Consider the following 141,247-nt stretch of genomic DNA (forward strand, 5'->3'; position numbering starts at 1 on the left):
TTCAGGCTTATCACTTCACCCAGTCTGGGGTTGTAAATAGGGGTGATACCACCTGGAGAGCATCCCTGCTGTCAAATCTGGAGCTTCCACTCCAAAGCATGGAGTTTCTTCTAGGCAAAACATCTGTAGCAACTTCTATAATGTGGATTAATTGCCTGTATTTCTCTATATTTATTCCCAAGAATAACTGCATTCTCTAAGCTGAAAAATTGCATTGGTACATATAAGCAAATATAAAATGACCAGATTTGTACCAACCAAAGGCTGAAAAACTTCCATGCAAAGAGATAATGTTTAGTAAAGTTATAATCCAATGAAAACCTTAATCTTACCATGTTTGGACATCTTAACTAGACATCACAGTCTGTATTACTTAGAACAGAGTAAGGTTCATTTCTACATCACTCTGTATCACAGAGAAATCTGAAAACAATGTTCATATTTCATTTATTCTTCACTCTACTGAAACTCCCTTTCAAATCAAATCAATGTTAGCTGAAAATAATGCTTTGCCACAAAAACAAAGTGCATTCAGATTTGTTCTGCTTCCACCATTTCGGTTATACTTTTCACAATTATTTTGAATGATGCCCTGCAAATCCTACCTTGTCCTACAAAACTGGATCAGCATCTCCCATCTCTCCAAACTCATCTGTTCTCCCTTTGCCATTATCCCATCAAACTCAGCAACATGGTCTTCTCTGCCTCTTCTATAATGCACACTGACCCAGAATAAAGAGAGGGAAAATATTAGCAAATGTGATTCTTCTAACCGGGATCTTACATGTGCTCTCTAAATGGTGTGTGATGCAGTGCATATGCAGATCTGACTTTGAAAGTGTCATTTAGGAGAAACCCCGGGAGGATTCTCATCCTCTGAGTTTGCCAGCACTGACAGAACCTCACTACAAACACATTTAAACAAACGGGAAGGCAGGATGACTTGTAAAACTTCCTCTCAGGACTTCTGCAAAAGCTGTGATTGCCCGCTTGACAGATATAAAAATGGGAGAGGACAGGGTGGAAAAGTAATAAGTGATCTGTCTGCCTTACTAAGCAGTTTTAATTGCCTGTGGAATGCGGACGTGCAGCCCCACACTGTAGGGGCTGGAATGGGCTTTTTGCTGCAGATGCAGCATTGTTGAGCCTGCAGACCTACCACGAAATCCCACCTTAATTCCTGTCCCCATTAACAGCAAAATATGTAGAACAAAGGTGCCGAAAGGATATAGTGGGCTTTTCTTGTTGATCTGACAGAGCAGTTGAGCACAATACAGTGTAAAATTGAAGTTCAGCTGTTACAAGGATGTGAGATCAGGTCCTCACATCAAGTCCATCTTGTCCCAGCTGCTGTGCTCTCAGTCCCATTTGAAGTCTTGCTCGCTTGCTGACACCCTGGTAGAGTGTGGAGACCTCTTGGCTGGTTTCAATACCATCCTTGTTACTCATCACACAGAGTTTGAGACTTAGGCAGTGTTTAACAGAACACATAAAGCCAAGGTAGGGACCTGCCTCAATCAAGGCAGGGACTGTGACACTTCACTGGCCACTTTAGTTCCACGAGGTCATGCTCAGCCCCATGCTCAGGCAGACACAAGAGAGCTGGGACACAACTCACAGTAGGACCCTCAGGAGGAAAGGTCCAAAAGTTTCATGGTCTAAATCCCCCTGTGTTTTTTGCCTCTAGGCACACTGGCTGTCAGTGAGGGGACTGAGGGGCAAGGAGCACACAAAACATTGCCACTGGTAGGAGGGAGCTGGACACAGGTAAACACAATCCACCAATGGTGGTTGCAAGGTGCCACAGAAAGACAGAATTCTGCTGTGGAGCCAGCACTGGAGAACATCTCCTGGACTTGAACACTGTTTTAAGCAAGCAAAACCCCTGTATGGCTGCTCAGGAGAGCGTGGCGCGTCCAAAGGCTGGCAGCAGCACCGGCCGTACGTCACAGCCCGTACCCAGAGCCGCTCCAGGCTCCCTGTGAGCGACAGCTCTGCAGTGAGGGCTGAGCTGCACAACCCATCCTCAACACAGATATAAAAACAGAAACAAAGCACTTCACATTTGTCATTGCCTTTTCTTCATCTCTGCGATGCGCCTTGCACTCTGCTTTAGCACAGCAATACCCTCCAGGGTCTCCTGATAAACCCGCCTGGGAAACTGTGCCTCCTGCACCACAGACATTCCCACCCCATGTCCCCAGGGCCACTGCAGGGACCCTGGCCCCAAATCCTCCTCTCCTTCTCTCCAGTGCCCATAAGAGTTGTCAGCCTTAAATCAATGCTGACTTAAATGTTTTAATCACCCTTAGGGAGTTCCTGCTCCTGGTTTTATTAATGCATTGACAATTTGGGATGCTTTGCATCAGCACTGCCTTACGCAGTGGCCATCCGAGGTTGAACTTGTCACAGATGCATCCCAGTGGCATAGCAGTAATCCTTTTCCAAGTTAATTGGCCCAGGCATGCTGCACACACCATTGCATAAAGCTCTGGTTTTACCTCTCTGGCAGCACCAGCCAGAAGCCAGCTTTGCTCGCAGGCTGATGTCCCTACACCACAGCCTGGAGCCCCCCGGGCCCGTGTCAGACACCCCATCACACTCTCACCAACCAAGCCAGCACAGCAGGCAGCCTGCAGGGCTGGGTATCAGGGCGAGTGCACACAACTAAAAATAGTTCAGAAACTGTGAAACCAGGGCATCCACCTGGATACCAAGGAAGCAGCTTTCTTCCTTCCAGGGATCCCATGCAACCAGTGTCTCTGCAGAGTGAGAGGGAAAAGGAGGATAATTCAGAGCAGCCACAACACTGCTGTGCTCTGGGGGAACATCTCTCTCTGTTACTTGTAGAGAGACTCAGACACAAGCCTTTATAATCAGGTGCTTAGCATCACACAGCATGAATATCCTGTATGTTTTTATTTCCTGTGTCTGCCACTTTGCTATCTAGTAAATAATTTTACTATATACCTCATGTTAAAGAAAAAGAGTTTTATACTAAAATAGAGTCAGAACACTTTTTTACACACCTCAGGCTATGTTGCATGATAAATTTGGCTGGCTGAGCCTTCTCCTCCAGCTACAGAGACCCCAGCCTTGCTGCTGGGTCTCCTGGGGTTTGACCAGAGGAACTGCATCCCAGCTGGGGTGGGCTGACAGGGTTGTCACTGCCCAGTGAGTCTCCCCTGGTATTACACATGCTGAATACTGTGCCTTGACATCACATCTCTATTTCCTCAGCATCCCCAAACCCCTATAGTGCCAGGCAAGCTGATTTAAGCTTTAAAGTGTCTGACCAAAATGTTTTCCTCCTCCCTCCCTGCAGCTTTGCTCCCCATATAAAGGCACAAAGAGGTTCATTTCAAACACACACTAATGCACATCTATAGGTGAACTGCATATTATCCTATAAATTGGGAATTAAAGATTCTTAAACTCTAACCCAATAGCAAAAAGACAGCAAATCCATGAAGAGATGCATCCTCTTTCCTGTTTCCGAATATATTATGCTTGCTTAAATCCCAGGCAGTGCCTGGTAATCACCCCAGCTTTGTTTCCAGTGGTATCAGCATGTACAGTGCTCATGCAAACACACGGAGCTGGGCTTCCCAAATCTCCAGGTGTCTACAGAAGGACTGACCAACTCCCCTGCCACTTGGCCAAGCAGCAACATGACCTGATGACTTTGCCAGGGCCATGAAGGGAAGGAAGGAGCTGCACTACAGCACTGGATAGGACTGCACTTCATCCCTTCCATTCCAAACCCATGAGACCTCGAGTGAATTCCCCGGTCCCCGTCAGTGCTGTGAGACCCAGCACAGAGAGCCAAGAGCTGTAAGGGCTGTTTCAGTCACTCCGTGCTTGTGATGCTCAGCCATGGGGATCCTGAATGGCACAGGTTAATGGGCTGCCCACATTTCCTAATCCTCATGAGCAAACACTGTCAAGAATGATTACTAGCCCCTGACAAAGGTCGTGCTCTATCAGGGCTCTACGCTCATTGCATCGGGATGTGTTTTCTTTACACTTGCATGTAGCTGCTGAAGCTCCATTATTTTCATGCATTTTATTTCTGACACAGCTTTTTTGTTGGTAATTCCCAGTGCTTGGAGCTGAGCATGGCTTTCAGCCACCTCCCTGCATCGAGGAGAGGAGAGGAGAGGAGAGGAGAGGAGAGGAGAGGAGAGGAGAGGAGCACTGGGAATGGGAATTAATTAATGTACTGAGTGGTTCCAGTTCACAACAGGCAAGGCTTAATACGATCAGGAGGAAAAACAATGCCTCAAAATGGAAAGCAAAGTTGAAGGAATGAGTGCTTTTAAGTTACAGCCTGTAAAGCCCAGTGCTGGGGTGCCAGAGTACCCCAGGGACCAGGACAGCTCCTCTCATACTCATGCAGCTCCACCTAACCTGCTGCTGACCTCACCTTCCCTATGAACATTTTTCTAGGAATGTCCATTCTCTCCCATATCACCTTCCTCTCAAGTTTCTTCCCTGTCCTTTGATGCTATTTTTCCCTCCCCTAGCTGCAGGATGTGATGTTTTCCCTCTCTGTGTGCTCTCCAGCAGTAGCAGAGCTGTTTGTGTGGAGTGCTGGTGACATATTGTGGCTGGGCTGGTTAATCACACATATTCCCAAGAGCTATCAAAGCTGGTTGGATCCGAGCTCTGAGCTAGCACAAAATACTCATGCTGCCCCCCAAAATCTACACAAGCCAGCGAGGGCTGTGGTTATCCACGTGCTCTGGGCTCAGCCCCTCTGCCTGTTGTGGTTTAGGGTTGCAGTCTGAAGGGTTTTACACCACTGATGTATAATTACGTACATGCATGGAGTATTGTTTAACACACAATCTTGTCTTCAAAAATACTGTGATTTAAGCTTGAACTTGATGGTATTTGCATATAAATATAGACCCTGGCTTTGTGTTTAAACTGTGTATCATTGAACAGAGTGGTGGGGCCAGGCTCGTAGGCACTGCAAGTAAGATAATTGTTTAACTGACATCATTACACTGATTTAAGGCAAGAGGAATTCCTGCATGCTAAAGCTTATGCTAAAATCACTATTTATTTATTTATTGTTATAAATTGTTCAAGCCTGTATTTATAAATTTTACAAACCCAGAGCCTAAATATACCTCATGTCAGCAGGTGGAGGGCAGGGGCAGCACCTGCAAGTGCTCCCAGCAGATCATACTCAGGCTACAGAATAGCTGCACAGTGGTACTCAGAAAATATTCAAGTCCTTCCTTGTGCCCTCATGCCAAATGATGTTTCAGAACTGCAACATCAAGTAATTTAAATACTGTCAGTTTATGCAGCATCTCAGTTATCCTTTAATAGTACAGTTACTCTTTTCTCAGAATAGAGTGGTGTCTAATCATGTCAGGATTTTCTTAAGTAATTCTGCCTCAGGGTAAAGAACATTTTTTTATACAACAGCAATGGATCTATATGGCTTTAAGAAGCAGATTCCTCTAACACTCAGGGCCTGGCTTAGAGGAGGCTCCTGAACTGATTCTGTCAAAAAGTGTTTGCATTTTCTTCAGGGCGAGTTAGAAAAGAGAAAAAACCTAAATGCATTTTGACATTTGTATTTGGAGTGTTATCTGTCAAATATGCCAGGACCAGATCACAGATTTCCTCAAGATTGTCATGGCTCTCCTGCCTATCAGTAGCAACCTGGAGCTCACACAGGATGCGGGCAGAAAGGCACCCTGATAGAGTGTAATGACAGATTTCACATTAGGATGGAGGAGGAACAGCCAATGGCATCTTAAAAATTGCACATGGGTCTTCTCAGTAAGTGAGGTCTGACAGGACAGTTTGCAAAAACCAGAGAGGAAACAGAAACCAGAAGGCTGCCCAGGGCCAGGGCTGTGCTACCTGCAGCTGATCAGTGGCTGATCACCACATGAGTCGTTCGTCCCTTTTCATCCCTTATGTTTTCTGATGCTCTGGGCAAATTACTCTGTAGGAAGTCTTGACCTTTCACTTCCTATTTATATGTTATTTTGGAGTGACTCTTCCAGTCCCCACTACTCTGAAAGCAGCTAGGGACATAGAGACTATGCAGAGAAAGCCAAGCAGCGCCACCAGGGCTAAGGGATGCTGAGGAGCAGAGATGCCCCAGGATGGGCATCCCCACATCCTGCAGAGCCCCAGCCCTGGGAAGGGCTGCAGCATTAACCTGGTACCTGCTCCAGCAGGATAAATAGCACTTATGCAGGACATCCAAGAACACCCTTGCCTGTTCAAAATCAGTGCCAGCAGAGGACAGAGGCTGCTTAGATTTTACATTGCTTCACCTATTTAGTCCCCCAGGCTGGCTATTGATTCTACAGGTGACATTACACAAAAGCCCCCATGGACTACATGACCATTTAGGACAATTTCTGGTACTCCAGCACAGCAAGGTAGACCCTTTCAAGGTGATCTTCCAGCTTTTCCCCTCTATCACACAGCATGTGGCTGTTTCCAAAGCACCCTATTCTAATATTCTGGTTTCATTACATACAAAGAGATCTGCGGGTCCCATTATCATATGAAATTAAAATTCACTGTGCTGGTTGCATTCCTAGGTTTAAAGTATTGGCACTGCTAGCAAAACTGAGGTACCACGTGTTGTATCAGCCACACTGATTCGTAGATGAGGAATGCACAAGCTGGTGGCACATTGTACTCTAACATCAGAGCGAAAATGCCAGTGAAATGTAATGCTGTGTATAGAAACATGAGCTGTTCCCAGGTGTATTAATAGTCAGGCTGAACTGGGGGGGAAGAGGTGTTGGTCTGCTTGCTGCTGGGTATTCTTGAAATCCCATGTGGTAAAAGTGGTGCTGGTCTGTTTGACCTCAGATGATGTTAACCTTAGCAAGGGCATGCTTGTCCCAAGGTTTTTCAAGGATCATCAATACCCTACAGTTGCTGTCAACTATTTAATTATAGGTGCTTAATCACTGGGGGTGGATTAGCCCCTGGTCTTCTCCAAACACCAGCATGTACCTGCAGCAGAATCTGATCTTCATTCCAGACAGTGAGCTCCCAGGTAGCTTTGATTTCCATAAGGTTGTCCCTGCACCAAGAATACCTTTCAGTCACATCCAGGCAGATGATCATAGGCTTCAGGAGATGTTTGCTTCTCACATAGTGAATCCTTCTTCAGAGACAGGGCAGAGCCCACAGGATGTGGCAGTGGCCTGCATTTTTCCAGGGTTTGAGACATTGCTTGCAATGCACCACTGCAGGAGGCGCCACGACTCCCCTGTGCCATGTGACATAGAGCCTTTTGCATCTTTCTTTCCTCAAGGTTTCTGGGGAAGATGTTCTACAAAGCACCAATTCTTTAAAGTATTTGATGCTTTCCTCCTATTTTCATTCCAGCCTGGTCCTGATTGCTCCTGCCCCCACAGCTTCTAACTGCACACAAACACTAAGTTTTTGTAATTCCTCCTCTCCATTGGGCCAATATATTACTCACTGACACCATGAACAGGAATCATTGGCCATCACAAGATTGATGGAGTCCCCAGAGGCCAGGTGGGACAGCGAGGTGGTACACAGAATGACTCTTAATATAGCTACCATCTATTTCACAGTACCTGTAGATTTGAATATGCTATGTACCTCAATAATTTACCAAATTTAAGGGAGTTTTAATACCCATGTTTTAGCTGTAATTCCACTTTCCTACCAAAACCTAATGTCTTCTGAATACTATATCACTGCTGACATAAACAGCTCCTGTTTCTCCATTCAAAAGAGGCAAAAATAACCCGTCAATAATAGGGAATATAAAGGCCAGATTTATTTTTTAGCATCATCAGGATTTCAGAGCCAGGATGCAGAAGTGGATGCAAGCGCTATGGCATGGCCCCATCACCCCTGCTGCTGGGGAAGCATCATTGCAGAGCAGAATAGAAACACTTCTTTATTTAATTTATTTTGGAATCAGAGGGGTTTGTAGGCATTGTAACCCCTGGGAATAAAATGTACATGGCAGTAAGGGCAGTTTGGAGGCTTAGCAGGAGCAGCTCTGGAGAGGGACACTCACTGGAGCAGTAAACCAGACTGCCCTGGGCAGGAGCAGCCCAAGCTCTGGAACTCAACCCTGGAACAAAACTCAGTGCTCCTACTCCACAAAGGCTCTTAGCTCATCCCAGCACAGCCAGAAGCCCCCAGCCAGCCCTGCACCTCCCAGGACTGCCCCAACATCAGCCCCACACTGGTCTCCCACCTCACCCAAACAGACCAGGGCTGTGTGCTGGCCTCCAGAGAGATGTGTCAGTGGTGGGCAGTGCACAACAGCCAAAAAGAAAAATCAGGGCCAGGGCTGCACATTTTAGGACTCCTCACGGTCACTGAACCCAAACACCATCTCCTCCCAGCTGCAGAAATGGCTCCATGCCCAAGATCCCAGGGTGCAAACCCCAAGGAGCATGACTGACCCTATAACTCCAGGAACTCCTTTCCATAGAGCATCAACCAGGCTGAAAACAATGCTAGCCACCATGAATGCTCCACATGTCCTTCTGTCTATCTGAAAATAAACACAATGAAAGTTCCCTTTAAATATTAAATAATGTGAATAAGACAACTCCAAAAATCCTCAGCAAGATCACCCCAGGACATGCCATAACTACCTCTAGTGCCTTATTAATGCAGAATAATAATAATAATAAAAATAATAATAATAATAATAATAGAATAATAATAAAAGAAAAATATTTAAATCATGTAATAGCTTTCTCACTAGCTACTTGCAAAGCATACAGATCAGTGGGAAACCTGGGCTCTGCAGCCCGTCAGGGAGATACCAAAAAGCACAGAGCTTTTTCCTGGTGGTGAAGAGGAGGAAGAGACACCAGAGGGGATGTCACCACTGAGCTGAGCTGGGGACTCACAGAGGTACTTTGGCATCTGCTTGAAAATACATTAAAGCGCTTCCTCTTGATGGACACATTTGCAGTATAAATAGTTGTGTCCTCTTTATTTCACTCTGAGGTTTAATTAATATATAAATCAAATGCTTATAAAACTCACAAATGCTTGGGAAGATGTAAAATTTAATTAGTTTGCCCACACAACTCCATATGTCAACTGTTAGCTCAATTACTCTTTGCCATGAAATACTGACTGCACTTTCCCATATTACTAATTTCCCTCTATCTCAAGTCATGCTTAATCAACACCCTGAACTCAACACACACACTTGTGCTAAATTAAATATTGAGCACAAGGAGCAAGAGCCTCTTTAATGAAACCACAGCTGGATTTTGCTCAGAAATGAGATCCTCACACAATATTGGGGCAGAGGGTAATCCCTGGGGTAATCCCTGGGGTGTGGGGCAGGTTATCACCGGCTCTGGGATGTGCTACCAGACCAGCTTGCAGGACATGCACTACCCTGCTCATGTTCTTCCATGATGTGCTGGAGTAAATCCCTGTCTGTGTTTTCTTGGGATGGAGCAGATGCAGGTTGGGCAGGGACTGGAGGAGGCGAGGGGAGGCTGGGAATGAAGCACACGGCAGGGACAGGCGAGGAGGGGCAGGCAATGGGTGCACTGTGATCGGCCCAGGCGTGTGGTGTCAAAGTGCAGGTGTGCAGCAGCTAAAGACAGGGACAAGCGACCACTGTACCCATTAAATATGCATTAAAAGCACGTTCAGGTCAGCCCCCAGTCTGGCAGTGACAGTCAGTACAAATGAGCACTGACGCTGCATTTATTCCTATTTCAAAATTCTCAAGAGACAACAAAATGTCAGAATTATCATCTGGAAAGGGTCCAACAAATTCTCCATCCTCCAAAGCCCCCCCTCCCCCGTCCCCATCCCCACTCCCAGCACGAGGGCTCTGATAGTCCCTTGGCCAGGCTCTGTGCCACGCCGTGCCGGCCGGTGCGCCCGCAGCTTTCTCCCAGCCAGCCATGCCACAGGGTGACATGGAAGTGACCTTTGCTGGCTCATCCTCAGTGCCCAGCACGCCCAGCTGCTCCCAGCACAGAGCCAGCCTGTGGCCTCTCATGGGCTCCCAGATGGCCCATCCCACAGAGGATGGATTCTGCCTGCCTGCAGGAAGCTGCGGGACATGGCCGCAGCGGTGTCACCATGGCCCACGGGACTGTTCAGTGGGGAGGAGGATGCTGGTGGCTGGAAATGCTGTGGCAGAGGGTGCAGCAGCCCAGTGGAAATTAAAAAAGCTGCGGGGGGAAGCACTAAACCATTTTGCCACTTTGAGGAGAACTCCCTTGGAATAAAGATGCTTATAATTCTACAAAAATACTGTGAATTAAGCTCTTATTTTTCCCATTTGTGCTACTTGCTGGTATATAATTTTCCTGTTTGTGCTGTGAATACAGACTATTCATTTTCCCTAAAACTATTTTCTTGCTGATTTTGCTTTCAGGAGTTGGTGTGGGAACAGAGCCTGGCCATGACCACTGTGCATGATCTGCCAGCACTGCCTGCCCCTGGGGCTTCTGCTCGGAGCCACTTGCACCAGGCTTTGACAAGCCTGGAAATGTTCCATTGTCCTTTCTGAGGCAAGGGTCCACCTGTCACTGACCCCTGGTTTGCTCCATGGGTTTGTGTTTTGTTCCCCTCCCTGTAAGGTGGGAGCTGCCAGCCTTGCTACCAGACCTGAGATGATGGTGGGAAGCTCTAAGTCTTGGATCAAGCTCTTCCATTTTACCATCCATAGTTCAAATCTCCCCTTGGCCCACGAGATCAAGTAAGAGCCCAGTTTGCCTGTGACCATCTCAAAAAAATTGTAATTTCAATGGTAAAAGCACTTTGAAGGTGCAGTTGAGGGGGTTTTTATGAGCTATCCTGTATAAGCAGAGCTGGAACCCATTATACTGGCACCCGTATTATACAAAATAATTTTAATCCTCAAGCTTCTTTCTTCAGGCAATTGGCTTGTTTCTTTAATTCAAATTAGATCTTCATATTCAAGTCTCATTCTAGTTAATCATATTTTTCAATTAAATTCAATTGTCTGTGATCTTCCTAACTTCCAATGCTTTCTTGCATCTCTAATACAGGCAAATTTTACATTTGTTCCTTTTACTTTCCCTTATTTTATTTTTTTTTCAGGCTGGTGACATTTTGCTTAACAAAACCAATTTCCAACCATGGGATAAGAGCAGAGCCATGGCTCGGCCTGATCATGTTTTTGTTGCCCATACATGAGTGATGGCTACTAAAACAATGCTGCTGGGAGGGAAAATATGTTTTTTACAGGCTACCTGCCTCTGCTTGATGTTGGGGCATTCGTGGCAGGGAGGAAACTCGGAGTCATGGGGCAGCAAGGCTGGGACAGGCTCCTGCATGGGCAGGTGAAGGTGGAAAACCTGGTGGTTAGAGGTCAAGGAGCATCCCTCTGCTTTTTTAAGTGTCCCTTCAAAACACAGCCTTTATGCATTTACCCCTTCTAGAGAGAGAAAAGGAAGTGTTCCATGGAAAGGGTGGTGTTAAACATGGATTTTAAGTACCTGGAAGAGCTCAGAGCAAGTCTGACTGCTGATTTCAAGTGTCTGATATTCAGTGCATTGCAGCTCAGCACTCCAGGCACAAGAGCACAGCTCACTGCCCGATACTGGATCCAAACCCATCCCTCCTGCAAGCTGTGCACCAACTCTGAAGTCCCACAAGGCCTCTGCAGTCAGACAGTACCTTCTGGTCAGGGTGGGGAGACCTGGGAAAAACCAGAGCCATTTAACAGACAGGGAAAGCAGCTGACAAAAGGAAGGAGAATTTTTAGGACAGTTTTGTGAACAGCTGTGAAGCACCCAGGGAGCAGAAGAACCACCTTGGTGGTGAAGCTGACACTCATCAAGAAAACTCTTGGCAGTGGGAAGACTTCAGGCAACACTTAGTAAGGAGGTCATAGAACGGAAAATCACAGAATGGTTTGGGTTCAATGGGACTTTAAAGATCATCCTGTTCCAACCCCTCTGCCATGGGCAGGGATACCTTCCACTAGACCAGTAGCTTCAGAGCCCCATCCAGCCTGGCCTTGAACACTTCCAGTGATGGAACATCTACAACTTCTCCAGGAAACCTGTTCCAGTGCCTCAACACCCTCAAAGTAAGGAATTTCTTCCTAATATATTCTCTAAACCTACCTTATTTCAGGATAAAGACAGAAAAGCCACTGCAGCCCCAGGATACGCCTCTGCACACAGAGGTGATGTATATTATCAGCTACATCTTTACCTGTCCAGTTGTCTGACACAAGAGTGTAAAAGGCAACTAGGAGCACCCTGCTCTCCCCAGTGACCACAAGACCTGGCATTTGCGGGAAAAGCGCTCCTATGAGATTTCCTCAAGTTATTGCATTAGGGATGTTTTGCTGCTTTCATGCTGCAGCAAAGTCTGGCTGTTTCACCATCAGTATCATCATGATGCTTTCAGTGCTTCTGGAAAGGTTACAGGAACCAGAGGACCAGAGATCAGGTGAGAAATTCAGTTTCCACCACCTTTTTTAAATACTAATAAATGCTGGCATGATAAAAAAGCCAGAAACAGCCCCCAAGTGTATTTTGAAGACGGAAAGACCAGCAGGCAAAGAAAGAAAGGGCCCCAGTTTTATTATTTTGTATAATCAGACTATAATTGGAGAGCAGACGCTGTCTGTAGCACACTGCCATTGGGGACTCTGGTTTTCTAATAAGAAATCCATGAGGGAATTAGATGCTGTTTCAGTGGTGTTCTGGCTGATTTAAGGGATGCACCTGGAGCCAGAATTCATGCCTTCAGTTGCCGTACTTCACCAAAAGCAAAAGATGTAGGCTCCATTTATAAATCTCTGCAAAAATTGGGTCTGCAGTGGGAACACTGAGAGCCCCTTAATTATAGCAGTGCTTTTGGGAGCTGTGATAATTAGGAGTTTCCGGTGTTCTGGAAATCAAAGTGGTTTCTATTCTCTTCTTTAATTAATTCAAGCTTTTATCTGTGAAAGTGGAGATGAATTAAGGTCCTGCTCTAGGCAAAGGGCAATGATGCTTGTGCAGTCCCTGGCAGGGTGAAGCCACTGGACCTCCAGGACCTGGGTGACATCCCTCATGCTGCAGCATCCCTGGCCTCCGGTTCTTGATATTTTGGGGGATGAAGGGGAAAGGCCAGAGTGTGACATGCCTCGAGCAGGACTCGCCACAGCATGCGCATATCAGGAGAGACCTGCTGCATGGGGGTGTGCAGCTGTGTATCCACGGCAGGGGACACACTGCCTGGCAGCAGGAATTCAGCAGATAACAGACACCCAGCATTTATCACCTCCCCACACGGGAAAGGATGAGTCAAGCTGCGCAAAAATCGCAAGATTGGTGAAAAATCTTTTTTCTTTTTTATTTTCTTGTTCAAAGGAAATTATTGTTATAGGCCGCTTTTATTCCACCCTGAGAAGGGTTGATTTTGGGAGGTTTTCTAGGGCTGGGAAATCACATTGAAAATCCATGTGGCTGTTAGAAGGTGACAACAGCAGTATGGGATTTGTGGTAAAATCATGCAGTATGACCAGAGGATCCCTCCATGATGTGAACTGCACATGCACGGATGGCAGAGAGAGGTTTCCAGCTGTAAGTAAAGACTCCAGCTGATGAGACGACCTCGGTGCTCAAAACAGGAGCATCTGTCACCCACAAGAGCAGAAGCTAGCATAATGCAATTAACCCCTACAGCTAATTAATCAAATCCAGCCCCCACAATGTTATCAAGGAGCTGCCTGGAAATGATTCTTTATGTCAAAGTCTATTTTTAGATCAAATAAATCCAGACCCATCCCGGACAAGATGTGCTCCATTTTTGGGGCATCTCCACACTTCATCATTTCCTGGCAGTGAATTCTGCTGCAAGTACCCAAACCACAGGCTCAGCACTAGAGCCGTGCCCCAGAGCAGCTTTGTGTTGGATTAAACAGTTTTCCCAGAGAGAAACTGAATTCCTACATCCACCTTCCTCGACTTTCTGTCTGTTTTCTCCTTTTCCTACTAGATGGCGCCTGCATGACAGGCGGAGACGAGCCCCGGCGGGGAGCATCTCTAACAGGTCTCCTCCGTGAAGGGCCGATAAATGACACTTTTCCCCGAAAAGCCAGGCAGTTGAGAAGGCGATAACCTGCCGGGAGCTGATTAGCAGCAGGAAGCCGTTTTCTGGTAGCGCCATGTTAACTGTACTCACCCAGGGATGCTGCCAGAGCCCCAGGAGGGAGGGGAGTAATGGGGCCCATCCAGAAGCTGTATCCAGCATAGCCCAGGTGTGCATAAACCCTCTATGGACACGTCCAGCCCAGACATCCTGCTGAGCACCCTGGCAAGCACAGTTGTGACAAGGCAGTGGCAAGGAGGATGCTGGGGCTGAAGTGTCTGGCACAGCTGTGCAGTCACCCAAACTCGGCCACATCTCACCTCAAAAGCCTGGTCCAAAAACCAGGCATTTCAGTGGCATTTCTGGATCATCAGTGGGAGACATGCAGCTGATGGCATGACTGGTGTGGCTACAGACCAGACTTTTAGCCCCCCCACAGCCTTCAGGTGGGAGAAGTACCCCCACAGCCCACCCTGGGATATTCTGAGAGGGACAGAGCAGTGCTTTGGCATGCCTGAAACCTGCCAAGAGGCTGCTTCCCTCTGCCTGCTCCCTCCTGTCAGCTCCATGAGGATTCAGCCAGAGCTGCCAGGTGTCTGCATCACTCCCAGTCCTTCCAGGTAACCCAGCAAGGTCAAATGACAGCATGAGCTACCACTTCTTCACCCAACAAAGACACTGTGTGCCCAGCTCTGACTTCACAGAGCCATCAATCTTCCCACATCCCACTTTTGCAGTCCCCAACTCATTCCCCTACACGAGCTCTCTGTTTCACAACTGTCCCAGACTAACTCCTGGCCTCTGCTCACTGGCAATAATTAACCACGTTATCTCCACCTCCATTGTGCATGTACACTGTACATGTTCCAGCCTCTCAGCTCCTTTCTGAGCTTGGCATTTTCAGCATCCCCGGGTCATGTGCCAGTCCAGAGCAGACAGAACCCTGTTGTGCTGATAACCCAATTTCCCAACCCAAACGGTACCACTGGGCTCCAAGAAAGCAGATTCCAGCCCAAAACACAGCTTTGGGACAGCCAGAGGAGGAGCTACATTTACTGACTGCCCTGCCAAATAGGTTTGGTTTCCCAGCGGTAAGTTTGCCACTTATTACCTCTGGATTTCAGGGGCAAGCTGAGCCATTCCCTTGCTGTGACATCGCGAGGGGCGGGGTGAGGCGGTGTCCCCAAACTCTGCTTTTGTCACAGCATCTGCTCAGGTGCAGCCACTGCTGCCCAGCACTTCTGCATCTCCAGTGGCCTCTGGGTGCACACCAGCCCTTGGGCTGGCACATGATGCACCCAACAGAGCCGGCAAGGGGGAAGGGGCATGGGAAGGCTCAGGGACCACTGCCTTTGTGTCTGGGTACAGCAAAGCCTGGGAATGCCCTGGGTCACCCCCCTTATTGATTGGGTGCAGGGCAGGAGCTGAGCCAGCCTGGTGCACCCCTCCATGCTGTCACCTCGGATGGCTCGAGCCCCCCCAAGACACAGTGTGGGACATGGGGACTCCCCATGGCTCCCTGCCCCGGCAGCCAGGAGCTGTCGAGGTTCATCTGCTCACCGGGGCCATTGTGCCAGCACACGGGCACTGGTGGGGCCTGGCAGCCCCAGCCCTGAGCAGATCTAAAGCAACTCCCTGTCCCCACGGAGGGGAAGGACAGGGAGGAGGGGGTGCAGGTGCCATTGCAGCAGAGAGGATGGCAGGACACAGCCAGCTGGGCACAGGGGCACAGATGGTGCTGCCAGAGAGCTGCAGCTCTGACCAGCAAGTGATGGGCCAGGAAAGAGGATTGCTGCGAGGAGAACAGTCCAGATGACACAATGAAAAGCCCCTGCTCAGGACCAGCAAAGAAAAAGGGGGAAAAACCCCAGATATACACATGGAAACACTGGCCAAGTCCAGCATGATCCTGGCACATTGGGTCTCTCAGGGTAGGAGAGAAATTAAGCCAATTTGCAAGCCTATGTCAGGTCCCTCATCAGGAAGAGAGCTCCCAAGGGAATCTTTTGAACAACCAATAAAGCCAGTCAAGGTTTGGGAGCTGAGAAGGCTTTATCTCTCCTGCTGAGAGGGCTGCAGGAAATATGGAGCTGCAGGACTCCAACTGTCCAGCAAACAGGTGGCCTGGACAGGGCCAGCCACAGGTTTGAGAATAGGGAGACAGGTATAAAACGAGTGCTCATTCTGAGGCACTTCTCTGTAACAGAAAGGTGTAAAAACAGAGGGTGTTTCAGTGGAAGGTTTGCTAATTTGCAGAAAAGGAAGTGCAATCTAAAAAAGGAGAAGTAGATTTCAGCACTTCCAGAGGGTTGGTCATTACCCACAGGAGTGATCATACTGCCACGGCAGCAGCCTTGCCCTGTGCAGGGACAGGGGGAGACCCACACAGTGCAGAGACCTGAGACAGCAAAGAGGAATCTATAAGATGAATTGCAATGACCAAGGCAAACAAGCCAACAACTACAGGTTCTGTAAATAAATTTAAAGGAAAAATTTGTCCTTTACATACTGTGGGAGAGTAGGTAACAATATACAGAAGTCACAGGAGAGTTCTTTCCTTCAGTCTCCACAAAGAGCTGAACGTGGCATATAAATTATCACCATGATAGGCATGAGGAGGCAGGGGCCACAACAAGCAAGAAAGGGCTAAGGAGTAATCTGGTTCTCTCAACTGCATTCAGTCACAGATGGCCTTTGCAGAGGTGTGATGAAGTCCAGCTATCCCAATGATCCTCCTTCTCCTAACCATTCCAACTGTCCAATACCCAGGGAACTCACAGCATCTCAAAGTTTGCAGCTTGAACATCCCAAACTTCTGGAGCTCTCTCTTATCCAGGGTCCAGTCACTGGGAGACACCAATGGGAACTTTCCTCAGTAATCCCACATCTTTGTTGCAGACAAATATCTGCAGATTTCTGTATCTCCCACCCCATGGATGTGAGAGGTGGAGAGTACCTGTGTGAGCTGGGACAGCCCTGGCGGGTATCTGGCCCCATTTGCAGGCAGCACAGAGACCAGAGAGAGGGAACATCTTCATAGGACAGTGGTGAGAATGGGCTGAGATAGTTAAAATCACAGCCTGCCCAGGAGAGAGAAAAAAAGTGGGGCTTGTTTCATCCCAGGAAGACATATGCCATGTGCAAGGAGGACACAGAGGGGATGGCAGTCGGCAAACATTAGGAAAACCCTTCTGACTGCAGGGGCAGTGAAGCACTTAAGGCTGTTCAGAGGGGCTGCACATCCCTCTGCCCGGGCTTCAAACGCACACTGCAACCACATCCCCCCAGCTATGCCACGGTTCGGGAACGGATGAGACAATCCCTTCAGGTCCTTTCCCTCCGTGCTCCTCTCCTCCACTGAGTGAGCAGACCAAAGCTCCAGAGAGATTTGTTTTCGAGTCCCTGTGGTTTTGCCCCAGTGCTTTTGTCTGGAGACACTCCCTTTGGTGCCCGCTCCCGGCGGCTTTGGGAGCGTGCTGCCGCCGCTCTATCGAAGCGGGGCCATGTGGCAGTGTTGGGGTGTTTGCAGCAGGACAACTCTTTCCCAGCGTGGGGGGAAGAACCATTATCTGCTCCACGGCTCTCGGCACAGCTTTTCAGAACAAGTGCATGGCCCCTGATAGCAGGGGCAGAGGCGCAACAAGCCGCACCCGCCCATTAAAATGAGACACCGGCTGGCTCTGAAATGCGTTTATAAATAGAGAATTAAGGTCTGCCTTCGACTCCTGTCTGTAATGGACACGGCGGCCCGGCTGCCCTGGCAGCGATGCCCTCCTGCTCGCGTGTGTTTAACCTGGGCATGGCAGTGACGCCCGGGCAGCACAGCGGGGACGGGGCCGGGGGTCTCAGCGCCCCCGCGCCCTCCCCCTGAGCCGGGCGGTGCCGGGCTGGGCGCTGAGCCGAGCTGTGCCGAGCCGTGCTGGGCCAGGCTGTGCCGTGCCGAGCCGAGCCGAGCGGTGCCTGCGGCCCCGGCGGGCACATGGGCAGGAGGGCGGAGCCCGCGGCCTGATATCACGGCTCCTCTCCGCGCTCCCGGACGGCGCCGCTCGCCCTCCCGCCGCCGGGCAGAGGTGAGCACCGCGGGGGGACGGGCACGGCGGGGGACGGGCACCGCCACCAGCGGCGAGGAACCACCGGGGCTCGGACCGCCCGTGCCGGGCGTGCAGTGCGGGCCGGGGCGGGGGAGGCTCGGCTCGGCTCGGCTCGGCTCGGCTCGGCTCGGCTCGGCTCGGCGTCGCCGGGGCTGCCCTGCCTGAGGGAACGTCCCGGGCCCGCGGGGACTCCCCCGCCGCCGAGCGCTGGGTCCCGGGCCCCGGTTCCGCCGCACCCCCGGCCCGGGACCCCCGCGGCGGGGCTGGGGAGCGGGGTTGCTCCTGCCCGCGGCCCGCTCTGCCCCTGGGCTCGGACAGGGGCTCCGGGCCCCCAGGGCGCTTTCCGGACGCAGCCGCCTCGGTGCGAGGGTTGGTGTTGGGGCTGGGGCCGGGTCCCGGGCGGAGATTTCCGCGGGGACCGGTGTGTCTCGGTGCCGGCGGTCACTGGGGAGAAGTCGGTGGGATGCTCGCCCCCGGCAGGTCCGCCGGGCTGTGGTGCGGAGTTCCCGCGGGAAGCGCTTTCCTTTCCGTGGCTGCTGGGCACATCCCTGCGGGTGCGGGAAACTCCCTGGCACCGGGCACAAACCCCCGGGAACGGGTCGAGTTCGCTGTTCCAAGGGATGCGGTCCTCGTGAGCGCAGCGGGGATGGATGGGTGGATGGATGCACGCTCAGGCTGCGCTCCTCAGGGAGCAGCACTTGGCGCTTAGGTTTCACTTTTCATTCTCAGCTCGCTAAATGCTTTGAGGAGATGAGCGACTTCTTCCAGCCAGGAAGAAATCAGCACTGAGATATAAAAAAAACTTGGGGAAAATCTTGGCCAGGGCCCAGGGTCCCTCAGGGGCGAGCAGGGAGCGGCTGTGTGGTTTCTGAACCGATGCAGGGACTTGTAAAAGCTACAAAAGTTGGATGCTTTTGTGGGGGGACTTCAGCATTTGATCCGTGTAAGAATAACAAGGGATGAAAGCTGTGAAGCAATTGTAGAGGTGACTTTGTAGTAGGAGCATCCCACAGGTGATGGCAGCTGGGGTGGGACTGTCCTGTGGCCCTGTCCTGTGGCCCTGGCCAGGGTGTGATATCTGCCCATGACGGCCCCTTTGCTGAACAGCGGGCAGCTTGGGGGAGTGTTTGTGCTCGTTATGCCTCAGCTGGGCAGAGGGGTACGGAGGACCCCAGATCATTTCCATCAGAGTAGTCTAAATAAAACTAACACATAGAAAATTGCCTCCTGTGACAAGAAACCAAAACTGAGAGACAGCACCAGAGGAAGGCTGTCGCCTACAGCATCAATACTCCTGTGGGCTGAGGAGATGCAGGACTAATAAGATTTAAATACTGCATCAAGCTTTCATTTTCTCTTCTTCTAAAATCACATTTGCTATGAAATAAATATACAGTAATATAAGATGCCGCATTCACTGCACATATTTGATTTCCTCTGTGATTGTAAAGAACAAAATGTTGATGACTCAACAAGTCTGTGTTTAACAAAACCACATCAAACCCCAGGAAAACATGCTCTTTGAAAGCATAATAATTTTTTTGTTGTTTATTTTGCTTTTTATTTTTGTTTTATTGTTAAGAACTATGCTTTGACTGTGACCTTGTAACATCCCACCCATAAATAGAAGCAGGTTTAGATTCAGGGGAAACACATTTTTTCCGATGATGGAAGAAGTAGGCCAGCCATGCCAGCTCTCTTGAGAGGTGGGAAAGGCAGTGGCAGCTGTGATAAGAAATGTCACACACCAGGAATTAAAACCCACCAATTTGTTATCTATAAGTTTACCATCACTGATTAGAGTTAGCTTTTTTGTCAACCTCATAATGGAAGAAAATGCTATTTTCAAATTTGAATTTACTGCTTCTTCTTAGAGTAGTTTTCCCTGCAGACCTACAGTGGATTAAGCAGCTTCCCATCTTCATCTAAGTTTAAGTGAACTGTCACTTAAATGAAAGTAAAAAGCTTCTAAAAGTATGTCAGTGACATGGGAGCTTCCAACACATTTCCAAAAGCCTTTTCATACTCTGGGGCCTAAACATTTTGAAAATTTTCCCAGGGTTTAAGGTACTGAGACAGAAATTCCTCCCATCCTTTTTCCAGGTTCTCAGATTGGTTTTGGTAAAGCCTTGGTTTTGGTAACACGTGCATTTCCATTTAGTATGAATACACCACTGTAGTCTTTGGCAGAAATGTCCTAAGAGCTCCCTAGAGGATGTAGGCTTCAAGAATCAGGGTCTGTAGACAACGTGTCCACCACTGAAGGAGGCTGATACCAACTGCTGATCATGTGCAAGCACTAAATAGATTGTAGAATTACAGAATGGTTTGGGTTGGAAGGGACCTTAAAGATCATCTTATTCCAACTCCCACCATGCTCAGGGACACCTTCCACTAGACCACGATGCTCTAAACCCTGTCCAACCTGGTCCTGAACACTTCCAGGTCATCTACAGCTTCTCTGGGCAATCTGTGCCAGTGCCTCACCACCCTCATAGTGAAGGATTTCTTCCTTACATCTACTGTAAGCCTAACCTCCTTCACTGTAAGGACATTCCCCATTGTCCTACCACTACAAGCCCTTGTAAAAAGTCCCTCTCCAGCTCTCTTTAGGTACTGGTAGTTGCTCTAAGGTCTTCCCGGTACCTTCTCTTCTCCAGGCTGAACAACCCCAACTCTCTCAGCCTGTCTTAATAGGAGAAGTGCTCCAGCCTTCTGAGCATCTCTGTGACCCTTCTTTGGACTTACTCCAACAGGTCTCCACATCCTTCTTAACATTCAGGTTAGATACCCATCTGGATCCTGAAAGATAACTAACTACCTGGTCAGCCAGTTGTGTTTGCCCCATCTCTGCCAGGAGCTTCCCAGGAGCTGCTGGGAAAGGCAGAAAAGGCACCACATGGCCCTACAGGAGCTTCACTGCCTTTCCTGGGCTGAGCTCCCTGTTCTCACTGCTGTGCTTATTCAAGGCTGGCTCAGAGCTACCTCTGTACTGTGTGTCATGCCTGTGCTCCGTGGAGGGGGAAAAAGGGATCGGCAGGAGCTGGGCTGGCCCTCTGCCATAGGCTGTGTCTTCCTTCTACCCCACTCTGCCTCCCACGCTGTCCTCTCTCCGTGTGGTCCTGTGCATCTTGTGAGTGACTGGGAGAAGCAAAATCAGAGAGGCGAGGGAGTGCTGATCTTGGAGACCCTTCTAACAGGCGCTGCGGCACGGAAATAGCCAACACAAATATTTCCATGCACAAGCAATGCAATCCCTCCATGTCTTTCCTGGAAAGAAACAAAGAGGTTTTAAAGTGCTGGAGCCTGCCAGCTCCCTGTGCTGACTGCTGAACTCAGGTCTTCCCATCTCTGAAGCCCCAGAGAAGGGTGGAAGCCCCAGCTAATTTTAGGCAGGAACACCTCCTCCCATCGTGCCTGGCTGCAGGGAACTACTAGATCTACCTGAGAAGTTTCCACCGTCCAGGCTTTGGGTTGCTTTCCTGCTCTCCTTGCACTTGGGGAGGGGAAGGCTCAGAAACGGGTGGGTCACTGAGTTGTTAACTTGGTAAGAGCAGTAACAGAATGAAGACCCCAAAAGAAAGCAAGAGAAGCCACATAAGACTTAGGTACAGCACCTGAAGTTGTTGTAAACCACCCCTTTATGTCACTTAAGAACTGTGAGATGCTAAGCCGAGAAAATAACCTTCTCATTCAGAGTCACATCAGCTAGATAATCTCTTGTGTGCTGTGTCAGCATCAGCACTGCTCTAGCAAACTCCATCTTGCTTCAGGTCTGGGCTTTCCACGGTCTTACAGTAAAACCTCAGGGTTTTCCAGGCTTTCAGATTCCCATTTTATGATGTTTTATTACAGGGCAGGTCTTTCTCAGGCTTCTCATTACTCTATCAACACAGTGGGCACAGGCAGCAAGATGTTTTTGCAGAAGGGCAGAGGAAGCTCTTCAGACAAGGACTTTGCTGCAGAGAAGTGGTACTGCAAATGGAGGCAAATTTGGGGGACAGAAGTTTGAGGGTATCTATGGCAGAGCCTACTGGTAACTGCTTAAAAGTACATCGTTTTGGTGGAAACAGGCCAAAGGTTTGTTTTCCAGTTGTTTATCGTAGATGGGTAATTTTTCTGCTCAGCATTAAAGTGGAGTGTTTATCCTTGGGGAGAGAAACTGTCCCTGCAAAGTGATCACAGGCTGGTGTAGCTCTACAGGAGAACTGTAGCCAAAATGTCTGAGCTTGTGTGGGAAAAAGAGGCTATTTCGCCCCTGTGGGAAATTCTGGTAGCCCTGTCTCCTCCACTTTCCCCTGTTTTGAAAGATGTTTTTGAATTTTAGTCCTGAGGAAGAACATCGTGTAGTCAGGAACATGGACATGCCGTAGGCTTCACTGCTGGCTTCCAAAAACAACATTCTCAATATTTTTCAGTGTGTAAACCAGAGGGAGTAGGGAGGGTCAGTGCCTGTCAGCCCGTGTTTTCATTAGTGTGTGATGGAATTGGGAGGCACAGACTGAATTTGTAGGTGACACTGAGCTAGGAGAGACTGGAAACATTTTAGAGAAGAGACTGAGAAATAGAGATTGTGACAAGCTGGAGAGCTGGCTTTAAAAAACAGGGCACGTGTTCTGTCCTGTGTGGTAGGACTGACTGACCGCCTGGACACCAGGTGAGCGACCAGCCAGCCAGTGGCCACGGGGAGCCAGAGGACAGGGACACTGTGCCCCGTGAGTCAAGAGGGTCACACAGTTGTGCAAAAGCAAACAGTCTTCCTGAGATGAAGAAAGAGAAGTGGTGCATTGGGGAAGCGTCGTCTCCGCTCCAGCTGGTGCCTTTTAGGGGCTCAATTGGAAAATGCAGTTCTGGGCATCCTCCAAGAAAAATGAGAGCAAGGAACAGAGTCTGAGTTGTTGGACATTCGGTAAATAACAGCTCTGATGAAAGAATTGGGTTTCACTTGTGCAGGAAAAACTGAAGGGAGATGTGAAACCTGTTCTCCAAATACAGAATGTGTCTGTCTGCAGAGGAGAAGGCAAATCATTTGCCGTGTCCTTTGGGGGTAAAAGAGGAAGGGATAAGGTTAACTGGATTGAGAGATAAAGAGGAGAGAAAGCAGGGCTCCGCAGGAGCTTATGGAAGTGGTTTTAGCAGATAAATACCTGATAAATGAGATAATGAGATAAAGAGCTGCCCTGGGGCAGGAGGAGGGATGAGGACCTGTGAATGCAAAGGCTTCAGGGTGGACGACAGTTGCAGGGGAACTTGTGGCAACTCCTGGAGCCCCGCAGCCAGTCTGGAGTCACAGCAACTCTGCAGGTCCTGTGGCAGGTGTGGGGTCACAGCAGTCCTTGGAGCCCACAGCAGGTCTGTCCCCACTGCATCGCAGTGGACGTACTCAGCACCCAGTGATGCCAGCTCGGGGCAGGACCACCTCCCCTGCCACAGGTCCCTGTCTCACCTCCCCACCCCAGCAGCAGGGGCAGGGGGTGAACAGCCCCCCCCCCATTCCCTGTCCCGTGTGCCTGTGGGCAAAGGGGCTGAAGGACAGCAGTGGGGACAGCCCAGCTCCCAGCATTTCCTCATTCTCGCTCCTGGCTGGCAGCCCAGGTAGGTTTGCAACATGGCTTTTCCGGAAGGCTGATTTACATCCTCTGCCAGTTCCTGGGTTGCACCATTGGGGAGATAACTGCTTTGGAAAGAGAAAGAAGGAAAGAGGTAGCAAGTTTGGTTTCCCTGACTCCTGCTCTTGCCTGCAGAGCCAGGGAAGTCATTTCCAGTCAGCCTGGGCAGGACTGAAAGGTCTCCAGAGATGTGCACCAGAGCTGAGATTAAAGCAGCTTTGGATAAGCTCTTTTATTACTTAAATCTGTTCCAGTTCCAACAGGTTCAGGTTCATGGCACTTGCTGTGCTCCTGGGAGGGATTCTCTGTGTGTGGGAAAGAGACTGAAATGTTTGATTTTCCCTGGAAATAAAATGGTGTTAGCCAAAAAAAATGAATATTTCTGCTTACAGCAAGACCTGAGTGGAACGGTTCAGGTGCTGAATGCTCCTCTCCAGCTGGGGCTTTTGGAGGGTTAACACAGCAAGAGATGCTCTGCAAACAGAGGCTGGAGGGCTTTGGCTTCATGGTTCAAAGGTCCATCTGTGCAGACTGGAAGTCCCCTGGGGGCAGAGATCACCCCTGTCCCTGGAGTGAGTGTGTGTGTCTGGGACCATGCTCTGGGTGCCAGCCATGGCTGGCAGGGCCCAAAGGGACCTTCCCAGTGCAGAAGTTCCTCTGCAATGACCGGACCAAAGGCTCTGCTGCATCATTTGATTCCTCATGGGCCTTGCTGGTCTTTCAACACATGTGCTCATTAAGGAATGTGAATAATAATCATGTGCTTTATCTCGAGTAACACCCAAGCAGAAGCTGAAGCATAGAGCAGGCTCTTTGATGACCTGCAGGGGTTGAATCCACAGCTTCTGGAGACTCAGATGTGGTCGCTCTAAACAAACACTGACTTCAGGGGAAGACACAAAAGCCCTTGTTTTAGCCAAGGTCGTGCAGACTGAGTATGTGAGCCTGAGCTCAAAGGTGAGTTTCTGTGCAAACAGGAACCAGTTTGGTTTCACTGGACAGGACATTCATTGGAGCTCCATATGAGATTGCTGCCATATTCTTCAGCACGGTTTGATATGTTTAAAACACTGCCTTTTTATTAGAGTTATTGAAAAACTAACGTGTCTTTTATCTGATAAATCTGAACACCAGGGCATTGAAATGAATCTTGATTTTTTTTGTCCAGAACTGCAGCAAAGCTCATGCCTTGCCACCACAGGTCCATCCTTCTTCAGGGTGTGCAACTCAAACACCTCTGGACTGCGAATTACAGGAACCAGCAAGGCTATCCTCTTGCACCAGAGGATGTGAAAGGGGCCCCAAAAGATGGTCTCATTGTTAAAGACATGGTCAAAGATATCTGGGTCGTCCCAGACAAACTTGCTGGAGTCTCATCATTGTTAGTATCTCGGTCCCCCACGTCTGTTGAAAGAGGATAACAAGTGTGCCCATTCCCCAGTAGCTGTGAGGGATGATCTGCTTGGCAGATTGACTCTGCTGTCAGCCCAGGGACACCTGAGTGGGCTCCTGCAGCCCAGCTTCATCCAGAACAGCTGTCCTGCTGCAAAACCTGAGTGAGGCCTCTCAGTGTGGGCAGACAGGCAAAAAAACCTTCTTTGCCTGGCACCTAGCCTAAGCTAACAGCCTCTGCCAAGCCTCAGGTGCCAAATATGTAGAATTATCCCGGCTTTTCTTCTGTGAGAACTCCTCCCTCCCCTCTGCCTGGGCAACAGAGATTCGACTGCTTCGTTTCATGCAGCTGCTGTCTGTCTGATCCCATTCCTTGGGGCAGAAGTTGCCTTCTGGCCAGTTTTTGTAGGGTGCCCAGCAGAGGGGAGCTCCCCATCTTGCTCACTGCCCATCCCTGCTATTGCCCTGCAATTAATAGCAGTAATGGCAATGCAGTCGCTGAACTCCACATGGGAACAAGTGTGCTCCAGCTGGACACAGCAGTGATGTAAGGGTGGCATTAGCAGCCTAGCTGAAGGGCAGCTGTACATTGCATTCAATATTTTAGTTAGGGAGCTGCTGCCTAGTTAGGATTGGAGCTTGTTTATTCCCACTGGGCTGCTGTGCTTTAAATCATCTTGTAGCTTCCTTGGTAAGAAACTGATCTCCTTGAATCGCACGTGCCATAACTCAGCAAGGGTGCGGTTTCTTTGATAAGGAAGATCAATAAATGAGGTTTATCTAAGTCTGGAGATACTAAAGATGTGTCCAAGCACTGTGGTATTCACTCATGAGATCCTCTGCATCTGAGTGGCTTTGCAGCATCCTGGCCATGGTGCTTTGCACTGACTGTGGGTGGGTTGACCTTGCTGTAGTGAATTAGCTTTGGGAGGGAGAGTTTTAGCAGGTAACATGTCCATAGGTGCACAAAAAGCAGCATGGACATGGTAAGTCAGGGGTGGTGGCAGGAGGCAGGGGGTCTGCGTGCTCCCCAGAGATACAGAAGTGAAAAAAAGCTATTGCCTAATCAGACAGTCCATTGCCAGGCATCTGTTAGGCAGAGACCACAGTGTTTGTCTCAGTGAAATGTGTTTAGGGTGAAAGAGGGATGTTCCCCTCCTTTCTCAGGAGTATTTCAGTGGCAGTGGCGTGGCAGTGACAGCAATGCAGCCCACAGGCAGCAGCCAGCAGCAGGGACCATCCCACCAAGGGCTTGCAGCGGGGATGGTTCCTGCTCCAAAGCCCCACCAGTCAGAGCATGACTGAAATAATCGCACCAAAATCCAAAGAAGAGATTTTGAGTCTTCTTACTTTGTAACTATCCTGCTGACTTCAAAGGCTGTTTAATTCTGTCATCCCTTTTAATCAAAATAACTGGAGACAGCAAAGATGTTTATCTCCAAACATTGCCAACATCTCTCTACATGTTCAGTGTCAGCTGCAGGACAGAGGAAACATACCACAAGAAAAATTGCTTGCAGCAAAATTTACATCCCAGTGGGACCACAGAGAGAACTCTTGAGGTGCCTTAAATCGATTATGAAATGAGTCTGTGGGTAACAATCACTTTGTCACCCTGAATGCTGATTTCTCCCCCTGTGGCTGAGAGCCAGAGATGCTTTTCTTTATTTCGAGGTAATATTTTGTGTGCACAGGAAAAGGGGAGGGGGGGTATGGGAGAGCAAGCTAATTATGCTGAACAATGGCATTGGCCCTAGAACAAATAGTTCTGGACATTAACAAATTTAGGTGAAGCAAGGTGGTTTCTGAAAAGTAAAGCACTGAATGTTTGATAAAGTGTCTGATAAGAAGGGACCAGGAAAAAACCCAGCATCTTTGCAGACAGAGCTCTGAAAGTCATCTCTCTCACTTTTTCCCTTTGGCACTTTTCTACGTTTTTTTCCCCCCCCCCCCCCCTTTTTTTTTTTTTTTTTCAGTAGTGGAATGAGCCAAACTGCAATGTGCTGTTTGATCTCTGTATTTATACGGTGGACATGTGCTTTTAAAGGGGAGAAGTGAGTGTGCCTTTCTTTGGCACTTGTTTCCCCCTGATAGCACTTCTTCCATGAGCACACATTTTGGTCTCTGGGACAAGGGGGTGCTTGGTGAGAGGCAAGGAGAGCAGACAGACCTCTGCCATAGAAACAGTGTTGTCACTGAAACCATGATGGGTTTGTACCCAGGACAGTGAATTATAGTTTCAAAGTCCATCTGCTGAAGGTGTTTTGCAGGCTTTCAGTGAGGAGCAGGATTGAGATCGTGGTTGCTGTGTGAGAGATCTTCTCCTCTAGTAACTCGGCTGTGCTCGATGTGTGTCTGCCAGGGACCACCAAGTTGGTATTTTCAGAGTAATGTGACCCTTTGATCATTTTTCTGAGGGGTTTTAACAAATTTACAGCTCATTAAAGTGTATATATGGTATGGGGAGTTTATGCCCGGGCACAGCTCTTGCCATGTGTCTCTAGTGTCTGTAGTGAACTTTGGTGCTCAGGCACCTCGAATGAGGAAATCCTTTTGCAGACTCTTCACAAGAAAGAGTGACTGTCCTAAATGATTTAGAGTAGATACTAGGAAGAAATTCTTTAGTATAAGAGCGGTGAGGCAAGGGAACAGGTTGCGAAGAGATCCTGTGGATGCCCCATCCCTGGAGGTGTTCAGGACCAGGTTGGATGGGGCTTTGACCAACCCAGTCTAGTGGAAGGTGTCCCTGCCCATGGCAAGGGGTTGGAAGTAGATGATCTTTAAGTCCCTTCCAACCAGAACCATTCTATGATTCTGTGATCACCACGCATGTGTTCCATCTTCTCAATATTCACTCCCTTTCCCAGATCACTTATGAGCATGTTGAACAGCATAAATCCTCAGGGAAATCCCTTGGCAACCTATTCCCATTACAAAAATAATTTATTTCTTCTCACCCTTTGTTTCCCATTGGTAGCTGTTCATGCAGAAGTGCCCTTCCCCTTTGCACCACTACTGGGCCAATCCCAGAAAAGCCTTGGGTGAAGGACGTTTCCAAAAGCCCATGAAAAACACACCTGCACCAGGGACCAGGTCACCCCATCCAAATGGTCACCTTCACTTCGAAAGAACTTGACCAGCTACAAGGCAAGACTGCACCAAAGTCAAGTTGTCTCCGTCCTCAGTATATCACGAGTCTGTTAATTATGGTCTTTATTATAATCTCTAGCAGTGTGCCAATACAAAAGCCAGAGGTCCTGGTGTATAAGTTCCCTGGGCTGCCTCCTGAGCCCTTTAAAAATCCAACCTTCAGGAATTTGCCAATCCTTTAGGGTAAATTTGCTATTCCTTAAGTTGTGAGGCAGATTTGAGCCTCCAGCACAGCCCATGAACAGTCTGGCAGTTCCCTGCCCGAGTTTTTTCTGGCCTCCAGGTTCAGCTGCTGTGCTGCCTGTGAATTTATTGATCTGCTTAAAACCTTTCCATGCCCTCAATATCTAATCTGTTACAGGGCAAAATTCATTAACGTTTGTAAAGCTCATCAAGATCTTTCATGAGCAAATCCCATCATGTTTTAATATATTTTTTAAATGTCACGAGTAAGTTCTCATTATTCATTAAAGATCTGAAGCAAACAGCACTTGCCAGACCTAAATATTGGAACAGGCAAGGGCTGCAACTCTCTTCGTTTACCGCTTTTAGGACACTTTCATTTCAACTTGAACTCCCTGCCTTGATTCTGCTCCAGCAAATCAGAAGCACCCCTCCAGCTTTTCCAAATGTAGTCTCAGGGATCTCCATGAACCCCTTTTTCTGGAGGTATTTGGTAGCCCCGTGGCAATCTGAGAGTTTCTGGTCCTGATTGCTGTTAGCGTTGGCCTGGCTTTGCAGTGGGAGATGCCAGCGTGAAGAGCAGCAGAGGATGGATGCGTGCATCCAGCAGATGTTGGATGACACAGCCCTGGGAAACCTCCCTAAAAGCCTTCACCTTCCAACCCAGCATGGTGTTTTATGCCCCTCCAGTGGTGCCTGTACATTACTGCACACTTCCTGGTGGGTTTGGCCCATGGATCCTGGGCTACTGGGACCAAAACCGTGTGTTTGAGTGGCCTAAGTGTCATTTTCCCCTGTGACCTCAGATGTGGTCTGGGTCTCTGTGAGACCTTCACAGTGAATTTCCATTTCTCCTTGTTTTTCCTGCCAGGATGTCCAGAGGAGACATGGCCAAACCCCTGCTGGGCCATCAGAGCATGGAGGGTGACTCCAGCCCCACGCCGCCGGCCGGACGCACCGTGGGGGTGCTGGGCAGCGGGGACTTTGCGCGGTCCTTGGCCATCCGCCTGGTGTGCTCTGGCTTCAAGGTGGTGGTCGGCAGCCGCAACCCGAAGCGCAAAGTCAGCCTCTTCCCTGCTGCAGCAGAGGTCACCTTCCAGGCCGAGGCGGTGAAGAAGGCAGATGTCATCTTCGTGGCCATTTTCAGGGAACATTACTCCACCCTCTGTGACCTGGCTGATGTGCTGGCAGGCAAGATCCTGGTGGATGTTAGCAACAACACCGAGATCAACCATCACAAAGAATCCAACGCGGAGTACTTGGCCTCACTGTTCCCAGCCTGCACCGTGGTAAAGGGGTTTAATGTGGTTTCTGCATGGACGCTGCAGTCGGGTGCCAGGGATGGAAATAAGCAGGTATTGTTTTCTTCCAGCAAGGGCTAAATCCCAACTGTTCCAGCAGCTGAGGGCTGGCAGCATCAGCAAATGGCCTTAGGCTCCAGGAGAAGGAGTCTTGAGTGCTGGCCATGGCATCCAGACACCACCCCTTAGCTTCTGCATTTCTTTATCCAGAAATGAAGTACCCTCACTCACTTCATGCTCTGTAGTCTTCGGAGCATCTGCCTAAGTGAAAAGTATTATTCAATTGTCTGTTTATCTAAACAGAGCCCGTAAAACAAACTGGCAGTGCACACATGAAAGGAAACCTGTCCAGGAGAGAGGTCTTTGGCAGCCGTGGTAAATCCCTGTCAAAAAGCCTGCCAGGAATCATGATGCTCAGTGGAATAATGTAGGCTCCCTGTGACGCAGAACCCCTCCCCATGCACTCAATCCCAGCAGCCTGATTTCTTTGCCCTATGTGTGTATTTCTGTTCAATGCAGGTTCTGATCTGCTCAAATAACCAAGAAGCCAAGCGCACCATAGCAGAAATTGCTCAAGTCATGGGATTCACCCCTGTGGACATGGGCTGCATGTCATCAGCCCGTGAGATCGAGAACATTCCCCTGCGCCTCTTGCCAGCCTGGAAAATCCCCATCTTTTTGGCTCTGGGGCTTTTTCTTTGCTTCTTCACCTACAACCTGATCCGGCAGGTCATCCACCCCTACATCAGGGAGCAGAAGAACAAGCTGTACAAGATCCCCATCGAGGTGGTCAACACCACGCTGCCGTGCGTGTCCTATGTCATGCTGTCTCTGGTCTACCTGCCCGGGGTGCTGGCAGCCTGCTCCCAGCTCTACTATGGCACCAAGTACAGGCGCTTCCCAGACTGGCTGGACCAGTGGCTCCTGCACCGAAAGCAGATTGGCCTCCTCAGCTTCTTCTGTGCCGCCCTGCACGCCGTGTACAGCCTCTGCCTGCCCATGCGCCGCTCCCACCGCTACCTGTTAATCGAGACGGCCGTCAAGCAGGTAACGGGGTGCTCCTCAGGGCAGCACCTGCAGGAATCTTCTAAACGCATACAGATGTTGGGTGGTGGGCTTAATATCTTGGCTTTTTCATTCATTTTCCAAAGCAGGTGTGGGACAGTGGGAATAAGCTGTTACCTCTAGGAGCTCTTCCCGCACAGGTCAGCTGCACACCACACACTGGGCACTCGCCCATCTGTGCTGAGGACCTACCATCTCCCTGGATACACAGCTCCCTCTGCATTTACAGCCAGGGCTAGGATCACCCTCCCTGTGCCATTGCTCCCCAGAAGTACAGATAAGCCTTTGAAACCAGCCTTGCCCAGCACTGGTGTGTCTGAGACTAGGTCAGAGGCAGGAAAAATGCTAGGAGAGGAGAAATCAAATGGTGGAGGGAGCAGATTCCCTTCAGCTCCCAAAATCTTGGGAGATCCCTGTTGGTTCACACTGATGTTCATAATTGTGCCTGCTGGAATAACCACATCATAATCCAGGGAGGGTTCTGTGTCCTCATCACCGTGTGCCTGCAGGAGTTTAACAAAATGGTGGTGAAGAACTGGTTATATAAGAACAAGGAAATGGAAAAGGACTTTATTGCTTCATGGAGACTCTCAGCAGTGTTTATCCAGTGTGAGATTGCTGCCTTCAGGCAGTTCAGCCAGCTCTGTAGCTCGGCAGTACCATGGGAGGATGGGATTTGCTCTTTGCTGCCCCTGACTTCTCACTGCACCACAGTGCTCCCTCCTGGGATGGCACAGGCTTCGTGCAGCTGAGTGGGGAACATGATCAAGGAATTACCCCACAACCACTCCGCTTGCTGTGCTGGGGTATTTGCCCAAGTGATTCCAAATGCTTGCCCCAAAAAGGAGGGAAGGAGCTGTGGGGGCACAGGGGAGCAGGATGGCTGGTTTTGGCAGCAGTGCCTGTTCAGAGCATCCATCAAACACCATTCCCAGCCTCTCAGCTCCAGCCTTGAGCAGGTTCTTCTTGATTGCCACAGTTGCACATTAATCTCAGGCAAGCGTTCTGTGTTCATTTCCCCTCTACCTCCTGTTTTCTAGCAACATCTTTGTTTAGTAAATTAAACCCATTTAATGGGCTACAGAGGACAGTTCTAAATGTTCCTCTTTGCCATGCAGTATAAAACCCATCTTCCCTTCCATTAGCATGAACAATTTCCCCCCTAAATGCACTTAAAACAAAGGTTATTAGGAGACTACTGCATATTCAAGCATCTGTATTTGTTTTCATGGCTTTAAACTGAGTTCTCATTGTAATTATCTTTCCAAATGTGACTTTAGGGCTTGCTGCTGTGGTTACAGGCATGGGAGCTGAGAGCATTCAGCAGTTCTTCCCAGCAGGCTTCAAACCAGGTCTAGCTTTGGCCAAATGGCTGTGGGATAAGAGAGCACTTCCACATCTCCCAAACAGGCAGATAGTGCTGGAGGTGTGAATAGGACCCAGCGCTCATCCAGGAAACCTGCTTCCAAAACCAAAACAGATAAAATTCAGTTCTTCTGTCCCTAAGCGCTCCGTTTTAACAAACCTTCATTGTCATGCCAGGCTGTGGAGAAGAAGATGACAATCTGGGTAGAGGAGGAAGTCTGGAGGATGGAGATTTATATCTCTGTTGGAATAATTGCCCTGGGCTTGCTGTCGCTACTTGCCATCACTTCACTTCCATCCATCGCAAACTCTCTCAACTGGAGGGAATTCAGTTTCATTCAGGTAAAGTCGACATTTGCTGATGCCAGAGAGTGATTCTGCAGTCAGAGTCAGGCCCTTACACAGAGCAGGGAGGGCAAGGGTTGACCTGCTTTCCCGGCACATCCTGCTCTGGCATGGCAGCTGCAAGCTGTGCCCTGGTGTCAGCAGCAAACCCTTCCTGTGCACCCCAGAGCCACAGACCCCTCGGCGAGGAGGTGAGACCCAGAGGCAGTGAGGGGCAGAGGGCTGTGGTGTGTCCTAGGGCTGTGCTGCTCTCACACAGGGCTTGTCCTAAGGAAGATGCTTTTCTTGGGAAAAGGGAAAATGCAAGGTGTCACGGGCATCCACATGAGGATCAGCAGCAGCAGAGCTGCTGTGGGGAACAGCAGACTGTGGAGGGCAGGCAGAGAACTCACTGTGGAGACAGCTGGCTACAGGACACAGATCTGTCCTTGATTCATCCTTGTCTCCTGTTCAGGGAGAGTGAGCTGCTGAAAAGAAAAGTGCCTGGGAGGACAGTGCAGGGGAAAGACAAGTTTGGCAGAGCTTGCATGCACCCGTGTTCAGTAAGTCCAAAAAGCTCAGAGTGGTCTGTGAAGTGCCAGAGCCCAAGCAGCACAGAGAACTGGGTATGGCTTCAATGAAAAGGCCATGTCTGATTCTAAAAACTGAATTAGGAATGTAATTTTCCTTCTCAGTGATTTAGGAGCCTTCCTCCCACTTGCAGTAATGGCCAAGCTCCTAAGGGCCAAATTCCCTTGGTGACCTGAATCTTCCCCATGGGATGTTCACAGACACCATATTGAGGGGCCGCAGCATTTTCAGGGATATATTTGGAGCCAGGCTTAGGGCTAATTAACAGGGATAGCAGAGAAGGAACCTTTCAAGTATCCCCTTGCACATTAGAGCTGATTTTGAGGCCAGATTCCACTCACTCTGTCACAGTCATATCCCACAGCACTAAAACCCCTTGTTACTTGTGTTTCCTACACCAGGGCTGCTTAGCATGCACCAGGGTTCGTGTCCCACTGCAGTGACCCCCGTGGCACCCAACATGCGTGAGCCCCCGCAGGACCCCATCCCCTTGCAGCTTCCCTGTGGAGCCTCCCTGGGCACCACACTGGCACACATCTAACCCTTCCAAAGGGGAGGGCAGGGTTCAGGGATGCAGAGGTGAATAGCTATCATCCAGCCTCTGTTAAGCTCTGCTGAAGCTCTTCAGTGGTATATAAATAATTCAATATTCATTAGAGTAGGAGTTTGAAGCCTGCTCCCCTGCTTCTCCCACGAGTGCCCCAATCACCAAATGAGCAATCCAGTTTGTCTTCTTCCCCCTCTTGCTGTGGGCTAGCCAGTAATTATTTACACTGAGTAGAAGAGCTGCACCAGGAGAGCTTGACCCCAAGAGATCATCCCTCAAGGAGAAGGGAGACCTGACTTTAAACCTCTCTTTCAGACTGGACAATGGGAGCATATTAATTCTCACCAGCATGTCTCAGGGGAGGGCTGCAGCTGCTGGGACATTGGAAAAATCAGTCCTGACTTAGGCATCTCATGCCAGGAATCCCAAACGAAGGGAAGTATCTCCTTGCAGCCTGGAAGGAGGCTTTGAAACCCGCCTTTGGCTCCCCAGGCAGCCTGGCAGCTGTCCTGGAGGGTGCTGGCGTTGTGTCATGTAACACATACATTGTCGTGGCAGGTAGTGCGTGTAACACAACTGTCGCACCTGCCCTGTGGGAGCCCTTCCCGAGCCTTTCCAAGGGTATGTCACAACTGGGACCACACAAATGCGTGATGCTGGGTTCCAAAATAGCTCTTGGCTGCTCCACATGGGAACTGCCTGGCTTAGTTCATGGAAAGATACTCACACCTATTTCTGTCTGCATGGAATAAAGCGTGACAGGTGACACAGTGTGACAGAGCTCCCAGCTGATCACATGCAGGAGAGGAATGGCTGTTATTGTGCCTTACTCTGGAAATACCATGTAAAAAGAGCAGGTTGCAGATCTCCTGGCATGTTAGCTTCCATATATATTTTTTTTAATGAGAGATCTTTTAAATTATTTACTCCTCAATGTTGGTGATGCCTTTCTTGAGGAAATTAAAAGAGCAGCTACAGCTACTGCTTCCAGGCTCCAGAGGTTACATTCACATAGCTCAGTGTGAGCCTTCCTGAATTAATGCACAGTGGCACAGTGTAAATACAAGGGGCGAAGCATGAGGCTTCTTTCTCAAATATTTGGAATTTTTAGCACTTCTACAGCATAAAAGAGGTGAAATGCAGGGTGCAGACAGCCCAGACAGATGCCTTCCAGAAAATGCAGTAATTTGTTCCCATCTCAGTTGAACTGGATGGTGTTTGAGAGATGCCGTACCAAAAGCCACATGTGAAACAAATTCAGGAGCCACTTTAGTCCCCTCCTTACCCAGAGCTTCCCAAATCTGACATTTTCCAGCAGCCAGTGTGTACACCTGTATTAGTGCCATGTACTGCCACAGTATTAAAATACACATCTGTTGCCTCATGGGTCGAAAATCCCATTTGTATTGTTGCCAAAGTTATAGGAAAAGAAAGTTAATTTTCACAGTAGCTCCTGCACATACACAAATTTCAATCAAATACAGTTAAATTGGATACACAGTTCCCCCGTGTGTCCAGTTTTAACAGAAAATGTACAGGATCAAAACACTGGCTAACAGGAATGATTTATATGTAATTCAACTTATAGGAGACATTTTTAATGTTCCCCAGTGATTTACAAATCAACTCTAATTGCCTGAGGTGTAAAAATGTGTATGATTGCCTTTACCTTCCCATCCTGAGAAGTCCTCCTGGAATTTGAAGGTTGAATTGACCTGGTTTCTTTCATAGTTCATGTAGCGTAAGATGTAAAGGATCTGTAATCAGACCTTTTCTAGCCCTCCTGTCGAGGCAGTGTGAGAGGTCAGAGCTGCTTCCATTGAGCTAATAATTTCATAGTACTGATGGCTGCACAAGTCAGAAACATATCTGGGTCAGGAATTTTTGGGGTCTTTGCTTTCAGTGCTGCCCAGGCATTTCTAAATGAGCCACCTGGGACTGGATTGCCTTTGCTGATGCATTACAGGGAGCCTGCAGGCACCAAGGAAGTGAGGAAGGTAGAAGAGTTAATGCAGAATAGAAAATATATGCAAAGCCTGCATCAGGAAGGTACCATCTTCATACAGCATCTTTCAGAGAGCTTTAACACCCTACAGGGGTGCTGGCCCCAAACTCCCTGTGTTGTGACAGCACAAAAAAACCACCTCTGCCACTGTTTAAAACAAAACCCAGATAGATTTCATAGCCAGAAACTGCACAGAGGATCAGTGAGAGCAAAAGAGCGGTATCAGGGCTAGGCATGTTGGCAAATCGGCCCCCTGAGGTGCTCAGCAGGCTCTGCATTGTACTATACTGGGTGTATATTGAGCTGTAAATACTGAGCCAAGCTGCAATCAGCAAAACTTTTGGGTTTTGTGCACTTACAGACCTGCCTGAATCCAGCTGTCTGGCGGGTGCAGCCGTGGGTCCTTCAGCCAGCATCAGCACTGGGACCCCCCAGGCACCCCCTGCTCTCCCCAGTCAGCTCCTTGTTTGTGTTACAAGCAGATCAGCCCATCACTGCCATCAGAGGAGCTGCCAGCCCTGTCTCCAGACGCCACAGCTTAGCCGAGTGTTTGTTGCCAATTAACCTTTTTGTTTCTTCCCCACCCCGCCATCCACGCAAAGGTGGGTCAGTCACGGAGTGCCTGTGTTGGTGTGTCACCTTTTGTCCTACTAACTTCCATTCCTGCTCTCCCACAGTACCAGCAGCAGTTTGAAGAGAAACTGTAGAGGAACAAAGTAATTCATCTCCAGCTCTGACATCTCTGCCATGCACGGAGCTCTGCTCGGGCTGACTGTGAATGCACCCTCTGCCCAGGGCAGAAAGCATCTGCTGCCCTTGGATTCACTCTGTCCCCTTTTTCCTTCCCTGCTTTGCCAGACAAGTCCTAAGCTGGTACTTCCAACCTTTTGCCACCCAGGGGGTTTTTTGCCTGTTGGAAAGAAGCTCAACCTATAAATGATGGATGATTTGCAGGTCAGGTCCTGCTGTTAGGTTCAACTGTGACCATGGCATATTTCAGTAAACTCCTACTTAATTTTCCAAGGGCAACTAGTCTTGACCCTGTTGGGTTTGCTGCTTTTTGCCACTTTGGTTTAGGACATGGACATGGCTTCTGGTAAGGACATCTGTCCCTGAAAGTGTGGGGTTGCACACAGGACTGAGGCTCCTGGCATGGCCGTGAGCAGTGCTCAGCTGTAACACAGAGAAGAGTTGTTCCCTGCTTGGCAGGACTCAGCAACACCCACATGAGTGCCTGATAGATACTGTAAAAGTGAAGTACCTAGATCTGGTAGCACATTTTAGAGCTCTCCTTCCCTCCCTTGCCCAGTCCCCTCAGCTGCTCTGAATTCAGTTTAGCTCTGAAGTTTAGAGGAGTCTTAGTCTGGTTTTTTTGGTAACAATGTAGTACATTTTTAAAAGTTGTCTGGGTTTTTTAATTGCTTCTCAGCAATCAAAAATAGAAGGGGAAGCTTTGAATTGAGTAGTTTTTTGGGTGAAACTATTTTTTCAAAAGATGATGAGTCCTTCCTCCCATCTTGCCCTGGTTCCTTATTTCCCTGCCATGTCCTCTTTCCTGGACATATCTTCAGGAAGACCGTGTTTCTTGCTGATCTCTGCACCAAGACAGGTATTTTGGCTTGTAAAGGCTTTCTTCCCTAAGTTAGGGATGTGAGCAGCAAAATTTTCCCTCTCTAGGCATCTTGAAATTTGGTTGTTATTGCAGGCTTAGACCAAGTGTTCAAAGGAGGGCAGCAGAGCAAGATGCTACACCTGCACTTTTCTCTGAAAATACAGCAGCAAAGACCTGTACAAAGGAAAATACAGCGAGTGCCTGGGGCTGCAGGGTGCCAGCAGGCAGTGGGAGCTGACAAGCTCAAGAGCCACCACCTCTGATGCTGGCAGGAAGCCACTGATGAGGGAAACAGTTTAAAACCTATCTTTGAGAGCAACCCTCAGAGGGAGCTGGAAATATTCAGGGGAAAATCCCTGTGGGTGCTTGGGAACATGTCAGCTGAAAATGGGGGAAGTTCTTGCCAGTAGAACAGGGGCTGGGTTCTTGCTGCCTCCATGAGTGGATAAAGGGCTCTTGACTCACCAGTCCAAGGGCTTAGTCTATCACACAGCCTGATGGTCTGGCTCTCAAACCAACTCAGATCTTTAAGACAGAGGAGGAAGCCCTTGAGGGCTGTTGCTCACCTCAGAACGGAGCACTTCTGCTTACACAATCTCATTTTCCTGTAGATGACGCCAGTCACCTGAAGATGTCTTTGCTCTGTGTGGAGCTGTGGCTTCACCCACTTCCAGCAGTGCCAGCTGTGGTCCAGAGCCACAACACTGATGCTTCATCCTGCTGGTCAGCAGCCTGAGCCAGCCAGGGACTGGCAGGAGCAGAGCTGGCAGCAGCAGCTCGGGAGGAGCCCTTGGGAGCTGCGTGTACCCACCTGCTCAGCAGGGGCTGGGGCTGCTGCTTCACACGGATGCAGGAGCCCCCCTCTCTGCTGAGTTGGCAGCACTTTCTGGGAAATCCATGCTGAGCTTCTAATGTCACACTTAACCTCTGATTAGACAAAGAAAAACGCAGTCTGGCACACTACCCAGGAAAGGTTTCCAGCCATGTTTTATTCTGTGCAGGCAACACAGGAATACCCTTAGCTTTCTCTGTGTCACGTACACTTAGAAAATAATGTTAAAAATACAGGAAAACAGCCAGGCACAAGGTACTCTGCTAACTGGTGTGTGTTTCTTTTCCTTTTAGTCCTCCCTTGGATTTATTGCCTTGGTGATCAGCACTCTGCACACACTCACATATGGCTGGTCGAGGGCCTTCGATGAGAATCAGTACAAATTCTACCTGCCCCCGACCTACACCCTCACACTGCTCGTCCCATGCACTGTGATCATAGCAAAAGTCATCTTCAGTTTGCCCTGCATCCAGCACAGACTTTTGCGAATCAGGAGGGGCTGGGAGAAGGGCAGATACGTCAAGTTTGTTCTGCCCAGCACAACGGGGGAATTTTCAAGCGGGGAGACCTCCAGCAACGTCTAATAGCCTCAGCTTTGAGGATTTTGAAGCACTATCAACATTTCTATAAAGGTGTTTCTTCTTCTTAAACATATGTATGTTTTGGTATAATGGTATTGTGGATAAAAAATAAAATTTGGTGACTTCAGAAAATAGATGACCATCAAACTAGGTTAGACAGTAGTAGTTAAATTATATTGCTGATTTGCTAAGACAATTATTGCCTTAAAAATGACTGGGAAAGCCGAGCTAGCAGCACTAATAGACATGGGAAACTGATGGACTCTGTTAGTCAGATCAGTCACTTGAGGTGCTGGGTGGCAGCTCCCCAAACCAGTACTCCTCAGTTGCTTTCCTAGCTGCTCTCATAAATTTCAATGCCTTTTTTTTTAAAAAAAAAAGCACAGATTTTCTGTGGTTTATGACAGCAAAGATACCCTGCCTCTTGAGTGTATGGATCAATCAAGGCAGTGAGGTTTAGAAAGATCAATTGCCTCTGGTTTTGTTCTCCTCAATGAACTCTATGGACAAGTCAGAGCAGCAGTATCCATGCTATTGTGACAGTAGATTTTACTAAAATCATCAAATCTGACAGCAAGCCCAGTATTCCTGTTCTCTCAAATACAGACAGCACTTCTGGTCCTGGAAGCTGTGCCTGGTGCATGTTCATAAGCTGAGGAAATAAAGCACCTTTTGCAGCAGTATAAGCATTTGAGAGAGAGAGACATCCCCAACACCAGACGTCTGGTCTGCACTGCTGGCTCTGAGGTGACAGCTACTGCTCCATGTTCTCTGTTATACTGAGCCAAAGTTTCAAGCAGTATTTGATTGAAACAGAGCGAGGATAATTATTGGAAAGGCCTGCTGCTTCACAAAATTACATGGAGAAAACCAAGGCCTTCCAGCTGGCCTTACATCAAATAATAGGGTGACGCTTTTAGAAATCGCTGTCACCTGAACATTCCCGTTTAAGTAAACAAAACAGCAGCTCTAAACCCACTGGTTTCACTAGCAATAATAAGATCTTTGAACAGTCTTGCAAAGGGATCAGCAAATCTTGACCACAACATGAAAACATAGCAGTTGTACATTTTGGGCATAGTCCTTCATTGCATTACACCTTAAAAAGTCACTTGCTAGATCACAAAACAGGTATGAAATGCTCTTCTGACCTCACACCACTGTAGACAAGGCACAGGGCAAAGAAGATTTCTGTCCTAATTTCATGTTTCACCTGTCACTTTCTATCAAGTTCTTACTCTTTATCAGAATAATTCTTTAAGTTTTGGACATCCAAATCACCAAATAGTGAATGGACAGCCATTCACTAAAGCTCATTTAAAAGCAAGCAGTCGGGATGACACAAGAATACTACCTCAGTAAGGTCAGGTACAAGGACATGCCTGGAATAGCCTCATTTTCCTGCAGTTAAGGAGAAGACACTCAGTGTTCAGTATTGCTTTGAGAAACAAGAGCTGTCAGCACCAAATGAGGTACAGCTTGTGGGACAAGGAAGTACGTGTTACTGGAGCAGTTAATATAAAGGGCAGGGGGAATTATCAACTTCAGGGCACATAAGCCCTGCTACAAGCCAGCGTTGCTCCAGTAACCTGGAAGAGTTCTACACAAACAGAGGATCGTAAGAATTCTCTGTTTAGCCTCAAGTAATTACAGTGAGTAACATTCTCCAAATATTGCTCATGTCGCCAGTGATGATATTGAGGAATTTTAGTTCTTGCCTAACACTTACAATAAAGTCTCCAAAAGCTGCTTCTTTTGGCTGAATAAAAAGAAACTGGCTTGAGGGAAACGCCTAGATTTCATAATCAGGTGATTTTTTTGTTGTTTTGATGGGGTTTGGGCAACATGGGGAAGGTACCGTTCTTTCCCACTGTCCCCCTCAGCAAGCTGTTTATTAGGTTTCCCCATCCACCTCCAGAACTTAGCCCAGATTGGCACCTGACCAAATCACTCTCCAAGCAGACTGATGACCCAACACTGTTTATTTCTGGTTAGGTGATAGGGTAAATTTCCACATGAATCTGAGACAGTTTCACCTGAATATAATTTCACCCACTCCAGTTTAACTCATCCTTGAGGGAAAACTGGCTACAGAAAGCCTGGTCTTTTATTTGTCTTTTCCATTTCATCAGCAGGCAAAGACAACATAAAAGCACCAGTTTACACACTTTATCGTGTATTTGAATGCCTTTTTCCCCCCCATAGGTTTCTTTTCACATCTTTAGGTCAGGCAAGACTACTGTCTGGCAGCCAAAAAAGATTAGGAGGCAGGGAAAGAACATTACACAGGCTTGCAGGCTTTGTCTTCAAGGGGAAAAGCATGGTTTTGTTGTGAGTCGCTGCAAGGTTAAAGCCTCACTGTTCTGCCCAGCAGAAGGTTTGCACCCTCACTTTGTTTACAGGACTTTCATGCCTACAAACCCTTTCCCATGGCAAAGGGACAGTTTCCATGAGCAGAAAGGGAGTCAGCAAGTCAGCATGGGGCTTTTCAGATGGACACAAGCCCAAAGGGACAGACAAGCCAGTTGAAAATCCCCACAGCTACTGCAGCTCTACAGCATTAAAAAAAAAAAAGCTGGTCAGGTGTGTCCAGGTAATGCCTGTGCCAACAGACTGGCCAGCCAGCCACCATCCCTTTTGAAGACCAAAACCAATTCCTCTAATGCAGAACAGCATTTCACATGATGCCCTCTGTATTCCTCTGGTCCTTAAAACATGTGACACAACAGTTTGAGTAATTTCTTCTGATCCTGGAATGCTGAAAATGAAACTAAGGAATTTTTCAATTATCTTTTCCCTAAGCATTTTTTGATGTGCATAGGACATTCAGTGAGACTGGCTTAAAATTTACCATTTAACTGGTTTTGTACTTGAAGTTTTTCTCTCTGTCTGTATATATGTACACACACACACACATATATATATATATCTTATTGCAGAATATATAGCTGGAATGTAAAAATCTTTGTATTTTTATTTTCTGTACTGCCTACTATGTGCCTCTGGGATATGTAAGAACCAAATGAAAAGCTGTAAGAGTAAGGCCAGTTTTAATCACTGGCCTCTGTAGTTATATAAAGATATTCTGAACAGGTCTACATAGTTAGAGCTTGTGTGAGTCTTTTTTCCCGCCCCCCCCTAAGCAAAACCATTACTTTAATGGCAGTAGTAGAGTAGTGTGATTATCTAGAATTTAACCACTAAGAAATAAAACCCACTACAGCCAGCAGCTTGTAGAATCTCATTATCAAGGTAATAAAATGATCATTGCTGTGACCCAGGGTGCCAGGGCTCAATTACAGAGTTCCTATGCATGTGAAAGGGCACAAGTGTGTACAGACATATATTTCATTACAGGGGGCTACTGATATTACACAGCACTTGTAGCACAGGATCAAACAAGCTTAATTCACTAAATAAAAAGTGCTGTTGATACAGAGTTCAAGGAAGAAGGCATTCCAGATGGGGGACTGCAAAGAAAGATGGAGTTTTAATACTATAAATTTGTTCTCTGCTTCGAGTCACTTTTTCATACAAGTGGCATGCCAGATCAACCAACTTCTGGATCTGCAGCATTGCATTTTAATGAGCTAATTTGTAAGTTGATTTTAATGAGTTCATTTAAATTCCTGAGCTGAAGATTAACCTCTGCAGGTACAGTTCTCTCACTCCTTCAGTTTTATAATACAAGGCTTTAAACAGTGCGATTTGTTTCTTGTTCTTCAGGGATTTCCTCACAAAGTGATATATCAAACTGTAGTTAAATCTTTAGAGGGATGCACTTGCTTCAGCACCTCTGTGCAATATATTTCCTCCAGTCTGTCCAAGATGGCCAGCACAGCTACAATCAGCAACAAAACCTGGTGTTATTCTTGAGCTCTAAATTTCACACCCTGAGCTAGCGGGATTTGCAGACTGTGCCTTGGGTTTGAGGAATGAGATTTGTTACACTAGGACAGTTTTGTTTTATCTGTTTATTGTGCCTTAATAAGGAGCATCAGTTTTGGAGAATTTCTGCACAAGTTTTTTGAGGGTTTTTTTGTGTGTGAGAACCACACACATGTTAAAGCTAAGCACAGAATACACAGATACCATCTATGATTAGGGACAGTTCTTGTTAGCAGAGCATGTACAGGATGTTCATAATCAAAGACTAAAAATAAGCATTGTCTGGGGCCAGTCAGGAGGATCACATATCACAAGCCATAGTATTAATAAAACCTTTCAAAGACTTAAAGTGGCACAAGTGCATCCTCCTAGAAAAATAATCTGCTTTAGATTTGGAAATCTCAACACTGGAGGATGCACTACAGCTGCTGTTCTGCTGGTTAGTTACTGTTGTTATCTGTTTCCCATATCTGATCTGCAATTAGCTACCTTCAGCTGCTGCATGCCAGCCTGCTGCCTTAAAGAGCTGTCTGCAGCCAGATGTCTGCTTTCAAGTAGCTGTCTCATTCAGCACTCTAGAAAACAAAGTTACTGTGCAAGATTCAAGCCTGTGTTCTGCAGAACCAGTTGTATGTGATTTGGGAGGGATGGGGCAGGGGAATAGGTGTGAAGAAATGGCCAGGATAGTAGCTGCTGGGATATAAAGCTGTTATAGCTAGATTGCTGCTTTGACACTAAAGGCAGCTGATGCCTCCAGTTGGATGGACACAATCATAGAAACAGAGAATTGTTTAGGTTGAAAAAGACCTTTAGGATCATCGAGTCCAACTGTTACCCCAGCACTGCCAGGCCCACCACTCAGACATGTCCCCAAGTGCCACACCTACAAGTCTTCTAAACCCCTCCAGGGTTGGTGACTCCAGCACTTCCCAGGGCAGCCTCTTCCAAAGCTTCACAACCCTTTTGGTGAATAAATCTTTCCAAATATCCAATCTAAACCTCCTCTGGCACAACTTGAAGACATTTCCTCTTGTCCTGTCACTGGAAACTTGAAGGAAGAAACCAACACTCAAATACAAGCATGGAGGCAAAGTTGTGACCTCAAAGTAGTGTTGAAATCAGACCAACACCATGCCTTCTGTTTTAAAAATCCCAGTTCACTGAAGAAAAGGGGCTTCCCAAACTGTTCTTAAATAACATGTTCCATGGGCTTTAGGTTAGAAAGCAGAATTAAACCTTCTCAGGTGTGGAATGAGAGCAGACAGCAGCAGTTCTTACAGTATTTGTTGACATTCCTAGTACACAACACTGTAAGTCACCTGCCAGGGAGCAGGAATGGACAGACAAAGGTAAATTCTTATATTAATCTGTCATACTGACCCCATTAATGTATTCATTACCAACACACTCCAACTCCTCTGGCTAGCTGTTTCTGTCCCACTACAAAGGAATCTATTGGTATCAGAGGGAGAGGATGATAACAAACAGAAGTTACAATCCATATGGGATCAAAAATACCACATCTACTGGGACATGAAAGCTCTGTGCCCCATCATCTCCTGCACTGCACCACCACCCCAAACACTCACCTCTCATCTATCTGCCATGCATGCCAAGCTTCCAGACAAGATCCTGGTCCCCAGCAAAGCAGAAGTGGGTGTTGTGCAGAAGGGACAGAAGCAAGAATAACAGCTCCTAATGGTGTGCACCCATGCACACCACAGTCTTCCCCTGCACACAGCCCAAGACTGAACAGCTGCAATTTCTCTTGTATCACCTTCAGAGTGTGAGCAGTGTTTGAGGGTTATAGTAATAGCTTGGAATCAATAAGCAGTTCCCACAGCAAGCTGTGGCAAACCCCTAGCATGACCCCAGTGTGATAATGCTACAAGAAAGGAACTAAATAAGCAGCCCAAAACAGGAGGAAGGAGTATTTACATCACCCGGGCTCTACCTGCCACTTTAACTTCCTTCTCTTCGATACCTCCCTGGCACCTGCAAGCTGCTGCAAGGAAAGTGATGGGAATCTGAGCAGAAAGCTCTGTCATACCTTGTCCCTGTGCAAAAATTCAAATTTAGCCTTTTAACCCGGCAGCATCTATGCATGCTCAAATCACTGACAGCATAAAGCTGTGCACAGTGCTTGGATTTGGGCTCCAAAACTCATATCCCACCTCAGCTCATCCCAGCTCAGGAAGCACGACCCAGAGAATGCAGTACCAGGTTCTCCTCAACCCTTGCACTACAAGGAAGAAATAGTGGGAGCTTAGGGTCAGAAGCATGGAGGATACATTTGTTGTGTGTTTAAGCTGTGTTGCTGAAGATGTTTTGCTCTGCTTTGCATGTGTGTCTCTTCCAGATGGTTTTCCTAGTGTTTAAAAGAAATAGGCATACTTAAAATCTACTTTACAAAACCTCAGCAAATTAACACTGATCTTTTCCAGACAATTCTTCAGATGAATGTTTCTGCATTCTGAAAATGCTTCCTCACAGCATGCAAAGATTTAGATACGCTGGGAACTGGCTCCGCAAAGGATGCTCTCTAACAAGAGGAATTTAAGCCCTGAAACCAGTTCGATTTGCCACTTTTTGATTTTAATATAAAAATAAATACTTTCTGCAAGGAAAGATTCAGCTTTCATCACCAGAACCCTAGCACAGACTTCTCAGGCTAAACCAGTTGCAGATAAGCACTTTTCATAAACCTGACACACCTCTTGGCTGACAGAGGTTCTGGAGAAGCAAAGAACAGGCTGTGCTGACATCTGGTGGCTTTCTCTGCAGGCAAAGAGTTCGTGGCAATAGGTCTTGGCTTTTCACTGCCTTTTTTTTTTTTTTTAATGCATTCCTGATGTAGCTTCTTCATTTCCTTACAAGATACAAAGCATGATAAAAACATTTTTGTTTCCACTGACTGGTAGACAGTGCTGTCCTATGCAAGTCTTTCTGCAAAGCAAGAAAGGAGCCTTTGTTGTGCACCATTAGTGACAGTGTAGAAAAGGTCTCAATTTCAAAGCATATTTTTTCATGAACAAATTTTTTAAAATGTACATTCACTGCCACAGGAAATGCTGCCATTGCATACCAGTTGAGGTGCAAACCTAACCATTAAAGCATTGCAAATCAGCAGAAGAAGCAAAAGGAAGTGGCTGGGGAAATGTTTGAAGCTGTGTCTGTTTCTCTGACTCAATAGGAAATGGGGAGCAAAGAAAAGTCAATATCCTGATAAAATGAAAAGCAGAAAAAGTTGTCTCCTGGGTGTTTCTTGACTCATTAATCACTTGCAAATCTGTGCCAAGTAGAACTATGGAAAGGAAGCAATGAAAGGAGGATCAGGTGCCCACCAGGAAGCCTGAGCTCAGTCCAAACTGTTCAACTGTGCACTTGCCTTAGGCATTTGTAATGCCTCCAGTCATCTGCCCTGCTCTGTATCCAGGATCCTGTCAGTCACAGGAGACCAAGAATGAGTATCCCATGTTCTGGTTTTAGCTTCTTGATCTCTGGACACTCAGGATTTCCGTAGCTTCCAAGGACAGGGCCCACAGATGTCCCGCCACAGCCATGGGAAGGAACCCTTGGACTGCTGCTTGCAACCTCATTTTTAAATAAATCATGTGTCAGGGGATGTTAAATACTCCCAGGGAGTGAAAGAGAAACACCACAGTTTACAGCATATTTCTGGATCACCTTTAAGTCAGAATGTTTACATCAAATAAAGCAGTTAACTGTAACACTGGTGCTTATCAGATCTTTGAGGACTCCTTTATGTCACTGGTCAACATTTAACCCAGCTGTCCATGTCAGCAGATTTTTCTTAACTCTTGCTTCTTCAAAAGGCAACATAACTACCTCTGAGCAGAAAAATAATTAAAACTGTTGAATGAAGAAAGTATAATGTGACAAACTCAGAAAAAACAAGATGCCTAATTGAGCAGTTCATGAATTCAATTCCAAAAATTATGAAAAAGCACGATTTTTATACCTTTAGTTCCATAGAAAGCAGCACTGCTCTGGTATCTCTGCACCAAGAGTGTTGCACATGCAGATTTTGCTGTTTATTCAGTTACACTGTTACCTTTTCTTCCTACTTATTCCTTTCCAAATTTCATCTTTTCTTCTTCAGTAGCTTTCACACCTCCTAATCAAAACTCCAGTCTCTCTGAAGTGATTTTTTTCTCCAAGAAACAGCCAAGCCTGACATACCACTCCGGGGTTCCAGTTTGACTGCCTTTCCCTGCTAGAATGTTATAACCCAGGATAAATTTTATCTTATTTCAGTGTCCTCTCTGGATGTTGTTCTTTTGTTTAGCAAAAAAAATGGTGAATGGTTCCAAGAACATCCCACTGTAACACGAATCCTTATTTAACCCTAAGAACAATGCCTAAGAACACTGGCAAAGCTGTATGACTTGCCCCACTCCACCTTTGATTAAAAGCAACTGTAAACCAATGCAGTTTATGATTTCTGCCAGGATAACAAACCCCAGTACTAATTCTGTGATTTCCTTCAGCAGAAAGAGGATTTCATGACAACATGGGCAAAGGCATCTCAGCCTTTACTAATTTATTAGCCAGTGTTCAGAGTTTTCATTCAGTACTCAACAATCCTGGAATCAAAGCCACTTTGATACAAGGCTGTACCATATCCCACCAAAACAATGTTGGAACAGCATATTTTCTAACAAGTTTTCAGTTTTTATCTGTGGTTTTGTGGGGTTTACTTGAAAGAAACATTACTAAAAGTCCCATTTAAAAAAAAACAAAACCCAACACAGTAGAAAAACACTTCAGGAAGAAACCAGTTTACAAGTATGGCCATTGAGAGCATTACAAAAGGCTCCACTGTACTGCTGGAGAAAGAAGCCAATGAAGTGCCATTGCCAGAGCTAACTGAGCTCACAAAGCAGCAGTTTAACTCTTTCCTTGGAAAGAGAAGTTAATCTGGAGTACCAGGCACATCATTCTGGAATATTTGCAATGGAACATTTACAGATTTCCTCAGTGATGCTGTAGAATTGCTCTTCCACTGTACCACACTTGATGTGACACTGCAAGCTGGGAACTGTACAAGCCCAGGAAGGACAATTGTTAAGATGTGGTGACTCTTTCAAACACAAATGCTTTAGAGAAAAGGGATCACAAAACTAATCCAAATCTGTCTGAAAGGGCTGGAGACCAAATTCAAATCCCCAGAACAGGAGGAAAAGAATGGCAGTGCTTGCTCAGTCTGAGAGCTTGCATGGGCTGACAGACACCATTTAGATGCCTTGGCAGGCCAGCCTGAGACACTGATCTCTCTGGTACACCATCTATTCTTACAGTGTTAGCTTCATTATTGTAAATTTGGCTGAACAAGGATGGGATAGTCTGGAGTGCAATGCATCAGCTTGAACTGTCTGAGAAGATGAGCACAAACTTGTATTAACCACATAAATCTGCAAAAGTGACAGACTGTGTAAGGTAGCTGAGGCATGGGACCATGTTTGGGGAGCAGGTACCAGCAACAGAGAGGCTGCCAGGGCTGAAAGAGAAGGCAAGAGGTAAATTCTCCTCATAAATTCATCAGGGCGTGCACAACGACATCTGCATCCCAGGAGAACATAGTTGACACAGGACTCCTCCTTACAAGATTAAGATAAAATCATTTAAATCACAAGTTGATAAAGTGGTATCATTCTTTCACAAGAAAATAAAACTCTGAAGCAAAGCTGTCAGTGGGTAAAACAGCCTAGACCAAAGAGGTGTCAGAAAGGATGAGGAAAATTAGGTGGGAACAATACACAGAGGGTTCTTTGGCCCAACATCTAAAATAAAGGGAAATTTTATTTAGATAAACACATGTCAATAAAAACAATAATCAAAGCTCTAGGAAATGGCAGGGTTACTCCTCCAGAAAGTCTCATGGAAACAGCGTTGTCAGCTCTCACACAGAGCTCAGGGTCGATGTGTAGGTTTAAAGCAATTGCACGTGAGGTCTCATTCATTTGAGCAGAGCCTATGCCCAAAAAGGCTGCTAAGGCAGAGAGCCATCATTCCTATTTCAATGAAGAGAGGCTTAAAGGCACAGTGTCCCATGTTGGTACCCCCTAAAAAGCATTTCATAAATGGTATCTACCTAAAGGTACTTTCTTGGATGCATGATTATTTTCTGTCATTCTTAATTTGGTTCATGTAGTAGGAAAGCCTGGAATTTCCAAGAACAAACACACAGAGTATTTGGCTCATGGAAAGCATAAAGGAATCAATTCCAGTCTTGAAGACATGTGGCTCACAGACTGGGCCTCTCCTTGCAAAAAAATACAATCATTCAGGTTTTATTCTTAAAACTGAAACCATGAGCTTTCACTCCATTTGGAAAAATGCCCCGTTCCTACTTAGGCACACTGATGTCCTGGCAGAACTCGAGCTGCTACCCCTATGTGGAGGTGTCTCCATCAAGTAAAGCTAGCAACAGGCGAGCTGGTCCTTGGACACAAAAGCCTCCCAACAGACATTTGTCCCTTTCAGCATGCTAAAGAGGGCTGGAAGGGAGGATAATGGAAAGCATTCATCACTGCAAAGCATGAAACACTGGCCAGTCTGCACTATTTAAACAAAAGAGACCAAACATAACATGAGAGAAGTAAAGCTGTGACTTGAAACCGAGAGATTCTCAAGTTCTTTAAAATACCCAGTGATTTGGCCATAAAACATTTCATTTCACTTGAAGGAGGTTTCACTGCATTTTCATTAGAAGTTAGTACTGGGCTGGGATCTTCCTGTGCCTTGTATAATTTCCATATGCAGTTACTGTCTGCTGTGGGATCACACCACGAAAGTGTGTCACAGGCCAGGGATGGCACTGCCTGAGGCTCAAGAGCCAAGCCCAGCAAAAAGAAAAGGGAGGAAGAAAAAAGTCATTTATGTCCACCAGTTCTCCTTCTCTCAGCCTTAGCATATTGACAGAAATTAATTTCTATAGGAAGGGAATTGCACTGTTTGCAAAGAAATCCTCTAGGATTTATTGATCTTTAAGAAAAATCTTATTAAGCAGAATAAGAAAATTTACAACAGGTATGGGAAAACAAAACAATCTCTTGGGATCTTCACCAGGCCGAAACAGGATTAGCTCTGTAGTTTCTGTAATCTTCCTCACAGAAGAATGCTAATTCTGTCTCATTTGCTAGAACGAATAAAAAATTAAATATTTAGCACACCAGTAAATGAACCACCAACAGCCAGCTATTTAGAATCTTAGAAGACAATTAGCAACTTTATGGTCAATTATAAATCACCACACGCTTGTCTTTTTCTTCCTCATATTTTTGCAAAAAAGGTTCCAGTATTAAAGATGTCATTTAACCTCGTTAAAAAGCACCCCAAACAAACAAAACCACAAAGAACATGAATATAAGGAAGTAAATATGTACACAAGACCCCTCAAGATTTGTTTAACACAGTCTTCAGAATTGTTTGTATAAGCATTCAGCAAATTAAGTGACTGCATTTCTAACACCTTCAAATGCTAGGAAAGTAATGAAGCATTATATACTCTTTTTTTGTGCATTTTTCTGTTAGGAGAGGGAGAAAGAAACTTCTTTTTCCCATTAAATTAGCCTGTAGGTATAATAATTTAATACTTAGAGGATCAGTAGAATATTTTACAGATCACTTTACATTTTCCCTCATGACCCATCAAAATATGTGTCTGAAGAAGTTAATTTTTTGCCCTGCTGATGATTAATTCATGAGGCTTCAACAATATGCAAAGTGAAAGACACAAATTGGCTTCTCCAGCAATACCTTCAAATACCTCTAATTATTCACAGGGGATATGGCAGAGCTAAAGGACCCACAAAGGTTCAGAACAGTCACAATTCTTTCAACCCAGTAGGTCAAGGACTTCCTCTTCTAAAACAATAAGTCAGCAACATTACTAATTCAGAACAGAGACAAATCTGATGGAAAGCCTTCACAATTATTAAACATGGAATTCTTTAAGGTGCTGAGCCAATAAGTTCCACATTCGCTTTTTAAATTAAACCTTAAGTTAATGAAGTCTGCCTGTCTTCAAAAAAAAAAAGAAAAAAAAAACAGTAGAAGGGATTTTAGAATCTCAACTAGAAAACAGACAAGACTTTGTAATGAATACTGAACACTTTATTAACATACACCCTGCTTAAAAAAAAAATGTAAGCATTAACTTTGCTGACTGGATAATAACTGTAATAATAATCACTACTACAGAGGCTTTCCTGAGGATACTTATTTAATGTCCTCATAATTTATAACTCTCTAGCCCACCCCTGTATAGAGCCAAGGGCAATCAACTGCAGCTCAGGAAAAATGTTCTGCATGTATCAGAATTTCCCAGATCTTCTAATGGTGATTCTGGCTGCTTTATTCCAGTAAGTCTTGTCCAGACTAGATGTTGGAAAAAATTCATATGTCAATAGGAGATTTCAAATTTTCTTACTGATTTTAAAGCAAATGTACAAAATTGTGATTTTATACAAAATGAGGACCTGTGGTACATGCTATCATATTTCACTTCTTGGCTTACTTTATTCCAGTTCTTGGTGAAGAAGAAAAGTAAAATCTTCAAGATTTTACTACAAAGACCCCACTCCTAACTTAGTTCATTTTCACATCAAGATACACTGGAACATATCCAAATTCAAAATGGCATAATGGCACATTGCATTATCCAAAGAAAGGGTTTTCCCCTTCTATCACAAATATCTTCTATATAGTAATGACTAATAACTGCTGTTATTCAGAAAAAAAGAAAAAAAACCAGCTTTAATTCATTTTCTGCCCTAAATGAACCACCCTTCCCTTTGTACAGAGACACAGAACAGGCTGCTGTATTCCTATTTCCTTTCACTGTAACACTTAGTCTGATGTTTTGACACGTTTTTTGAGATCATGTCCAACTGTTTCACTGCTGTAGCTACAAACCCAGTTTCAAAGATGGATAATATATACAAATATTTATCCATACCTTTTTGAAACAAGACAGCTTTGCTGTTTCTAATCCAACATTTGGCACTGTCATCAGTCCCTCTCCTGAACTGCACTGCCTCTTATGCCTTACATAGATAAAGATCATGATTAAATGAATCTTCTGCTAATTAAATTACAAATCTGTAAGGCTTGGGTGCCAGTAATCGTCATCTTCCCCCCCCCGACAAAATGACCTGGTGTAGTAAAAACTACTATTCATATTATAGGAACATTTAAAGACCTTTAGGAAAGGTATACTGAGATCAGTTGCAGTTCACACCAGAGCAGAACATTGAAGAGACATCCCAAGTCACTTAAAACCAGAAAATAAATTGCAGGAAACAGGAGAGCCAAGTAACCTATGAGAAAGAAATCCCATTCCATAGCTGGGGAGCAATCAGTGAGCACCAGGAGCAGGAGGGTGCCTCCTCTGTGAAGCCCCTGCACTTAGAGCACAGGCAGTTAATGCTTTCCAGCCAGGCAAATCACATTCAAATGAGCAAATGTCCATATCAAGGTGGAATGCAAACACATCCCTTAAGTGCCCTGCTGCCACAAAGTCATTCAGCCACATTTATGAGAAGCCCAAAGGACATCCAGGGACCATCAATTTTATCATGACAGACATTTCTTTACATTATTACCAAAAGACATGCCCTATATGTAGTCTCCTGTCAAAATGTGAGAAATCAGGTCAAGTTTCAACTCTTTGCTATGTTCAGCACATTCTCTAAATGATTCTGCTCTAACTTTCCTGAGCAATGTGGCTATCAGGCACTGTATGCTGCACATTAAACAAATCTAATCTTATTTCATTATTCCGTGCTGGTTCCACTACTTACATTTCTAACCAAAACATCAGTTTAAATGTTACTGATAAGACTAAGCAGACACGGTACTAATAACCTATCTGTCAATCATTTAAAATTACTCTCAGCAGAATTATAAGCATACCCTCTAAAAATCACAATTTGCATTCTGAACATTCGGAGTGCAGATACCTGCTGCCCTCAGACCAATGATTTGAATAATGCTTCCCTGAATAATTATCAAGTCGTGTAAAGAGCATCAGGAATAGCATTTACTTTTCGGCAGCCTGTCCAAACATAATCAGCCAGTTATCAGTTTAATGCTAGCACAAGGAACAGCATCTTCAGTCAATACAAATGTACTCCCACCTACTCCAGCTGCTTTCAGCGTACTGTCTTCCTTCAAAATCAGTTTGTCATCATCTTCCAAACTCACTACAAGCTCACCAGTCTACAAATCAGAGAACCAGAATAGGAAGATAAGAAGAAGAATTTACTGATTGCCTCTGCCCCGTCTTGTTTGACAGTGCAGAGATCTGCCTGCATCAAAGCATGCAAAAGGGGAGGAACACACCTAATAATCTTACCTTCGATTTGTGTGCTTGGTGAATAATCTTCATTGTATCTGAAAGAAAATAGTGTTTTCCTAAAATAAGGCTTAATAAGCAGACAACACTGAAAGGTGTACTTGGGAAAGACAAACAAACAAAGCAGGAAGCTTCAAGATCTTTTGTTATTAACAATTTTGTGTATTGAACCTGAAAGAAGAGAAAACATCTTAATCTCGAAGTCCTGGGCCACAGTCTTAAAGCAGTCAATGCAACATTAAGGTACCACATCCTACTGGGCTTCTGTCTGCTGGCTGAATTACAATAACCTACTAATGACCGTCTCAATTGCCAGTCAAAACACATCAATTTAAATGCCACTTAGGGTGTTTTAACTTAATAGGTTTTACACATGCAATTGGGGCAGGACCAACAGCATTTATGCACTGTCAACTACCACAGCTAAGTTGGTCGGCAGCAAGTGATTAAGACACAGCAACCTGACCACTTCAGATCATCCCTTGAAATTTTCCTTCTCATGCATACAACACCCACCATCCATGGTAGAAATTTCGTTAAGCAAATTCATTTTCCGCGAACGCGTACAGCCTCTTCTCTTTTTAATGCTACACTCTCTTCAATAATTTTTATCTCATGTTTGTGCAGTGTAGTGCTTTTAGAAATTTTTTTTAAAAGTACTACTTTCTTCTGGCAATATGGGCAGGGTTTTGCTAACAGAAGGGGAAAACAGGGGAAAATAACACTAAAGCAACTGGATGTGTGTGAAGATCCAGAGGGAATGGCTTAAAGCCATGCAACGCTAAAAAAAAAGAAAAGATTGAACTCTAAATTAGAGTCTGTGTCTGAACAAACTTGGAATAACACATCAATGCCTTCCCAGCAAAGAAAAACCGGTTCTACTTGTCTGCTCATTTTCTGTTCTAGTTTAGTTTTGTGCATTGAGTGAACACTTCACGTTGAAATAGTCTGGTAAGAGAAGGATACAGCAAAGTTAAACATTGGCTAAACCAACTTTCAAACTACCAGGAGCAAGTAGTCAGATGTTCAGAATAACCGAGATCACATTCCCACTCAGAAGTTTGCTTCCATACCATTCTGGCCCATTTTGAACACTATTTAAAACACTACATAAGGTAAAAATTACTCTGTATTATCACTGCAGAGGTCACTGAGAAGGCAGCCTTGGCATGTTGTAATAACTGTGCTATTAGAAGCAAGACAGACATTAAATTGCAATTACCAGGATCCATCTTGCATAGAAACATTACAAAAACACCAAGCAATCACAGAAAAAATGTATTGCAATTATGAAACCTCTCTACTACAGCAAATAAACCCAGCCTGCACCTGTTAGTTTTAAGCTCCTCCGTCTACTTTGACACGTTCCCTTTTCTCTTTGTCCCGTCATGCCCTGAAGTGTTGTCTCAGTTTTATTTGCTCAGAACTCCACCCCTTGCACCCAGCAGTTTACCATGTCTTCATCTGAGCTATTAAATGGCTTCTCTAACTCTGTTACAGAGATGAAACTACAGTCTCTTCTCATAAGCTAAGTCCTCTCACTAGCCTTTGCTGTTTCATCCCCACTTAGTCCCACTCAATCACACTGCCAACTCTTTATGTTGCCTTTTCTGATAATAGGTCTATCATGGCAATTGATAAGATACCACTAAGTGATTTTATGAACTACCTGACATACTGCTCCATATTCGTGGATAAAGGAAATAAAACTGAGAAGCAGCTTATGGAGTGAGTTGGCACCCAGGCTGCCAACATCAGTGAAAAGATGGCAATGATAAGGTACTAAGATAAGACTGACTCAGAAGAGTTCTAGACCAAGAACAAGAATGATCCATACAAAGAAAAGAAGAGAAAATGAAAGTCAGAAGCTTTGAAATGTGAATTGGAGCACTAATCCAAGAGGAAAAATGCGATGGCATTATATAGGATGTTAAGAGAACAAAGTGGTGCCAAATTCTGCAGGGAAGGAAGATGAAACAGGCAAGGTGAGAGACAACCAGATCCAACCGAGATTTCTGGCACTGCCAAACAAAACGGGGGGAAAAATCTGTGTGTTACTGGCACTATTCATGCAGAAGTCTCACTGCCCTTTCCTCACAAAAACATGACAGTAGAGCACTGTAGAGACAGCAGAGATGCCAAAAACATGAACCTGGATGATTCACAGCCTGAGGGGAAGGTGAGGAACCTGGCTTTGATTTTCCTGTGTGAAAATTTTCCTGCAGTTAGCACCATCACAGTAAGAGTAGGCCCCCAGTAACTGGTGCAACAGGTTTTAAAGTTATGCTCAGTCCTACACAGCACAATCAGGCCCTCGGCCATCACATACGCCGTGGGAGAAACTAAACTGATCTCTGAGTGATGAAAGAACTAGCAGCTGGGATAGGCAACACCAGGGATACAACTGAGAGCAGCAGTTCTAGACAGGACCCCTCATCCAAAGGCACAGATGGGGTGAAGGGCACCTCCAAATCCAAACTTACATTTACAGATGTTAAGACCTTAAGTAACATTAAAAATAATAGTAACATTCAAATCCTTGCCACTGATGTATCATCAGTCTTAATCCCTAACTCTTTTTCTGGCTTCAATGTGCACTCTCTGTTTTACCATTAGCAAGAGCACAAAATGAAATCCTTGCCTTTTTTTCAAATAGGCAAATAGAGTTTATTACCATTCACATGTATTAAGTAGGTTTCTCATTCAGTTCTTTACATCACCATAGAGGAAGGAGTTTGTCAACTCCAAGAACATGGGAGACAGAGGATCACTTGCAGGGAAACTCCAAGGGAACATTGAGAATTGCCAAGTTTAGAAAAAGATATGTGACTGACATCCGAGTTTACGAACTCCAAGAAAGGAAGTAATTTAGCAATATTTAAAAAGTTTTTTCTGTCCCAAACAGATGAATTGCACATGTTCATGCCAATTTGCACAAAAAGGAAATACACATATAGCTTTACATTAGAGGATAAAGTCAGTTTAAATTTCCCATCATGCTATTTCATACCACCAGCTTGTATTTAAGAGCTTTCATATCTACTTGGAGCAAAATTCCCCTGTTTCTCTTATCTTGTGTAAACTATTTAAGTATGTAAGTCTTAAGCATTTTCTACTTCTTGCCTTCAGCTTCTGCTTCACCATCAGTAAATAGATACTGAAGTACATAAGCACCCAGAGAACTACAAAGTGTTTTGAGATCACAAGCTGCTCATTAGGGTAAAGACACAGTTAAAAAGGCACTTATAAAAGTAATAAAAAAATTAATAGCAAAACCCATCAGTACCCAGTAGCAAATAATGTAAACCATGCAGCCTAATTTAAAGATTAGAACAGATCTTTAAAATAATGGTCAAGTTCTGCAGACAAGATCCCAGTGGCATAGCCCCAGCTACAACAGCTGGATAGAGTTACAAATGTAGGCAGGTACTGGCACCAACATTAGGATTGTACAGCAGTTATCTTTTAAATTGTATAAATGCTGGTGTAAAATACTATGTGGGCATTTGATTACAACAAGCAATATAAGAAACACCTACCATACTTGTAATTTTTAAAAGGAGGAGGAAGTCCTGTTCTTGAAGACACATCTATTAAAATAAAAGCACAAAGTTAAAACAAAGCTTTTTAAATTATTTCCAATACTTCATTTTCCATTATTGTGCAATGCATGCATCCCCCGGGCAGCCTTTACATCAAAATAAATCTGCAACATAGGAGACTTGTTTGAGCATCAAATGCTAAAACACAGCCTTTGGCTCAGATTCTATAGTGACTCCATATGTGAATAACTCCATTTGAGCACGAAGTCCCTCTGAACAAAACACCCCATGAGGACAGTGCAATTAGGGTATGATCACGGGAGTCTGATCCTTCAGAAATCTGCCAGGAACATCCTTTTAATGGTTTTCCCAGCATCTCTCTTTACCTTATACAAACAGCTGACAACTGTCATTCATAACTGAATTGTTCAGTAAACACAGCCATGAGAACCAGCCACGAAAAGGAAGCCAAACTGTAGAAAATTAACTCTTTAGCTGTTTGCAGGACACAGCCCATAAGTAACTGCAAGAATGCTGACACCTTCCCTGGTGTCAGTGCTCCCAGTGACTTAAACAGGACCTCAGAAGGCCCAGTCAGCTGTGGGGTGCCCAGCAGCAAGGTAGCTGAAGCCATGATTTCTTCAGTAGTTTAACAATTTATCTTAAACTGCCCCTTCAAAACAGATTACAGTAAAGGAAGGAACAGGGCTTTTAGACCCCTCTGGAATGAGGTTCTAAAAAGTCTTGTTCAAGACATTGGCTTTGTCTCAAATAACAGAGAGTTGCAATACTGCACACATCAAAAGCAAGTTTCTTAGCATTGTTTTTTATTTTTTTGTTCATAACAGCAGCTGTGCCATATGTTCTGAAAGTGCTTGCAGTTTTCTAAAAGCATCCTAAGATCTTGCCATGCCTATCACTGTCCAGAAATATGGAAATTGCCAAACACAATACACCCGTGAGTCCCAAGGCAATGTCCTAGGAGTCGCTCAAATGTTATCATCTATAACAGCTCAAGACTTGTTTAAGCTGACTTCATGCAAAAAAACCTAATTATATTATTCTGTACCCTTTGAATGTCTCCATTTAGGTGTGTGGAAATACAGCTGCAAGATTAAGAGTAACACCCTAATTACCAAGTCACTGTGTGGGCTGGTCTGCAGTACTTAACTTTTGTTACTTTTAACCAGGCTTCTAAAACAGAAAGCCCACAGATGAGTAAATCTGCACCACAAAACTCAAAATGGAGACAGGAACTCAGAAACAAACATGCACAGTGAGACCACACAGTGTCAAAAACAAATTTTCAAGATTCTCTCTTCTCACAAATAGCAAACAGACTTGCGTTCCTGCATTCCACATATTTGTGTAGTTAGGATCAAAGACTTTCTAAATTCTATTAATTTATTCTTATTTATTTATGAATATTTGCCTGACGGCACCACTCAAGGAGCCTGAGGCACTGAGCCAAATGCAGCAATGTCCTTGTCTCTTTGACTTGTCCATGTCTCTTGACTAAACATGAGGATCTGGGCAGGGGGAGCAGTCCATCCAAATTTAGGCATGGCACACCAACTACGGAAGCCCTTATTAACTCCAGACCTTTCATCTAAGGAAGAAAAGCACACAATGGATGCAAACACAAATTTGGCATCTCTACCAAAGCCACAGAATTCCCATTCATTTTCTCCCCTCCACTTTCTTGTGCAGGGACAGCAACACTTGGGCCTGAAGCAAACGAATGAGACAAAGACCTCCTACCCTTCCTCACAAAAGCGATGAACTCCTTCACTGTCTGATCCAAGGGAACTCCATGGTACACCACAGGTCTGAAGTTCCGGTGCTCAAAAGAACGCACAAGACGAACTGTGATGGTTGAGCTTTCCGCTGACATGAGAATTAATTCTGAATAACCTGGGAAACATTAAAGGGAGGAATTATTGCCTTTCCTCTGTGTATGAGCACAGCTGGAAAACAAGGCGCAGGTGGGCCTCATGCAAAGGGTAAAACACGGTGAGAAACTCAATGGCATTGTGCCTTTCAGGATTTCACTTCCATGATTCCTACTGGAGCAGTAATGGGGTCTCAAAACAAGCAGGGCATTACCGACACTGCACACCACGTACTCCAGTGTCTGTGCTGTGTAATGCCACACCAGACTCCCTACTGAACACGCAGAAGGGCTATGGATAAATGCAAGTGTGGTGTTTGGGTTTTAAGTGACTGAAGACTTGACCTGCTGGGCAAGTAACACCGCGCTCTAGAAGAATGTCCCAATACAAACAAACCCAAAGCCTTTTTAATATACTTATGCTGCAGAGAGTGTAACACCCTGAAAAATGCCTAAGCTGTTATACAATGCTCATTTTCACCTCCCCAGGAAAAGTGAAAAACTGCCCCCACATACACAGGCAGATAATTCTCCTGGTACACTACTGCATCATTAAGGGATTTAATTTATAACAGCTGGTCTCTAGAACAGCTCTGTGGGCTTATACTACGTCAACAGAGAGCAGAGCCTACAACAGAGTGGCCTTGTCAACCCAAGTCCCTCTTCAAACAAGCTCACATACTGCTCTGCTGGGTTTTTCCTCTCCACAGGAAAATAAGCTCTTTTCTACTTTGGCAAACTTCCCTATTTTTGGTGCTGGGCATCCCTCAGCTTCCTGCCCACATGCTAAACTGACGTGGCTGCTGCAGCAATGAGCAAGGATTGCAGCCCACATGCTGCAACATCAGCACAACCTTTGCACCTCCCATCCCTGAGCAGGCATCTCAGTCACCACCTCCAGTCCTGAAAGGGAATCTTTTACCTATTCATCCCCTTATGTTCTTTCTTATGTTCTTTTTTGTGTGTCTTTCTTTTTTTTCCCTTTTTTTGCTGTGAGGTTATTTAAGTGCCCCACCATCATGCAGGTGCACCCCAACCCTGGCTGTATTTGTGCCAGCCATACCCTGGCAAAGCGAACTACCAATATTTTCATCGAGTACTATCTGCAGAACGGGGACAAAGACCTTCCACCACACAAGGCAGCTTGCTTTCACACCCCCTTGGTTAATAATTCCCCGAGTTCCAATTCTATTTTAAATGAGCTGTGTGTATCACCCAACACACAAATAACACATGCCAATCAAAAAAACATATACTTTGCACCTGAAAATAACTCGATTTATACTAAACGGCAAAGATGGATGTTTTCTTGGTGCTATTCCACGTGGGCTGGCGACTTGGAGGATACAGTAAAGGCCACAGCATTCAATTCACTTGCTCCTCAGCAGCATGGAAAAACACTGTGGGAACACAGAATCGGGAGCACAGTCAGAAATCGCCGATTTCCATATTTACTAAAACCGATCGCATGTAGGGCTGGGACCATGTACGACCCCGCACCTCCACGGAGACAAGAAGGCAGGTGGGAGGCGCCGGTGGCCCATTCCTCTTGGAGAGAGGAACCTTCCCGGACCGGCAGCAGCACCGGGACCGCCGCCCGGCCCAGCACAGCCCCCCGGCCTCGCTCCGCCGCCCGCCCGCCCGGGCCCGTTACCGCTCTCCGCCGCCACTTCCGGGCCCCGCCCCCCCACCCCGTTCCTCCAATCGCATCCTTCCGGTTCCACCCGCGGGACGCGCGATTGGCTACGAGGCGTCCTGTCCCCGCCCCCCGCCCCGCCCCGCCCCGGTGCCCTGTGAATGGGAGGCGCCCGCGCCGCCTCCGCATTGGACCCTTGCCCGCCCTGCGCCCGCCCCCGGCCCGCGCTGATTGGCTGTCGCGGGGCCCGCGGCGCTGCGATTGGCCGGCGGCCGATCTGGCGAGGGGTGAGGCGGGCGCGCGGCGGGGGCGGCCCGGCAGAAGCAGCGGGGTAGGGACCGTGCGGGGCTCGTCGCGATGACCGAGGTGCGGGGGGCGCCGGGACTGCGGGGAGCCGGGGTGGCTCGGGGGCTCCGGGTACCTTCCCCTCGCTCACCCGCTGCTGCTTTCCCCCCAGGCCGCGTTCCAGAAAGCTGCCGAGGAGGTGAAGCAGCTGAAGTCGCAGCCCGCGGACCAGGAGATGCTGGACATCTACAGCCACTACAAACAGGCCACGGTGGGCGATGTGAACACGGGTACGTACCGCCCGGGCTGCCCGCGCTGGAGACGCTTCGGGAGGCAATACCTCTCCCCCATTGCGCTTCCCGCAATCCCGCGGCTCAGCGAAAGTGACTCAGTGCCGACTTGGCACCGATTGCTGTGCGGGAGGGCACAGGCTGACCCGATAAGGCTTTGTGCAATTCGTGGTTTTTAGATTAACCCAGCTGCCGCTGTATGAACCTCGTCGTGCAGCGAGGGCCTGAGGAGGCTTTGTGTTAGCTTTGTGCAAATATTGGGATTGGGATTTTTGGAGACCTCTGTCAGTAAGTAGCTGCTCAGGCCAAGGGGTGCTGCTTTAATGCAAACACTTCTCGGTTATACAGACTTAAACAGCAAAGCAAACGATACAAGTGTGGAATTGCAGTACTGGAGGGGATGACACAGTTTATTTAGAGTGGCTTGGCTGCTAAAAATAGTATTGGAAAGCAGAACCAGAAGAACGGGAGAAAACTTTTATAGGAGCTGCAATTAAATATTATACTTTAGAAAGACTGTACCAATGATGTGTCTGCAAGGACACAGTGCAGAATGTTTCTGGCTACTTCTCTCACTACATTGCTGTCGATGGCAGCTCAGCCTTTGGAATAACATTTAGAGTGAAGCGTGTCTCTATCGACCTTGGTAGTAGCTATCGACACTGGAGTAGCTAGAAATAGAAAGGGAAAAGGTCATTTCTTTGGAGTGCTGGCCTCCTAACCCAGTAGCTGGCAAAGTTTATTGAGTGTCCATTGATTTAAAAGCTGGCAGTGAAGTGTACAGGAAATGGTAAGTAATTTAGTCTTTTTCCAAAGTGGGCAGCATGAGGGGGAAAAGAAGTCACTTTGGGTTTAAGATATGATCCTTTTGATGTGGTTGGACCTCAGCATTATTAGTGCTTGACAGGGTGAAACTGCTCCAGAGCTGTGAATGTGCCACCATTCCTGCAAGTGGCTGCACTCCTGTGAAGCAGCAGCCAACTTGAGTTGGCAGAGAAGCAGCCTGTGGGAGGGTGACTGGTGGGCTTTGTGCTGGAGAGGAGTGAAGCTGCCAACTGGAGCCACAGGTCACTGTGCCATGGGAGCTGCACAAGGGTGTTCTGTGGATACTGCCCAGTTCCCTTTGTGAGTTCTAAGAATTGTCTTTAAGGAGAGAGAAAGGAAGTAAAATCACAAAGATTTTACGTGAGGAATACCATACGTGAAGCATAACCATATACACGTCATTCTACTCAGCCACACCACAGCCTGCAGTGAAGTGAGTTAGATTTCCAAGGTTTCCAAATGCAGATGCAGAACTATAGGTTAGAAACACACCACTAACTTGATGGTAATGAGTTCTAAGCTGTATGTTACTACAAACAGCTGTTTTCATGTCTCTACCTGTAATGGACCTCAGGGTATTTCTGCTTTACTTTAGAGCTGGTGTTCTTTATTGGATAGCTCTTATGGGACATCAGGCTCTTCAGAAAGTAAAATTAAACCACGTCATGATAGTTCGTGCTCTTCTGCTCAAATGCTGCTGTCTCAAGGGAATTTGAAAAAGTCTATTTCTGTTGTCACCAACAATGTTGTAATGTATTCCCGAGGTGATCTGCTGGCTACAGCTTAGCATGCAACAGCTGCAGAGATGAGCCATTGTATTTTGTCATGGTTAAGAGCTAACTAAGCCTTCAAGTGGGTATTACCTACAGCCAGATCACACAAACTAATCCTGCTGCTTATCCTCTCTCAAGAGCGCCCTGGTATGCTGGACTTCAAAGGCAAAGCAAAGTGGGATGCCTGGAGTGCATTGAAAGGTAAGTGTCTGATTAAAGAAATGAATAAAATTACCAATGGCAAACTAGTCAGAAAGGCACATATAGTTCAGCAAGAAACAGAGGAGTGGTACCTTACAATACAAGAGTTCTAGAAGTTCAGAATGCCATAATAAACTTTTACTTTTGATTACCTCTGCAAGGCAGAAATAATCCTGAAAAATATGGCCCGTGTGAAAGGGAATTAGGGTACAAAATGCCCAGCTGGCCTAAGATGTTAAATAAAGAAGAACAATAACAGCAGCAGAAACCTAAATTTGTTTTCCTGGTCCCAGCCTAGGAACCCCCAAAGACTGAGCTCTCCCTCCAGCTGTTATGCATCTTCTAGTTAGGAAAGCTTTAGAAGAAACAACTGAGCTCTTAGCTCTAAATGAGGAGCCAAACAAGTAGTCTAATCTATGGCAGTGGGGCTTTTTTTCTGGTATTTTAAGGAATAGCTTTCCTGTAATAATTGTCAGTGACATTAATAGAACTAATACACTGCTTGGTTGCTGTCTGTGTAAAAACAACTTTGCTGTGAAACACTGTTTTTTCATCGCTGCTGGAACACATTTGTTTAAAACTTCATCAGTGGATTCACAGCCAAGTGACACTCCTGGCTGCTTTGCTCTCAGGTGGCACGGGCTACAGGAAGGAATTGTGACTTGTAAAAGGCATCTTAATCTGTAAAAGGTATCTGACTGCTTCCTGTGTTCTGTCCTTCAGGAATGTCCAAAGAAGATGCAATGAAAGCTTACATAGCAAAAGTGGAAGAACTAAAGGGCAAATATGGCATCTGAGGACTGGATAAATCAGCTACATGCACGCCTGAAACCTGCCTTATTTCTAATAATGTGGAAAACTGGTTTCTAAGAGTAACCTTAGATACCTAGTATATCATAGTGGATTCTCCTCATGCCTGTAGTTCAGGAGAAATTATGTTCTTGCCTAATACACTGACACGGTATAAATTCCTTCTGGGAACAAAATCTGGATCTCATTAAAGTGCATTTGGTACTTTAGCTGTTGTGCTGGTCGTCCCTTAGGACCTCTGTGAGCTCATCCCGTAGTTGCCGTGTTGCTGCTGCCGAGCAGAGCCGTCCTCCCTGTCCTTGTGCCACTAGAGGGAGATCGGGCACTGCTGACTCGTGTCCACACCAGTCGGCCTTGCCTTCTTTCCCAGGTAGGTGAGTGGCAACCCACAGCAGCTGGAGCACCACAGAGCTTATCTGGAAAAGGTTATCTCTAATGCTGTGTGTGCTAAGAACAAGGTTGCTCGATACTTATTGCCCGGAACTTTCAGAGACTTAGTCAACAACTGCGAAATCATCTTTCATAAAACGCTTCTGGAACATGTTATTTCCCAACAACAGTGTTGGGCTTCTGGAGAAAAGGCAAATACTGAACACAAAACCTTCCCTGGGAAAGGAAAGGTTCCACAGGCAGTGGAGTTGATTGTCTTGATGCTGTAAAAGCAAAAGAATCAACTTGGTGTTGCTATGTACTAGGCTGCAGTGAGGGGTGAATCCTGTATAGACTGGCTGAACATTGGCAAGGCTGCTCAAAGAGAAAGACTTGCAGTGATCATCAGCAAAAGTTTGATTACAAAACACACACTTGTGACCATCTCTAGTAGGCTTTTAATTGTTTTGGTCTGCCTGGTATAGTCTCTTAGAGCTGCTGATGATGGAAAGGGAATTTTGCTTTTAAAATTGGACATTCAACTATTCCAGCATAGAGCATTTGAGAATGAAATCCCAACCTTTTACAGGAATAAGGCATTATAATTCCTGCTGTACTGGTTAGCATCTGAATAGGTGAGGGCTTCAAGCACTCTTCAGATAAGATTTTTTATTGATTTATAGAACTACATAGGGATGAAAACTACCATTACTTGTCTGTCTAGGTAAATACAGTTTTGTAGCTAATTATACATGGTGAGTAGTAGATTTAGAGATTACTTCACATGCTTTCAAAAATTAAAACTTCCACCTTTGCTACTTTTAGTGGGGAATGCTATTAGAGTTGCTTTTTGTCCTTTAAAATGTGTTAGGATAAAGAACAACAAAAAAAGGCTATTTATTCTTGTTCCTCCTTGTTCTGGGTAAGCAAAATAAGCATTTGGCTTTTTCTGCCTGCCCTTGTATGTTCTGTTACTCGAGAATGTCTTAATTAAATTCACTTTGCAAGAGAGGGGTAAGAGCAGATGTTCAACATAAATGCTTTTTCCTCCTCTCTAGCCCTAAATTCCACATCTTTGTGATACAGCTCCATCTTGGCAGCTGTATTTTTGGTTATCCTTGAAGGATTCTGCCAACCTTTATCAAAACATACCAGCAAATGTTCCCACATTGCTCTTGTTTGCTGGAACCACTGTGAGCACACTGTGCTTTGCCAGCATGTTTTCTGTCAAAACAGGTGTAGTCAGAATTTTTGACTGCCGTGGAGTTGGGTCTAAAGGATGGCTGGGAATAGTAAGTTCTATATCCCAGTCCTCACTTGGCTTTGTTTCCCCTGTGACAATTAATTGTTACAGTGCTGCTCTCCTTTCTCATATATCTGGCATTAGGAAGACATCACTCTGTACAAAGTGCTTATCCCGGAGACAGTTTGCTCTTGGCCAGGCTTACAAATAATGCCATTTGCCAAGTAATACAAGTGATTGAGAACTCTACCTTGTATGTCTTTATTGGGATACTTTATTTTTACTGTAGTAACACCTTTCTGCTTGCAGCTTCACCATCCTTAAGAAAGTAACATCACTGGTCTTACTATTTAGCTTGCCCTTTGGCAATCAACTGTGTCTCAGGAGCAAGCTGAGAAATTAAAGATGTGGAAATAAAAGCTCTGCAGTAATTGACTACAAAAGGCAGAAGCAAAGGTAATGGTGGTCACTGCGTACAGTGTTTGTGACAAGAAGCAGCAACACAAAATTTGGCTGGACAGGTAGTAACTGTGAGTGTTACCACTGCAGGGAAGAGTTGAAACAGATGGAGCTGAGTTGAGGGGCTGCTGTGGTTGTCCAGCAGCAGGATGAATGTCTGTAAATGTATAGGATGCTGGGCTGCCTGAAAATACTGCTGACCTAGTGACTGCCTAGTGCTCACAGGTGTGTGAGGCACCTGGGCTGCATAAATAACACTTGGGCAGTGGTGGTTTAAGAGCATCTACAAACAGATTTGTAGGTAGAGGGAATTGCTTTTATTAAACTAATAAGGTGGTAAAAAGAGACAACCGTTATCATATACAGCCTTGAGATCGGAAACAGAAGCAGCAAGCCTCAAACCAAAATATAATTGTAGAGCCATTGCTCTGCCTGCAGTAAGGTGGAGGATCAGATGTTTTTGATGCCTGGGCACTGCTGCAAAACAGGGGATTGTTCTGACACCCACTCAGGGAGTTGCTGTTATTTCCTCTTTGTTAGATCAAAGAAAGGCCAGCAACATCCTGATCCTCGCAGTGCTTGGGAAGGAGGAGAGACGTGCACTGAAGCCAGCCCAACACGCAGGAGGTCAGAGGCCAGCTGGCACACACGCACTCAGCTCTGCTCTGCTGAGCTTGCAGTGTGCAGGACGGAACCTGGACTTTGGATATGGCAATAACAAATGCTAACTCCTGTGTGTGATAAGACGGTGTTCCTTCTATCGTGCTTCCATGATTAGCTCTTGCACAGAGCAGCACAGAGCTGGTTGGCACCCGCTGCAGGTAGAGATAAGAAAGGGGATGATGTTTTCCTTGGAAATCTCTTTCTGACAGGTTTTGTTTGCTATTAACAAACATGTGGAGGTGCAACACTCCTAGCACAGATTTAACAATTCAGTATTGGTGTGTTGCTTAAGATCCATAACAGATTTTTCAACCCCGTGAAGTAAATTTTTCAGTTTGATTAAAAAGCGCTCTAAGGCTGACTGCAGTGTGCAACTGACCCAAAATTCTTCAGTATTCATCTAGAGTGTATTTGTTTCATGATGCAAGCATTTTAACGTTTGAACTTATTTGACCCTGATGATACTGCTAAAAATAAATGACAATTGCATTTGCTGTTCAAAATATTTGCTCTTCTGACTGAGTGTTCAGGGCAAACAGTATTGGGCAACACCACTTGGGGGTGACTGGCCATCTAAGCCATCTTGTAAGATTGATCATAAATTGGGGAGACAAAAAAGAAAGTGTATTTTGGTTGGGACAGTTTTCTAAATACCAAGAGCAGTCACCCCAGAAATGGGTTACACAGTCTTCCAAATTGTCAAAGCTGTGTAGAAATAAGACAAGTTGGTACTACACTGATGCAAGACATTTGAGTGCATTCACAGTAATAAACTCAGAAGGGTAAAAGTTAATAGAACAAAAATAGAATCTATGTTTTTTTCTCCTACCCACAAGTCTATGAAGTACCTTCTGATCTGTGAATTAACCAATCTTCAGCTGCTCACTTAAAGTACAAATAACATCAATCCATTTTAGATGTGTCTTCATCATTTATAGAATGACCTTGTATTTCTTCTAGAACCAGGGTATCTGTGAAAGTTAAACACAGCTTAGTTGTGTTATCTTTAGGGAATTCACATGGTGCTTGTCTGCAGTGATCTTTTAACTTTCTTTCCCAGTTATTCCCTGTACACATACAGTTATAAGCTACATCAAAAGAAGCATCACCACACGCTTTCTTTCCCCACCCTGGGCAGAAAAACAATTAAATTACTTGGCCAACACAGCCAGGTAGACACCTTATTTGTCTCCATCAAAATGTGCAAGGCACCAACTTGTATTGTGTTCCCCAGAAGGCTGAGGTAATGGTATGTCATCTCCTAACAAATACTGCTCCTCTGAGTAAGTTCTGAATTTGAGAGATGGACTCCCCAGCTTAACATACTTGGTATTTTTAAATCCATTGATCTGAGTTTTTACTGAGAGAAGAAATCTGTATGTGACAGCTGAGAAACTGAATGATTTCCCCCAACTTACATAGTATTAAAATATGGAGCTAAGTTTTTCTAGTAGTGCTAAAAGGCCTGAAGTTTGGGGGGGTTTTTGTATTGAGTGTGTATTTCAAAGCAGATTTGTCAGAATGGTCAGATGCAAATATTTTGAGGCATATCTTAAGCCAGTGATCTCTGAAAAAGGCTGAATCTGAAGCATAATGAGTGAGCACCCAGTGCTGGATCTCTGCAATGTGATGCTGAGGTAGGTCCAAAAACTGATGAGAAGTGAAAGCAATTTTTGCTGGGATACAATACGTATTCCTTTAAGCCTATCCTGCTTAATATCTCTCTTCTTCTTAGACTTAACTGAGGTGGGGGCTAAAATCACTGTAATGGATCCCATAATATCAGCATGTTTCTAACCCAGCTCGGAGTCCCTTAGCAAGTAATGTTTGATGTGGGTGGACAATAGGACCTAGACCCCGGTGGTGGGTATTACTGGGTATTATCACCATGTGCAGCAGCCCAGGCCTCCCATGCACATCCAGCAGTGAGTGGGAGAGCCTGGGGCTGCAGGGACACGTGGTAGCCCCTGTCTGGTGGCCAGTCTGCCTTCCTGTGGCACAGAAGAGGTGTCCAGGCAGGCGGCAAAGTGAAACCATCTGGCCCAGAAGCTTTCTCCTCTTTACGTGCTTTTACATGCCAGGATGAGTTTGTCCACTTGGCTGCAATAACTTGCAGTGATGGGAGGAAAATCGTGAGGTAAAGTAGTTGTGATAAGGGGCTGGTCTGAGCTGTGTGGGCCTTGGCACAACACAAACCCCTTTTTGGTACATATGCTGCTGCCTGGGGCACGATTCACCTAGGATGACTGCCTGTGTTCCCAGAAGCTGCTGGGCTTCAGCAGCTTGCCAGCAGCTTGCTGACTTTTTGCCCCATTCCAGAAGCTCTGTTTTGGCCCCACTAGGCTGAACCCAGCCTGAGCTGAATGCAGCTTCTTCAACCTGAATTTTCAGTCTACTACCAGGAAAAAGAGAAGGCAAAAGAACAGTGACAGGAGACACCTAGCCTCTTCCTTCTTCCTCATAACATTTTCTACATGCTCACTGCTTTGAGAAGATACAAAAAAATAGCAACATTTTTTTTCCCCCATACAGATCTTGGACACCTGCCAAAGTCTCAGTCTGCAAGATACTCAAGATCTATTTGTCTCAAAGATCAGGTCAACTTCTGCCTGGAGAGGTATCTTGAACTAGGGATCTAACAAAACTGAGGGTTTAAATGCCTTGCCAGGTGAGTTGTTATGCCAAGAATTAAAGATGTGATCAGAAAGAATTTTATTAAACAGAAAAATGGATGTACAGAAGTAACTGGCTTCAAGATTAGATGAACGTGGACTGGTGGTGCCTCAGTCACTCGTGTTCTGCTTCACCTCTAAGTGATTTCACTTCATTGGGCAACTGTTCCCTAAGCCCCTGGTGACTCTCAGATTTCGGTCCTGAACCTTCTCCAAGCTTCTGCAGGAGAAAAGCTGGAACAGATTCTTCAGTGTCAAACTTCTCATGGTTTTAAATGAACCAGATGAACCTATTTCTGTGTTGTACAACAGTCTCTGGTAATTTCCATTATTTATGAACACATTTCCCCGAAAACTTTCTCTCCAGGGATAGGATGTGAAATGCCTACTTAAACAATAGAGAAAAGGGACTTTCTAAACAAAATAATGAAACTGGCAATATACCAAGAACTCTACATTAACACAACTGAACCAAAAATACTTCTAAAGTGCTTTAAAGGTAATTTACTGTGTTGTTATTACATAGGTAATGTATTTTTCAGACAAATTTTTTTTTCTTTTAAGGCACTGGGCTCTTTTTATTGTAAAATACTGTTTTCACATATGATTTTCAAAAACAGTATAGAGGCATTTTCCCACTTTTTTTTTCTTTTAAAGTCAGATAATATGTTTGGCTTGTTTTGTAATGAGACAATGAAGATAAACTCATTACATTTGAAAAAGGTGCAGAGTTCTCACAGGCTTTCTAAAGCCAGACAGCTTTACCAGAAGGTATCTCCAGCCAAACAAGTGCAGAAATGAAGCACTCACTTGTTACAATCATCCTCTCTGGGGTGACTTCACAAAAGTGACTCTGAAAGTGCCTATTCAATGCTGATTATAATTCCAGGTCAAGTTTCATTCTCATTTATATCTGGGGACACTAAATACAAAACATTAAAACTATTTCTCATTTGCAGAAAAAGTACCATCCCCAACCACCCTTTTTCCTCAAAGAACAGGCTTGGCTCATAACTATATATTTACTAAAGAATACAGGTATGACAGGGGAGCAGTTGTGGTTTCCAAAGTAACCAGTTCAATTTCCTCATTCATCAAGGCTTTTTATGTGTGTGTTTACTCATGTGAGCCTTACCATGGGCTTTTACAGGAAAAAAAATTGTCTTGCTCAGCAGAATGCTCCTCACCGTTAAAAATTAGGATTTTTAATTGCTGAAATCATTAGGATGACTCAGATGTTTTAAATGCAGATCTATGCTTAATGATTTTGCTAATTGTGGGCCAAATTGCCTAATGCTTTGCAGGATTGAGCCAATGTTAGAGGAAGTATAAGTTAGTGAGGTTTTTGCCAGATAAGTGTTGGTGTATTTTGTTCAAGTCTGCATTTGCTCAGCATGGTTATATGTAAGCAGCATTTATTCAGCTCATGCAACAAATGAGACAACAAGACCTGCTTATGCTTTTTGAGCCAAAAATAGATATATATAGTTGAATTTGGAACTTTGAAGTGGAAGGGTATAACAGCAAATGCATGCAATCAGTCTGCACAATGCAATGCAGAAATGCTGTTTAACCTGTGGAATAAAGAGCTCAGGATGTTCATAAAGCTCTTCTATCAACTGGTGAACCTAAGATGAAATGGATGTGGCAAGCATCAAGTTTGCTAGTTTTGTAGCACATTCAGAAATAAAATATGTTGCAAACCACAAACCCACAAAAATAAGTTTGAACAACAGACCTTGCAAAGATTTGCTGTGGGTTGCAAAAGCAGAAAATCTCAATTTGGTGTCTGATAGAAATATAATCTAACACTGTATACAGCTTTGTAGAGAAACATTTAAACAAAAGATTCTGCAGGAAGAAAAAGGTCAGTATTTATCATTAAAATTAAAAGTATGAAAACTAAAGTAAACGTTGTTCATAGCACTCACTCTTACTAGAAATAGTGTTACAGAAAACACCCCCAGATAAATCATAGCAGACATGAATGGTGTTTTAAAGGAAACACAGAAAGCCCTTATGAAATTGCATCGAGATTAAAATAATGGGACAATCTGTATGGACAGATGATTAGTTCAGAAATGGAAGGTGGAAGAAGGGTAAAGTTACAATAACTTCTACCACCCCATACTGGAGAAGGAGATCCTTCCAACTCCTTTAGTCTAGAAAGGGAATGACCAAATTCTGACCCCTGTGCATATGAGGGAGGCTGAGAACAACGACCTGTGGGTCTGTCCACTGGACTGCAGACTCTGTGCTGGAGTCAAAATCAGAATTTGGCACTAAAACAAGAGTTTCTGATGACACAGCAACACCCAACTTTCTTGGGTTTTTTAAAAGCTGTTTCAGACCAAAAAAAAAAAAAAAAAAGAGTAATCAGTAATTCCTTAGAGGATAGCAAAACATGAGTGAAAAAAAGAGCAAAGGCGTAAAACTTTATGAGCAGAGAGGTTTTTGCTGACAGTACAGGTACAGAGAGGTAAGGCAGAGCAGTCTGGTAACAGAGAACAGCGCGCACACAGCCCAAGGTGCGAGGCCATCGCTGCACCGGAGCCGGTGCCGAGCTGCTTCGGGGACACAAACAGGCGCAGACACGGCGGGCACCGGGCGGCGAGGGCAGGATGGGCTGCTCCTGTACGCACCGGCATCCCCGGGGCTGGGTCTCACCGCAGCCCATCACCGCAGCCCCAGAGCCGCTCCCGGAGGCTCCTGCGGTGTCCCGGGCGAGCGGGCAGGGCTGGGGCTGCCTCCCCGTCCACGAGTGCTTGGCACCGGCGCTGCACCACAAACTGTTCCTGGCGGCAGGAACACACTCCGAGCCCTCCCGCAGCCGGTGACACGCGGGGACACGGGACGGGGCGAGGCTGCAGCGCAGCAAGAGGCATCGCCACCGCCCAGGACACCTCCTGCCCGGCGGCCGTGCTCCAGAGCGGACTTGGGCGAGTCTGTGCCACCGGCCCAGGGCAGCGCTACCCCCCGCGCTGTACCAGGCTGTGGGGAAGCAACCCCACTCGGCTCGGCCCGACCCAATCCGGCCCGGCTCCGCCCGTCGGGCCGCGCTGCTGACTCAGCCGCGGGGGGGCCCGGAGGGCGCCCCGGCCCCGCGGGCGTGGCGGGCGGGGGGACTGCCCTCCGCCCTCCGGGGAGATAAAGAGCGGCCGCCGCAGCCCGCCCGCGTCTCTCGGCGCCGCCGGCAGCATGACGGCCATCGGGGCGCAGGTACGTCCGCCGCTCCCTCCCGCCGCGGGGCTGCGCCCTCAGCCCGTCCCTGCGCGGCCGGGGTCACTCCCACCCCTCCCGGAGCAGCTCCGACCCTTCCCTGAGCAGCGGGGCGCAGCCGGCCGGATCCCCTCTTCCCGCCTTCTCCGACCGGCGGCCGCTCCCCGCTCCCGGCCGCACGTGGCTCTCCGAGGGGGCTGCGAGCGCTTGGCTCGACTTTGCATTACATCTCGGGTCCCTTGGAGGGTTTCAGTGAGGAGGGGAGGTGCGTCGCCCACGCGGGTCCGCGGGGGCTGGAGCCGAAGATCCCCTCCCCCCCCCACCAAGCCCCTGGGCAACTGAGCCGTGCGACCCCGGGGTGAGGACTCGGGTCCGGGCCGCTGCTGCTGCCGGCCGAGGAGAGACCGGCTGGCTGCAGCCCGGGGGGCAGTACTGGGAACTAGGAGCCCACTCTGCCCACGGCTGCCGCCTCCCCCGTCCCAGCCACCGGCCTCCATCCTCCCAGGGGCCGGTGGCTTCCTCCAGCCCTGCCAGAGCAGGAGGCTGTGCCGCAAGACCGTAGGGCAGGGACCTGGTTCAGCCGAGAGCTTTTGTGATGCCGGTCCCGGGCCTTGACGTGGGAGCATTGTTTATGCAGCCAGGGACCCGGGAGAGCTTCACCCACCCTTCCTTTCTCCTGTGTACAGCCTTCCCCTGCGAGAAGGGGTTTGATGTGCACAAGTAAATATTTTCAAATACTGAATCCCACAGCTTTGTCCCCCTGGATTCATCTCACCCTGAAGTAGCGCTGTTAACTCTTGTTTTCTTTTTCCCTCATGCTCTCCTTTCGGGCACAGCAGCTGCTGGTGCACCGGAGACCACAGAAATCCTTCTTTGAGACGCTCATCAGGAGCCTGATCATCCTGTGTGTGGCGATAGCTGTGGTCTTGTCGTCCATCTCCATCTGCGATGGCCGCTGGCTCTTTGCGAGGGGGAAGCTCTTTGGACTGTGGCACTTCTGCACCGTTAGCAACGACAGCGTCCTGAAGTGTGTCACCAACCTCAGCCTGGCCCAGGTGGAGGGGCTGAGCGTGGGGGTGATTCCCATCAGGAGCATGGTGTCCTTTGCTGTTGTGGTTGCCATATTTGGCCTGGAGCTGCTGATGGTGTCCCAAGTCTGTGATGATGCCAATGCAAGGCGGAAATGGGCAATGGGTTCCGTTCTCATTCTCGTCTCTTTTTTGCTGTCGGCCACTGGTGTTCTGAGCTTCTCCATACTCGTGAAGGATCACCTCACCTTCACAGGTTTCACGCTGACATACTGGTGTGAGTTCATTGCTGCATTTCTCTTCTTCCTTAACGGGATCAGTGGACTTCACATCAACAGCCTCACACACCTCAGGAACGGGAGAGGCAAAATCTAGGCACAAAGGATGTATCTCTGCCTTTGTGTAATCAGCTTTGCCAATTAGACTGGAAAAAAGAGAGCCTAATGAAGTTTGAAAAGGATGCCCTGTCTTAATTTGTGTGCAAGGAGGGGAAGCATGAGTCAGTCTTGATGCCTGTAGAAGACATACCCACCCACTGGTCAGCATGGAGGGCTGTGCAACACCAGCCAAGCAGAGACTGGGACTGGCTGCTCCTGCAGTGTGGTTTTCTGGAGGAGTGGATTAAAGCAGAGGGTGTCCCGTTAAACCTGCAAAGGTTTGGAAGACTGCAATCTATCCCACGTGTTGTTCTGAGGCTTGCACAACACCTGTACTGCTGTGGGTTTGGTGTTGCTGTGCTTTTCCCCATATTCCAGAGCCTGTGAAGAGTGTGATACAACTTTGGAGTGTCTCATGGGTTTGTTCTGGCTTGGGGATGGATGAATTCTGCCTGGTCACACTCACTGGTGTGGAGTACTGAAAATCTTCACTGGATCTTATTTCACCATTTTTCTTTCAAAAGAGAAGGCACGCAGAACTTGATCTGGTCACAGGTTTTGTTTCCTTCTGGCACCTGCCCTTTATCTGTCCTTGCCTCGGTCAGCTTTTTTTGGGGACACTTCAGACAGAGGTGCTGTCCTGGGGCCAGGGGTAGGTGCTGGGTGATGCAGGTGTACGGGGAAGGGATGTGATGCTTTCCTCAGGCAGCCATGCATGTCCCTGTGCTTGTGGCCTCTCCCCAGTGTCACCACTCTCCTGGCACCCTTGAAGGACACATACCAGCTGGTCAACCAAACTGGCTCTCTCCCAGCCCTTGCAAAGTTTACGGTAACAGGGCATTGCTCTTAGGTTTTTTTTTCTTTGTTTCTTTGGGGCAAGAGGGACAAGCTCTGTGGAGCTTTCATGGGGTGTTGTGGCTGAGCAGACCATGCAGAGACCACCATGGCTTCTGGGATGTGTTTTCATTACCACGGTTTCCACTGGGGCAGTGGGAAATCTGCTTATCCTGTAGCTGAGAGTCTCCTGGAGCATTTCTTATGGGAGGAGAAAGCCCTAGATCCTCCTGACCAGACCAGGTCCTTTTTTTCCCCTGACTAACAGTGAGCCTGGGAGGAGAAGCAGCCTGTGATTGCCTAAGGAGGGGCTGATGGGTGCAGCTCTAATCTGTCACCACTGGTAGAAATGTTGAGAGACCTGGCCAAAATTATCATACTAAGGCTCGTCTTCCTTCTGCCAATGTCTGAGTCAAGATCTCTAAAATTGCTACAGCTTTGAAGTTCTCCATGGTGTCTTACGTAAAAGGAGAGAAGACCTCATTTGTAGAGTAGATTGCCCTACATGTGTTCTCCCTGTCCAACACACAGCACTCAGTTGCCCACAGTTAAAAATGTCTTCAGAGTATTTCAGGGTTTCTGGTTTACTGTTTGCTTTGTATCCACTGGTAAAGCTGCTTATATCTGTTTTAGAACAAATGTTTGTGTGTTTCATTCCTGTACCTTGTCTGTTGAGCAAGGTTTTATTTTCCTGTACAACAAGTTTGACATAATTTTTCACCTGAAACAAATGCATCATAGCACAGAGGCCAAAAAGCCTGTGTAGGTGAGCCATGAGTAAACAGCTTTGTCTTTGAAAGCTAAGAATCTTAAGCCGTGCCTGTGCTGAATGTGCCACACTTTGATGAATGTGCTCCTGTGGACTTGCTTGCCTTCAGGAGGACAGTCTCCATTCCTTCTTGGATTTCTGTAACTTCTTAAAGACAACATTCCTAAGCCTAGTTTGCAATGCAGGTTCAGACTTGGCTTACTCTGGACAGTGCCAGTTGTACTTTTGCACACAAATCTGCACATCTTTCTGTCAAGATGATGCAGAGCTGTGCTACCCAGACAGCTCCTGAAGCTCTTGTAATGTCTGGGGCTTTGTTGGGGTCTCTTGGCCCACTCTCAAGGACAAGGACTTGTGCCTTTAACTTGTTTCTGGAAAACTGCGCTGTGACTGTCTGTTTGATAAGGTGCTTTTGATTTGCTGAACTGCACTGTTGAAGACATACTGGTGGGCTGAACTTGAAGATGTTTGTGTGAGCTAGTGCTGTTTGCTTTAGCAGAGCCATTTAGGCCAGAGAGACCCTGTGAGGTCTAGTCCCAAGCTGTTGCACCAGGACTACCTTATCTAACCAGTGATTCAGTTGTGTTGCCCATGCCAGGCAGGACAGTTCCCCTACACGTAAGGGTGTCTATGGCTTGTCTAGAAACATTAGTGTAACCTCAGAGTGATGCTTCGGTGACATCCAGACTTGGAATTCACTTCTGTGTGACATTCCCTCATGCTAGTGGGAGGCTGTGCCTCCATGCCTTTCCTTGGAAGGCAGCCATAGCCAGACTGGGTTCCAGGCTGGTGCCTCCCACTTGGGTTAGAGAGAGACTGGACAATTGGCCATTGAGTTCACCCTAGACGTGGTGCAATTGTATTTTAGGATGCCCTCTGCTAGCTGAAGAAGAGGCCTTTTGTTGGGGGTAGGGAATCCTCTGGGGAAAATAGAGTAACTTTTTTTCCAACCGGTTTTGTATAGTTCTGCTCAACTTAATTTTGCTGGGAAAAGACGCATTTTGACAGCTAAATATTACAAAACAGAGTTGATTGTCTTGGAGATATCCTTCTATAGAGTAACCTGTGCAGAAGTGGGTCACTGTTCATTTTCTGAAGCATGTGGAAGTGTTAAGCAATATTCCTGAAGTTTGTTAAATAAATTGATTTGAAATAAGAACTGTAATTCAGTCTTTTTATATTTAGATATTGGGGTGCAGATTTAAGGGGATGAGTAGAGTTTTACATAATCTCCCAGGCATCATTCCGTGTGTTTACCCAGCTAAACTGATGAAGAAATGACTGCTTGGTGCTTTGCCAAGCTCTGACCAAGGGAATTGTGAGGCCACCACACGCTCCCCTCTCCTTTTCCCTCCAGTGTGTCTGCACCAGCCCAGGAAGCCAGCACTGCTTTCTTGTCTTGCAGAACAAGAGGGGCAGTCAGCTGTGCTGGTCCGTGGGAATTTGAGATAACCTTGTAGGCTCTTCAATGATTTCCTGCTGTTTCATGTGTTCCTTACCAGCTAAAGAGCTCTTTCCTGTGTCCTTCACCTTCCTGTTCCCACACTGCACCCCCATGTCTGAAGCATCCTTGCTCTTTTCTTCAAGCTCTGATTGTCTGGCCTGCAAGAAGTGGTGTCGGAGTACAAATGTATTTCTGTATTTTTCTCAGAGCTCACTGTATTAGCAGGTTTAGTTAAATGTCAGGAAAATAGCTTCCCAGCTACACCACTGAATTAGTTTATGTAATCTCAAGTTAATTAGCACCTGGTGTTCTCTTTCCAACAGGAGAGGTCGTTGGCTTGTCTCAGGCAGTTTAACATCTCTTAAAAGCAGGGTAATGAACATCACTTCTTGTTAATGAGCCGTTTAGATGTAGTTACTAACTTTAATTGGACACTTGTACACAAGCCATTGCTTGTGGATGAGAATAAGGAAATGTTGATATAGGGCATGCTAGCTAGGGAGGTATCCTGCCTGGACTGTATTTTTCCAGAATCACAGCATGGTTAAGGTTGGAAGGGTGCACTGGAGGTCATCTAGTCCAGCCTCCCTGCTCCAGCAGGGTCCCCTAGAGCATCTCGGTTTGATTTTTAGTCTCCAGTACGTTCATCAGCTGTGCTTGGAGGGACACCTGGAATGGGGTTGAGCCTCACTTGCTTTTGAAAGCCGGAGGAAGGTGATTACAAAGATACATTACGTGACTTTCCTCACCTGCTTTCTCTTTCCCTCTGCTGGCGCCTATGGTAAGCTGATAATGGCCTTTCTTCTCAACCTTCTAAGTCAGCTGGCACATACAAGAAGGGCCTCATTTCTGGGTGAAAACAAGGTCTGCCCCGGGCACTGTCCTGGAAGGGGTGTTGCCTGAATTCCTGAGGCCTCTCACCTTCACTGGACCCAACCCCATTGAATCCGTACCAACCCTTCTGAAACAGCCCATTTCAGCTCCCCTGCACTCAGGCATTGCACAGTGTAATTATTCACGGCACAACTATTGGTTTTTGCTTCTGACAGTTTTGCTGGGAACTTCCTTGTTGCTGTGTCACAGAGAAAATCCATTAACGACTTCCTCTTAAATACATTAGCTCTTCGGCTGCTGGAGCTGCTGGCTGCCTTGCTGGCTTGCAGAAGGACAACTGGCTCCTCAGAACACCTGGAGTGAATAGCCAGAGGCTGTCACCAGTGTCCCTGAACAATGACAACTACTTGTGTGAAAGGTGGTACTCGGGTCCTATTTACTGGTAATTTACATTGATTACCCAGGAGCAAGGGCAGTGAAAAGGAGGTGGGTGGAGCCTACGAATATGGAGTCTGTGTTCAGTCTGTGTGCCTTCATCTCCTGCTTTTTGCATTGCTTGCTGAGATCTGCTTTCCTGTTCCTCTTCATCTGCTTATAAACATGTCAATGTCCCCAGAGCTAAGCAGCTCTTTTCTCTAGTATCCTTCAGCACAGCTAAACAAGCAAGATCCCCAGCAGTGCAGGCAGCCTTTGCACTGCCTGCTTAGGAGATGGGAGAGGTAAGAACCCATTCCCCCGTGGTGGTGTTTGGCAGCAGCTTCCTACACCCAGCGGAAAGCAGGACCAGGTCACAGCATCATAACTCCAGGGGCCGCCTGCTTCTGGCATCTTCCCGAGTGGATGTGCTCTTTCCCAAGAGCTGAGGACTCCAAATTCCAGCTGACATCTAGGAGTTTTTATGGAGCCTCAGCTCTTCATACAAACAAGGCTTGTGCTTGATGCCTGAAGCAAACATGTAATATGGAATCTGGGAATGATTCCTTTTTCTTGGTTATTCCAGGCAAGACAAATAAAACCAAAAGTGTAAAAAAATGATTTATGCTAGAACTGGGGGCTTTTAAATATAAAAACCAGAAGCATTTTTTTCTGGGGCATGTGGTATGCCCGTGTACATATAGGTATCACGCTCAGCCTGGGCTCCACCCAATCTTGTGCTGGTCCTAACTATGCACTGCAGGGCTGAGCTCTTACACTGGCTTGTGTGAGAGCCAATAATTGCATCAGATCTAATTAATTGCATGTTATTGTATCTCTGAATCTGTATTTCTTCATTTATGCTGGAAGGAGGCATTTGCATTTAAAACAAACAGCTGCTTTGGCTTGAAGGATGAATGTTTAATTCTCAGGGAACATACAAGTTGTTTCACCCTTCTTGGTCTCTTTCATAGGCTGGAGAGAAAATTAAGGTTATGGTTTTTTGTAAGTATCTCACTTGCTAAGTGCACTGGGACAGAGTGAACTGCCAAGGAGTTCAGAGGCTCTGCTTGGCTTGGGTGAGTCAGCAAAAAGTGAGATCTTTCATTCCAACCTTCATGAAGGGGCTTTCACTTCTCCTTTGGTCATGGGACTGATCCTGCTTCTGTTCTTCTTTCCACTTGTTTTGGCTGACTTTTAAAGGAGAAAGCCAACTTGAAATCTTGCTATTTCTAAAAATATGAGTTTAAAGTAATTCCTTAAAACACTCCTAGTTTACAGCTTTGCATCTCATTATTTTTTTCATGGAAAAGAGGTTCAATTGTCCTACTGCTGGGTGACCTGCATGAGCCAACCAGGCAGGGCAGGCTGGAGCAACCACGAAGCTCTCTCTGCTGCTGAGTGCCCTTCCTTTCCTGGCTGCCCTCCTTGTGCTGCTGCCTGCAGCACCTGCTGCACCAGGGAGGGTGTGGGGTAACTGTCAGCACTGCCAGAGAAAAAAATATTTTTTTCCCGAATCTCAGAGTTTCAAACAGAGCTAACAGCACTCAAAAACCTGCTTCGGTACAGGTAATTTAACCTTGAACATATCCTTTTAACTTGTCTGCATGTTTGCCTTCTGATAAAATGGCAGAAGCCTACCATGTAGGCATTTGGTGTGATTAAAAGCTCGTTGGAGCAGTTTTGGCAGAGGGGGCTGAGGAGTGCTGCTCAGGCAGCATTTGACATGCCATGCATGTTTTGCCAATGTCTTGTAGGAGGGAGAAGTGATAAACACCATTTGCTTTTGGTTCAATCATCTTTGCCCTTGAAGAAACAAAGCCAAAAATCGCCCCAACTAGGGAAATGTGGATACAAAATCAAGTAGGAGATCTGATTTCATTTGTCAGATGAATTATTGTATCCCTTTCCCATTCAAAACAGGGAAATTTGCTTAATTATGTCCTTAAGAGCATAAAGCTGTAGTAGCTCAGATACTTTTCGACAGCATATTACAGTGCACAGCCTTGCAGATTTCAGTACAGTGAGGGACTGTAAACTCTACTGAGATTTTTGATAACCACTATGGTAGTGTTTTTCACCAGATAGCTTCTACTGTCCAGTTCAATTGAGCTTTAGAGGTCTCAAGAGCTTCCATTAATTCCCTTCAAATACAAACTGGTCAAGTCTCAGAGGTACAGACACAATAGGAATCAGCTATCTTGCTGAAGTTTTTTTGGTCACCCTTGGAATATGCTGTAATAGCTTTTTCACCATTTCAAAATGATACAAATATCCAAATTGGACCACTATTTTTTCCAAGGTATCCACTATTAAAAGAGGCAAAGGCAAAAAGCTGTCTGAAGCATTGTCACTGGAGCAATGGATATGCAGTCAGAGAGGAAACTGAAGTTCAGCTATGCTTTATGTTCTCAGTGTCCATCATACATCACCACAACAGAGAGTCTTTGAACCTTGGTAGATTTGAGGGATTAATTAGTTTCACATTTCAAACCCATGGGCTGTATTGGAGGATGGCATGTAACCTTCATCAGATAAAATTGAATGTCCTCCCAGCTTCTGCAGCAGAAGAAATAGAGAACATCAAAAACTCAACAGCCTGGCTTAGCCTGGAACACACTGGAGAGCCACATGGAAAATGGAAGGTCATATTTAAGGTAGAACTAGCAGCAGGTGTGGAAAGAAACAGAAATTACTGTGGCCAGAAACTCAAGGAAAAGCATAATTTTTTGGCCCATTTTGCTTTGCAGAATAACCGTGGTGCTGCACAGGATATACACGAACAGATGTGCTCCAAGAACCACTGATCTACAGCCAAGTCCTGCTGTCAGATATGTACACAAGGCTCCCAGCTCAGTCCATGGGACACAACCATGTGTATCTGAGCATGGAGGTACCCTCAGGTGCACAGTGTTAAAGCACACTTGACCTTTGGAGGGTTTTTCTCCTGTGCTCTGGTGGGCTGGACCTCACCATCTGCATCTCTTGAGTCAAGCCACTTCCTCCGTTACTCACTGAGGTGCTGAGATGCTGACGCCAGTGTTTGCTTAAATGCCACTGCCTCCATTTTCTCTGAACTTCCAGCTGAACCTAGGTAGAAAGGCCACAAAATACTTAGTTCAGCTAGTTTATGTTGGAGACCTGCACTGCAGAGAGCAGTATAACAGGAAAATGAGGGTGGGTTACCTTTGCCAAGGTTTGGGTTTGCTTATTTATTTAACCAACCCCCTGTTTAAGGGGTTAAGGTAAGGCCTATTTCTTGACACTTCTAGTGATACTGTTGTTCAGCCACACAATTTGCTATTTAACTGCAGGTGAAACTGTTCATGGAATCTAGTTGGCCTTATGAAGTATTTGGTTTAGAATTTTCCAGAATCTGAAGTTTAGATATAAAACCAGGACATTTTGGCACTCTAAGGTAAAAAAAACCAAACAGATTTTCTTTTTAAAACCACTTTTTCTGAACCCAGTTGAAAGGTCAGTCAGGGTATTTCAAAACCCTCTGTCATTTCAAAGTGACTTTTTCTCCTTAGGCACTGGTTTGGTTTTTTTTTCCCCTTCCAATTAGCTCTAGATCTTCCAGGTTGGTGTAATGTTTCCCCTCACCTCTACCAGCAGCAGCATTTCAGAGTGCAAGTTCTACGCCAGAAGCCTGGGAGTTGTCATGCAACTACAAAGGAAACAGTCTCTCTACCAAAAGCTTTACCTTACAAGAGTCCTAATAAACTTGGACTGGGTATAGCTTTTGATAAATTCCCTCCTAAGGATTGAGTAAATAAAATGGCCATGGATGGGATGACAGATAATGGTACCATACGTCAGAACCAGTCGGCTGTCAGTGGGACTGTGTGAGGGACGGTGCTCCCACCCTCAGTTCCCAGACAGTAATAATGTTATCTGATTTATGAAAGGGTTGCAGTAGTTGAGAGGTGAAGTTTGCATCTGGCATACAATTACCTAGGCTTGCCAGGTCTAGGAGGAATTTCATGAGTGATGTTAGGTAGCTGGGAAGAAAACCCTCAGATAAAACATGTAATTCATTGGGGAATGTATCCCACTGATTAATGAGGCATGCTTCAGCAATAAAAAAGAGTGTTATATACACCAAACTCACCTCACCATTAAGGAAACAATAAAGTACAGCCACAACAAAGCCCTAAAAGATAAAAGAACCATGGTCACAGAACTGTAGTTTCAGCTTTTGAATGGGGATGAGGCATCTCAAGGGAAATCAGACAGCTTGGCTTTGCCATTGGAAGCTCTAGTCTGTTGCAGAGTTATATGTTCTACCTCCTTTTCTTACTTTAAAGAAGTAATAGCTTGTCAAATATTACCTGGAATGATCCAAGAGCCAATTCAAAAAACAGCTGAATTTCCATTGTGCCGCTGCTTGCGTCCTCAGGGAAAAAAGCAAAGATGATGTAGTGGACCCCAAAGAGAGGGATGAGGAGGAGTGTTGACTTTGCAAGTCTCCTGAGAATGAAAACAGAGGGAAAAGCAGGTGTAGAAGGAGCAAGAAATGCTCAGGTGGCCTTGCATGTCTTATAAGGGGTGTAAGGGACATACTTGTATTGGTTGAAATCACTGCTCCGTTTTTCAGGGGAGCTGAGCTTCCTCATCAGGATTCTTAAAATGTTGACAAAGAGAATGAAATTAATCTGAAAAAAAACCCCAAAGTAAGAATGCAAAAGCAACCCACCAAACAACAAACCCAGTATCCACTTACATAACTGCTACGTATCAGCAGAGCCAGTTTGGGGATTCGATTACAGGGCTTGGGGCTGGCCTGCCTGTGTCCATGTTCCCATCCTAGTCTTTGTTCCTGCTTCTCCAGCCTGCTTGGCCACCCTGGGCTTGGATGCAGGCTGCTTTCCCTGCTGGTTTGCTGCAGCTTTAGTTATGGAGATGGTCAGGCCGTATTATCCAGGCAAATCACCAAAGGACAGGGAGACCAGGAGCATCGGTTTGGCCCCTTGTGGCTGTGGGGTTCTGGCAGCCTCTGCACAGTCTGGCCCCACTTTGGATGCCAGCAAAGGGGCAGCACTGGAGCTATCACTTGCTATCTGGGACTGCAAGTGCTGTGTGCTCTCTGCCGGAAACACTCAGTGTGGTTTAGGATCACGAGGCAAATTAGTTAAAAATGGGGAGAGGAGAGAGTCGACACTGGAGTTCTTCCTTTCGCATTTCCCCTGTCTTGAAGGGTGGATATCAGGTAAAAATGCTGATCTGCTCAGTTTGGGTGCAGATGAGGCAATAGCTGTTTCTGCTCGTTTGACCCTCAGGGAAAGAGTGGGAGTTGCAGGGAGGCAGAGCCGCCTGAGCGTGTCTGTGTGTCTGTCCCGCGGCCAGTGCCCTGCACCCCGTGGGGAGCGACCTCGGGCTGCTCTGCCCTTGGCTTGCACAGCCGGCACATCTGCACCCCTTCTGCAACACCCTGCACCGCGGCAGGCCCTTAACCCTTCCCTGTGCCGGGAAACACCACTGCAGAGGTGCATCCTCTTCATGGTGGGTCGTCCGTGCCTGTGGGCACTGGAGCAGGGCTCTGGGGTGGTGGGTTTTCCTAAAAAAACCGGGCCTACTGGAGATGGGACAGACCCAGGAAGTCCCTGAGTTCTTTAAAGTTGCTGGATGGAAAGGGAGCAACTGTGGCTGCTGAGGGAGTCTGGAGAGGGCTGGAAGTTTGGGGAAGCTGGGGAGGGACGAGGAAAGGAGTAGAGCTGGGAGGAGCTAGAGGTGGAGAGCATGAAGGAAAGAAGTATTTCATGAGTGGTGGGGAGCAAAGGAGGTTCAGGTCGGGGTATTCTGGGTTTTTTAACCCATGAGGCTAGGGACGAGCCGTGTAGACTGAGCAGGACTTTTCACTGATAAAAACCACCGGGGAAGGGGGAGCGGTGCGATTCCTGCCGGGAGGCATTGCCCGCGGGCAGCGCAGGAATGAGCGTGAGCCTGGGAGCACAAAGGTGTTTATCGGCGCTGATTTTCTGCCCTTTGAACTGCTCGGGGCTGTGAGGAATACAAAGATTAGATCTGGGTTCTTAAGATCTGGCTGTTTGGTTAAGGGCTTGAGTAAAGCCTCTTTTGGGTAAAACCTGCAGAGTCAGGCAGCCGGCTTCTGTCTTCAGTGGCTAAACCAGGCAGGATCAGCATTCTGAGGACACTTGGAAGGCGATAGCGGGTGGGGACCGCCAAAAGATAAACTAAGATTGTGCTTTCTGTCTTGCAGAATGCCTGGGTCTTGTTGGCTTTTAAATATTGCTGAGTGGCTCCTAGCATGAGGGTTGTTTCATAAAGAAAAATAAGTGCCATGGCCTGGTTAAGTTGATCCCAAATCACTTGTGCTGTCTGGTGCTTGTCTTTTGGGGATGCAGGACTGCTCACTGGTCAGTGGGAGCAGAACTTTAACCCACCATCTCAGCTGCCTGGGTTTCTGAGAGTGTGCAGAAGTTGCAGTTTGTGTTTTGCAAACATAATGGTTCGTACTGGAAACGTGAAAACCTCAACCAGCTCTTGGGGTCTCACTTGGAGTGTCAACAGGTTACTTGAGAGTAACCAGCAGTTCGTGTTTCTGGGCTAGGGTTTTAGGTCATTAAAGCATGGTCTGACCCAGAGCATGTTCATCGGGCAGAACAGCTATCCCAAGCAGCAGCTCCAGCCCCCTGGTACCTAAGGCTCTGAAGGAGAGTATCAGCAAATGCTCAAAACACAGGTGCTGAGTATTATATCCACCTAACTGCTCTTGTCATCACTGCTGCCTTGCACTGGGTGGGCTCACACTGAGTTTCAACGCCTGTGCCTTAATTCACTGAGCAGTGCCTCAGTGCTGCCCACTAATACGTGGTGCATGCAGCCTGTGAGCTGTTTTCATTCCTGAAAACAAAAGCCAGTGGTCATGTAAGGCAAGTTGGTTTTGGCTTTGCTGAGAGAGGCACTGACTGGCAGACACAAAAGTAATTGTACTGAAATGTACAGCCGCTCGTTTCTCCTCCGGAGATTTCCTTGAAACAGTCCAAAACAAGCTTCCACAAACCAGCCAAGTTCATATGAAATCAACAGGATGTGGAAACCTGATCTTCAGCCTCTTGCTTCTTGGGAGGACATTCTAGCTTTCCTTGTGAACTTAGCTTTGGGGCATTAGTTACTAAGTCCTGCTGAGCAGAAGTTGCTTAAGCAGTAACTCATGGGTCACACCAGTTCAGACACATGTCTAAGATCAGTTCATTAACACACTTCTAAAGCATGTTGAGTAGATGAGCTCTGACTTCACAGTGTTTGAAAATACAGTTTGAATCTGCTTGTCCCAGAAAAGACTTACAAAAATAGACACAACTATGGGGCCTCTAATGATCCACCAGGTATTGGCATCAGTGTTAATGTCCCAACACCTGTAAAAATAGAAGAGAAGGTGCAGTCAGTTATCAAAACATTGGTATATTTTCAAACAGGTTTAGTCTGTTTTGTACCTTAGATAGGCCCCTATTCCCTTCTCTACAAAACTAATTTACTGTTCTTACTTAGTGGTACAACATGTCTGATGGAAAGCTGCCCACCTGCACTGGACAGAAATATGTCCTTCCCTTAAAGTATAAACACTGTTCAAAATTTTGAAAGGGAGAAGAGAAAGAAACAAAGTTTCACTATTCAGAAAGTTAAATACAGATACTGAAAACATTGTGGTCTGAATTCATACCTGAAAGCTACCTCCTACCCTTGAAAATGCTGAAATGGAATTGGAAGCTTCTTCTCATGTTGCTCATCTGTACCTCTACTCACACCCACACTAGGATGAAGGCTCCCACCACAGCAGGGTGTTGATTGATTTATCTCCTCCCAGCAATTAGAAATGAGCAGGATGCCATAGAACAGCCTGCACAGGGGCTGCATGCTTCCCCTGGCGTGCCAGCTTCCCCCCTCCATACCACTCACCCAATATTTTCATGGAGCTGCCTAGCAGTCGCCCATGCAGCCACAAACACTGTTGGGGCACCTGCAATTGGAAAAACCAGTTACTGCTTCATGAGTTCATCCCAGAGGCAGAAAAAACCCAGTTATTCTTGCTGAAGGGAGAACCAGTACCCCATCCAAGAGCGATGAACCACCAGAGGTACTTCCTTTCCGAGAAGAAAGAAATCACCAGGAGAGTGTGGAGGTACAGTCCCTCCACGAGGAGCCAGCTGTAGTTAGACATGATGCAATACTGAAAGAAGACCATGGTGAGCTTACAGCCAGCCTGAGGAAAGAGAGGGTAATTAGCTCCTGCCTGGGTTTGTGCCTACCTTCTAACAGAAAGAGCGAGCTGTAAATTAATTGGCAAATAGAGATTTTATAGCAATTAGGGGACTAAATGGGTGTCCTTGAGACAGGGGTTCACATGACAAGAAAGCAGAGCTGGCGCTCCTAAATGCATTAATCAACTGCCTCACTAGAAGAACTGAATGTGTCATGGACACATGGATTCAGGTTACTGTCTCAGGGGAATTTCACTATTACTACCTTCTTAGTACCAGTAACACTAATATCACCTTAGAGAAGCAGATGAATGTATTGTCAATCTTTTTTCCCCAAGAAAATCAGTTGATAAAGACAATGTTCTCAAAGCATTATTTTTCTGCAACAGAAATCCAGCAAAACCAGTGGGGTAAAACAAAACAAACCTATTTTTGTTACTCTCCCTAATTCTTGTCTTTTAGTTTAAAGCATTGACCATCATCTGCAGTGTTGCTCACCCCTCCTCAGCCCCAAATTTTCAAAATATTTTGCTGCCAATAAAAAGAAAAAGGCAAAAACCTTTCAAAATTTGAGAGGTCCCAGACTCTCTGAGTGCAAGCCCTTATCTTACTATCAGGTCTCACACTGCAGTGTACATCAGCAATATTTATTGTGTTCTCAGAGAAGGGGCAGAAGCATACCTCTCTTCTCCCATAACCCTTCATGATGAATATAAAGCTGGAAGGGAGAGTTCCTTCCCTGCACACTAGATCCTGCTAGGATCCTGCTGGGAAACTGAGGGGTGGAGCAAGCTGGCAGGCAAAGGGTTACCGTGTATGCCCCACAGTAATTTGTGTCTTCAGAGGAAAACAAAACAGCATCCTTGATGAAGTTGGACGAGGCTCGCAAAATGAACGATGTGAAGAGATGCATGTGGATGTAGTTCCTTGTGCAGCGAAGTCTTCTGCAAAAAAATGAGAGAGAGATCCAGTGAAGTGACATTCTTTACCAATGTAAGGAGCCTGTGGCTGTAAACAGCAGGTTTCAATCCTTAGTAGTGTTAAACTGACAAATGAAGAACAGTGTTGTTCTGTCTGTGAAAGGAAGGCTAAGGCATCTCCCAAGAGGGATATCCTAGAGAAGACCTTAAAAAGCTACAGTCACATCTGCTCCACTCAGGTACTAAAACAAGCTGAATGTTGCCAGGAAAATTGTGATTTCATGCCAATATGCTTGTTCTGGCATTCCTCCCTCCTTTCCAGAGTAACATGAACCCAAGGTGTTTATTCACACCTGGATGAATTTATTTATTCTGCCAGCACAGTGCACTTGTGCCTGCAGGGTTTTCTGTATTAAATCTCCACATAATCTGTGTCCAGAGGCCATGCAGCCTGAATATAAATTTGCAAAGTAGTTTGGTTTCCTTTTGCCCAGAGGAGCCGCCCTGACACTTACTGTAAGGGAAATTAATTTCACTGAATAAGCAGCACAGTACAAATTCCAGGTTACAGGGATGAGTGAAGATAAGCTGAATGTCACATTGCTAATAGAAACACCTTTCCAGAAGTCAATGCAGTGGCACTTAGAACAAAGTTTTAGCCACAGTCTCAAGTGGGGAAAAGAGCAGCAGAGGGAAAGACACTCTGCCTAAGGGACACTGAAATCATGGGAAGACCTCATCAGGGAGTTGGTGCAGATGCCATTTGCAAAATGCATCCAGCTACAATTTGAAAAGGAGAGCACAACATAATGAGCAATCCTGACATTTTCTGGGAGACAGGAGTCAGAGATAAATTTTGTCACTGATTTCTGTGAAGGTTTTCGGAAATACTTCAATTTTTAATTTCCCCTGAAATAAGTAGAAGGATTTGTGTCAGGTGAGATGACCAGAAGTCCTGGCCAAACACAAACCAGAGATACTTCTCCTCACCTAAAGGAGGCAAGGACCACTAAGGCTATCATCAGCGTCACAAGGGAGGTGCAGTATCCGATGGTGTACATGGTCTTCAGGGTCATGAAATAGGAACGCTGCAGGGGAACATATAATCACATCTTTACCTTGTCTGTCTGGTAGAGATCAGCCCACACCAAGAAAAAGATCTCTCCTTGTATTTAATGAATAAATTTTCTTGTAAAATCAGCTACTGAAATTTCAGCCCGAGCAACCACTTCCAATCATTTGCAGGAAGCATTCATGCTGAAAACCACCAATAGCAGTAGCCCCACCTGAGTTAAATCACAACATAACCAGTTTCTCCTTAACACATTTCTCCCCAGTACCCCAGAGCAGCAGATCTGTGGTTATGGGCACTTAGACTCACTCTGGCCTCGTTGGTTGTGTCATTGACATTGTAGCCACAAGCAATGTCAGGTCTCGGGTATGGGTCTGACCAGCCCTCGCTTGTACAGTTTCGGTACACAAAACCTGTGTGGTAACAATAAAAAAGACAGAATGGGGTATGATCATTTCCAGTTGTATTTTTGTTGTTCTCAGGGTTCAATCACCATGTAGGGTTGCTCCAGGAGCCAGGAGAGTATGTTCCCCCAGGCAGTGCACTCTGCATAGCTGGAGGCGAAATGCAGCTGAGCTAATTCTGTTGATACTTGCCCAGTGTACTTGTGTGGGTCATAACATTGTTTGCCCACTCAGGGATGACTGTGATGGATGTGTTTTTATTAATTGCAACATAAATAATACTGTTCAGTACATCTGGTGTTTCTTGGCCACTATTCCAAGATCAGCAAACACACGACTTGTTCAATCACAGATTCAAACTTCATGCAAACCTGATACTCTACTGAATGTTTCCACCTCCTTACTGTGGTTTGTCATGCTCCAAATAGAACACAAAACTGTAGATGGTCACAGATTTTCAGTAGGATTTAAATGAAAACTAAAATTCTTTTCCCCGCACTGGGCATTATTTTGCCCAGTTGATTTCCTTGCTTACTTGCAAATTAAATGTTAGGAGGAAATTTCCCTCATTTAAGCTCAGTTTCTGGAAAGCTGAGTACTTGAGTCCAACTGTGTCCCTTGTGGCTGTCTTCAGGGAAAAGTAGGCATTTGCAGAATTCAACTCATTTTTTGGACTGGTATCTGCAAAGGGCAGTTTGTCTGACCTTCTTCTGCTGGGATGTCTGACTTTTAAACTCCTAAAGCTGAGTGAGATGAATGCCCAGCAAGTTGCACGTGGCTGAATAGGATAGTTTGGAACTCGTCCATATTAATGTTTGGCACTAAAGTGGAAGTGGGAAGTCCTGCCCTACACCACTTACAATGTCTCTGGAAGAAAGTGGCCCTAGCAGGCATGTGCTGAAGGGAAACTTTTACGAAGAAGTAAAACCACTGCCCACTGTCCTAATCTCATTGATCTGTCCAGTAAGAATCATACTTTAGAAACATGAAGTGAAATCCTGGCTTTGTTGCAGTGATGGCAATGCTAGCAGGTACTTAAAGGGGACATGAAATCAGCAGTCCTTCTTAGTACAAGCCTTGCCAGAGGGCTCTATAAAATTCCATTTTTTTCCCCACATATTTAGCCATGAGGACTTCAGGCTGTCTGGCTCTTGCAAAACATCCCTGCAGTGTTGAGGGAACTGAGGGAGATGCATATGCAGCAATGTTTGGCAATGGTTTATCCTCTTTGGAGCCCTGCTGGAATTGTCAGGACAGAGTCAGGGCTCCTGCTACCTCTGGGCTAATGCTGATGACCTGACAACATGTCTGCACTTGAGTTGAACTCACCTCTGTAAACCTGCAAGGCACAGCAAACATGCTGAGAACTCTGAGTGGGAAGAGATCTGGGTGTGTCCTTATCAGACTATTATTCTGATGCTTTTTTGAACATCCTGTTCCAGTTTAGCATCTTTGAAAGGGCCAGGCTTGCTTTCTAAGCCAGGTTTTCTATGCCTTGCTGCAGTGCAGCAACAACAGGAAAGAAACAGCTCTCCAGACGGTTCTCCCCAGCCTGCCTTGGCACCCAGCAAGGGGGTGGTGTGGTGGCAGATTCTCTACTTCAGTGTCAACTACTAAGACACCCTTACTTAACTTGGAGCAAAGCACTGTACTTGTAAACATGCCTGTGACTGTTTTGTGCCCAAGGCTGTCAAAGCAGATCAGGCAAGAAGAGGTGAAGTTCTGTGTTGGTGTGCACATGCTATTGCATTATATGCAAAACACAGGGGATTATGCCAGGCACATCATATGGACATGAGGAAAATTTTAGCAATGCTCCTTGGTTATGGGCGACACACACCACTGGGGAAACTGCAGCATGCCCCACTCAGAGCAGATTGGGGGTCTGCAGTCTGTCTAAGGATTGTGCTTGGTGTTCAATCATAGTTTGGAGGCTTTTGGAGTTGCCTAGGCAAGAAGGAACTCTGGCTAAAGGGATGGCTGTGGAACTGGGACCATGTGATGTGGCCTTTGCCTCTGAATCTTCACAATAGTCACACCTTTCTTCATATCTTGCCTGAGACACCATGGTCAATTCTGCTACTTGGTTCCAGATGATTTTGTTTCTTTGGTCTGCTATGTAGAAAGGGACCAGGCAGTCTGGGCAGCAAATGCAAATCTAGATGTCAGCACAGAGATCAGGGTTTGGGCAGAGTTCAGAGCCATCCGCATGGCTTAACATATGGGCCTTTGGCATTTGTGGCTGCCCATCTGCTTTGTAAGTGGTGAGGAGAGAAAACCTTTGCTTTTCTTTTGAGGCAAGCAGATCTTTGTTTTGCTTTTTCAAAATTGTTTCAAACAGGGCAATGACTGTAGCAGTAAATAAAGTCAGGAGTCAAAAGCCAACCCCAGTATTAAATCAAAGAAAAATGTGGCCATGAGAATGAGGTTAAACTATTGCTGATTTTGACCCAAAATTCCAGATGCAGAGACTGAAATAAGATGCTAGTGGTGATGGACCAGGTCTTGGGGTTCTGTTTTGAACACTGTAATGCTGATTATTGTTTATCAGCTTCTCGATAAGGAGGGCAAGTAAAGTTTAAGCTCTTGGACTATCTCCAAGATAAGGCAGTGAACATTTGAGATGTAATTATGACCTTTGAATGTACAAATTCCTGCCTCCTCCCCGGTGAGAAGGCCAGAGGCAGGGAACAATTCCCTCTAGTGGCTGTACCAGCAGGGATTTCAGTTACTGCATTTAAGGGCCGGGATCACCATGCTAAAGATGTGGATGCCAGACAGCGATCTATGCCTTTGTGTAGTTTATCCTTTACTCTAAACCAGATTAAAGGGCTCAAAGGGCAGATAATGTTCGTGTGTACAGAAAGTAGCACGGTTTTTATTTTAATCTGAGTGGCTCATGTCTGATTTCATTTAGAGAGCACTAAGTGCTTCTCCTCTGAGTTATGTAATCTTTATTAGACAATCTAATACTTTGTCTCCTGTTCCTCCCTTCATAAAATCAATCTGTCTGCTTTTCTGTAAGTACTGGACCTCATTAATCTGTGTCCTATAACCGAAGAATGCAAAAGCCTCTTCTCATTTGAATCATTAACTCCCTAAAGAGAAATGTAAACACATTTCTAAGGCATTACTGAAAAGCAGAAATGAACAGAAAGCAGGCTTACTTAATAGCTCATGATTACTGTCGCCTACTGGGAGTAAATTTCACTTCATTTCTAGTTTAGATATCTGAGAAAAAGGACAAAAAGCATTGCTTGAGCTCGCCTCTGAGTGAATTGTTTCATGAGCCATGAAACCTGAATTTCCATGAGTTTGTGCCACTTGTGTGGATTCCTGTCACAGCCAAGAGAGAAATCCCCAGTGCAGATTTCCTCTTAATGAAGGCAAAAAAGGGGATCTTTTCTGCCTGCCAAGCTGGATGTTTGCCAAAACTTGTGTGAACCTAATGCTCTGTGAAGTTTTGTCCCCATCAAGCTCATCTGGGACCAGCCACTGTCTTTAGGAGTTATTAAAAGGGGAAAGACGCAAATAAACACAGAACCTGAGTGGAGAAAACTCTTTTCCTTAAGAAACTATGCTAAAAACCTGCATTTCAGGATAGCATTTACTTCCTGCACTTTTTCCCAACTGGCTAGAAAAAATAAACACTAAAAAGATCTTGCTACTTTAATTCGAGGCTTTTTCATGTTTAGCTTAGTGCTGGAAACTTAGAGATGCTAAGTAGCTTTCATTCTTTAAAAGAAGGAGGGAAAAAAATTCATTTCAAATTCAGACCTGAGAGTGGGGTCTTTGTAAATAAAAAATAAAGTGTTTAAAAATAAGTGTTTAATAAAAAGCACCTGGGCAAGAAAAACATCATTTTAGCATTACCTTTTTTCCCAGTCAGCATCTGGAAGAATTCAGGGCAGTGAGCATTGACAATCTGTCCCACAGTGGATGAAGGCCAGCAACTCATGTTATCCCACATTCCAGCACATCTGCCTGGGGGGGCAACAAGGAAATACCATACAGCATCTCCCAGTGACATAACACCTTCCAACTTCTTCCAACAGTGAAACACTGGGAGACACCTCCAAGCAGCACAACGCCATGCAACATCTCCCACCAAGGCAGCTACAGGAACAAAGATGCTCAGTGCTCTGAAAAACAAGCTGGATGAGACAGAGCAAGTCCTGCTGAGACCTGGATAGGACAGAGGAGGTCCTGATTGCTTCAAACCAGCCCCAGCAAGCTCCCAGACCTGTCCCAGTCTGGTCATTGACCCCGCTGGTCTCTACTAGACACACAAATAGCAATTAGAGTCATTCTGAACATCACATCAGGCCCTTTGCTATGTATCTTTTTGCTAGTAACTACTGAATGGCCCTGGAAAGATAAAAGAAAATAGATGGGAATTTTTTACCTTACTTTCAGTGTTTCTAAAGCTTCCACTTTGAGTCATCCTAAAGTTTTCCTTACATAATATTTTTGTAAACAGGAAAAAATGCAACTAGATGACCCTGCTTGAGCAGGGAGGTTGGACCATATGACCCACTGGTCCCTTCCAGCCTCACCCATTCTGCAATTCTGTGACTAGGAGTCTAAACAGCTTCACAATGATACTTAAACCACAGATCACTTAAATCACAGAATATTCTGAGTTGCAAGAGATCCACAAGGAGAGTACAAATCTTAAGTGAATGGCCCGTTTGGGGATCACACCCACGACCTAGGCATTATTAGCACCATGCTCTAACCAGCTGAGCTAATCTCATCATACCAGGGAAAGGATAGAGAGGAACAGTATCGATGTCTTCCTTTTATCACCATAAATACTCCTCTCTTTCACTATGCCTAGGCTGTGCTGAAGTGAAGAATGCCAACAAACAACTCACTGAATGTGGCTGCCCAGACTTACCCCATTTCTCTCAGTTATGTGCAAGGGCTGCTTATTTTAAGGATGGGCTTGTTGTGGTCCCCTCTCATAGTCAGGGAGAGAGGGAGGCTTTTCCAGCTGCACCTTCAGCTTGACTCTGTTGCCTTCTGGCAGGGCTAGTAGAGATGCCTCAGGGAGCCGATCTGGTGGTCAGTGGAGCACAGTATGATGGTGATCTCTACTTAGGCATCTTGCTTAGGTGCTGGAGGCTGGCATGGATTAATTCTGGCCTGAGGTGCAGAGTGTTATTGGAGAATACCTACATTTGATGCTCTTTATACCACAGACAAATTGCAATCCTACCCTTACTTATTTTGCTCTTCTGCAGATACAGGTTGAAATCATTCAGGTTCATTCCCTTTTGCCTCCACTCACTGGTCAATGGTTTTAGCACATCCTTCTTTGTGGTTTCTGCAACATAACAGGGGAAAAAAAGGCCACTGGGGCATGTCAGGACTGCCCTGTGCCTGCTGTACCCAGACGTGTGCTGACTGCCCTGCACGCTCCCTGAAAGCTGAGGGGAGGAAGTGCTGACCGAGCACTCTCCTCAAACACTTCATGCTTTATAAGGCCAACCACCATTAGCCTGACAAAAATATTTACATTTCTAGAAATGTATTGATTTCCTCCTGCGCAACAGTCCTAGTGCCTGAAAATACAGAGCTGTTCACAGCCAGGGCGGCACCTCAGCCCTGGTGTCCTCCCTGTGCCAATGTTTATAAGACTTGCTAAGGATTTACTTCAAAGCAAAAGTTTAAAGGCAAGCAAAACTTCACCTTGGGTGATATTTATGACTTAACGCGCTGCATTGTTTGGGTTATCGAACCTTTATGCCAACACCACGGGCATAAAACCCCCAAATCAGACTCAGTGCACAGAAAAACCTGGCAAAATTATGATGTTGGGTGGTTTCCATCCAGGAAGAGAAAACAAAAACCAGCTGAGCTATTCCTCCTGCAGGTGGGCTTCTTGCCACTCCTCATGGATGAAAGCTGGTGCCTCCCACCCCCCGTTAGATAAAGAGCCTCGGGGTGGAGACAAAGGACAGCAACACTTCTCTCACACAGCCCTGTGCTCTTTGGGCTCAAGTAGCAAACAGCATTCTCCCAGCAGCAATACATGGTGTCATCATGATCAGAAGTTCCAGGTCTCCAGTAGCTTCCCTGCCCTGCTCCTTGCTCCCAAGAAAATTTTCTTGTCTTCACTCATGCACAAAAAAGACCATAACCATGACTTGGGTTACGTTAATATTACACTGCTCCCTTTCCCAAATGAATGTTATCACAAGGGCAGAGTCCCTTTTTCCTTTTACTGCAGGAGGATAAGAAACATTCACTGCTCAGGTACTTTGTGCCTGATTCTCCAGAAATGAATTCCTTTATTTGTGCCATCTTCACAGAGATGTGAGCACTGTGGCAGAGATGGCATGGTGGGAGCTTGTCCCCTGCTTTGTCGTTTTCCCTGCCCATGCCAGTCAAAGCTTCTGGGGCAGGTGCAGGAAGGATGGGGTATGGAAGGTTCCCCACACCCTCCAAAGCCACCTTTCTTCCTCCCTGCATGACCCACCAAGGATAAGCACTAAATTCCTCAGCTTTGTTTCTCTGTTCTTCAAACTGAAATCCCTGTATAGGATTTTCTCCACATGGACTTCAGGGATGCAGATACCTTAAAAGCTGGAGGTATTTTCAGGTGTGTTATTTCCCAGAATAGAAGCATTACTCCCTAATTTACCAAGGTAACAAATCCCTCTTAGAGCTTGGTAGAATTTTAGGTAGAATTATCCCGTTTAAAAATTCCAATAACAAAAGGCCTTGGGGGAATTTTAAGATGTGGATCCAGTTCAAAATTGGATTAAATCTCTGCTGAGAAGCTACTATTTGACTGAGATAAAACAAGACTGTCTGTACAATGGTACTGCTTGCTAATGCTAGAGTGGGTCCACACCTGCACAGTCCTGTGGAGTTCTACTTGTCTGCATCTGTGGAGCTCTGGTGCAAAGCAAATACAGAGCTGAATGTTAGAGCCATATCACAGGATCTAAGCAGAAAAATAAATAGGTTTCCTCTTTGCTGAAGTAAACAAGCAATACTGATTTATTCATATCATCAAACTTCTTATACGCAATGAGACAGGTCTGCCTTGTGGAGTATCTGGCAGTCTGCCATAAGGTATCCTGTCACTGCTATGTGGCTGTAATGTCCTGAAGCTGTGCTCACACCCATCAGTCTGCAAGGGACAGGGATAAAACAGTGACAGGGAAAAATGCTAGGCATCCTAAGAAACAAGGCAATAGATCTTGTCTCTGAGTTCTGCCCTTGGGCCAGGTCATAGTGAGACTGTTCTGTGTCTCCAACACTCTCTGTTAGAGAGGAAGGCTTTGAAACTAAGAAAACACCTTAGCTCTGCATGGTAGCCTGTCTGTGGCCCAGATAGCCTGCACACAGCACATCTCATGGGAGCTCCTTCCTTTCTCATGCAGGTGAGGACTTTGCCCATGTCGCAGTTCACAAAAGCCACCCAGAATCAGTTCAGTCTGCGAGATGCTGTGAGTCACACAACCCCATCCTTGGTGGCGATGGCTGGTCACACACCAAAAATAGTCACATATGTTGCCTACACCCAGTGCTCTCTCTGAGATGCTGACCCAGCAGCTGCCTGGGGGAACTAACACACAGTTCAGAGGCAAGGTTTAATAATCTCTTGCACATGACCCCAGTTGCTCAGCTGTGAAAGCAAAGCTGTCTACATGATGAGGACTCAGTACCACAACTTTCCCAGGCCAAAAAACTCCTTTATATGATGATAAATCCTCGCTGAATTTCAAGAACTCTGTTAGGTGACAGTAACTTAGAGCAAGGAGGAAGTAATGAGGACTTTGAAGCCGCATGATTTAAATGTTGGCTGCTGGTCTTCATTGATTTTTAATGCAAATATAGTTAAGTAAATTTACACTTGCTAGGGTGACTTTTTAAATTATCCTTGTCCACAAAGAGATTATTGCAATTTGCAATACTTTGTTGCTGGTGTGTTCCCTAGTTGTGAGGACTGCAGTCAAGCAACTGGGTTAGAAGGCTCCCACAACTCTTCCTGTCACAGTAAGGTCAAATCCCGCTCTCAAAACCTTGTAACAGATCTTACCTGTTTTTCTGCTCCTAAAGGAGACATAGTATACTAAGTGCATGCCTCTTATGGGAAGGGATGTAGGGGTATTTTAGTTTGAGGCACCCAGTTCATGTGAGAGCAGCTTTTATCATGTGCATTTGTTCAGCCTTTACCTGAGCTCAGGAGCAGATCATTTTCAGTTGTTCTGTTCCTTGCCTCCAGGGAAAGAGTCTCCAAACACTTTTCTTCCTCCCTTTTCAGGACACTCAGGAGGTCACAGACAGGTGGAACAGATTTGATCTACAAATTTTAAAAGCAGTGGAATCATTTTTCCTCTCAAAACTTATAAAATCTCGACAGAATTTACCCTTTTTATGCTCACATTCCCCATGCAAATCTATCACTTGACTATGGGCAATATTTCCTTTAAATACAGACAATTTTCCCAATTAAATCTGCATTTTTATAGTAGCAGCAGGCAAGCACAGACTGAGTTTATGTCTTCTCCCTTTTGCTGACATTACTGACATTGAGAAAAATGTGTTATTCTGCTAAATTAAGTACATGAGCAGGATGCTCTTCTAAAAGACTGCAGAAACATCCAGGACACTGCTGGAGTCTCCTAGAGTAACAGAGAATTAATCACTCACCCATAGCAGTGTTAAACCATACACCTGGCAGGTCATTTTCCTGGGCACAAGTGATCTAAATACACCTACTGGTTGCAGACCACCCAAGCCTGTTTCACTGCTACCATCTGGTAGCTGCAGGAGCCCACCTGAAAGCAAAATCTCACCCAGATTTTTGTGAGAACCTAGATGGTAATTTGTCCTAAGGTTATTTTCTCATCTTCCCATCCTCCTTTCTCATAAAACCATGTGGAAATGTTAGTGTTCACTCAATCCTGATGTAGCCATTAAATGTGTGTTTATGTTTTATGTAGCTGGACCAAAGTGAGTGAAAAAACCAAACAGCTACAGACCATTAAAATGACAAATATTGAAAATCATTGCAAAATTATTTGCAGAACAAGGTCTTAACAGTTACACCATTCAGAAAAAAAGTATTTTTATCCTTTCTGTTATTTTACCAGTGTCTATTCTTTTTGACACAAGAAACCTGAATTTAAGTGGACTCTCATTATAATGAACTAGAAAATTTCTCTCTCATGGATAAACCCAAAATCTCTATAAATTCTCACTATGGAACTTTTATGTACATTTATATAAAAATGCATATGTATGTATACACATAATTAGGAGATTAAAAGCCAATCATCAGGATCTATTAGTTGAAAAGTATCAGATAGAATTTGTTTATGTTCTTTGTTCAAGAAAGTTAACCTAGCAGCATCACATTACTGCTCAACCTAATAAATCCTGTAGCATTGCTGATCACTTTCAGATTAGATTAGGGAGAAAGAACAATCCCTGAAAACCTTGTAATGAGAACTATTCCTTTTCTACAATTAAATTTTAGCATACCAGACATTAAAGACCATATTCCCACTATTTTGGCTGGAAATTTTTTGAGTATTGTATTTCTGAACAAAGTTTGACGTTTTCAGCAGTGTATCATACCTCATCTAATTGGTCTGGTGTGTTTAACTTCATTCTATTTCTCCCTTGTCTTTGTGTGTAATGAAATAAATAAACTAGAAACCACCTGTTTTTGCACAATGTAATGAATTTTCTGGAATCACACATTCCAAGACCTTGTATGAAAGAAACTGTCTTCTGATGCCAGGATTTGAATGCTGAGCATTTGAAGTGGCCAACATAACCAGTCTGGTTTGTGTGTGGGTTGTTAGGATGATACTGAACATATGTAAAAATAAATGCAAGGAATCATGTTAACAATGATCTCAGGAATAGGGGAGTACTTCATCTTAAATAAGCCTCTATATTGTGTGGGCACTGTTTTCTTTTAAGAAATGTGGGTCCTAAGAAAGTTTTTGGTTTAGAAAGATTTAAATTCTGTGTTATTTCTTTATGGCTAGAATGAGGCCACATGCTTTTAGCACACCCAGTTGTGAAGACCACCCTGATGATCTGATACAGCATTACTTTCTTACATTAAATGTATTGTTCAAGCAGGATTACAACATAGGTAGTGCCTTACAATTACTGTTTTACCCCACAAAGTGATGTTCACCCTATATTTCTAATCAGCTGGATACCACTTCCTGGTAATAGATATGCAGCTAACAGGATTTTAATCCCTGTTTCATTTTAAAGCAGAGAGCTTCCAGGTGCTGGTTTAAAGACCTTGTTTTCCACAAACAAGTCCCTGAGCCAGTCTTTGCCAGCGCTGGCAATCTGACGGGGCAGGCTGGGTGCGAGCACGTGGATGTTTGCGGAGTGATGCGAAGTCCGCTTCCCATGCCACGGCCAGATAACCCCACTCTGCTACCAGCTGTGCTCAGTCTCACTCGTGTTTACCATCCACAAGTGGGAGCAAACAGCCTGTCCTGCTGCTTGAGAACGAGCAGGGAAAGGGGCTCGCTCCTCTACGTGCGGTTTCTATGTCTCTTCCTAAACAGTTCCCTGAAACAGTTTTGATCTCCTTAACGCTTCACCAGCTACTAAAAGGATAATTAACTCTATCCCAACTGAAACCAGGACAGAGAACAAGACATCCTCATATTTTGTTTAAAGATACCAAACCCATTCCAGAGATAGCTGTGATAAATAGATCTCCAGAACGGGCAAAAAGCTGCAGTTTGTAATATTGATAGGAGCAGCCAACACAGTTTTTAAAGTGTGAAATGAATGGATATAAACACTTCAAATTCACAGAATTCACAGCCATTTAATTTTAAAATAATTGGGTTTAGTTTAATGATAGGATTTAAAAAACAAAAGATGCCTGGCAAAATCAAAATAGGTATTTTGAAAGACTAGAAAAAGAACCAATAGAAGGAGGTGCTCTTGGGGATACCCTGAGCAATGACATCTATTTACAGAGTCCTTTCTTTAGGTAGTACTAAGAATAAGAAACTAAAATTACAAGAAAACCATCACAGTCACTATTTCTATTGCAGAAGATGATTAAAAGGCAAAAGGTTTGAAGATTGCATTCACTCTGCAATTAAAAAGTCTAGGCAGAGCTCAGGTTTTCTCATAGTTGGAACCAAATCCCCTGCTAGGACAAATAAATTGATTTTTCCATTAGTTGCAATGAAACAGTGATTTGATCATTTCCTAACTTCTCACACCCAAGCTGGACATATTTCACCCCTTGTTTTATATGCATTCAAAATCTGCATAACCTGAGCAGCACCTGGAGATCACAGCCCAGGTTCCACTCTCCTTTCTGACTGATCCAATGCCTGGAGCTCAGCAGTGACAATCTGCCACATAAATCTCAGTAAAGTGATAAAACTAAAAAAAAAAAAAGAAAACAAACTTTGTGGTTTAAACATTGCTGCAGGTTCCTTCAATCTGAGTCCAGGGAGGCAATGCTAGACATGGGCATTGCCCCTTAAGGGATTAAGGTGGTGTAAATCAGTAAAGCTTCTCTGAAAGGTGTCAAATCTTTTCTCCTTCATCACAGAACCTGCTGTGTTTGTCAAAGTGGATTAGTAACACTGCTGTCTTTATAAAGGTGGGGAAACTGAGGCATCCAGCATCTAGTCACCTGGCCACTGTCAACTAGTGCAGCAAGCAGCAGAAGTGAGGATAAAATTTAAAAATCCCAGGTTCTACACAGATTTTTTTAAACAGAGACACCACAACTTAATGGAATAGAGGTGTGCAGAATTACTCAGATAACATGTGATTCCATGCAAACAGGAATAAGTAGATCTGAGCACCTACCGGGACAGCTGAAATCCAGAAGATTACCCAGATGGTCCACATAGTGAATCACAGTCTGTTTTCTTCATCCCTCATGCATCGGAGGTTGCCAGGCTGTTTGTATACTCTCCAGCGTGGCTCCTAGCTCTTTTCACTTCATCCTTTCCCCTCCTTGCTTTTTTTCCTTCCCAGCTTCGACCATCCTTAGCCAATGTTTGTCTCCAGCTGCTGAGCTCTAGAGAGCATCAACAGTGACAGGACGCCCCCCTCCCGTCCACCCTGCAAGCTCTCCTCCTCCTCCTCTGCAGAAGTGCCCTGTCCCAAGAATTACAGCACTTCTCTTGAGCATGTTCCTACTGTTGTCTGCCTCCCTTCCTGGCTATTATTCACTGTTATCGACGGGTGTCGCTGGGGAATGATCATTCCTCATGCTTCCACAATAAGGGACCAAGCAGGACTCCCCTGTAAGATGTCAGCCCCATAATGGCAGGGGCAATCAATCAAGGGGAAGTACAGCCCGGAATAAGTGCTCTGCTGAGAAGCCGAGTTGGAGGAATGTGATTCAGGCTGCCTGCATTGCTTCTGCTCTCGACATCTCTGCACATGCTTCCCACAGGGAGCACACATCCCTGAGAAATCAGGAAGCTGGTAGACCCTACTGCAGGTGAGCCAGCTGCCTGCATGTCCCACCAAGCCCAGGTGAGCACAGCTGCCAGAGCCAAAGACAACTTCGAGTCTGGGATAAACAGGGGATCTGCTCTTCCCTCCCCTTCCAAAGAGGACTCCAAATACTCCCTAGACTTCATCCTCTTATCCAGTATCTGAAGAAACAGCCAGTCTGCATTTCATCCCACTGCTATAGGCTGCAAGGTATCATTGCATTTGGATCCCATTGGTACCTCGTTGTTGGGATATAGATTCCAGACATCCGGGGTTCCCCAAAGATGGTTCCTTGGCACTCCCCTCGCCTATCAGCAGAGCACGCTTTGTTATTCCCAGTTTTGTTTCTGTGGCAAAACTATTGTAAAGGGGCTGTGTGCTTACCTGGCTGTGAGCTCCCAGCTGCCAAGGCAGGCACTCCAAACCCTTGCTTGTCACATTCACTTGTAGCACAATACTGAATATGGCTTCAAAAAAGAGCCAAAGTTTGCATTGTGTACCAGTGCTCTTTCTCAGAGCACGACAGTCCTCAGCTTGTCTCAAAACATCTTTTACCACCTCTTCCAATTTACCACCACCAGACAGGTCAAATTTAATGAAGGGGTGCCCAGAACACAGATGTGCTCCAGGTTTACCAGTAAAGTCAATGACTAGAAAAAATATGGCTAATTGCCTGTGCACTGAAAATCTAGCCATTGGATTAAACAAGTCATGCGCCGAGCAGCACAATGAAGGAATTTGGGTTTCCTAGCAAGTGCTGTCCTTTCTATGCCCACTCTGACTCCAGCTCCTCTCTATATGTGCTCAGGAAGATCGCTGAGTTGCAATGCTCCCTGTTTCCCTACACACCACCCTCATCTCTCCCCACAGTCCCAGAGCAGCAGTCAGGCGAGCAGCAGTCAGGCAAGCAGCAGCATTTGCTTAACCCCACACTAGCTCTGTCCTGCTCATCCACCACATTCACACAGCATCCTTTCCCCCCAAAATGGCAAATGCTTCAGTCTTCCTTGCTAAATTTGTAGTGACTTCCTTGCTAAATTTGTAGTGACTTTCATTTCTTGAAGACATGTTTTCCCACAGAGTTTGGTTGAAAATATCAAAGGGTTGAACAAACTGTTGAAAGGGGGTCTGAGAGGCAGCCAGACAATGTCACTGTAGTAGTCTGAAGAAACCACACTGACAATGCTGCATCATCTCAGTGGGGTGCCAAGTCCTTCTCTCTCTTCCTTTGGCTGAAGGAAAATTTTATTATTCTATTCATATTGCAGCATCTTTGCCTGAAACCCAGCACTCTTTCTTGTATTTATGTAATGGAGAGAGCTTTGCTTCTGAATGTACTTTGGAGTGTGGGGCTTTTTCCAAAATAGGCCTAGGAGTTTGGAGAGTGAATGCTGGATTTAAGCACCAATGGTGTGAATGAATATTTTGTGACCCTCCCATTTTATTCATGGTCAGGCTGAGCATTTGAAAGAAGATGGATGCAAAATAAAACCTGGGAAATTCTTACCTGTGCAAACCATCGCTTAAACTGCAGCAGATGTCAGCGCAGTGGGACAGACAGTGAGAGCTGGGAAACCTAACGGCAGCAGCAGACTACAGAGAATTATTATCAAGAATTCACAGAGCCCCAAATTAGAATTGTGTTTAATTAAACAATGTCTGTGTGCATTTGCTTTTATACCTACTAAGTATACCCCTTGTAAATTTATCACAGATGGAATTTCTTTCAAGTCCCATGTCTAAACCAGGAAAAAAGCATCTGAATTTGTTCACACAATTTTGAAGGACTTTTCACTTTAACTTTAGGAGTAAATAAAAGAAATTACTTTGCTTTGTACTACTCTGATTGTAGGATTGTTTACTTATCAAACACTAACCAACTTTGATTGTAAGTATTTATTTATTAATACTTAAAAATTCCATTAGTGCTGGAAATAACTAATTTTTCTCCTTCCTTTGCTAAATAATTAAATTGTTTGCAATGCCTCTACTACAGCTTGACAATCAGGCCACACATTTTTCATCTGACGTCTAGAATATAGAGACGAAACTGAGGCAAGAATCACCTATTTAAATCCTGGTTAACAACCTTTATTTATATCAGCCTTCCCAAGGAAATATGAAGGTTTGTTGGCTGATAATCCCCTCTTTTCACCTACTTTTTCTACTCATTTGCTGCTTTCCAGGAAACTTTACAAAGTGCTTCTCCAGAGATGCATCATGTTTAAACCCTCTGATGCGAAAGCAGACATGGTTTTTGGTTTACACTCAACTATCATTGTCCAAACAGACTGATGTATGTGTTAATTGGGAGGAGAAATATGTTCTATTTTACCTCTATGTTAGAAAAACTGAAAGTGAACAATTTTATTCTACAAATGTGTTAGGAAGAAAAACATTCTGGGAATATTTCTGGCTTTCTATATTAAGCCTATATTTAAGACATCATGTCAAGGTTGTAGGCATAATTTTTCCTAACCAAGAGCAATTACATCTTACTAAGTATGGGAACTATGTCCTGGGATCTGAATTTTATGATCTGAAGCTTTTCTTCCTTATTTTTTTATCCAAAATGAATGCTGCACTACTTTTGGACACATTTTACCTCTGTGTTAGAAAAACTGAAAGTGAATCATTTTATTCTTGGTCCAGATCGCCTGTCTGAAGGGGAAAAAAAAAAAAGAAAAAAAAAAGAAAAAAAAAAGAAAAAAAAAAGGAAGAAAATTTTGCCTCCCCTTCTCCCCTGTACCCATTTAGGTTAAAAAGCCCTCATAATTTATGGGTGGTATGAAAAATACACTGAAGAAAGGTTTTCAGGATTACTTTCCAAGGGATGGCTCTTTAATGCTGAAAGCGAGAACATATAGGAAGCGGGGGTGGGAAGGGTGGGGGGGGGAAGAAGGTTTTGGGTTTTTTTTTAAACTGTAATAAAACATTCAAAATATGTTTTAAACCAAGTTTTTAAAGGGAAAGAAGTGCCTTTGCTCTGTCTGCGACCACACTGGGAATCCTGAAAACGACCCTTACTAGGGGGGAGAAAAAAAAAAAAAAAAAAAAAGAGAAGTTGTTTTTCCTGGTTTTTGTACTTTCGCCATGAGAGGAGCTGGAGTGCCGCTGTGGGGACCCCGCCCAGCCGCGACTGGTGCGGCCCAGCGCGGCTGCCTCGTTGCCGAGCGACCGCCGCGCGGCCGCCGTGAGGGCCGGGCCGGGCCGGGCCGCGGGGCTCCGGGAGCGCTGGGAGGGAGAACCGGGCTCTGCCGGGGCTCCGGGAGCGCTGGGAGGGAGAACCGGGCTCTGCCGGGGCTCCGGGAGCGCTGGGAGGGGGAACCGGGCTCTGCCGGGGCTCCGGGAGCGCTGAGAGGGGGAACCGGGCTTTGCCGGGGCTCCGGGCTCTGCCGGGGCTCCGGGAGCGCTGAGAAGGGGAACCGAGCTCTGCCGGGGCTCCGGGAGGGCTGGGCGGCTGTGGCAGCAGGAGGTACGTGCTGTGTGTACAGCGATGCCTTTTCCAGCCTCACGCAGTTGTAATGGCTTTGCACCGCATCCTTTGGTGGGGTGAGGAGTGCGAGGAGCTCCGAGGCACGAGAAGGGATTAGAAAGCCCGAGCGCTGACAAGGAGAAGGGCGATAGCCGGGTCTGAGGGCGTTTGGGGTGAGTTTTGCCATGGGCTCTCAGGATTTCACAGCTCTGTTGGCTTCACACACACACGCACACACAAAAAGTCGATAGACACAGCTGTCCTGGAAAATTTAAGAATATCAGGTGTTCAGACATTCCAGGACCTTAAGGATTTGTTCTGTATTAGCCCTTTGAGCAACACGCAGTGTTATTGAAGTTGGTGAGCCGTGATGGCATCATCACTGTAAATTATGGAAAAGGTTACACCAGGAATCCTTTGAGGAGACTTTTGTCTGCCTACACCTTTTCCAACCTTGCGTTCCCGATGCGGAATGCTGACCAGGCGAAGGAGGGTGGCAGTGGTACAAATTAAAGTTGAAGAACACAAGTGGAAAAAATGTAAGCCTTATCCTTATGTTTAGAAATTTTTTGGCAGTGTTTTTGTCTGAGTGTGGTTGGTCTTGCTACCTCAGAAGAAATTTACTGCAGTGCACAATAATGCAGCTCCTTTTACAGGTTTTCTGTTGTGAGTGGAAAATTTGTGCTTGGAGTTATTGAGTGGAAAATACTATGAAGGCCAGGGTCCTGGTGGCACATTATTTTGAGCTTCTTGCTTATTTATTATTTAATACTGCACAGAGCCATAAGTCAAACCAGCATTTTATGAGCTTGAAGCACCTCTCAAGTTGTGCCTGAAAGATCGAAAGCAGACTGGAAAACCAGACAAATACCAGAGATGAGACCATAAAATGTAATGGGGGAGGTGGAGTAATGCAGCTTTGAAACTGTTGAGTGGTGCCTGCTTGAGGACTGAAAATCCCAGCATGGCTTTTGAATTCAGTACTTGTTCCAAAAGTATCGTGTCTTTTTCTCCATGCAGTTCTCCAGTTCGTACAAGAGTCAAGGGCTCTGTGTGCTATATTTACAAAGATAATTTCTGGTGGATGGATCATGTCTGGTGTCTTTATTATGTAAAATTTGCACTCGTCATTAGAGAAGTTTATGTTCTGATAACTGCATACTTAACACAGGATCTGTAATGCCCGTGGCTTTCAGCGTTTGCAGTTATCTTCACTGAACTAATAACCCAGATGGTGCTATCCAAACAAAAGATTCAAATGCCAGTTTTCTTATCCCTCATATTAATATTTAAAAATTAAAAATTAATCTGCAAGTTAACAACTCAAACACCCAGGAGACATTGGAAGAACATCTCTGCAGAAATTAGTTCAGATGGTGGAATTGACAGAACCTCCTCTTTTCCTCTCTGCTGGGGGATAAGGAAGAGAGAGGTGTTTTACACAGACCTGAAAGGCAGATGTCCCCAACAAGCCTTAGAACAGATGCCCAAAGTGCTAGGCCTTGCAGTGGGAGCCAGGTTTCCTGGAATCATTCTCTCCTTGTACTTAGCACACACACAGAGTAATCTACTTCAGCAGGGAAAAAGTAGCTCCCTCTCCTAAATGTTTCAAGGCAGTTTTAGGCAGCAGATGTTTCCAGTGCAAGAGAAGACATTTTGATCATTATGTTGTTTTTGTTTGACCCCAGGCACTGAGGAATTTTAGTGCTATTGAGATCCTGTTTCTGTCCTAACATGGATCTGGTTCCATCGGCCTCCACAGACATTACTGTCTCTAGGGGGTCCTTGAAGAAAGTACCCAGTGTCCTGAGCCACCTCGTGGAGGAACCTGAAAAAAGACAAGCTGTCCCCCATCACCTGCTGGAATCAAGTAAGTTCCTGCTCTCTGACTGTTCCCAGCCTCGTGGCAATTCTGGGAGACACTTGGCTGTTATTTGTTTTGCAATTGACTGAGAAAACTCCCATCCTGTTGCTTAAATTGCAACTTCCTGCGAGCCCAAATAATGGGAGGGGTAGTCAGGAAGTAAATAGTGGCTGTGCTGATCCTGGCTGACCCTAAAGTTTTGGGGTGGCTTGTTGAAGCCATGATGCCAAGAGATGAACTAGTGGCAGGATCATGGATCTGCTGGGGTAGTGGATGCTGCCATGACTTTCCATTTATAAACTCATGCCCACTTAAAAGGAGAAATAATATCTTTTTCTTTCAGTAATACATCAGTATAGCATAACTAGACTACATCAATGTAAGTACCACTCATCATGTGTGTTTCTGGTCTCTTTTTCTCTCTATTTTTTGATATATAGAGATTTATTCAGAACTTCAGAGGAGCAGGTTTGTACAGGCTGAGCCTGCTGTGTTACACTATGGAGGGTATGAAGTTGGAAAACATCACCAACAGATGCTGGTAAGTTTTGGAGTGGGGATCCCCTTGGGGCTCATAAAAGGACAGCAGAATCTGAGTCGACTGCTTGTGGTCATGAGGCCTTTGCTCTGTGGAGCGCTCTAAAAAGCAGCACTTAAATTCAGTGGCCCTGCGGTTACAAAAGAGACGAGTACCAGGCTGTGAGCATCACCCTCCTTTATACTCCCTGTTTCCCATGTCTGCATCAGTGTTAGTGATATGTGGTTTGCACATCATGAGTGAAGGATTTGGGCTTTAACTCCACAGGAGACTTGTTTTTTCAAAATGTCCTTGGACTGTCACTGTGTCTGCAGACATGTTCACTGGTGGGAAAGTTTTGAAAGCACCTCTGGTCTTTTGCCAAGAACAATTTATTCTGAGAAAGGAAATTGTATGCATAGGTTTGATTATCTTTCCTTGTGAATGGTTTGGGTATTTCCTTTTCTACTCTCTGCTCTGCCTTTGTCTGCCTTTTTTATTCATGTTTTAAGTGTGTTGAGACAGAGGTTGGGTGGTTATGGTGGCCTAGGTTCTCCAAATATAATGAAAGTAAACAAATGCAGGAGGCTTTTATAGGCTTGGCTGAACTGCCACCATCCTAAGGTTTGTTGCTAGAAAACCAAGACAGAACCACAGAGTATTATACAATTCCTGTTGTTTCAGATGTTCCTAGAAGTGGTCAATAAATTGTTTCATTATTTGTTCCTTTTGCACGTAAGAAAAACAGCACCAGAATTTGATTCAATAGTAGCATCTTTCTAGCAAGACTAACTTATTCCTTGGTTAAGAATTGTGACTTGTTTCCAAAGAATAAAGACATGGGATATACGTTTTGCATAATTTTCTTTTGAATTCAGAGCATATTTAGTATTATTTCTACTAAAGTAAAATTGATTATGTCTTTGCTATGGAAGGTTTTACAAAAAGTACCGTTGGCATTCTTAATTGACCTCTTATATTGTAAAGTGTTTTGTGGTCTTTGTGTTCTTTTGTTCTGCAGAAGCTGATAAATATTTCTACCAATGCACTAAACCTTCACATAATACCACCCCAGACAATGTATTTTCAGATAAAATACAGCAAAACAGTAAGTGTCAGAAAATCTTCACGCTGCTCTTTGCATGCAGCACAGGTTTTGTGTCATATAAGCAGCTCTTACACACCTTTTATCTTGTTTTGGGTCATTTTCCAGCACCGGCTTGTCCCTGGTTTGTCCCTTGTGGTTACTGTTGATTTTTGTCCTGATGAGTGGCGATACTACTATGACTGCATTCGAATTCACTGTGAGGTGGGGATTCATTGCAAAGTATAGCTAGAGTTGTAATGGGATGAGGAGTCGGATGAAACAACTATTAGAGCATGATGATAATGATAAAAATCTTTTAGAGACACATGGATTTATTCCCAGTAAGTCTTGACTGGAGTATTTAACTTTAAACATTAAAATTTTTTCTCTGTAAACATCCCAGAGCTGTAGGTAAGGTTATATAACTTATTCTGCTATTCTTTGCCAGTAGATCAGTCTTTGTGCCACACTGATGTAATTTCTTAGCTGAGCAGGCTCAGAGGAGCTCTAGAGATTTGCATAAAGTATGGAAAGACTGATACTGAAAGCAGGTAGAATAGTAACATTCTGAGGTACAACACAGTGATAATCCTGAAGATGTTCTATGCCCAAAGTCTTACTGGCCAAATACTAGAGAAACTTTTTACTTCCATAACAGACTGAGAAAGTTGGGACTGTTGAGCCTGGGGAAGAGAAAGTTGCATGGAGACCTCATAGCAACCTTCAAGTATCTGAAAGGGGCTACAGGGAAGCTGGAGAAGGACAGTTCATGAGGAATGTAGTGATAGGACAAGGGGTAATGGGTACAAATTGAAATACAGGAAATTTAGGTTAGATATTAGAAAGAAGTTCTTTGCTGTGAAGGTGGTGAGACACTGGAACAGCTGCCTAGGGGAAACTGTGGGTGCCCCAACCCTGGCAGTGTTCAAGGCCAGGTTGGATAAGGCCTTGGTCAGCCTGGTCTAGTGGGAGTGTCCCTGCCCATGGCAGTGGGAATTGGGACTGGATGATCTTTAAGGTCCCTTCCAAGCCTTAACATTCTATGATTCTATGACTTACTAATTGTAAGAGATAAATATTTGCACCTGTTTGTTTGTTTGTTTGCAGGGAGATGATACCTTAGTTGTTCCCATGCATGCTTACCCTGCTATGAATATTGTAGAATTTCCATCATTTATAAATCTGTCTGATGTATCAGTTGGTCAGAGGTGAGTTAAGGACAGACATTTGTCCACATTTTGTGAGACATGCTCAAAAACTGAAAAATCTCATTTTTCTCTATTTGTACAACTTGATGTCTTGAAAGCCTTAAGAAACTCAGCTACCATCTGGACTGAAAAATAATTCTGTATATAAACTGTTTCAGGTGCCATTCACCATAAAGTAAATGCTGTGCAGGCTAAACATATGTAGAGATGGAGCTGGGTTTTTTTGCTTCTTGTATTTAAAAGTATTTAATGACTTAGACTTCATTTTACTCTGTCTATTGCATGGCTGTAACGCTGACTGTTCTCATGAAGTAATCAGTAATAGTTGTTAATAGGAACTGGGAAGAGGAAAAGGAGAAGGCAGGTTCTGTTTATTAGGGTCTAGTTCTGCAGTATATTGGCTATATTAGTTAAAATTATGGTGATTTTTATGAGTGTAAAGATTTGAGTGAATTCTAGGAAGTGAAAGTCTTAGCAGGTGGTTTCATCATAGTCTGTGAGTTGAAAGTAACTCATGAATTTTACTGAAGCACGGAAATATAAATAGGCAAAGCACATATAAGAAACATGCAAAATTCTGCAGTAGAAATGAGTCCAGCATTGCAGAGTAACATTTGTGTCTTTTTGTTTGTTTGTTTTTCTAATCCCCTTTAGTCTGTTAAACTTCAGTGAATTGTAACATTGCAGCTTTCTCACAGGACTGAACATAACTCCTGACTTTCTGGGGGCCTCTAGGCATGATGTGATTCTGGTATTTGCTTCCTGTTAGTACTGAAGTATACAGAACTTTCATATTCTCAGAATACAGAGAAGATATTAGAAAGAGAACAAAATATAATTTTAAATAATGAGAATTTTTTTCAACACAGCAGGGATGCTCGAAGATACTCCTGAGGAAATTTGGAAGAATTCCTGAAGAGAAAACTTGTGGTTTCAAACCTTAATTTTTACCAGTATTTTTCAGCATTAAACTACTAAAAACTTTCTAAAAGAGGAAAGCTCTCTGAGATAGTTGGTACTTTACAGAACCCAGTGGAATCTGGGCTCAGTCCATAGCCCATGAAGTTAATGGAAAAACTGCCTTTTACTTCCATAAATGTAGGATAAAATCTGTATTTTACCACCCACCATTCCCCTTAGGTACAGAAGGTCCATCAGGCAACAGGTGGCATATTTGGCTTGTTTTTGAGGCACTTTGGCTACTGTTCAAGCTGCACTATACCCTAAAACAAATTGCCTGCCCAGTCTGCCATTGCATCTTCTTTGTGAACAGGCCATAGTAAGGCAGAGATAAAAGAGCTTGGCTATTATTGCTTATTTCTTTAGGCATTTTAAAATGTGCTTTCCAGAGGAACACTGTGTGTAGCATGCATTCTTTGCTGATCAGCAGGGTAGGATTTCAGTCAGACAGTTGATAAAATCCAGAAATAAGCCTGTGTAAATGGATCTTGATGTGCAGGGTGATGAATGGTGGTGCACCAAAGCTTTTGTGTTTCAGTTTGGTCTGTGAAAACAGTTGCATACAAAGGCAACACAGGTTGAAAAGATGTATACTAATAGTCCTCACACAACGTGCATGAGAAATAAAGGGCTATTACGAAAATTAGGCCCAGCATCGTAATTTCTACAGTGGTTGAAGTCCAGTCATTCTGTGTTGGAGTTTTCAATACTTTCTTTTCTCATCATCTTTCACAAGGAGGGCCATGGGCAAAGGCTGATTTCTGGTTCTGTACTCATTGCTCCAGTTTGCATTGTTTGTACTTGCTAGATATTACAGTCTGTAAGAATTTGAGGATGGACATAAATAACTTCCAAAAAGCAGATTTTTAAAATTTTTCTGTAATCAAATTCTGTATGGGTAGGAGAAAGTAATGTCCAGCATTCAAATCAAGATTCAGCTCTTATTTCCTGGGGGAATGAAAGATCTGAAATATTTTGCTATTTTGGAACAGTGAGGAATTATGATTTTCACATTAATAAGTAACCCACCCCTCTGAATGCAGGTAATTTAGTGCATGGTGTGTATAATACAATTTCCCAACTTGTAATTGATGAACAACTGTAGTTTGATTAATTTAATTCTTCTTTTATCTCTTTTCAGTAAGGAGTATGTTATCCCGTTGCAGTGCAGCTGTCCCATAGATTTTGAATTCCACATTGATATTATTCAGCCTCACAGAGCCTTCACTGTCCAGCCAACATTTGGTAGACTGACTTCTTTAAAATTCTAAATGTTAAATCTGTATGTATGAAGTGTAGTTACTTGTGACAGTCTATTCAGTGCTGTACAGAAAAAACCTTTGCCTCTGGTAAAGTTTTTGCAGGTAAATGCAGCCAGTCATTTGCAGCCTCATGGCAAATAGCCAACTTGGCTGTAAGTTCCTTTAGGCAATGTCCAGCTATGACAAAATGCGAGCTCTGCCAAAATATGGGATGTTCCAAAGAGTCTGTGTGGGCTTTGTCTTCCCAGAAGAGTATCTCTGAAAAAAAGGGTTATCCCAGTAAAACTTAAGTCAGAAATTTTGGTAGCCTGAAAATATGGCTGAAGGCCATCTTTAAAGCACTAAAAAGTTTCAGCTCCTACTTAAAGCCATTGTGCTCAGAGTAATCATAGAGTCATTTAGGTTGGGAATGTTTAGGGATATGAATGGTGGTTAAAGTGGTTAAGAAAATAATGGAAGAGGTAGTAAGGAAATAAGGTCAAGCAGAGACAGGTAATGCATCAAATCCGTATGAGTCCCCTAGCTTGGAAAAGCACAGAGGAATATGTTTATAATGCTTTGTCCATGAAAGCAGAAAGTGCCAAAGACTTAAGTCTAGCAGATGCAAGTGAAGAATTTCTACATATAAACAGGCAGTCATTTTCACAGCAGTATGAAATATTATAGGTCTACAGTCAAACCTCTCAGCTATTGTAAAATATCTTCTATTATCTGGCAATGGACATAGTTTTTGAAAGATGCTTTGAGACCTGAAATATTTTCCATGCCTCCTGCCATCCTCTCAAACATTAAGTTGTTTAAAAAAAAGTAGCCCAGAATCAATTCCAGCATACTTAAGTGGGCTCATGTTATATGGACTCTTACTGTTTTTCTCCTCTAATCACAGGAATCATTCCAGGCAATGGAAAAGTCAAAGTAACTGTGAAGTATTCCCCATTTGAGTATGGAACAGCACAAATGGCCATGCAGTTACGGATTTTAGAGTTTCACTCAAAACCCTATGTGTGTGTGTTCACAGGAACATCAACACCACATCTGGCTCTGATGTATGTGTGGCTGACTGGTCTTTGAGTATTTTTGCCCAGTTCTAAAAAATACTCATGTAATAGGATTTTATACCATTTTCCTATGATCATTTTAAGCATTGGTATCTTTGGAGACTTACAGTGCACTGATGTAATTCTACTTTTGATACATATACCTGCTTTTTTACACTCTTTGCTCAGAACATCCTTAATCTATATGAAGTGAAACAAGCAAAATAAATATAATGAGAAGTTACATATCCTTAAAGAAGTATTGAGCATCCTCAGCTTCTATCATTCCTACTCATTATTATTCTTATTGCTGAGGCCTTGCAAGGTGCAGGGGGTTTTGAGCCTTTTGGGCTGTACTTAATTTTTTTGGGAAAAAATTGGACTTATTGCCATTTAGAGAGTACTTATGAAAGCAATATGTGTCCTTCTGACATCTAGAAAAGAACATTTTGATGAACAACAATGTCATCCAGAGAAAAAAGCTGTGTCTGGAAAATCCATAGTGTGGAGAAGAGACCGGTTCAGCCAACTACAGTCAAAGCCTATTCCAAAACTAAAGGTGTGAAAAGATAATAATTACAAGTACTTTTCTGGGCAGGAAATCTTCCATGTTTTTATTTCTTCCTATTAATTTATATCTTATAGGAAATTGAATACCAGAACCTCAGATTCCCCACCGACTTGTCAAATCCATATGCTGTAGCTACTGTTTTGATTCAGGAACCAGGCAAATTGAAGATAAAGGACATAAAAGAAGGTAATTAAGCAGCATAAACTTGGTCTTAGCATTATTTGTAGGTCTGATGAGGAACTTGGCTCCAGAATTGCTGAGGTGATGTAACTGTTGTTTCTGTGAGAAATCTCACCTTAGCTTTATGTATTAATGGGTACAGTTATCTTAATGGAGGGATTTCACAATTAAAAACCCAATCTAGACTGAGGTGTATATGGCTTTCTGATGTTCCTGCAGCCCTGTCCCAAGGCAAAGAAGGGATAAAAACCAGGCAGATGAAGGACACTATATTTCAATTGAAAGTCAAACAAAATGTTCAGGAAGAGGAAGCAAATCATCTAAAGCGGTAATTATTAGTTAACCATGTCAGTTAACCATGTTAATTAACCATGTTAACAAGACTGGGATTTGCTTAACCAAGGCCTCTATGAATGATGTATGAAATATCCGCTAGTGCAGAACGGTGCCATTTCGTGTCCCAATAGGTTTGTTTTAAGCCTAAGTTACTGTTGTTTTATTTAATTTTTTTTCTCTCCTGCTAAGAGCAGACTCAGTAGTAATCCATAGTAGTACCCAATGAGGTCTTTGATTGCCTTATGGTTCCATTCAAAAAGAAACCTGCTCAAAATCTTGTTTGCCTAACCTTGTTCTCAGACATCTCATCTTGTGCCCCTTAAGGGCAAAAGAAGATTTTGTCATGGTTGTCAATATATTCAGGTTAAAATGAATAATGAAGTGAGAGCAGAATTACACTTGAAAGCATTCAAAAAATATGTAGATGTAGTGCTGATATGTCCCACTGATAGATGTGGACATAGTTTAGTGGAGTGTTAGGCAGTGTTAGGTTAATGGCTGGACTTAATGATTTTAGACATTTGTCCAACCTTACTTATTTTATGATTCTGTTGTACATCAAATGGTGCAAAGCAGAACGTAGTTGGGTCTGTAAGCACATCATGGTTTTATTTGAAATCCACAGATCATCTCATGCACTGAATGTCATGGACACCTAGGCACCTCAGGAAGAGGAGAGTAAGTCTGTTAGCCTTTGAATAAAGCAAACTGTGCATTAAGTAAAGCATTTTTCTTGTCTCCACTGCAAATGCAGGCAAGTTCATAAGGGAAGTGATCCAATCTCTGTGGAGTTTAAAAAAGAGATTATTGAAAGCCGACAAAGGGAAGAAGAGCAATACAAGGTTAATCTTTGATGTTTTTTCTGTAAATTTGAAATCAAACTTATACTTTCAGATTATGCAGTGCACTAGTGAATTGTATCAAGCTCTCTACATGTTCAGTTTTTCTTTGTTAATCAATGCAAACCTGTGCTAGTTGTGCTTTTTACTGCAGTCATATCTTTATTGTGCCTGGGCATCACTGTTTCAGGGATGGTTTTATTTTTAAGGTAGACAGAGAGAAGGGTAAGGTATTACCAGAAATATAACAATATTTGCCCAACCTAGCAGATTTGCACCCAGCCACCCAGTCTCATCAGAATGCCACATTCCAGCATAATCCTGTCAGCACCAAGACCACATCCAAACCTCTGTTTGTGTCGTACCTCTGAGGAGCTGCTGTTCTGAATGGCTCACATTCAAAGAGCTAGATCCAGTCAGTACTCCCACACAGAGCCGTGGGGAGATAGTATCAGGTTGTACTTCTGCATCTTCACCCTCTCTCTCTTTGGTTTCTTCCAGTCACTACAGACTGCAGGTCCTCTTCCACAGAGGTGATAACAGCAATAAGCACTGCTTGGTGGCAGGAAATATCTTTCTTTGTGTGGCACAGCCCTCAGGGACAGGTGGAGCCTGTCCCTCTTATCCTGCCTCCTGTCTATTCAAGTAGCTTCTGACATCCCACTGACTTCCAACTGGTTGTGGGAGTGAAATTATTTATACATAGGATAAAGGCTTGATTTATACACTGAATTAGGCAATATAAAACATTATATTTAATACTAAAAAGGAAATTAGTAAAAAAGGGATCTAAATTGTGAGATTGGTGTATCACTGAATTAGATGTATGTTAACTTTGTTTAGAAGCATCTATTTTCTTACCTGCTGATTCTGGCTATGCAAGGAAAACCATGTTGCATTAGGACAGAGATTTGATTGAAACTCAGATCTGAAAATACTTTTTTTTACTTGGTTTGACTTGCTTAAGGGTTGCAATAATCCCTCCCTAGAAGAGAATGAAGTCTGTGTTTTGTGAAGCACCTCCATAATGTTACATTGTGAGTTTCACTAATTGTAATGGAGGAAAGAATTCCCTGGGTGCTTTGTGCTAATGTGCTTCTTCTTCAAATTAGATCCAAAGAGGAGAACCTGTCATAGAACAGGAGTTCCAAAGGGATGAAATAGAAGTCTCCTTTAGACGTGTTACCCGGCATGTTGAGCAGGTTTGTTCATATGTTTTTATAGCCTGCTATGTGCATGCTCTATTATCACCTCCCAAGCTAACAAACAGCCATAGATGTTTGACATTGAATACTTTTCCTCCTGATATTCCTACTTCTGTATCAGTGCCTTACTTCCCATTTTACTTTTAGCTAGGGCAAGCACTATGCTACATGCACAACTCATCTTCTAATGTTCTGATCTAGTATGAGAGTCAAGTGGAGATCTGCAGGCCTAACCTGAGACTTATATTGCTTGTTTCTGAAAGATCTCTCAGGGGAAGCTTTGTCATGCCTCATTGTAAGGTTAAGCATATCACAAAGTTTGCAGCCTCTGCCTGCAGGTTAGATTGACAGGAACCTTTCTGGTACTTAGATTTTTTTTGCCCTTCTCTGGGGCATCTTTCACCCTTCCTTGGGTATGTGCTATTATTGGAGAAAGGTTTTGCTGAGCACCTGGTTTGAGTCCTTACAGCTATTCCAACTTCATGTCTGTGCAAGATGAAGTATGCATTTGGTAGAGCCCCTGTCCATTCTGTCTGCTGTCCAACTGCCCGTAGAGTGCACTTAAGTTGTAGTCTGTGTTGGTCATTTGTGTGGATGCAGACCATGCCATCTTATCTCTGCATTCCCCATACTACATCTGCTAGTACTTGGTGATTACCTCCCATTAAGCCCTGCAGTGAAGACTTCTGGTTAAATGCCAATGCTGCAAATATTTTCACTGGACTTAATTTCAGTATTTAGAAGTAACATATGGATTCAAGCCAAGGAATGGCTTGGGATGGAGAAAAGTTCTCCCTTATCTAGTTGTAAAAAGGGTTGTCCTTTTTCTTTTCTGTTTCCTTTCTTAAAAATGCATCATGCAGCAACCAAGTGCCCATCCCACATTCGACTTGCTCCGTAATGACCCTTGGGACAGCAGAAAGAGGATGCTCAGGAAATTCCAACAAGCAGCATACAAGGTAAAGCAAACAACGAGAGTACAGTGTGATGGCATGACACCTGGGAAACAGCACAAAAGAATGTGCAAGCAGCACATAAGGAGTGTTCACAGCCTGCTAGGGATTTGGTAGTTTGGTAAATATGCCCCTACCTCACCGGGAAATAAGGATCTGGAGTAAGTTTTGTATTCAGCTGGTCTTTCATATTGGAATTGATACTAAACAAATGCAGATAAATTCAGATTTTTTTTTAAACTAAAGAATACTTTTGTACAAAAAAGAAGATTTGAAAATGCATATAAAATATTGCACCAGTACAAGAAAGACTTTAATAAACTGGAGTGAGTTTATTTAAGTGAGTAGAGCCACCAAGGGCTTAGAGCACTCACTCTGTAAGGAGACACTTAATCTGGAGAGGGAAAGTAGAGGGAGAGGGCAGCACCTTCACACTCCTCTGACGTTACTGATGATGGAGGATCTTTGCAATGGTACATGATGGAAACATGGGAAACAACAGGTATAAATTTAAATAAGGGAGGTATAGACCTGGAAGAAAAAGACTAATCAGTAAAATCACTTATTTCTTTTGGTTTAAATATTATCTTGCATGTCCACTGCTCTTTCCCCAATAAATCTTAATGTAGTAAGCAAGATGGAAATGTCCTGTTCTTCTAGTGTCCAGTTTGGATGTTCTTCAATCTATTCACAATATTGAGATCTTGAAATTAAATGCTCTTTTCTGTATTGCACAAATAAGGAAGTAACTAAATGGCCCCATGTGGTATTAAAACCTTGTATTCTTCATTATTACCCTGTGGGGTTTGGGCAAAACACAGTGCAGGTTGCTGTTTACTCTCCTCATTCTCAGAGCCACAAATATTCATATGGCCCTGGTTAACTGACTGTTCACCCTCTGTTTAATCTGTATATGCCAGTAAACACAGCTGAAGGATTAGGACCTAGCCAAAAAGTCTGATTAATGTGTAAGACTAAATTAAGGTTTTAACTGTATTTATTGTGTAATGTCATTATAGTATTGAGATCCTTTCTACATCTTTCCTTCTCATTTTCTCCTGAACAGAAAACTATATTAAAAATTCTTAAATAGAGATTTCTGAGTGAGCTCTGGAGAATAAATACAGATGTAACACATACACTGTATTTCTATGGCTGTAAATCTTAGGGTGTTCAACCTAAATTTAAAAATCATTCTCTCAGATTTTGGTTCAGATTCGTCTAAATCGTTTATTGCTTCTGTTCCGTGGACTGACCAGGGAGGCTGGAGGTCTGGAGGAGGGCTCTGTGTCTGGTAAGTATTAGAAGAACAAGTTGGTATTTTGGCCATGGGCTATGATAGTTCAGGTTCTGCTGCAGTGTCAGGTTCATTACATATTAAAGACAGAGTCCTTATAAAGGAGTCTTCCAGAAAAAATAGAAGTGTGACAAGGTAGAATTATAGAGTGATTTGGATTGAACGGCCTTTAAAAGGCCATCCAGTCCAACCTCCCTGCAATGAGCAGAGACCTAGATCTTCACCTAGATCAGGTTGCTCAGAGCCTTGTCCAACCTGTCCTTGAATGTTTTCAGGAATGGGGCATTCCCTACCTCCTTGGGCAACTTGTTCCAGTGTTTTACCATCCTTGTTGCAAAAAAATTTCTTCTTTACATCTACTCTGAAACTACCTTCTTTTAGTTCAAAACCATTACCCCGTGTCCTATGGCAACAGGCCCTGCTAAAAGGTGGAAATGGCTGTAGTCAAAATACATCTGTTTTTCATACACAGTATTTACCAGATTTTAAAAATTCGTATTCTTAGGAGCCATGCAGCTTATCTACATAATAACAGGGCAGAAGCTGTGGATTCATCATTGGAACTGTTCAAGGCAAGGTTGGATGGGACTTTGGGCAACCTGATGTAGTGATGGATATCCCTGCCCCTGGCAGAAGGGTTGGACTAGGTGGTCTTTAAAGGTCCCTTCTAACCCAGCCGTTCTGTGATTGTACATATAGGCCTGAGGAACAATGAAAGGGCAGATGGGACTGCATGAGAAACAGGGAGATGAACAGATCAGGGGGAGCCCAAGAGGTGAGAGACACAGGATGAGAAGAGCTTATTGCAGGGGGGATGGAAGGGGGAAAGACACCTGAATGTGGTGAAGTCTGAACTCAGTGAAATGATACAGTAGGAACCATGAGACACATTGCCAGGTTGCCAGTACTGGGTTGAGTTTTTGTCCTCATTGTTTTCTCATAGAAGTGCTTTTAATCAATCACTTTTTTATCACACTGAAATGAAAGTGCTGGTCTGGAAAAGTGACTTGTTATTTAAGATCATAGAAGAAAACTGGCTTTGGATGGGAGTCACAGTTGGATATATGGGAGACAGAGAAGAATTTGGATCTCTTATTTCCCAGTCCCTTGTAGACACACAGTTTGACAGCTCCTGAGACACACTTGTCGGTGGTTGAATCCTGGACCCAGACCGCCAGGGAATCTGAATCGTTTATTCGAAGGAATGAGCTGGTTTTGTACTCTTTTCTAAGGCACAGTATTTCCTTGTATGGCAATCTTCACTATGTGACCTATCCCGTGCTGCCACTCAGCAACACTTTCTCAATGTCCTTTTGTGGGGTGCTCGCTGCTGTTCACTCCTCTGTCAGCTCCCGGCAGGCTCCTCTCCGTAGGGCTCTGCCGTGTGACACCTCCTCCCCCCAGGCTCCGGTGGAGACGAGCCTCTGTGTGCTGCCATGTGCTCCTTTGTGCTGCCGTGTGCCTCTGCAGGCAGGTGTAACAGCTCACAACCCAGTTCTACCTTACAATTCCCCATAACACTGTTCCATCTCCGGCCTTCAGATAGGTACTTTTAATTCCCAGGATGCAGAAGATGCAGGAATGCTACAAATAGAAGGTGTAATGACATTAAGTGTAAGAAAGGCCTCTGACTTCTTTCAGCCTTGATGAGAACTGTGCTGGATGGAGTGGGTTGTAATGTCTTTTTAGGAAAGGGGAAATTAAATCTGTCTGCTATTCAAGGTGTTGTGCTCATGTCTTGTAGATGAGACATTTAAAGTCTTTAGGAAGTATTAACTTACTTTTTATATTAAAATTACTAGACATCCCGGTTTAGGAAAATGTTAAATATGTTTTGTGACTTGATTCCATTTCTGAAACAGTACATTAAGATATATTACAAAATCTTAATATTTGCTTTCCAATCATGACAGAAAGAAGGAGTTTCAGCAAACCAGAAAAGAGTGAAGAACATAAGGGCTTTTCTTCCAGCATATCTGAAGATCGTATATTGCCTTTTGAATTCCCCTTTTACGGTTCACATGAACTACACAGTTATTTGGTAGGTATAGTAACTAAAATGTTAGTCAGCAGTCTAGATAGAATTTTGTTGAAGACATTGGCTCCAGGGTTGGTAGTCCCTTTATTAAAATTTCACAATGTGGCTGGTGTTCTGGGGTTCTGACAAATTAATTCAGGACTTCAGATTTACTGAGGGTTCTGTTTAAAACAGTAAAAAAATCTTTTCATTCTCCTAATTGTATCCGAAAATTGTGAGCAATACATTAATGTTCAGAGCTGATTAACATGCATTCTTCAGAAAAAAAGAAAGAAAGAAAAAAACTGAAATGCCAAAGTCTAAGAAGGAACAGCAGAAATATCAAGCTATGTAAAATAAATATTTGCATAATTATTTCCGTATGTTTTCAATTAGCTGTACTCATGGATTGCTGCCAATACAAAACAAAATGCCATCCATATTACTGGTTTTAAATACTGTTCTGTTTCAGGCACCTGATGCTCTTGGCCTAGTTCCTATTGAATCTGTAGACATGAAAGTCAGACACATTCTTCCTTTTTACGACTTGAAGGTGAGTCAGTACAGCTCCCTCATGTTTCTCTTACCTGTCCAGTTAAGCGTTTTCAGCCTGATTCAGTGGCCTCTGTGCAGCCCAGTAAAAATGTTACCTTAATGAGGCTGTATGATTAGCATGCTTTTATTAAAACCAAATCTCACCAGTTCCTATAAGTAACCAGCTTACAGCCAGCAGTAGTCCCCTCTCTCCGGACAGAGATGAATCACCTCAGCTGGAATTATTGTACCTCAAACATCAAAGTCCTAGTGAAGTATGGCTTCTCAGAGTTTTGGTTTTCTACTGTGTTCTGCAGTAGTGTTCCAAGTGTCTTTTACCATGGAGATGTGATGTGTCCATGATAAAGCCAAACATTCCATTCCATTTATGAGTTAACAGAAAGTGATTATTGTCATTTCCTGCTGCACATCTTTTTTCTTTGAATTTAGGTTCCTCAGCATTGCAACATTATGAAGTATCAGCCATTTTGTACACACTATGCAGCTACAAGTTACAAACCTGTAAAACTTTCTCGACCACTGAGGCAGGGAGCCCAGGTAACAAAGTCACTCCTAATGCTACATTTCTACAATTATTTGATTAATTTTACCTCAGCATTTTGTACTGAAAGATTTACTACACTCTGAAAACCTTTGATGTCTGTGTTTTTCAAGGATGAATTGATTCAAGTAGTTCCTGCTCCTGAGAAGCAGCTCTCTCAGAGGACAGATTTTCACAAAAAAGCAGCAGAAGGGGATATCAGCCTCTTAAACTTGGTTCCTCCCCAAGCTTTAGTCCACCCAACAGAGAGCAACCCACTTCGCATTTTTGTAAGTACGAGTTGACTTCCATGAAGAACCTAAGGAAGGAGCAGAAGTGTGCTTGTTTCATCAGAAGCCTGATGTGGAATTTATGGGCAGTTTTCTTACTCAGATTGGTTATAAAACTATCCAGAGTGAGAGTAATCCTTCATGGTGCAAGTTCTGGTGGATAGGAGTCACAGAGCTCAATCCCACTGAGAGGGGCACCATTTCAGATTAGGGTGTATTTTTATCAGTTTAGGGGAGGGATGATAAGACAAAATTCCAGTGAAAGCAGAGAACTGGAGACCCTTTCAGTATGACACTCCACAAATGATCAGCGATCACAGGATTTCTGGGAACACAGTGGAACCCCTCCCTGCTTCTCCATTTGTTTCCCTATTTGGATGTTAGAGGAAAAGCCATGATCCTGGCATCTCAGTCCTTCTGTAACCTCACACTCTTGCCCAGGTCAGTAGGACAGATGCAGTCTTTCCCTGCTGTTCCGCTGGGGGACTACAGTTCTGCCTAATCCTTGGGTGAACAGAGAAAAGTGAAGTCAAACTCTGCTCGCATTGCATCCTGCTGCCTTACAGTTTCTAAGAGTTCTCAGAGCATCCCAAACCACATTTCCAAGTTATTAGGCCCAGAGATTCAAGAAATCACCACCACTTGCATGGGAGGGTTTTCTGTTACTGTTGTCATGTAGACTGTGCTACTTGGCACCAGCTGCAAGAGATAATTCCCACACAGTGCAGCACAGCCCAGAGGTCCCCGAGGTGCCTCTGATCAGGCAGAGACAGCTGTAGGGCTCAGAGCAGTGCTGTGCATGGGCACAGGCAGATCTCCCAGCCAGCATGGCACTGGGCCTGGCTTGGGTGGCTCTGGCTCCCAGCACTTCTTAGCTACAAGGGGCCAGAGCCCACTGTGCTAGTCTGGTGATCTTGGCATAATATCTGTGATGTAGACTTGTCACCCCTGCACGCAGCCAGGACTCCAGTGGACTTGCTGATGAGATCCTCTGTGCACCTCTTTCATCCCTCTGTCATATCAGTGTAAAAGCCAGGCACAGCTTGATCCACACTACCCAGCTTTGGGTTTTATCCAGAAACAGATGCTAGTGCAGGGAAATTGATGGCAAAATGTTCACTAGCTTCCACCACAGCGAGCCCAGCTTCCTTTCTTGGATTCTGAACTGTTCAGAGAATCAGCAATGGATTTCAGAGTAATTAGGCAATAGTTTTTTCTTCCAGACTTGGAGACAACAGCTAAATTGCTGTATTTTAGACAGTAGGGATCACATATAAATCAGACGAGATTGTAGGATGAGGGGAAGAGACAGAAAATGAAGGATCACACCAAACAGAACAGTCACAGTGAGACAAAGCTGTTCATCTGGGGAGACTACCTTAATTGTAAGAACTGAATTTTCACTAATTTTATTTGTTACGATGCTCAGAACAATTTATTAAAATTATCTCTTCATTGTTTTTAGAACCCCACTCCAGGATTAGTTCCATTTTTACTTCCTTTGGCCTATTGTGAATCAAATATTGAATATCATCTTTGTCCTCATCCAAAATATACCCTTACCAAGGAATGCCCCAAAGGATCCAGTATTCCAGTCACACAAAAGAAATTTCTGGATCACAAGGTATGGCCTTTTGGGTTTGTTGTATGAGTACCTGCCTTGGGTATGTTCTTGCTGAGAACTTGCTCTAAGGAATCAAAATGAAAGGTGGAGTCATTCTAGATAGAAGGTATTTTCAAATATAAATTATGCCTGCACCTAAATAGTCAGTACACGGGTCAGAATAACTAGTTCTACTTAGGCTTTATCCACGTCTCTTATTTATGCCTGAGTGGTTTTTTGCTCTTTCCATATGTTCAGTGTTGTATTTTCACTTCCTTATAGTGATGGAAGGATCTGAAATATTCAGCTCCCCGAATTCAATTCTCAGACGAGATGCTCTGTCCTGCAAACCTCTCTCCCCACTGCATTATGTATTAGAGGTCTGATTGTTGTAGCACTTGTCATTTCAGGAAGTGATTTGTGGAGTAATGGAATGGAGAAAATTCTCACCGTTGGAATATTCCACTTTTTCTAACATTCCCACATTGACAAATACAATACCTAGGTAAGAATTTGAATATACAATGCCTCTACCCTGCACTAGTTTCAGCTGCCTGTAACTATATTGATCCGTCACTAGTCCCACACATGAAAGTGGCCCTATAGGTGGAATTAATTGCTGCTCAGAAATCCAAAACCAGCAGAAAAAACTCCTACTGGACTCCTAGAAGGGTAGATTAAGAGCAGTATCATTAGAAGAAACGGCTAGCCCAAGGAAGGAGAATTCCAGTCTGGGCTTTCAATAACATCTCTTGTGAAAGCTTGTTGACTCAGTCCTAGAAGACCCCAGGAGGCGCAAACTCTGTCTGTCTGTAAAACCTTTAACTTACAGACACTTGCACCCAGTGGTAGCCAACATCTCTCAGGCTCACATTCCCTCATATCACAGCAGTTTCTGGTGCACCCAGATTTTCTGCGAATATTTAAAAGTACATCATCTTCATTGTAACTGCAACTGCTGTGGAGCTTCAAAATACAAAAATACCATTAGTATTAATACATTGAACTGGTACCATTTCCATCACAGGGATCCTTACAGTTTAGATATGCTTCCAAGAGATGTACCACCAGTGCTGTCTGACTTACCTGAGAGAGACAAGGAGAACATAATTGACCAGTAAGTTTCTCCTCTATTCTGTATATGGTGTGATTGACTGTGTCTAAACCAGTCCCAGGATGTATGGATGTGTCAAAACCTGTCCCAAGAGATCCTCAAAGGCAAAAGCACAAAGTCCCTCTTACATAAAACATACTTTTGTTATTGTTGGCTAAAAAAAATACTTTCAAAAGGACAAAAACAAGCTGTTCATCATCTTACTAATTTTTAGTGAGACAGACGAAGCTGAGTTCAACATGATTCTTACTTCAGAGATGGTGAGAGCTGAATTTCCACAGATTGGGGAGGCACTCTCAGAAGAAGATGAAGAAGAATCAGCAAAAAAAGCAAGGTAGGTATAATTTGAAATTAGGAGAGAGGAATGGAAAGGAATCTGAAGTCAGCATTGTTGTGATAAGAAGCAATGAAGAGTCCTCAGGCAGGTGCAAAAGGGAGCTCATTTATTGCAAAAACCAGGCCTTTTTAAGCAATTAGGCTTTTATCAGCTGCATACTTTTAAAATACAACAAACATAATTTAACCAACTACCATAAACCACGACGTAAACACATGATGGTTATGTAACTTGTTTTCTACAGTTACGTAACTTGTTTTCCACCTCTCTTCCAGCTGAGTCATTACCCAGAATCCTTTTCTACTTAGCCAAAGTAACAGGACTAGGCCATGATTTTACAAAGGCAACAAGGCCTTCATTTTATAGGGTTTTACCTATGCACAACAAAGCATCCCTTTCAGAATTGCATAGAAAGTCATACTGAGATCCTCTAGGGGCTCTATCACAAGTGGGATGCAGATCTAGTACTTTGAGCAAATTTGCACTGCAAATTCAGTCTCTGCATTTTACTTCAGAAAGCAGCTGTGAACATGACACATTGGCTTTGGTTATATCAGTATGATCTAACACTTGGGGCAGTTGCTTGCTTTCTCAAGAGACATTCAACATTCTTGGACCAGTGACTTTTGCTTTTCAGTGACCTTTTTGGTTAGGTGTTTATTAAAGCTTGCAGAGGAAAGGGCCCTTAGAATTTCCCCCTGGCATGGTGCTTTTTTCTCCGGCTTTTCCTGGGAGTGTTTCACATTTGCTCTGTCGAGCTTCACCCTCCCCGAGCACACATTGCAGCCGGCAGTGTGGGTGATGAGTGACTGCAGAGCAGCACAGGTGAAAGTCCTGAGTTCTAACCTTCTGTTTTCACAGTCCTTGTGGGACTTGGAGCAAGTGAATTCATTTCTGTCCAACAGTTGTCCTCTCTTTAAAGTGGTCATGATGTGGCTTAGATACCAGGATGTGCAAGATAACCTGAAACTTTCAGAGCTGTCAAGAGATTTGAATGTCTGCTTTACTTTTAGAGGGGAATAATTTGATTTGCATTGAAATCCCATTCAGCCTTTAAACTTTAAAACAGTATTGTGAGGTCTCTGACAAAACACTGATTGCTGTCTTGTGAATACTACAGCACTGATTGAAAAGAATTTGCTGTAAAAATGTAGATGTGTCACACTCAGTGCTGTTTTTTACATTTTATGACACTGCTTGTCAGAACATGGGGATTTGGGTCAGCTTGTGTAACTAAAGAGTGACCTTCCTCCTCCACAGCAATACAGTGCGGGATGGTGCCTTTCTTGGGTGAGTGGTTTTATAACCATAAGTGTCTTTCTTTTTTAAATCTTAGATATCTGTTTCAGAAAAAAAAGGAAAATAGTTTTCAACGTTAGACAACTCTGGGTATTGATATTTACTTGTTGAAATCTTCCCTATTATTTTGGGTTTGTAAAAACAGAAGCAAAAATTTATTAGCAAACACTGAAGTCCCAATCCTTTATGTTGTCACTGAAAGGTTCTTTGTTGTTGTTGAGGGGGTGGTATTTCACTAGATGACAGAGAACGTACTGCTCCTCTACAGAAGTTTCAGCGTTTTTAAGGCAAACCAGGTTTTCATGTGGTTACTCTTGTTCTGGCAATCACATCCTGTGTTCCTACAGGGATAAAATGTAAAACTCGGTCAGTCTGTGTTTACCTGTGTCAGATGGTTAACTTTCCTAACTGGCCAAGCCAACAGTTAAGTGTTCTTTCTGCAGTTTCACTACTTTTCCAGTTCTGCATAAGTAATGGAATACCCTCTGTGTTCATTATGAAAAAAGAAATCATGAGTGCCTCTTTGGATTTTGTCAGCATTCCCAAGTAGTTTCCCTGTTTATTATAAATACAAATGATGCTTTAAATTTCTTGCAGAGACACATGCAATGGTCCAGGTGGACATTTTCGACCCCAAAACAATGAGCTTGGAGAGAAAGTTCGAAAACATCTGGAGACATTGAAGCTGAAAGCACTTAATAAAAGCCTTATTCTGGGATAAGAGTAATTTTACAAAGTCCATGGCCTGGCCCTGCTTATCCTGTTAGTGTACGAGGCCTTCTCTGTCCCAGCTGCATTTACTTTTGTTCACTGAGGTCAGCAACTTCTTACGCAATAAGAAGAGAACCACCAGTAATGCCGCCTACCAGTAATGCCGGCTCTGTCAAGGACTCTCACTGTGCCCACTACCCGAAACACAATAATTACTCCAGTCAGAAACCTCAGCCTTGCACCTGCTTATTTTGTTGTGGTGTGAAGGACCAGAAAACCTCAGTACTACCATGTAATTGGTAATTAATTTACAGCCCACTGTTGTCAAATAAAATGTGAAAAGACCTTATGACCGAATTCTTCTGATTTTGGTTTTTTTAGTTACGACCTGTCCTTGAATTTTTGCAGGTAAGTTGCTAAATCTCAGACTTGACGATAAACCATATATTTGATATTTTTAAGGAAAAGGAAGACTTGAACACCATTACTGTCCACAAAGACAACGTCCAAACAAGTCTCATTAGCTGTTCAGGGATTCAATTCAGTGCACGGATCTTGGCAAAAGGGTGCATGGGTTGAGTGAATGAACTGCAGATCCTCATGAGAAATCTGTAATGGTCAGGGTGTATTCCCTAGGAAAGGAGATTTCTCAGCATATCATCTTGCAGCTGAGGTGTCTTCTAGTTTCTTATCGGACTTCAGACAAAATTAGTTTTATTCATAGTGAGTTGATTGCTCATTTTAAAGAGTGCTCCAGGCTGTTTGTGCTGAAAAGCACAAATCTTCTGTACTCAGAAGCATGGAAATCACAGCAATACACACTACATTCCTAGGATCCATACTTCTTTCCAGGCATACTTAAAACCCCTAAGAAAAGAAGTTTATTTCAGAGAGTGATCAGTGTAGAAAAGCTGTAAAAAGCCCAGGGAGATAGAAAATGGGAAAGTAGGGTGAAAAAGCTGCAGAATAGCCTGTATTATACTAGCTACAAGCTATCTCTGCTCCCTTCAAAGAAATAAAAAGCTGTTAAGTTTCTGCTAAATGTCTAATTGACAAGGGATTGTTCAGAATGCAGGTCTGGATATCTGCTGATTTCTCTGACTACAAACAACTGCTTGAATTTGTACACATTGCTTTTTTTCTTCTGCAAGTCCTGAGGGAAGCAGTTGATCTTTTAAGAGATAAGCTAAGAGTTTAGCATGTTTCTTAACATGACCATGACAAAAACGTTTTTACAGTTTACACTGAAAGCATTCACAGTTCATAATGCACAGTTTAGGTAAATCAAGCATAGATAATTCTTTGGAACTGTTACCTATCAGCTAAATGTCTAGTCTAGTAATGATGGAAAAAGTGTCCAGGAATAACAGTGATTAAACGAAGTTAATCTCTTTTTCGTACATCAGTATCACCTTCCCTCCCTTCTCCAGAACTGTTTCCTGGTCATCTCAATGGAAATTAATCATGCTTCTCCATTCTCCAGCAGTAGACATCAGCCTCCAAGGAAATGAACCGCCTTTCTGTAGAAGTGATCCTCCTTTCTGTGTTCTAAGGCTTTTAGGGGTCAGGTTTCAGTGTGCAGAGAAGGTAAGAAAATGCTATTACCTTGCACTAAAATCTTCCTAAAATTCAAAGGGATTGGTGGTAGTGTGCAGATGTCTGTGCATTATATCCCTCCAGGATACGCAGGTGATGAGCTATCAGAGCCGATCCCACTGTCTCTAAGAACATGAAATTTGGCTAAATAATCTGAAGTCTTAGGTTTTCATGAGACCTCTTAAGTCAACCCCTGGATGACTACTGAACACTTTCAGAAGTGGGACATAAACCTTAAGAATTATAACCTGCAGTTAGTGGCTTTCCACACTTCTATGTTCAGTGTTTGATGAATAGGACTGAAATGTTACAGAAAATTAATTGGAAGAAAAAGGAGTGATATAATGGAAAATGTGCCTTATTTTGGGAATCTAAGGGCTGCATTTTTACTGATGGAGGTGGGAAAGTCAAAATGTGTAAATTGATGTGCAGAATGTGCAGACAAGTTTATTTCCATTCACCGCAAGTAAAATTGCTACTGCTTCCCTTGTTTGGAAAGGATTAATTGGCTAAATAACAGTGCAACTGTTTTACTAATTAAGATGTATCCATTTTTCCTGAAAGAGCCTGTCCTATTAGCAAGGTTAATAAACACTGACTCACTCTTTAGCTTTTCTGCCTCTTATTACATAAATTAGCACTAATCTCTAAATCAAATAAAAGGTGTATTTTAAAAATTAAGAAAATGTTACTGTGCAAATGATCCATGATCTTAAGTACTCAGTAACAGGGTTATTAATCTCACTTACTGTTCCATGATGAGAGAAAACCCATCAAGGTCTTTAAAATGTAAATTAATTGTATTTTATAAGAAGGCTGGGAGAAAAACAGCAGTGTGTGTCTGATGTAAAGAAATGGGTGAAATTATATTTTCAGCTCATATTTCATGAACTAAAGAAACCTTGTTACCTTTGAATTTGTAATGCAAGGTTTGGTTATTCCAAGATCCAGTTGAAGGGCTTTTTGTCATCTGGTCTTTTTCCTGCACAGGTTTTCTTCTGTCTGTGCTCATACTGCATCCTTTGCTTTATGGGAACACCTCAAATGCTTCTCTCCAGCTATTTAACCATGGAGAATTTTAGCTCTTGCTGGGCCCTGTCCTGCTCTTTCAGTTTAGTTGGAAACAGCCAGCAGGTTTCTAATTTATTGGGTGATACGCAAATGGTGTCATTTCCTTAGGAAGCTGGATAAAGGTAGAGAATAAGGACTTCTCTGTGTACAAGTGTGGGTAAATTTCTTTGCAAATGTAATTGTGAAGTGCTGCTCTGCAATCTGTGAGTGCATAATTTTTACAGTTCCTTTAGAGACACCAAACAGTTCTTATGAGGGCTTCTCTGTCCTTTGAAAACTACAGCTGTTGCTGATGTAACTAGGTTTTGCATAGAATTTTAAGGCGGAATTGGTTTAAAAATTGTTTTTTCCTCCCCTGTTTTCTGCTTCTCCTGCTGTTTGTGTGTGCACTAGCTAGCAGCACTGGTTGCTTAGAATAAGTCCTTTTCTTCAAGCAGATGCAGCTTGATAAGACAGCCTTCTCAAAATATTTTTTTGTTTTGGGGTTTTTTTCCTGAAATGTAAAAAGCCTTCAGAGGGGAATTCTAAGCAGTGACCAGTGTCTGCAAGTGTTTGGTCTGGTATGGAATCAGCTCTTCCAGCCTGAGCAACCTCTTTGGCATCCTCCAGCTCTGCCTGCTGCCAAAGGGTGGTGAGTGGTAGTTGCTTTGATGTAGGGCCTGGAGAACCATCAGGAGGTCAGTGCTATGGTCACACAATTCTTCTCTGGGCCTTGTGATTTGGGATATTGTCAGTAGCAGGGTCTCTTGAGTTGCTCAGAAGGACCTCATGTCCCATTCTTACCACTCCCACAGACTGAAGGACTTGGTCAAAATTGTCTTGTGATTCTTCATTTTTATGGACATCTCAAATAGTGTGTCATTTCTCCAAAACTGGAATTCATTGGAAGTCTCCCATAAATATTGCTGTACTGAGCCATCCTGTCATTGGCTGTGTTCCTCTGTGTCCTCTAAGCAAGCTGAATTTGGCCAAAAAAGAAGCCAGACACATCTGAGGGTGCTATCTTTACCACTTAACACCTGCAGAAGGTAATTGGTTGTGAGGGGCCTACCGGATTATGTCTATATGGCCACAGCAGGGACTTGAAAATTAAATCAAGCAGCTCCTGAAAATCTCCAGGTGATTTCAGAACACCTGCAGGAAGTATTTTTCCAAAGCACTGGTACATCAGAAAACATCTTCTGATGAGCTTCTCACTTGTGCCAAACACTGTTTAGTTCCAGCACGTTCATCTTTTACCATCCAAAGGGTGAACTCTGTTTAAGTGAGTGAGAGCTCTCCGAGGTGAAGAGCAATAGCATGTCCTTCTGCCTTTAAAGAAACAAAATTTCCAGTTCAGGACCCAATCCTATTGTTAGCTGAGCACATTTTTAAATGGTTACAATTTTTCCTTATGTTTCTAAATCTTTCAGTCAGTTTCTATGAGTTTTTAATTGCACAAGAGACCGAGTTAACAGTGCATTATTTTTAATCATTTTATCTGGTATCAGAATTCTGAACCAAATTATCACCATCACCAACTAATTACTGGTTTATGATAATTTCACAGTGTGGAGTCTCCAGTAATCCAATATGCACTGCCTACAAAACAACAATGCACTGTGTCACCTCAGGGATTTTGGCTGTATGTGTTACTGGCTGAGTTTCAGAGCACCAGATGAAGAAACCAAGGCTTATTTCCCATGAGTTTGGATTTGCATGATTAGTTCTCTGTACGTTACCCTGAAAATGGACATGAAGTATCAAGAGAGAATTGCTTTCAAACAATTCTCTTTTTCCTTCCCTGCCTCTGAAGTACCTTTCCCTGCAGGCAGCATCACATTTCAACTTCCTTCCTACTTCTGGTGACGCAGCAGGCACAGATGTCTCTGTGCAGGTACTGTCAGCACTCACAGATAGTTGTTTTCCATATTGGTACAGGAAAGCTCAGGATGCTGCCACCACCAGAACTAGTGACTGAAAAGCTTCTGGTTCCTTGTGTGGATACAGACCAGAGAATCTCATATTTCTGAAACTTGGTTCTTCCTGCTAATAACCTCTCCATGTCAATGTGAGGAGTATTCCCATCCCCTTGTGGGAGCACAGCATAATTTGCAGTAGCTGTTTAGTAACACTGTAGAACAGCTGAAAGGGAACAAAGCAGCTGTGTCTGCTAAGACAGCAAAACCCAACTTGGTCACTCATTTATCCCTTCTGCAAGCACCTGTCCAGCTGCTTGGATGAACCTTTCCTCTGTGGATCCTTCCTGGAACACACTGAAGATCCTACAGATGAGTGGTCTTTCAAACCTGCCCTGTAGTGCTGAGGTCCTAATCCAGCACAGTTTTCCTGTCTGCAGCCTTCCCTTTTAATCTGCGCCACTGGAAGTACTGGTTTATGGAACCAGGGCAATTTCAGTGCTATTCCCAGTGCATCATCCATCATTTTACTGTCACTCAAATTAGTATAGTCACATTCCTGCCTTGCTAAAAGCAGGTAATACAGAGGCTGTGAGCTTCTATTCATGGTACTGAGAGATCCAAGCTGACTGAACTGTTCCAATCCTGGTAGTAAAAAAGACAGGCTTCAGTGCAGACTGGTCAGTGTTCAGCATCCAGGAAGGCTCCTGGTGCTCCCATTTAAATCAACCTTGGTTGAAACTAGCATGGACAGCTTTTTTGTGCTGCAGTCAGACCTCCCACCTTAGAAGAGACATGCTTGAAGACTCCTGCAACTCTGGTCCTTCAGAATTGAAAGTTAACAGTGAATAATAACATACATAATGGGTGATCCTGATTACTCAATTAACCAGCAGGAAAAAAGAGAGATCTGAAAGAGCACCCTTGGGTATCACCACGAAGCTTCAGCTGATGCAAACTGATCCAGACCTCTTGAGAACACACAGATTTTCAGTGTGTTGTTTGTAGTTCACATTTAGGAAGTGAAGCATGAAGAGGTTCGCGTGATTTCAGCACTAGGAATGAATGTCAAAAGGCAAAACTGCTGTCCAGATCTTAGCCAATGTGCTCAGTAATGCCAAACACAGACATTTAAAGCTCAAGACAGATATCCAGAATGTTGTAATTATTTTTTACCAATCTGTACTTCTTTTTCTTTTACTTGTGGTTTCTGAGCTGCAGGTTCTGCTCCCAGTATATCTTAAAGCCTTTTTTGAAACTGTGAAAGCTATAACCTTGATTTAATTTATATTAAAAGATGTATTGCTCAATCATCTGCAAACCAGTTATTTATAACAGCACCAGACACCATTACTGTTACTGCTGATGTCCTAAAACTGGTATTTCTCCTCTAATATCAATAAAGATGAAGCTTCAGCCAAGGACTGGTTTAGGATCAGATCCCATTTTTATGGGAATAAATGAGCCTCTGAAGAATCACAATGTTCACATATATAGATTCGTTCTGTCTGTCAGTGTTGTTTGAGAATACTGGCTGTCGTCCTTGGTGCTTGCTGGTCCAAAGAAGGTGCAGTAAGGAAGTAGCAGCCCTTAAGGAAAATTCAGCAGAACACCTCTATAAAAATTCAACTGTAAACAGCATGAGCTCTATTAATATTAAAACGACTTTTCTGCCATTTCCTGTGGAGACTCAAACACTGTGTTGATCACAAGCTCCTGGTCACATCTTGATAATTGTGGCTATTTCTAGTCATTATTGGATTCCTTATCCTGATGTATTATTTAGAAGACTGTTTGTACCAATAGACAGATAAAAGGAAAGTTAGCTTTGCAAAAGCCACGTATAAGTGTCTTCAGAAGTTCTGAGTTTTGGTTCTCATGTGCCTTGGCTGAAAACAAAAGGCATTGTGTCACTGGCATCAGTGCCATTAGCATTAGCCCTTTCAGACTTGGATGTTTCTCACTACATTAAACATTTGCCATTGACATAGTCCTATACTTAAGGTGAGAGATTGGAACTTGGTTCCTGAGAGACCACTTCATCCTGCTAGGCTGGAATTACACAGGAGGGGCCTGACAATAGCCTGCTTTCCTCAGAAAGCCTTTACTTTATTCTGATGTTAAATGCTGCTAAATATTCTCTGTTAAATCTCGTGTGTTTATGATGGCATCATATGCTGCTTCAAATCACTGAGGGAGCAGATGGCAAAGAATCCAAGTACCTATCTCCTTCTGATGCCTCTGGCAATGAAGCATCCAAGTATCTTCATAGATCTGAGTGTAAGAGCTGTGCCAGAATGCAAACAAAGGATCTTTTATCTCAGACATTACAGCAGCTTGCTGACTGGGGACAGTTCTCCTTTCAGTCTCTCAGACCCCACAGGTTGTTTGGGCTTACTGCTCTGGAGTGTTGCAGACTCCCAAAGGGGCAGAGCAACATTACTAATTTATACTAATCCCTCTAAAAATAACCAAAAAGCTGTGGAAAAATATTGAGGAGGAGACAGTGGAAAAGCACAACTATCCTATTTGCTTTTCCAACCCTGAAAACATAGCACATCACAGTGAAAATCTCCTTTTTAGTAAAAGATGGTGGCAGAACTTTGTAAGTACCCTGAAAGATGACAAAATTCCCCTCCCTGTGTACTGCTGACATCTCACACAGGAGAAGTAAAACTATTCTTGTACTCTTAGGAAAGAAGTAATAAATTACTGCTGTGTTTATTATTATTATTTAAGTGAATGTCTGTTGCAGGAGTTGGAGATTGAAGTACAATTGAGTATCACTGCTGAGATGGAGTTTATGTATTAGATTAGAACAAATATTCAAGGTAGGGATAGATAGTGGAAGAAACTGCTTCCCAAAAGGATAAACTGGAAAGAAAGACCATGAGAGTGGCCCAATTGAAAAATGTTTTCCTAAAGGGTCTCTTCATCAGCTCAGAACAATCCAAGTCTGATAAAATGTTCATAAAGAAAACCAGAAGGGGGCATCTGTGATGGAAAAAGGTGCCTGATGGTTGGATTTTTGACTCTATGCAGATGTTACTGGATGAGACTGAACACATTGACCATGCAAGGGGTTGTGACAGTCTCTTATCCTTAAGACAAGGGAATATATACAAGTCTGTTAAAGTATGCAAATGTGAGGAGGTGATGTTTGCAATCTGATTTCAGGCCTCTGAAAGTAAAGAAATCCAGACACAATGACACAGAGACAAAAATAACTATTTACGTGAGCTGTTATTTGTTTAACCTGCAGGCACAACTCAGATCAGGTTAAAGTCACTTATACATAGCTTAGCACTGGAAAGTCTTACATATATCCAGATTCTTGTTGTTTTTGTAATTTCTACATTTGCCTACCTCTTATCTTGTTCCCTTTTGGTATTTGTTGCACTTGCAATGTGTAACAGAAACTGTCCATAAATACCTCACAGAAGTCTTAACAATACAAAGCTTCCCACTGATAGCAATGGAGTTACACCTCCTTGGCATGGAGCACTCTTGGAAGGCCTATTTACAGATAATATACCTGAGGTAAATTCTTACACTACCAACAGCAGGACAATCTTGGAGTTTCATAGAGAAGACCCTAACAATATTTTAATTTTATCACTCAATGTGATATTGGAATTACTGGTCCTTTGGTTTCACCCATGGTAGTCAGATCTCAAAAAGCTTCTTGGGCTGTCCTTCAGCTAGAAAGATTCCTGATCACTTGTAACACTTGCACCCCTGAATAGTTTAAGGAGTGCTGCCTTTTACAAATATTCCCCAGAAGAGTCTTTTTCAAATGCATTCTTCCCGTGACTGACATGTAACATGCTGCATTTTCTTGTGTTATACTACACACTGCCAGGAAGATAATTGTATTTTTATAAAATCTCTCTCTTTTATCTTTGTTTAAAAAGATGATTATACTTCTGGTTTTCTTCTGTATGGAAAGCCTGACTGTTTCTGAGACCCATGCCTTCAAGATAACACACTTCCAACTGTTTATTTGGGGTTTTAACTGTTTGTTTGAGGAATTCTTAAGTGTGTTTTCTTTGATGAAATTAGCAGCAGCAGCAGCTCATCTCTAAACACATCCATAGTAATTACTAATGAAAGCACCTATATCATCACCTTATTCACATCTCCAGGTAAGACTTTAATTCACATTACAGGTAACAGACACTAATAAATGTAAAGTCTGCAGCTGTCAACTTGAACAGATGTCTCACTGGCTGTTAGCAATCTCAGATTGGACTTGTTCTGATTTATATCCTGATTCTGATTTTAAAAGGCTCTAAATGTTTTGTGTGACCACTATTAAATACTACGAGAGGTCTATGAACTTACAGACTCCATGGGTTGTAAAGTGTCTCCAGCCAGGCCCTGAGAATTTCTAGTCTATTATAATATTAGGCTTGATTGATTTCATTAAAGGGCAGCAATTACACCAGTAAACTACTTGAAATACAGCTGACTGTCTCTGAGCTATGTTTCTAATGCATTTTTAAATCTTTTAACTTAATGTATTTTAGTTTGTCTGCAGCTACTTGAGTAATGTAAGAGGGAACAGCTTGTTTCCTTCAGAATGGAGATACTATTTGTGAAATAGCCTTTGCAGGAGTGAGTCACTGCTGAAAGAAGGAAGTTCATTTAATATGCTTCCATGAAAACTGCAAAAAGAGAACTGCGTTTTCAGTTTGTCTGAAAGGAAACGGAGGGTTCATAAAGTCAGGCATCGTTAAATATGGGGTCTTCAGCAGCCACATGAAATAAACTCTTTCCTTTTGTTATGATTTTGAAGGCATTCAGAAATGATATCTGGAGTGTCAAAAGTTTAACATCTCAAATTGCTGAGCCAAACTCAGTCCTTGCTAGAAACAAGTACTGCATGAAGTACTTGGTGCAGTCACACGTAATTAACTCTGAGGCAGAGCCCCCTCCGTGGTGGTAGGGGACCTGGCAGTGAAGAGTGCACAGATTGCAAGTCCAGAGAGTGGACATCAGGTGCCCACCCAGAGCAGTTCATTCCTGAGTATGCACAGGGGCTGGTCTGGCCGTGAGCATCAGGTGGAGCCAGACACCGCTTCTGCCTGTGCACATCCCATGTACCTCTGGATTGCATGCACAGCATGGAAAGGACCTCCCAGGAGGCACCTTTCACCCCAGAGAGCTCAGATCACAAGTCCTGCTGGAGGGTGGTGCTGCCATGGGAACACAGGGAGCCTATGAGCCAAGTTCAGGCCTGGAATTCAGCTCCACTGATTGCAGTTGGTGTCTGATCAGCACCACATAGACCAGTCCTGCTGGGATTTGCTGACTTCAACTAATAATTGTCATGTTAGGTTTGTTTTCATTTTAGTCACTGTCAGAGGCTTCATCTAGGGCCCTTCTTTTTAGACATGAACTCTTACTGGAGCCTTTGTTTTACAGGCTATATAGTCATGAATCCATTCAGAAAAAAGACCATCTCTTAGTTCTTCACTGTCCTGATTGACTCATGACAGCTTTCATTCAGCAAAATGTAACTTTGGTATCTTTCCTTCTAGGCCTTTTCAGCACATTCTGACAGATTCAGGCCTGCCCTCCAGTGGATGTATTTTCTGCACTTTGGTTTGACTTGATTCCTTGTAAGAAAAAATTGCTGAAAAAAGCCAACCAAAATCACACAGTACTACTGGAAAAGCTTAACAGTTTTGAAGGTGATAATTAAGTCTAGTGGGCCTTTGCTCTGCTCCTCTGAACAAATGATTTTGTGGTAATAAACACATTAGAAACAAATGTAGGAATTGGGAAGAAAAGGTTTTTCAGCTATAAGCTAATTTCCAGGAAGAAGAAAAGATGCAGAAAAACTTGGACAAAGAGAATGAAGAGTGCTACTGTTGTGTTTCCAGTTTGAAATCAATCATGACTTTATTTGGTTGTATTTATAATATATGAAACCCAAATTTCATAGGAATTCTCTTGAGCAGAAGAGGAGGGGGTTTTATTATCATTATTTTTTAACAAAATAATTAACCTTTCTCTTTTCTGTATCAACAGGTTTTTCCATAGACAGCTACTGGAGTCAAGCCCATAAGAGAATGGAAACTGATTGGAAGGTAAGTGAAAGAACCTGGAGCTATGACACCTCTCAAAGATAAAGATTTAAGTGAAAGACCACCAAACTCCCACAGAGAAACAAAGAGGAAAATGTCAGTTTATAATGATAACTTTATATTCTTCTAGCTGCAGCGAATTTATACTCTCTAGAAAAGTAAAAGGCTAGAAAAGCTGAGTTTTCACTAAGGGAGAACACCAGCAAAGCAGCCCTATTTTTCTGATGTTCAAAAAACAGCAGACATATGCTTTCTGCATTTTTTTTTTTCTGGCAAGCTCTCTCAGCTGAAGTGCTGAGTAACCAGAATGATATTTTCCATATCTTTGAGAGCACTTCTGTTCACACCTTTACCATAAAGATGCTGTTCTTGGAAAAGTAGATCACTCCCAGCCATGCACACTCCCAGTCTGTCTTCTTTTGGCCTATTCCTTCAACACCACATAAAGCTGGAGGCTTAACAGATGATTCAGTTTCAAATCCAAAGGCAGCAGTCACATCCAAAGTTTGTCTTCAGTGATTTTGATTAGCACCCACCAAGATTATTTTTGCCATAAATATTTCAAGTCTAAAACAAGCAGCTATAGTGGAACAGTGATCTCCAGTGAGGATTTTCTGCTGATGATTAATACAGTGCTGGTGATGTTGTCACCAGTAAAATATCTATGTAAATCTTAGCTGGATTCAGAACTGCTGACACTTAAACAGATGCCAGGATCTCAGTCCTGGCCAGCAGAGGACACTAAGAGATTGTAGGAAGAGCTGTACAAGACCCTGGAGGCCTTACAGTTCAGCATGCTCACTGCTGAAGAATTAGTATCTGGGATGTGGACCAGGATTTTCGCAGAAAGAAGGAAATTTTGGGAGGTTTTTCAAACTTTCCAAGATTTTTTAAATAACCTTTGGATGAATATTACTTTTGCTGCTGGTCTGCTCTCTGTGTGGGCTGGTACTTGCTAACAATGAGCTGGAGCAGGTGCAGAGGGAAAAACTCTTTATAAAAGAAGTCCAAGATATTCTTTTACTTGTGCCCAGTGCTGTGGAGGACTTTGTGACTACACTGTGCAGTTTGGTACAGTCAGCTGAAGCCACACTCTCAGCTTGCATGTGTCAGGGTTTAATGGTCAAGCTGAGATATCACCTATCATCCCCTTTGGATGGACAGTAGTAAAAGTTCAGCTGTAGCCCATGGGGAGCAGTTGTCTGTGTCACAGAGATGCAGTGAAATGGCTGAGGTTGGCTTTGAATCCGCTGAGTTTACTGTAATCTCACGGTCCTGCTGATGGGGATTTTGTGTCTGTTAGCAGCAGCATTGTCTTATTCCCAAGCTGTCTTCTTCCTTCAAGGTTTTTTCAGTCCCTTTGGCTTTATAAACCTCACCTAATATCATCACATCTTTCCACAGTCAAAGAAGTTCATAATTTTGTGCCTAACCTCATTCAGTTCTAGTGTACACACTGCTGTAAAGGAAGAAGCATTGGGTAAAGGAAGCCAGTTCTGGCTTAGCAACCTACTTCCACAGTACTGTGCAATTCTTTATGTCTTGAGCTTGCTTGTGTGCTGCAAATGCTCATGATAAACTAAGAAAAGTAATCTGAAAATTCACTCAGTACATGTCTTCAAGTGCAAAACTCTGGCACAGAGCAATTCAGCCTGCTTGAAGAGGTTTCAGACACTACTGAATTCACCAGTGGTCCTGCTGTGAACAGGCTTTCCACTGACCTTTCTGGAGCTTTGAAGGCAGCACTTACCCAAATTCAGGTCTTTATTTTAGAGCACCAGCTCTGTGCTGAAATCTCACCCTGAAAACAGGTGGTAGAGGTCTTCAGAGGAAGGTCCATAGTCAGGCTGTGTGTATTTCCCTATCCTCAAAGAAAAGGCTAAACTCACTAAGCAGAAACTCACCCGGAGCTGAGAGGTGCAGCCTCACAGAGAGGCAAGATGCTGTCATTGCTCTTCTGCAATAAGTTGGCTCAAAGACAGAGGCTTTTGAGTGGATTCCCAGCCCTGTGCCAGCCTGGTGTGCCATTGCAAACTGTGCCTGTGCTGTCCTTGGCAGCCCACACTCCAAGTGGGAGATGGCAGGCAGGTGTTCCTGTGTCAGGATCCATTACGCTGAAGGGATGTTGAGCAGGCAAAACTGGGAGCAGCATTCCCCACAGTTTCATGTGCACTGCCCCCATTGTTACTCTGTAGGTCTGAATGGGATCTGTGTCCCTTGCTGTGTCAAGCACAGACCACAGACATGGAGAGTCCTCTGGCAAATCTGAACTTTCAACGCACTTTCAAGGTGCTGTTATGTCTGAATCATGCAGAAGAAAGAGAGGAGCAGAAAGTGTCAGGTTTTACCTCTCTCCTTTTGGTCTGGGTAGAGAAAATAGATAATGTATCCATTACTTCTTCAAAGCCTGAGTGTAAAAAACAGTAGCAGAAGAGGGATGGCGTTATTAGGTAAAGCATAGAATCATAGAATCATTTAGATTGGAAAAGACCCCTAGGGTCATCAGTCAAATCAACCCAATGCTGCTGAGACCACCAGCAGCCATGTCCTGAACTGCCACATCTACACATGTTTTAAACTCCTCCAGGGATGGTGACTCAGCCACTTCCCTGGGCAGCCTATTCCAGTGCTTGACAACCCTTTCAAGTGAAGAAAGTTGTCCTAAAATACAGTTTGAAGCTCCCCTGGCACAACTTGCCCTTTCCTCTCATCCTGTGACTTATTTTAAGAGACAAATGCCCACTTTGCAGATACAGGCCTCCAAGAAATGTAACCAAGGAAGTTTCTCCTTCCTGGTTTCACCATTGATGAGGAGGTGCCAGCTGGGACAGCAGTTCTGTAACTCATGTATTATCTTTCTCCACTGCTTGACACTTTCAATGTGTTTCATGAAGCCTGAGGACTCAAATTTCTTTAAGATATTACTGTGAGCTCAGTCAAGTCCTTTAAGCACTTGAAACACAGCAAGATGTAAATTGTACAGATTAGAGACTAAGCTGTAGATAATTAATAAGATTGTTCTGGAAATTCATCATGCACTTGAAAGGCAATTTTTATAGCGTAATGTCTGTCAGTAACCTGTACCAGCCAGCTTTCGCTCAGCAGAATCAAGAAGGATGTAAAAGGATGGGAAGACAATTTTTTTTCCTAGAGTTTTCTTGCTTGCCATTCACTAACTGAGATAACAAAATCTATGAAATATTTTATCCTTCAAGAAATGTGTTGTGCTAATTTTAGACTAAAGAAATTGTATCTTGTGCTCACAAATTCTGTTGCCAAAACAATTGTTCAAACAGAAAAATGGAATAAATTCGTGTTATAACAATGGCAAAATTTAAACCAAACAGATTTAACAGGCTTTGTTTCTGAGATTGAAATGTATATTACAATAATAGAAGTTGTACTCGGCAAAGACTTTAAAAAATAAACTGAAGTTTCTCTGGTTCATTGCAGCTCTCTGCTGATTCCATTATGTGTAAAATATAGTCTAATTTCAGCAAGATTTATCTTTTCAGATGGGAATTTATTTTTCCTCAATCCTGATTATAAATGTTATAATGTTCAGCAGGTGGCACCAGCTGCCCACGGCCAGTGCTGGCTCCAAGATGACACCAAGGTGTGCTCATGTGCCTTGTGTGAAAATCTGAGTGGTACCCAGAGCCAGGGAAGTGACAGCTCCAGCTCACAGGCCGCCTCCAGCAGCACTGGAGAATGCCCTCCTCACTGTAAGGGAAGTTTATTTCTTTCCTCTCTCTGATGCCATCATATCTTGTGCCTTTCACGTATCTTGTATTCTTTTACATTCTTGTGCCTTACCTCTGCAGTTACATAATTTGTGTATATACAAGACACAGCTTTTCTCAGTGTTTTGCTAACCCTGCTGTCCAGTGCCAGAGCAGTGCGGGGTTTGCTGGCAGGAGGGGCAAGGCTAGGCAAGGGGCAGTGGGCCACACCACATTCTTACCTGCTGTGGGCATCCTCCTGCACTGCCCTCACATTAATGACTCTACAGTAAAAGAGCAAGTGGATGTGTGAAATAGATTGCTGTTACTGGTTTTGTTATCTTGCCAGAAGTCCCAGCTCTTCAGTGGCTCTCTACTGCCCGCTGTACAAAAGCAGTGAGGAGCCATCAGCCAGGCAGACATGAGGAGGCACAGTATGGGGAGTGAGCACAGTGGAGCAGAGCCCTAAAGCAAGGGTCATGTACTCCCAGACTGGCTTTGCACATATTCCCAATGAAGGCCCAGACTTGCAGCCTTCTGCATATGATTATCTTTCAGAGGAGAAGAAATCCATTGGCTTTACTAGTCCAGACCAGATTTATAGATAATACCAGTTAGTCCTAGACTGGTATTTTTTTTATGTCAAAGGGATGATTCCCAAAACAGGACATACATAATTATTTTCATGACCAAATTACAAATGCCCAGCCAGAATAATATCCCTGGCTGAACAATGTAACCCAGACTCTTTTGAGTTGCCCAATTCATATTTAATTTCTGGAAAGAAGCAGACAGAATGAAGGAACCACAGCTTTCCCTGGAGAAACGCGCTCCAGATTTGCTTGAGCACAGACAGCAGGAGTAGATACAAGGCTTTTGCCCTATGATAGGCAGGGTGTGGATTCAGCTTTGCTTGATGGGGTGAACAGGATGGAGAGTATGAAACCAGAGGA

General features: G+C 44.4%; 6 protein-coding genes across 17 annotated transcripts; 4 read left to right on the forward strand and 2 right to left on the reverse strand.

Moving 5' to 3' along the window:
- Window positions 1–14,965: 14,965 nt before the first annotated feature.
- On the forward strand, window positions 14,966–41,831 carry STEAP3 (STEAP3 metalloreductase). Of its 3 annotated transcripts, none has more exons than XM_042041259.1 (5): window positions 14,968–15,176; window positions 29,382–29,865; window positions 30,331–30,858; window positions 32,419–32,583; window positions 38,446–41,831. In XM_042041259.1, the coding sequence occupies exons 2-5, from the start codon at window positions 29,383–29,385 to the stop codon at window positions 38,734–38,736; spliced, it is 1,467 nt and encodes a 488-aa protein (XP_041897193.1). In that variant the 5' UTR covers window positions 14,968–15,176; window position 29,382; the 3' UTR covers window positions 38,737–41,831. The 3 variants fall into 3 exon arrangements, with proteins under 3 accessions (XP_041897195.1, XP_041897193.1, XP_041897194.1); XM_042041260.1 differs by lacking the exon at window positions 14,968–15,176 and adding an exon at window positions 18,050–18,155; XM_042041261.1 differs by lacking the exon at window positions 32,419–32,583 and having other exon boundaries at window positions 14,966–15,176.
- Window positions 41,832–48,426: 6,595 nt separating this feature from the next.
- CUNH2orf76 (chromosome unknown C2orf76 homolog) lies at window positions 48,427–60,740 on the reverse strand. Of its 5 annotated transcripts, none has more exons than XM_042041268.1 (7): window positions 60,655–60,740; window positions 59,699–59,835; window positions 58,306–58,458; window positions 56,542–56,592; window positions 53,003–53,040; window positions 52,785–52,866; window positions 48,427–49,783 (listed from the first exon to the last, which is right to left on the reverse strand). In XM_042041268.1, exons 3-7 carry the CDS (start codon window positions 58,436–58,438, stop codon window positions 49,707–49,709), a joined length of 381 nt encoding a protein of 126 aa, XP_041897202.1. In that variant the 5' UTR covers window positions 58,439–58,458; window positions 59,699–59,835; window positions 60,655–60,740; the 3' UTR covers window positions 48,427–49,706. The 5 variants fall into 5 exon arrangements, with proteins under 5 accessions (XP_041897202.1, XP_041897200.1, XP_041897201.1 ...); XM_042041266.1 differs by lacking the exon at window positions 60,655–60,740 and adding an exon at window positions 60,090–60,152; XM_042041267.1 differs by lacking the exon at window positions 60,655–60,740 and adding an exon at window positions 59,936–60,066.
- DBI (diazepam binding inhibitor, acyl-CoA binding protein) lies at window positions 60,371–63,464 on the forward strand. Its single transcript, XM_042041271.1, has 4 exons — window positions 60,371–60,437; window positions 60,529–60,646; window positions 62,383–62,445; window positions 63,169–63,464. The coding sequence occupies exons 1-4, from the start codon at window positions 60,429–60,431 to the stop codon at window positions 63,240–63,242; spliced, it is 264 nt and encodes an 87-aa protein (XP_041897205.1). The 5' UTR covers window positions 60,371–60,428; the 3' UTR covers window positions 63,243–63,464.
- Window positions 63,465–71,780: 8,316 nt separating this feature from the next.
- Window positions 71,781–76,044, forward strand: TMEM37 (transmembrane protein 37). Its single transcript, XM_042041264.1, has 2 exons — window positions 71,781–71,880; window positions 72,711–76,044. The coding sequence occupies exons 1-2, from the start codon at window positions 71,860–71,862 to the stop codon at window positions 73,281–73,283; spliced, it is 594 nt and encodes a 197-aa protein (XP_041897198.1). The 5' UTR covers window positions 71,781–71,859; the 3' UTR covers window positions 73,284–76,044.
- Window positions 76,045–78,480: 2,436 nt separating this feature from the next.
- Window positions 78,481–101,077, reverse strand: SCTR (secretin receptor). 2 transcript variants are annotated; one of them, XM_042041262.1, is made up of 13 exons: window positions 100,040–101,076; window positions 96,395–96,521; window positions 92,075–92,185; window positions 88,107–88,210; window positions 87,716–87,813; window positions 86,617–86,749; window positions 85,654–85,807; window positions 85,504–85,564; window positions 84,893–84,962; window positions 82,147–82,238; window positions 81,915–82,053; window positions 81,695–81,736; window positions 78,481–80,670 (listed from the first exon to the last, which is right to left on the reverse strand). In XM_042041262.1, the coding sequence occupies exons 1-13, from the start codon at window positions 100,079–100,081 to the stop codon at window positions 80,494–80,496; spliced, it is 1,350 nt and encodes a 449-aa protein (XP_041897196.1). In that variant the 5' UTR covers window positions 100,082–101,076; the 3' UTR covers window positions 78,481–80,493. The 2 variants fall into 2 exon arrangements, with proteins under 2 accessions (XP_041897196.1, XP_041897197.1); XM_042041263.1 differs by lacking the exon at window positions 92,075–92,185 and having other exon boundaries at window positions 100,040–101,077.
- Window positions 101,078–103,913: 2,836 nt separating this feature from the next.
- Window positions 103,914–126,264, forward strand: CFAP221 (cilia and flagella associated protein 221). Of its 5 annotated transcripts, none has more exons than XM_042041685.1 (25): window positions 103,914–104,326; window positions 105,842–106,023; window positions 106,458–106,558; window positions 107,556–107,642; window positions 107,748–107,843; window positions 108,729–108,829; window positions 110,931–111,034; window positions 111,938–112,097; window positions 112,527–112,647; window positions 112,734–112,845; window positions 113,059–113,167; window positions 113,930–114,017; window positions 115,127–115,216; window positions 116,083–116,178; window positions 117,376–117,466; window positions 119,383–119,510; window positions 119,959–120,039; window positions 120,471–120,578; window positions 120,696–120,851; window positions 122,317–122,475; window positions 122,865–122,959; window positions 123,482–123,571; window positions 123,783–123,902; window positions 125,166–125,195; window positions 125,802–126,264. In XM_042041685.1, exons 2-25 carry the CDS (start codon window positions 105,888–105,890, stop codon window positions 125,923–125,925), a joined length of 2,583 nt encoding a protein of 860 aa, XP_041897619.1. In that variant the 5' UTR covers window positions 103,914–104,326; window positions 105,842–105,887; the 3' UTR covers window positions 125,926–126,264. The 5 variants fall into 5 exon arrangements, with proteins under 5 accessions (XP_041897619.1, XP_041897620.1, XP_041897621.1 ...); XM_042041686.1 differs by having other exon boundaries at window positions 103,914–104,153; XM_042041687.1 differs by lacking the exon at window positions 125,166–125,195 and having other exon boundaries at window positions 103,916–104,326.
- The last annotated feature ends 14,983 nt before the right edge of the window (window positions 126,265–141,247 follow it).

The sequence above is a fragment of the Corvus kubaryi genome, unplaced genomic scaffold (assembly GCF_017639235.1).
Source record: "Corvus kubaryi isolate FWS band 111438036 unplaced genomic scaffold, C.kubaryi_AGA036_p1.0 37396, whole genome shotgun sequence".
NCBI classification, from domain to species: Eukaryota; Metazoa; Chordata; class Aves; order Passeriformes; family Corvidae; genus Corvus; species Corvus kubaryi.

Excerpts from the sequence above, each read along its gene's own strand:
- STEAP3 (XM_042041259.1), top strand. The coding sequence starts at position 29,383 with ATGTCCAGAGGAGACATGGCCAAACCCCTGCTGGGCCATCAGAGCATG. Across the intron at positions 29,866-30,330 it reads CCAGGGATGGAAATAAGCAG|GTTCTGATCTGCTCAAATAA; the intron begins GTATTGTTTTCT and ends TGTTCAATGCAG. Across the intron at positions 32,584-38,445 it reads GGGAATTCAGTTTCATTCAG|TCCTCCCTTGGATTTATTGC; the intron begins GTAAAGTCGACA and ends TTTTCCTTTTAG.
- CUNH2orf76 (XM_042041268.1), bottom strand. The coding sequence starts at position 58,438 with ATGTCAGCGGAAAGCTCAACCATCACAGTTCGTCTTGTGCGTTCTTTT. Across the intron at positions 53,041-56,541 it reads TTTTAAAAATTACAAGTATG|ATACAATGAAGATTATTCAC; the intron begins GTAGGTGTTTCT and ends ATTTTCTTTCAG. Across the intron at positions 49,784-52,784 it reads GCTGAAAGCAGCTGGAGTAG|CAAATGAGACAGAATTAGCA; the intron begins GTGGGAGTACAT and ends TATTCGTTCTAG.
- DBI (XM_042041271.1), top strand. Across the intron at positions 60,647-62,382 it reads GGTGGGCGATGTGAACACGG|AGCGCCCTGGTATGCTGGAC; the intron begins GTACGTACCGCC and ends TCCTCTCTCAAG. Across the intron at positions 62,446-63,168 it reads TGCCTGGAGTGCATTGAAAG|GAATGTCCAAAGAAGATGCA; the intron begins GTAAGTGTCTGA and ends TCTGTCCTTCAG.
- TMEM37 (XM_042041264.1), top strand. The coding sequence starts at position 71,860 with ATGACGGCCATCGGGGCGCAG. Across the intron at positions 71,881-72,710 it reads TGACGGCCATCGGGGCGCAG|GCACAGCAGCTGCTGGTGCA; the intron begins GTACGTCCGCCG and ends CTCTCCTTTCGG.
- SCTR (XM_042041262.1), bottom strand. The coding sequence starts at position 100,081 with ATGTGGACCATCTGGGTAATCTTCTGGATTTCAGCTGTCCCG. Across the intron at positions 85,808-86,616 it reads ATTACTGTGGGGCATACACG|GCTGGCTGTAAGCTCACCAT; the intron begins GTAACCCTTTGC and ends CTCTTTCCTCAG. Across the intron at positions 81,737-81,914 it reads TGGCTCTTGGATCATTCCAG|GGCTTTGTTGTGGCTGTACT; the intron begins GTAATATTTGAC and ends TTTATCTTTTAG.
- CFAP221 (XM_042041685.1), top strand. The coding sequence starts at position 105,888 with ATGGATCTGGTTCCATCGGCCTCCACAGACATTACTGTCTCTAGGGGG. Across the intron at positions 107,844-108,728 it reads GCATTCGAATTCACTGTGAG|GGAGATGATACCTTAGTTGT; the intron begins GTGGGGATTCAT and ends GTTTGTTTGCAG. Across the intron at positions 120,040-120,470 it reads TTCCTTTTTACGACTTGAAG|GTTCCTCAGCATTGCAACAT; the intron begins GTGAGTCAGTAC and ends CTTTGAATTTAG.